Source organism: Panicum virgatum, chromosome 1K (genome assembly GCF_016808335.1).
Source record: "Panicum virgatum strain AP13 chromosome 1K, P.virgatum_v5, whole genome shotgun sequence".
Lineage (NCBI taxonomy): Eukaryota > Viridiplantae > Streptophyta > Magnoliopsida > Poales > Poaceae > Panicum > Panicum virgatum.
In genome coordinates, this window is record NC_053136.1 from 43,332,998 (window position 1) to 43,469,788 (window position 136,791).

A 136,791-nucleotide genomic window follows, 5' to 3' on the forward strand; every position below is an offset into this window, starting at 1 on the left:
TTGAAAGTAATGTGCGCAAGAAAAGGACGCCGATCTCTCTCCTTTGCTTGACACTGATTTGGACGGCCAGGTGGCCAACCATAGAAAACAGAGTAAAAGAGGTCAACTACCTCCCTGGCCCCACCACTCCACCAGGGACACACGTGACGTGCCACGAGGCCAGAACCAGACGCTTTCGGTGAGCAGAGAAAAAGAGACACGCAAATAAAGAAAAATCAAATTAAAATGCAAGAAATTTGTAATAATTGCTTGCCGATAATACCAACCCTCACCGGTACACCACTGCCCTCCCCCGCCACCTGCCAAAATAAATCCATCTGCTCTCCAACGCCGTATCGCAATCTGATCAAACGCAAGCCTCTCTCCCACCTCCAACTCTCTCTCTCTCTCTCTCTCCACACCGTCCACAACGCGTCCCCCATTGATGCGGTAGAGCACGAACTCCCCCTGGATCTGAACAAGCCACCCAGCGAATCCTCACCTGACGCACCAAATCTGGTCAGAAACGGTGAAGAATTCGAACACGGTCTTAAGAATCGTTCACTAAGGCCACACACGTCTATCTGCTTTCCCCTACCTGTTTTTGTGGTTTTTTTTTTCTCGTTTCGAACGATTCACAAGAACAGATCCGCAAGGGGGCTTGCAGATCCTGGAGATCTACCTGTGTGAGGCAGGCCCCTTGTTTTGGATGCCCAGAACGAACCCTTGACCTGAAGATCTGCTTGATCCGTTTGGGATCTGCTTGTTTTTTGTTGGATCTAGAGAGAATATGTTCAAGTCCATGGTTTATTACGGGAACACCTCAATCGGAGAGGTGGAGGTGTGGCCGAAGGGCGAGGCGAGCGCCGGCTTGGCCGTGGCGGCGTGGGCACGAGAAATCCGCGTTGACCGCCTTTCCCCGCCCAGCGAGCGGTGCCCGCCGCTCGCCGTCATGCACACGGTGGCCGTCGACGCCCGATGCCTCGTCATGGAGTCCAGGCCGCCCGCCGTCACCGACGTGGCGCCACAGCCGCTCGTTGCCATGCACGCCGCTTGCCTCAGGGACAACAAGGTATATACAGATTATTCCTGACATAAATAGAGATTCACATCCAGAGTCTAAAAAGAGGAACAACCTGGACACATGAAAGAATCTCTAATTTTACATGGACAGTTTTGATGGATGGGAAATTTTTTATTCGTACGAGACAAGTTTACAGGACCATAATTAATCCTTATTAGGCATTTATTAGTGCTGGAGTAATTTATTTAATTTTACTTGAACGATCACTGTGGACAAGGATTTTTGATAGGATGTGGACGGATGACTAAATATGCACTGAAATTTTGTCAGTGATGACACCGACTTGAATTTGCATGATTATCACAAAGTCTTATGTTATATGGACATGGACACATTTTTCAAGCTAATAGAGTTTTAGCATGACTTTACTGAGGCTAGTTGGAAGGACATCAGAAGAGGTTTAATTTTCGGAACTGGACAATCAGCCACTGGATGTCCTAATGATATGTACTGGTTCTTTGGAATTGAGGCACACTAGTCTGATGACGTGAAAATTTGGTATTCATATGATAATCGTGGACTTTGCATCATTGTCTTTAGCATTAGTTGACAATTATTAACATCGTATCATCACTTTACTTGAATCTAAATTTTGAATCCTGAATTCTGACAAGTTGAGGGAACTAATAAAACATAATCCGGAGCATCTCAATCTATCATGAAGTTATTGTTACTCTCAGGTGCTTCTTTGTATGGTTTGACTGAACTTAAGAACCTGTGCTACTGTTTTTCTCTACCATAATTTATTGGTAAATATGGTTTTTGGCAATACTGTAAAGTAGAATTTTTTGGTGCTTCGATATGGACATGTCCATATCCCATTAAACTCTGCTGCTTTAGAATTCAGGATATTCATAAGAATAAAATGACAATGGATTCCGGTTTTGCAGTGTTGAAGGTTTTACTCCTTTCTGCTGTTTTTTGGCACCCTTATATTTCGTATAAATATTTGTGAGAATTTAAGATCTGCCTTATATATTATTAGTTACCTCTTCGAGACGTAATGCTGTTTAAACACCCACCTTCAGCTGCCACTTAATCTTTGGTTTCTGCTAGTTCATTTTGGAAACTGTATTTATAATTTTATACTGTATACATTACCTTGAACCTTATAATTCCTTGCCCTTGCAGACCGCAGTTGTTCCTCTAGGAGATGAAGAATTGCATTTAGTTGCGATGACGTCCAGAAGAAACTTGACAAATCATGCATGTTTCTGGGGTTATAGATTGCCATTTGGCTTGTACAATTCTTGCTTGACCATGTTAAATCTTCGGTGCCTGGGTATTGTGTTTGACCTTGATGAGACATTGATTGTTGCCAATACATCACGGTCTTTTGAGGACAGAATTGATGCTCTTCAAAGAAAGCTGAGTAATGAAACAGATCCACAGCGTAGGAATGGTATGCTATCAGAGGTCAAGAGGTACCAAGATGATAAGTCCATACTAAAGCAATATATAGAAGGTGATCAGGTCTATGATGATGGGAACGTGTATAAAGCGCAACCTGAGGTTGTTCCACCATTGTCTGATAACCAGCAACCAATGACACGTCCAGTTATAAGATTACAAGATAAAAACATTATCTTGACAAGAATAAATCCTCTGGTATGTGTTAAATCGCTTGAACTTTATTTGGGGCTGTCCATGGCAGCATATCTTTATCAGCACATAGATTTATTATAACTGCATAGTGCGGTGTGCTTTCTGTTTGGATTTTCGTTGCACATCAGTACCCTAAGCGAATGTCATATTTGTACTACCTGGAACATGATAAACCTGCTTCTTTGCAGTATCGAACTCTGTCTCATAATTTTTTATAAGGCAAAAGATCCTAAAGGTCTTTATAAAAGCAAAAGCTCTTAGCGTCATGGAATTTGTCGTACTTTCGTACCTATCAGTTATAGAAATTATCAGTCAAACTATTTCATTTTGTGTTAGGCCTATGGACGAATGTATGAGGAGATTTGTATTCTTGCTTAGTAATAGCAGTTGTTTAGTATCTTACTAGATTTGGTCATCCAAGCTTACTGTTTGCACTTACTATTTTGGTTGCACAAAAATTACCAAAAGGCCAGACTGATCTGTACTGTTTTATGTAGATAAGGGATACAAGTGTTCTCGTCCGTTTAAGGCCAGCCTGGGAGGATCTTCGCAGTTACTTAATTGCAAGAGGGCGCAAGCGTTTTGAGGTCTATGTGTGTACAATGGCAGAGAGAGATTATGCTTTAGAAATGTGGAGATTGCTTGATCCAGATTCAAGATTGATTAATTCTGTTCAACTTCATGATCGAATGGTGTGTGTAAAATCTGGTATGCTATTTTTCTCATTTCTTGTAGGATGGTAGATGGGAATACTTGATTGATTCTATAGGTCGCAGCCCAGGTGCCCTAACCGTTTGACACCAGTTCTTATGACCTAAGTGTTGCACATATACATGAACCAACATTTCTGAACAAGTACAAATGAAGCATAGTGTAATTTGACCCCAAGTGTTGTCATAGTGAGAAGCTGACAAACTCTCAAAATTGCAGCTCAAATTTTAAATTTGCTTTGTGCACATTTTCTTTCTTTTTTTCCTAGTTCCGTCATACTGATGTTAATACAAAGTTACCATCGACAGGTTTGAAAAAGTCCTTGCTAAATGTTTTCCATGATGGTTCTTGCCATCCTGGAATGGCATTAGTAATTGATGATCGCCTAAAAGTTTGGGATGAGAAAGATCAATCTAGAGTTCATGTGGTTCCAGCATTCACTCCATATTATGCTCCTCAAGCAGAGGTGAAGTTCATAGCCTGTAGCCCTGTGCCACTACGAATATATCATATAGTCACTAACAAAGTTTTCACCTTCTAGGCAAATTGTCCTATACCAGTTCTGTGTGTCGCCAGAAATGTTGCATGCAATGTTAGGGGTAGTTTCTTCAAGTAAGATTGTTTTTTCTCTAATGCTTTTGTAGACTTTTGTGTGTATTTGTTTTTTGTAACATACCACAGTGAGTCCAGTAGATTTTTTTACATAGAATTGCTTGGCTCAATTGACAGAGACTTCGATGAAGGCCTCTTGCCGAGGATTAGTAATATTTCCTATGAGGATGAGGTAAATGATATCTCATCTGCTCCGGATGTTGGCAACTATTTGATAACAGAGGTAAGTTCGGAACGTTTGTTGCTTCTGTGTTCGCTTCTCAGTAAATAACAGTTCTTTTCATCTTTGTAGGATGATAATGTTGCAGCAGTGAATGGGAATAGAGATGCACTGCCTTTTGATGGTATGGCAGATGCTGAGGTTGAGCGGAGAATGAAGGTTTGTTCTTTTCATGACTCAAATTTTGGTTTTCTTTTCCTGAAGTCATCGATTTTGCAAACAAAAAGACATCCAATAATAATCTGTGGCAGCTATTGGCACAATTTCTGAAAAAAATGTGTTATATATTTACTAAATCATTTGACAGAAATTTTAGTTTGCAGAATATCTTATATCGTAGCAGCACAAATCACATATGTCCATAACAAACAGTTATCAAGAAAACTTTTCACTTTCAGTTCAACAAAGATTCTAACATTGCCTAAAAATACAAAAACAGTTCATACTAAGATGTATTTGTTCCATAACTAAGCTGTATAGATATCTGTTTGTTAAAATTATGATTTGATGTCTGTTTTGAGTAATTTGTTTATTTGAAACACATGAGTACATGACAACATGAAGAATTTTTCTAGTGAGATGCTGACATTTTTTGAGTCATTTAATTTTGTACAAAATTAACTCCCAATGTGTCATTATGTACCCTTATTTTTTTTAGTTCTTTATGCCCCCATTTATTCTCTTATATCTATCTTAAATTCTTAACAACTTCCAGGAAGCATCAGGCAATTCTCAAGGATTCCATCCAACAGTGGCGAGCTTTGTCATGCCAGTGGTCCCTGCCCAGAATTTAGTTCCGTCTTCAGTTGCGCCAGTTGCCCCACCCCTTGGCATGACGCCACCTCCATTCAACCAACCAGTTGTTCAACCAGGTTTTTCAGATCCACTGCAAGGTTCTCCAGCTAGAGAAGAGGGTGAAGTTCCTGAGTCTGAGTTGGATCCGGACACAAGGAGAAGGCTTCTCATATTACAGCATGGTCAAGACACAAGAGATCCTACACCTCCACTCCCAGCAATACCACCAGTGCAAGTCCCAGTTCCACCAGTGCAACCTCATGGCAATTGGTTTCCCACAGAGGATGGTATTAATCCAAGTAATCTGAATAGAGGTTCAGCAGGTTTCACTGGACAATCTGATTCTATGTTCTATGAGAAAAATCAGCCACCTCATCCTTCATTCTTTCATGGTGGCGATAGTCCTATGTCCTCTGATAGATTTAGCTATCAGAACCAGAGGTTTTCCACTCAGGTAGGTGAATTGAATAATTTTTTTTGAGTCTGTTTGCTTTGCTAAGTATCCATGTAGACACTTAATGACAACATTCGATTGATGTAGCTACCACATACTGAGGATCACCACATGCTTCAGAACCATGGACCTCCAAAATACATAGCCTTTTCTGGTATGTTTTATCAATTTACACCCCAACCCTCTTGAGTTTTACTGTTCATGTTGAGAGGGCACTTTTCTTGTCCTCCCTTTTCATGTGTTACCACACCTATGCTTGCTAAAAAGATGTTAGGTATAAGTTTGGTCAGTAGCCGTAGTTTAATTGGTTTGACCTGATTGGTCATTTTGGGTTTATCTCTACTACTTAATGTGATGATCAAACATACAATTCATATTCTGGAACGTCTATAGTATGGCTGAATGTCGGGAATTTACTTTCAATATTCCTTTTCTCGTCATCGCTGCCACTGCATGCTACCGGGCACAGCTCATACTTCCCATTGTACCTATACTTTTTTCATTCTCTATATGGTTGTCTCTTCAACACATGATTCACCTCGTTGGATCTTTGGGCATCATAAAAATTTAGCAGCTATGGCCTTGATAAACAAGGAGAAACTTCTTGCAATTGTTGTAATTATCCTGCTGCTAGATATGACAAGCAATATGCAGATGATTTTGTGATGAATTGCTGCATTAATGTGGAATAATTAATTATTCCACATAAGGACCCACTAATGCTGGCATAATTAAGGAAGCTAGTAATTCGATAGACCAACAATTTCACTTTTATTGAGCATAGCTGGGTAAAAATATGATGTTCTTTTAGCATGGATTATGCTTAAGTTTGTTTATGCCATGAAGGTGAGGAGCTATCAGCTCGGCATGTTCCCTCAAGGCAGAGAAACAACCAGTTAGAATCAGGAAGACACTTTGCACAATATGCAGGGACCTCTGCTGGCATACTAGAGGGAATTGCGCTGAAGTGTGGATCTAAGGTAGTGGGTAGCATTCAATACTTATGGATCGGAAGAATTGTCTTTAATCTTGGTTGACATTTCCTTTTGTGTTTAGGTGGAGTACAGGTCAACATTATGTGATACTGCAGATCTACAGTTCTCTATTGAGGTAGATTAGAATCTCTTCTCTTAATTGGTTTCATCATATCAGCAACTTCATCTAACAAGGAAGTCCATCGCTAGAATAATTGGAAGTTGTGAAAGATGTGTAGAAATAACTATTTTTGATAAAATTTCCTACACTGCAATATACCTCAATATAATTCACAGAGGAGATTCACAAATCTGACCGACAACTGAAATTTACTTTGGTATCTGACTTTCCATTGTCTATTTGAAGGAAAACTTCTCTGAACTATCATCTGCCTGCCATAACTAACTGTACTTTATTTCCCTCCCTTCCTCGCTCTGTTTTTTCATACCTCATCCAGGTTTGGATTGTTGGGGAAAAGATAGGTGAAGGAATTGGTAGGACAAGGAGAGAAGCGCAGCGGCAAGCTGCAGAAATGTCATTAAGAAACTTGGCCGGTAAGTTTTATCTCATCTTATTTATGTCATTGGTGTTGTGCAGCCAATTGAGTTTCATCTCCAATAGTGGCTTGGTTTCAACTTTAGTTCTTTGACAACTAGGTAGAGCTTGTTTTCATTTTATATATGGCAAACAAGGCAAATTGTTGGCATTCTTGTGTTTTGCTCATTGCTAAAACATTTTTATGCAGTAGTCTATTTTATTGAGTTTGACATAGTAAATTTTCCTGCAGATAAATACCTGTCATCTGATCCAAATAAGATGACTGATCTGAAAGAAAATGGTTTTGGTACCAACCGCAACTATGTTGGATACTCTGGAAATACGAGGGATGGGATGTTGCCAGTTTCAAGTACTTCTGAGGAATCTCGCTTTATGAAAATGGAGGATAATAACTCCCAAAAAACAGGAGGTTCTGTTGCTGCTCTCAAGGAACTTGTAAGTACCTGGTCAATTATTAGTTGTTTGACTTGATCTTTTATAACACAAATGAATGATATATATGAAAACACATTTCAGTGCACGATTGAGGGATACAGCTTAAATTTTCAAGCTCGTCCATCTCCTCCAGATGGCTCACTCAGGAAAGAATCTTATGCTCAGGTAGAAGTTGGTGGACAAATTCTAGGCAAAGGAGTTGCGCTAACATGGGAAGAGGCAAAACTCCAGGTATAAGCAGTTTCATAATGAATAAATCAATTTGTTTTCCATTTGTTAGTTTAGTTTCTGTGCCCTAAGAAAGTCTGGATTCATCTCGTTAGTCAAAAGGTTAAGTAACATGGAAAAAGGTGGTTCATTGTTATTCCTTTGAAGGTTAAGTGGCACGGCAAAAGGTGGTTCATTGTCATTCCCACATGGCAAAAGTTTTGTAACACGTGATTTTGTTATCAATGGGACTAAGAGATTAGCCTGGTAGACAAATTGGTTAGGTTAAGGGCTCAGATCATTAAAAGTGGTTCGATTGAACAAGTTCAATAGTTTGTGAGATCAATCAAACCATCTTCTAGATTTTCGGAAGGCCAATTTCTCAAATATTGCATTTTTAGTGGCCACTCTAGCTTGGATATTTTACTGTCTAGGAATGTATTTTGTAGTAGAAACAATATATTCTATTTGTATGTGAGGTTTTAATCTATAATGGGCTTTCCTTGATTGGATACAGTAATTTGTTTTTTCTAGATTGGATATAGCTTAGATGTCATGTTTCTGCCTTGAATTTTATATATATATTTTTCACTTCGCAGGCTGCTGATGAGGCCATTGTAACTTTAAGATCCATGCTAGGTCAACTCGGTCATAAACGGTCTGGTTCTCCAAGGTGATTATTTGTTGGCCTTTGGGTATTTGCATATCTGATATCTTTTGGTGTTAATACCAAAAAAGACCTATCGTGGCTGGACTTCTGTATTGAATGGAATGGCAAGATGTTTCTTGGTTCCAACCTTTTTGTTTGCTAGCCAGTAGGTCTAAGTCCATATTCATTAAATTTTTTATTGGTTCCATATAACAAAGTGGTGATCAATGGTCAAATTTGATAGGGAAGGAGGTGAGCCATGTAGTAAAGTGGTGGTCAATGGTCCAATTTGGTAGGTGAGGACACAGTGCTGTGCTTGGTGATAGTCTGGACTGCCCCTGGTTCTACGTTATTTCAGATTAGGAAGAGTGTACCATGGAAAAATCGTGGTGTCTTAGCAGGGTTGGGTCATGTATGTAAAATGTCATCTCATGTTCCAGTCACCATTTGACATCAATTTTTTTTTCGGGTTCAGATTGTAGTTTTGCAGCTTTTGGTATTAATGTCACTGCGTCAGATTAGATTTGATCATTGTCTTTGTAGTGTTCCTATTATAAATTCTATTTCAGTATGATTTAAATGACCATATAATTGCCATTTACCACAGGTCATTGGTACCAAATTTTAATAAGCGCTTCAAGCCAGATTTTCCAAGGGTGCAGAGGGTTCCTTATGGAACATACTCCAGGATCGAAGGCCATGTTCCCTGAGAGTTTCGCATAAATGATGTGCCTGGGCACTGGACTTCTGAACTGGATAAGACTATGAGCTATCAGCTCCAGACAGATGGTTATGGGAGCGCCAAGAAAATTGAAGTATTTATGGTGGCGATGACTTCCTGCAGTATTTATGTTGGCGATGACTTGATAGCACGGAGTCGCACCATGTTGGTGTAATCCTTGTGGATCTGGAAATTTGAAGCTTGAACTGGGAGTTGATGCAGCACCAATTCATTTTGGTGATCGAAGAGGAGCTGTAGCTGGTGGACATTTTCTCTCTCAGGAAAATCTGGCCTATTGGGTGCTGATCCACTCATCCTATGCGATGCATTTGCGACCAAGGCAATCATAAGTGAAAGTGAAATATCAGGCGAAAGTTGGTACCCAGGCACCCAGCGACCTGCATACTCGGGGTCCTAGCTGTAGATTGACAGGTTTAGTATTAGTTTCTCAGGCTAGGTTGCGCAGAACTGCTCGGTTTAATAGAATCGCTAGTATATGTTGATGTAGTCAGTCTTTGTAACTGTAGGCAGCCAATCTTTGTAGCGGTTGATGAATACAGTGGCTGACAAGACTCATTGTATGTTGTAGGCATCGGTGTAATATATGGTTTGACCCCCTTTGCGAGATTGGGAGTGTACGCCCGTAATTCTTTTGGCCCTTTTGCATCCACATCGCTCCATTTTTGCGGCGTGCGTTCGATCTCGATCTCACGAGTTGGATTGCACTAATATTCAGTTTGGGTCCTCTCGATTTCACGAGTTGATTGCAGTAATATTCAGGATGGATCCTGATTGAACTCCACATCCGATTCCAGTTGCACTCCAAATGTGAGGTAGAAAAAGCCGGTTTCTGCTGGTGAAGGAGAAGCTATACCGTCTGGGTGAAAAAGCTGCTTCGTCGGTATCGCTCTCTGTTTGCAAGTGATCTATCTCTCAAGTATCGCTATCACACAAGGAATTTTTCCTAATTGTTAACGCGGACCTGACGAGTGGCAACAGCCGCCGGCTTCGGTGCTACAGACTACAGTGTGCCTGAGGCAGCTAGGAAGCTGCCTACCTCGGAGCAACCTCGCTGTACGTGAACGAGGCAGAGCACACGGCCGGCTCCTCCTCCGCGGGCGGCGGCGGCGGCGGCCACCTCGCCTTCGCCGACGTTTGCACGAGTGCGCTCGGGCCGTCCGGGGCCGCGCGGTGCTCGCGGGCGCATCATCGCCGCCTCGTGCTCGTGCAGCGCGCAGGGTTTTATTTCCCGACCGGTAACTGATAACTGTCGGGCTCCGGTTCCGATTTACCGGATCGGTTTGACCGGTTACCGGTCGGAACCGGTTGAATTCAAATCCAAATTCAAATAAATTCAAAAGCTCTCGGGCAACAGGTTCCGACCGGTTTACCGGTCGGTTTTACCGGTTTGAATTCAAATCCAAATTCAAAAGCTCTCGTGCAACTGGTTTACCGGGGGGTTTGACCGGTTTACCGACCGATTTGACCGGTTTACCGGCTGGTTTAACCGGTTTGACTGGTGGGCCTTAATGGGCCGGCCCATTTTTTTTCTTTTTCTTTTTTGATTTAACTTTAAATCCCCGCAAACTATACTAAATGAACGAATTTTTGAGAAAATTTGATACCATTAGATTCATCGCAACTTGAAGTATTTTTTAGAAATTTTTCATTTTTTGAATTTAAATTTAAATTTTGAATTTTGGTCGGTTGGGTACCGGCCGAAACCGGAACGGTCCGGTTCCCACCGGTAAGGTTAACCCTGCGCGACGGGCCGCGACAGGAGGGCCACCACCTGGCCCATGGTGGGGCGGCTGCTGGGCGCCGCCTGCGTGCAGGCCAGCCCCACCCTGAGGTACCGCAGCGCCTCCTCCTCCGGGTAGCCCTCCATGCGCGCGTCCACCATGTCCAGCAGGCTGCCCTGCTGGTGCAGCACCCACGCCTGCAACCCGCAGGAAATTGAAGATGACGACGCGAGGCGAGAGGAAGGAGCTAGACCGGCAGGAAGGAGAATTGATCTCGTCTCACCTCTCGCACCAGGAACATGTCTGAGCGGATCGTCTGCGAGATCCTCCTCCCGCTGATGATCTCGAGGACAAGCACCCCGAAGCTGTACACGTCGGCCTTCTTGGTCAGCTGCCCGTGCACAAAATACTCAGGCGCCAAGTACCCGCTGCAGAGAGCCAGACAGATGTCAGGAACAAATGTTTTCAGATTCTTCAGAACTTCATTAAGGCTTCTTAATAAGATTCTATTTCTCAGAAGGAAAAAAAGAGAGCTTAATTAGTAATCTTCAGCACTGCTTTTACCACGTTCCGACCACGCCTGTGCTGATGTGCGTAACATTGTCCGGAAACAGCTTTGCCAGCCCAAAATCTCCGATTTTCGGCCTGTAGTCTCTGTCGAGAAGGACGTTGCTGGCTTTGATGTCTCTGTGCACGATGTTCGGCTCGTGCTCCTCGTGCAGATAGCTCAGCCCCTTGGCAGTGCCCACGCAGATGTCCGCCCTCGTGCTCCAAGTCAGGCGCGTCGCTCCGTTCCCTGAACCCAAGAGACTAAAACAATAAGCACGTGCGATCAAGAGGAACGCATTCCAGCTTCAAGTAGATGTCAGATGAGGGAGTAGATTGATGGTTCAGTTACCCTGCAACACATGATCAAGGCTGTTGTTCTCGAGGTATTCGTAGATGAGGATTCTGTTCTTCCTCTGGATGCAGCAGCCCAGCAGCCTGACGAGGTTCGCGTGCTTGGCTTCAGAAATGCTCTCGATTTCAGCTAGGAATTCCTTGATCCCCTGCTCGGATTCAGAACACAAAACCTTTGCAGCAAATGCGGTGCCATCTCCCCATACTCCCTGTGTTACAAAAACATCTACACGGTTTCATCTAAGAATCTCTCGCTCTTGCTTTCTTTCTTTCTTTAAAAGAAAAGGGAATCTCTCACGCGAGGGAGGATCTGCTTGCAGTTGAGATTAGCAAAGAATTTTCTTAAAAAAAAGATTAGCAAGGAATCAACGCATAAAATATCTTGGACGCAGTACCTTGTACACAGTTCCAAAGCCACCTCGGCCCAGCTTGTTACTCCGGTCGAAGTTGTTCGTTGCCGCTCTGATCTCCTTGTACGAGAACAACCGGAGGTTCTCCAAGTTGCGAAGCCCTGTTTCATGATAAAACAAGACAGCAATCCTAGTCAGCTGTGGACGACTAGCCCTTCAAACGAGCTAGTTGATGAAACTTAAAAGTTCTCAACGCCATGATTTGGATTCTGCAACATCGTTGTCGGAAGATGTAAAAAAAAAGACAAGAGAAAACATTGGCAGAAAACTATGCCAATTCATGTCCAGTAAAAAAGCATGAGAACTAGTACTACTAGTAAGCAGAACATGGAGAGAAGCATCGATCGGGAGACGGTCGGTTACCTCTGAAGTCTTCCTCGGATCTGCAGAGGCATCCCCTCAGCAGCGCCATCGTCAGGCTAGAGCAGCTCGCGCGCCGGGGAAGATGGGATTGGTTGGCGTCTTGGCGAGCTAGCAGCCGGGAGGCATTAAATTCGCCATGGCGGCTGGGAGCGAGAGGAAAGAGCCGTTCCGCCGCGGACGAGGCTCCGCTGCAGTTACGTCCCCCGCAGTTGAGTCACTGCGTGTGGGGCCTGCACGCAGTGGGGCCCACGTGGCAGTGACCCAACTGCAGGGGACATTACTGCAGCGGATTCGGTTCCGCCGCCTAGCCTTCGCGCCGGCCGCCGAGCTCGTCTTTATGGCGCCAACGCCGAAGAGCGTAGTGGTGGGGACCTGTCCCCTGAGTCTAGCTCCGACGGTGCCCCCATCCCTCCCCCCACCCCATATCGGGGTTGGGGAAATCCTCCCCTATAGCTCCCCCTATATATGGGGAGTTGAAACTCCCCACAAATATAGGGTGAGTTCCAACTCCTCCTATATCTCTAATCACACTGTTTCTTTACGATATTAATTTTGTTTGAGCCCCGTAACATGATGATAATGTGTATTATGACAGTACAAATACTGTATGATTTTTTAAAATTAAAAAACATTAAATAAATAATTAGTTAATGAGTGATAGTATATAGGGGGAATAGATATGGGGGAATGGTTGGAGAGAAAGAGTTATATGGGAGAAATCTTTTGGAGGGAGGTAGTAAAATATAGTAAATAGTATGTTTGGGGGGTTAGATGGGGGAATGGTTGGAGATAGCCTCGCGCAATGAATGGTGAGCGGGACGGCGGTGGAGGAGTCACTTGTCCGGACGGCTGGCTTGACCACCATGTTGACTCAGCGGTCGCCGTCAGCCGGCGACGGAATTGCTGGCGCGGCGCCCCTAGAATCTGGACGTGGCGCTGTCGGCTTCGGAGACGAGGACTCCGAGGAGCGTGCGGTAGGCGAGAAACCAAAAGCATGTTGGAGGTTGCTGTAAATTCTCAGCCGCAAAACTTTTGGTTGGAGTCATATAAGATTTCTAGACGTCCATATTGACCGAACAACGTAAACGAGGCTGGCCAAGTCGTCAAGGAACGCGCTATACCAAGGACGCATACCACCACACACCCCCAGCACACACTCACGCGTGATTCTGATTGCTAATATCAGAATGGGGATTTTTAGGGGTGAAAGTCTAGATGAGAACTTTTTTCGATAGACACACACAATACTTTTTTTTGAGTATATCCGATCTTGAGATGGATGAAATTATAGAGAGATATATGTTGTTGACGGTCACGTCACCCACGACTTGAAAGGCGGAATTCCAGTTCCGCGCGTCGGCGCGTGAGCGTTGGCTGGCGTCCGGGCGCTCGATTCCGACCGCGCCGTCCGCCCGGCTCGCACGCCACATCCCCGGCTTGGACGCAAAAACAGACGGAAGCATCCGGCATGAGCAGTGCTGCTATGGGCATGTGGGGAAGCAGTAAGCCAGTAAGACATGCCTTTTCTTTTCGTTTTTATTACAATTCTTGTGCCTTAATATTTTTACTTCGTAACTTTTTGTAAATATTTTTGAACAACCTATGAATATAATTTTTTATACAATGTGTGCATACAATTTATGTTTTTTTTGCATACATAACTTATGAACAGGAATCTATATGCATAATTTTTGTAGTACAACTTATACACATAATTTTGTGTCATACAATTTATGCAAATATTTTATACTTTCATGCATAACTTATGAGCAGATTATTTATGCATAAATTTTTTCGTATATAATTTATTAAAAATAATTTATGCTGACATAGTTTGGTTTTATATTTTTCTCATATATTTTTCAAAATGATAAAAGAGAATGGGGATCCGGACTCACCGTGTGCATGTGGGTGGACGGTGACTTTACGTCCTGTTTAGTTCCCACCCCATAAATCCCGTAAACACAAAAAAACGTCACATCGAATGTTTCGACACATGTATGGAGTACTAAATGAAGTCTATTTATAAAACTTTTTGCATAGATGGGCTATAAATCGCGAGACGAATCTAATGAGCATACTTAATCTATGATTTGCAACAATGATGCTACAGTAATCATCTACTGATTATTAATTAATCATGGATTAATTAACATCATTAGATTCGTCTCGCGATTTACAACACATCTGTGAATTTTTTTTGTAAATAAACTTTATTTAGTACTTCAAATTAGCAAGATTCCATCACAAATATTTTTTTTGCAAAACATCTAAACACGGGCTTAGCTTGACGAGGCCCTCGGACATGCAGTACGTGGGGAGTGTGCGCCTGTGCGGACTGCGGAAAGGGGAGGCGGTAACTGTGATTTTTGTCTGATCGATCGCTAGAAGCTGTGGTGGCGCGCGCTCGCGAATTAGAAAGCCACCTTGAAAAGAACGTATCATTACGAGCATCTGTATCAAGTTTAATGAGTTGATGTCAAGACGTGCTAGTTCGCAAAATTCAAGTTTGGATCGATCAGATGTGGTTGCTACTTGCTAGCTCGCTAAATTCAAGATGGGATCGATCAGACGCAGTACAGCATAATTTTTGTTGAGAGAGAGGATGGTACAGGCGTACAACATAAATGAATGCAGGAATGTGTGCCCGTTGCACGCTTTTCTCACCGACCTCGTCCATATATAGGCCATTATGGCTAAGCCATGGTCAATACGTAGAATGCTATGTAACCCTAAGTGTGGACCCATAAAAGATAGCACTATTTTTTTTAAAAAAATAAAAGATAGCACTAGTTAAAATAATCTCCACAATGCCTGTTGTTGTCCAACAACGTGAGCCGTAGACCCATAGTGGCACGCACAATTAACGGACAGATGGCCCATCGACATGCACAGTTTTGCGAAAACCCCCCTCGCAACCAGCATTTACTGAGGATAGAGAGCGGTGCCGTCGTCTTGTTCGTCACCGGCTTCGGCGCGTGGTCCAAGACAAAGCGAAAGCAGCGCGAGCGCTGTACGAATTGCTGCAGCTCGTCGACGGCGACGAGGATCCGGTGCACGCGCGGAGGAATCACTTGGCGGCAACATTTCGCGCCATCTTCATCGAAAAATGCCCACCTTCCTTGATAAAATCACCCACGCGGTGCTTCTCTCCTACCTAATAGCCACCATGTCGCGACAGGCAGAGAAGGCAGCAGCGACATCTACCTGAGGTGCTCCGCGCAGTGCGGCGGCCTGCGGAACAGTGGTGGCAGGAGGGCGGGGCCCCGCCTGTGCATCTCGGCGCCTAGTCGCAGCCTGTGGGGCAGCGGCAGCCTCCCCACCGCAGCTTAGGCCCATCCTCGCCCGCGGCGCAGCCGCCGAGATCTCCCCACCGCCGTCGAGGCCTCCACAGCGCCGCTCGCCCACGACGCCTTCTCTCCTCGCCCTTAGGGGCTCTGTGCCTCCATGGGGCTAGTGGCGCACCCAATTTCAGTTTTCGCCGACACCCAGGGCTTCACCAGCTACTATGGTACATGTGCCCGGGGGTACCAGACGCTACCTCAAGCACTCCCCACATGCGAGGCGGGCCACAGCTGCTCTTGTTGCATGGTTTTATGTCCTGCAAGGTTTGGGATATTCTCTAGTTGGTGTTTTCGTGGACTTCTTTGTTCACTATCTTGGAAATTTTAAAGGCAAAATGTCTTTACTACCCTTGGTATAGCAAATCACCATAATTGTGAATGCAGTAAATAGTAATATGCAGGTTGTGGCTAATATTATCCACGTCCACATTCATTCAGGACTTCAAATCTCGAAAGATTTAGCACATCTCTTATTCCGTCTAAGACACTATTGCATTAGTGATTCTCCTCTTGCCCGAAACCATGCTCACATGAGGAAAAAGATGCTAAATCAGCATTATTCATCAAGATGCACAGCCGTTTGAAAGCCATAGAAAAAATAGACCCCACAGCTTATGCAAATATTCTGCGACTAGTGCAACAAATTCCTGACAGTGTGTGGTTGAGGAGTGCGAGGATGATCTTTATGCTTTTCTTCGGTATGCCTCATGGAAGAGCCATCACCCGATAACCTTGATTAATGTGGTAATTGTGTTTCTTACTAAGAAGATGCATTACACAGAGGTTGGGTGCTATAGTGTCTTTATTCCGTCTAAGACACTATTGCATTAGAGCTTGGAAAAGGCGAGTGATTCCACTTGGAAAAACAGTTCAGATGTCATGGTCTGGCCCACTTTCGCTTGGATGCTATGGAGGTTGAGGAGCAGGGATCAATATCTATCATATTTAAGTATAAAAAATATCTATCCTATTGATGTGGTAAACACATATTTGCTCTATTTTTACAAATTTAGCACATGCAACTGTGATTATGTCGCTAGACAGTGCTAGCTAGTTTACAGTGTAGAAGCATATCATTAGCTTTGTTACAGTGTGCAATTATTAACCAACACAACCTATTGTTTTGTTAGTTCAGATTTTTAGATTAATCAAAATAACGCAACCATGTATGTACAAATCCAGATATATAAATTGAGCTGAGTTGTCCTATGAATAACAACTATCATTTTGATCCACACACAAAATCACAAAGGGAACTGTTCCCACTAATTTTAATGTTAAACCATCTAATTTAACCGCACTTGAAAGTCAAAATATAGTAAACTAGTGTTGGGGTGTGACTACACCAAGCAATGGAGAGAGAAAGAGAGATGATGGCACGAAACTTGTGAACTAGTTAGGAGTGCAGTGCTCATGTGAGTCCCCTCCTCTTGACCCCTTGGGTCATTTATACAGAGGAGAAAAAGGGATGACAATTTGCCACCAGGACCCTAGTGGGTACAATATTCATAAATAGGCCATCGGGCCTTTACTTGAGGCACATTGAGTACATGGGCTGGACCATTCTCCAAACAAGTAGCAACCAATTATCATTACTAATAAGGAAAAATGCCATGTATCGAACCACCAGTTATTTTAAGTTTCCAACTGTACTTATTATGGTGATTCCATCCGCATAGGTTCTTGGGAGAGTTCATAATAAAATACTACTCCAATAATCTTTCCTAACATTTCCCTTTTTCTAATAATTATTGAGACAACCCAATAATTCATCCTAACTCTCCCTAAATAAAGGAGGAGTTGTGACTCTTCCAATAAAGTAGTTGGATTGTGATGAGATTATTGGGAGAGTGGAAAAGCAACTCGTATAGCAATAACAATGTAAGTGATATTAGAATATCCCTATTAACTAGTTATTGAGAGACTGTTGGAGATGCTCTAATAGATTAAACTTTAGTTTAGGTATAACTAATTTTAGTCTATATTTAAAAAAGATTGACCTGACCGCCCCACGATATTGTATTAAGAAGAAAACATTCTCACACAGGTCAAGAAAACCCCCGAACCCCTGCCCCACCCGTACATAGTGGCCCGTCACATGTGAGAAAGACCGGGGCCCTAACTGTGCTTTGAATATGGGATAAGCGAGAGAATTTTTTTTTCTGTGCAAGCCAGGAGTCGAACTGCGGAACGGATAGTTCCCATCACCAGTGGCGGACCCAGTGGGTAGGCCATATAGGCTAGGACTACTCAAAATTTGAGCAATTTCCTTTACTAGTTAGATTTTCTTTACTACTCATAATTATTTAGAAAATTTTGTAGTTATATTATCTAATTGTACATTGAATTTTACCGTATTTTTATCTTGAAGTTTTACCTAGACATACCCTAAATTGAAATCCTGTATCCGCCACTGCCCATCACATGCATTTACCAGCATGACTAAAAGCCCACTTGCAATATTTTATCCCATCTGTTTGGATCATTTAGAATTTTAGATGGATCCAAACGGGGCCGACACCACGGCTCCCGCCTGATGACACGAAGCTCCGCGGAAGGCGCCTGCGAGGTCCCCTCCGAGGCTAGTAGTACAACACATGGGGTTAGTAGGCATGGAGTGGAAAAATAATGCGGAATCAAACCGAGCATAAAACGAAAAGGGCATCTCGCCTCGCGGCGCCGCCGTTTCATCCGCCGTCGCGTCGATATACGCACCCCAAGAGCCATCTGCCGCCATGTGATCTGCCATTTGCCGTCCCGATACGTACGGCGCGCCAAGCTGTTCGCGCACGGCTCGCCGACGTGTTCCATGAGATCCATGACTAGGGATGGTAAAGGCTCAATAGTTTAAACTAACAAATTTAAGAGTCGGGTCTTAAAAAAACCGGATTCTAATCTTATATAATTTTAAACTAAAAAATTTAAAAATTTTATTAGGCTGTGAAGAAGTTATTAAAGCCATGACCTATTACCATCCTATGCATAGACCCGGCGGCGGCTTTAGCCGCTTTCGTAGAGGCGGCTGCATGCCCCTCCTCGCCGTCCACAGTCTCGGCTGTTGTGGATCTGCAATCCTCTCGAAACTTTTTATCATCCCACCGATTTTTCTGTTTTCTTTTGGTACGCCGCGATCAATACTTGGGTTTTGGAAGGCACTGTGTTTGAGGGGACAGCGCACATCTTTCGTCCGATTTAGTTGACGGTGGTCCGGTGGCCACGAATATTCAAGTGCTGATAACAAGTTCAGCCATGTGCCATTTGCCCTCCAGTTGCGTCGTTGCTTGCGTGTACAAGAGCAACTTCAGTGGGCTACTAAATGAGCTATCATCACCATATTTACTTGGTAGGTGCAAAAAATTGATCTCCAGCAGGCCTTCCAATAGGCTGCCATTTTGGTAGATCTTCCAAATTCCCTCCCCCCCAAATTTGGTGGCTCTCTATTTGGGCGGCCAACTATGAGCGGGGGCTCCTATATCCCTTCCGGAAGATAGATAACAGACTATCTATAAAACCCAAAACCCATTATCATTGGTGTCGCGGCCCATCAGAAGCAGTCATGTGCTGCGTTGTCAAATCGCGCAAGCACATGCAATAAGCATGTGCAGCTTACACTTCACCACTTGTTAGGAAGGTACAGGTGGTGGATGGCATTCTTTTATTTTTTTTCCCTCTTCAAGCCCTATCAATAATTATCACTTTCTCTATACTACTACGGTCAATATTTTAAAATACAACATTCAACATTCATTCAAACTTAATACAATATTTCTTATAAACTAGTTAAACATTTTATATGAAAATGTTGAAACCGTATGTACAAAATGTTGAACATGTATACTCAAATGTTGCAATAGTATACTTTGATTGTTGATATTTTTAGAAAAACTAAAATTAATTAAAACATATGCATATGTGATCTTGTTTTATTGCATAAATTCTAAATAGCATCATGGTTGAAACGGAATTTAAAATATATTTACCGTTTGAAAGAAAAATAGGATTAAAGTTTTGAATCTAAATGGAATCCCCACACCACCCAGCCATGCACGAAGCCGCACATGCGCCATGCACACTAAGCAGCACATGCGCGGAGCGCTGCTGTGCTCCAATCTCATCCTCTTGATGCACTCCGCACGAATTTCAAACACTGCAAGTTTAATGTCTTTCCCACCTTCCGGAAGATGTATAGGATTCATGACTATGAGCCCTCTATAGAAGCCCAATTTATTCGGCCTGCTGGAGTGGAGATCTATATTTGGGTGAGTAAAATTTAGAAGTTGGCTTTTAAATATAGATTTGCTTACCCAAATTTAGAAGCTCTACTGGAGTTGCTCTAAGTACACCAACACGAGCCGAAAAAAAATGAAAATAAATCGAGAGAAATAGGTGTTCGTTAATAGTATAACCTGTAAATCTGAATCATCAGAGCGCGCTGAAGGAGTGACGGTACTGCTAGCATGTGTGAGACCACGTGCATGTGGATGAAAATTTAGGTTCACCGGGTGCAGTGTACCAAATGACATGCTTACATGGCACGTGCATGCAGCGGAGCCATCTGGATTCTCGTCCGACAGACTGTCACCGGATGAAAAACTAGACGGGCGTTTTAACAAGTCAAAGTAAAAAAATTGGGGATTCTTCTAGACGATGTAATTTAAGACTTCTACTGACAGGAGATGGTTACCAAAGATTGATAAGTTGAAGGCCGTTTGCAGGGGTTTCTCTGTCTATAGCTGGAGGCTGGAGCTGGAGGGATGTGAGAGAAAAACACTGTTACCTAGTTGGTGGCTGGAGGCTGGAGCTGGAGGGATGTGAGAGGGAAACACTGTAGAGCTGGAGCTGGAACCACCAGCCGAACACAGTGGCTGATTCCAGCTTCCCCTTTTTGCATAAAGCAATGAATGTGATATAAGACGGTTCCGTACGAGGCAGAAGTAAAGTTAAAGCGCAGGTGAAGGTAGTTTTTTTGTTTAGCTTCAACGGTAAAAACCGTTTGAGAAAACCCCTCTCTAACGGCCATAATGTTACTACGTGCTGCACCAACTACCGGCCAAACATTGTCAATTGTCATTAGCATCATTCCAACTCATGCTCGCCGGGCACCAGCCAGCACATCACCTTTTCTGCCAGTTATAAATAGCCTTCAGCTGCATAGGCGCTCAGCCTCACCCCGCGCTTGCACAAGCGTTCATTTTCTTCTCCGCGCGCCTCGATCAGTAGCGCCCTCCTCCGTCCGTTCCCCGATCCAGCTCCAGCGAGCTGCGCGTGCATGGCGGCGACCCTCCTGTCCCACGTCGTCTCCGACCTCTGCATCGGCAGGCCCAGGGTGCTCACGCTGCCGCCGTCCACGCCCGTCGCCGCCGCGCTCCGCGCCGGGGCCGACCCGTTCGTCTTCGTGGACGCCGAACCGGCCGCCTGCCGCGCGAAGAGGGGAGCGGCCACGGTGTACGTGAAGGTCAGCGTCGCGGACGTCCTCTGCTACGTCTGCGGCGACGCGGACAACCTCACGGACCCAGCGGCAGCGCTCGGCCGGCCCGTGTCCGCCGTCGCCGCCGCGGTTGCTGGCGGCCACGGCGTCACCCACCGAGTGGACCCCCAGACAAGGTGCCGTGCTGCACGTCTCTGGTTCTTGATTTGTCCGGAACTGTCAATTCTCAGTCCTTAACGAAGTCGGCTAAATTTATTTTGGACTTTTGGTCAAACTTTGCAGGCTGCTCGACGCCATTGACGTGCTGCTGACCGACGGGTGCCAAGGCCTGCTCGTCCCCCTCCACGCGCGCGCCCGCAAGCGGCATCACCAGGTCCTCTCCCCCGCCGCCGTGGCGGCGGCATCGTCCGACTGCTGCGTGCTGACGGGAGAGGACATCGTGCGCCACCTATTCGACTCCATCTCCCACTTCTCCCCTGTCGCCGCGCTCACGGTCGCCTCCCTCGGCCTCGTCCGCCGCGACGTGCACGCTCTGCACGTCGGCGACGGCGGGCTCGACGCGATCCCGCTCCTGCAGAGAGCCGTCTCGGACGGCACGGCCGTTGCCGTCGTCGCCGACGACGACGCGATGGTCGGCGAGATCTGCCCCGGCGTGCTCGCGTCGTGTGACGTCGAGTCGGTGGCGGCCGCCTTCGCCGCGCTCTCCGCTGGCGACTTCGTGACGTACATCGACTGCTCTCTGACGCACACGCAGCCGGAGTTCTTGCTCCGCGCCATCCGAGCCCAGCTCAAGAACAGGGGCCTCGACGCCATTGCTGAGCTCATGAACGCCTCGGACGCCGCCTCTCTGCCCTCGTCCCCGTCGTCGTCGACCTCCTCCGATGAGGACTCATCGTCGGGACGCGGACGACGCCCGCGGAGGATGTCGTCTGGGAGTTTCGGGTGGCGATCGACGGAGGACGTGGTGGCGTGCCATTCCGGGAGCTCGCTCGTGGCCGTCATGGCCCAGGCCCTCGCGCATCGTGTCGGGTACGTCTGGGTCGTTGATGAGACCAGCGGCGCGCTCGTCGGAGTAGTGCGATTCGCAGACGTGCTCGCGGTGCTCCGGGAGCATCTCCGCCCTCAGTCCCAGGTGCTATGCAGATAATCAGTGATCTGCGTATCAGCTTATGCTCACCTAAAGATCTCCAAGTCTCCAACGCTAAAACAGTTGGGAGTTGTTTATATTCTTCTGTCAATCCGTCTCTGTCAAAATCCTTTTTTCTTTTTGAACGAATCGAACTGAAGAGAAGTCTGTAAAAGTTTGTTTTGACGAGAGCGTACTGTATGTCATTCAGCCCATAAGCATGAAAATGGACTAACATAAATGCGCCCATATCCAAGTGGACCGACTGAAGTGTTTCGCAAGGAGCACTTTTAGCCCAGAAGCTGAAATTTGGCCCAAAACCTTAATTTGCAAGGAAGCCACAATATGGGCCCAGTGAATCGTGGTCTCTCACTGCTTTGGGCATTTATAATCTTTAACAATCGAAACCTGGGTTATTCCCTGAGCTGTGATTGGGCCACGTCATCAAATTTTTTTCCTATCGTTGGATTCAAATCGGACGGAACCTAACAATGTCTAATGCAAACGCGCCGCCCGTCCCGCCTGCTCTTCCCGCCCGTTCCGCGTACTCTAGATTTCTCTTTCCACTTCTACCGCAATCGAGAACAACAGGAATCAGTAAAAAAGCGACGCTTCCCCTTCCGCATCTCAGTTCCCAAACCAGCGAAAATCACCATCACCCCTTCCACTTCTGGATTGCAACAAAAAAAATCATCCTACCTCAGCCAACGTCGACCAGGGCGTTGTCGATCACGCTGCTTCCTCCTAGGTATGTAATCTCCCCAACTCCCCTACCAACGATAGTCCCTTTGCATTGCTCTGCACCTACGAACGAATGCGCCATCCGTCGGCATCAACCGCTTCCGCCGCCGGCGCACCCTCCTCCGCCGGCGCTCAATTCACCGGCGGACCTCCCTAAGCTCGCTCCACCAACGGACCTTCCTCCGCCGGCGTTCCCTCCACTCGCGGCCTGACGCCAATGGCCCTCGCGGCTGCCTCCGAGTCCACCCCCCACCGCCCAGCCATACGCCGCCGCATTACCTCCTTCAGTCCCTAGTACGCGTCGCTCGCCCTCCACCGGCACGCGCAGATGTGCCTGCCGCCGGCGCCCGTCTCTGTCGATCCAGGCCAGTGCCCTTCGCCTCCCCTCACACGGCGCAGATCCAGGTGGCGACGGCGGCCGCTCGCCCTATTGCTCCATCCGTCAGCGCATGCGCTGCTGCGGCAGCTACGACGACGATGACGGCAGCTTCCGCACGTACTCCGCGGGCGCACTTGCTCATCACAATCCCAGATCGAAACAGCCGAAGCTCACCCAGGTACTACGTGCAACAGTTCCTAGGCTGATCCAGAGACTCAAGGCGGCGGGATTCAAAGAAGCTCACGAGGTCGAGGTCCCCGTGAGCGCAAGCAACACTCCCGCGAGCTGCTACTCCTGCTGGTGCCATGACGCAATCCTCCAAGAAAACTGCCAAAATGGAAATCCCTCTCCCTCTTCTACCTCCTCATGCTCTCAAATTCTTAAACAACATCCCGACACCCCGTTCCAGCAATCTCCATGAGCTCAGGCACCCCTCCCACCCCAACACACACGCAAGAACCAGAGCACCAAACACCTAAAAGAACTAGGTAGATAGCCAATGCATTTTTAACTTCTCCAATACAATCCCTATATGCTGGCCAGTACACTGACCATGGCCGCAAAAGCCATGGCTGCCTCGAAGAAACGGCCCGCAATGGCGCAGATGTACTGCAACCCAAACTCGTCTAGCATGATCTTCCTGACAACAGAAGTGGCCACCTGCATGTGTGGACCTGACTAATTAGTGAATGGAAGCGGTGGTTACCTATCATTTAGTCATTTGGTTCATTCAGTAAGCATGCTGATGAATAGGATTAACATGATGTGCCATGGCTGGGCAGATGCAAAATAAGGCATGGACATACGAGTTTCAGGAGCTCACTGTTTTACCTAACCACTCACAATTTTCATTAATTCTCATATAATTGAGAAATTACAGAATCAAAATGGTTCTGATAATGAAAGTGGCAGCTAGCCTCTAACCAATTTAAGCCATCAATCGCAAACAGGAACAGGGCATTAACAGGAAGAAACTGTTCTAGTTCATTCCAACTCACCAAGTCTACAAATTGCATCAGTTCATTAGGAGCTGGCATGTGATGTTTAGTTTGGAACTAGAACATGTTAGGTTCATAGTAAACAAAAAGGCTAGAACTGAACCAGTTCATCTGCAAACCAGTGGCATTGGCAATCAAAATAAAGTTCAGAAAATAAATTTTCTTACACAAATTATTTTTTAGATAACACAGGAGAGCTGCGCTTCATTGCATTAGAGAGAGAAAAAAAGTCCCCATACAACTTCCTACCCTCATACGGGGACCAAATATGAGAGATCGGACATCCTAACAAACACGAGCTAGGAAACAAAAGTAACATGACCAAAACTTGACCTAGCAGTCTAAATAACACCAATTATGGCATGTCCATGTTCTACAATAATAACCTTTTCAAAACCTTTCATACTAAACCAATTTTATTCTTCTGTTTTCCCTGCAGTACACTACATTGACATGAAACAGGAGGGTGAAAAAAAGGAAGATTCTAGATCAAGGTACATATCACCACTACTACACAGCTTTTGTCTTTATTGATTCGTGCTACAAATTATGTGATTGATCTAAATTTCAGATTTAGATACTATTATATTATTATATTATAGTCATCTACTTCTTTGTTACTATTAATGTTTACTAATACTTCTCTCTTTCTAATTTATAATAATGGCTCCATACAATTTAGTATGGCACGCACTAAAAGGAAATTTTCTGAATTTACACCAATAGAGAAAAATCCTGACACAAAACGAGCTAGACAAAATAGAGCAAATTTAATAGCAGGTAAAAAAAGGAAAAGGAAAAATAATGAAGACAACAACTCAAAAAGAAAAAAAAACAAAATGACCCATATAGCAAGTCCCTTGATATATCTCAGTCGTACCTATATAGTAAACAAGGGATGGTCTCATTTAGCCCTAAATATATTGAATATCTGATAGAATCATATGAAGAAAGATCGTATATAGGAAAACCAGAATATATATGTAAACATTGTAATGCTATGTTCTGGTACAATGAGAGAAACAAAAAAGGCACATATAAAAATAAAGAACCAATATACACAAACTGCTGCAAAAAAGGAACCATCAAAATACCAAAATACAGGGAGCCTCCAAAGTTCCTATTAAACCTTTTACAAAACAGAGATCAGCCTTTATCAAAACATTTCTTCCAAAAAATTAGACAATATAATAGTTTATTTTCTTTTACATCCATGGGTGCAACTATTATAAATGAAATAAATAAAGGAGATGGACCATACGTTTTCAAGATAAATGGCCAAATACACCATCGTATAGGATCATTAATACCTTCAGACAACAATCAACCACAATATGCTGAACTATATATTTTTGACACACAAAATGAAATAAGCAACAGAATTAAAGCATTGCACAAGCAAGAACCATCAGAAATAGATATAGATCCTGAAATAGTAAGACAACTAAAATAAATGCTAGATGAAAACAATCCACTCGTAAAAACCTTCCGCCATGCACGCGACATGCTTGAAAAATAAAAAGATATAGATGTTAGCATTCGAATAATAGGAGCTGATAAGGGTGACCGAATACAATATGAAATGCCGCATACAATATGAAATGCCGCATACAGATGAACTTGCATTACTAATAGTTGGAGATTTAACTTTAGAAAAATGCCAACGAGATATAATTGTAAGCACAAAACAAAAAGGATTGCAACGTACATCAATTCTCCATCCCGCTTATATGGCATTACAATATCCTCTTTTATTTCCATATGGAGAAAGAGGATTTCAACTTGGCATACCTTACTACGAACAAAGAGAGTACACACGTAAAATGAAACAAAAAACAGTCACAATGCACGAGTTTTTCAAATACCATATGCACTATAGACCAGGGCAGCCAAATCCATTCCTATGCTATGGTAGATTATCAAAACAAGTCATAGTTGACGCACGAGCAATGGAAGACGAAGATAGACTAATGTACATTTCGAGAAATCAAGACAAACTAAGAGCTGAATACTTACAAGGCATATTTGATGCTGTAGAAAAAGGAATAACTAATGGTAGCCAAATTGGCAAAAGAATTTTACTACCATCAAATCATGTAGGCTCAAGACGTTATATGATACAGAATTACCATGATGGAGTAGCAATATGCCGTGTATATGGGCCTCCAGATCTATTCATAACATTTACATGCAACCCTAAATGGTGTGAAATAACTTCAAATATACTTCCTGGCGAGGAACCAAATGATCGACCTGATGTGATTGCACGAGTATTTCATATAAAACTACAGGAACTTCTACAAGATTTATGGTCTAGCACTATATTTGGTCCAGCAATAGCTATTTTATATTCAATAGAGTTCCAAAAAAGTGGCTTGCCCCATGTCCATATCTTAGAATGGATAGATAAAAAAGGCAATGAAATAACCCCAGACATGATAGATCTATGGATATAGGCTGAAATACCTAATCCACATGAAGATCCACTAGGATATGTTCTTGTAGCAGAACATGATGCATGGCCCATGTGGAGAAAAAAAAATCAACAATGCCCTTGTATGAAAAAGAAAAATATTCTAAATACTATCCAAAGGAATTCCAAAAAGAAACAAATTTTAATGAAAATGGATTTACTCAATACCGGCGCTGAGACACTGGTATTTATATATCTAGAGATAACCATAATTTGGATAATAGATGGGTAGTTCCTCATAATTTAAAGTTACTTAAAAAATATCAAGCTCACATAAATGTAGAATATGTAAACAAAAGTGGACTACTCAAATATCTTTGTAAATATATCCATAAAGGACTAGATAAAGCAATAGTTCTATTTGAGCGTACACAAACAAATGACCAGCACACAATAGACCAGCAACATAAAGATATAGATGAAATTAAAAAATATTTGGAATGTAGATACATATGTGAGCAAGATGCAATTTGGAGATTACTAGGCTATGATATACACCACCATTGGCCATCAGTTGAGAGATTGCCGGTCCATGTACCGTTACAAAATATAGTTAGGCTATGTAAAAAGGCCAAATTAAATGCAATAGCAAAAGACCCCATATTCCAAAAGACAAAATTAACCGAATGGTTCGAAGCAAACAAACAATATCCAGAAGCTAGAGAATTAACTTATTGTGAATTTCCACAGCAATGAACATGGGACGACCACAACAGAAAATGGACAAGACGCAAACAAAACTTTAAAATTGGTCGTCTATATTATGTAAATCCAATAGAAGGAGAATGGTTTTATCTAAGGCTACTACTTATGATAGTAAAGGAGCTAGAGGATATAATGATTTGAAAACATATAATGGGATAACATATGGAACATTCAAAGAAGCTTGTGCAGCACGAGGCTTATTACAAGATGACAATGAATGGTACGCAGCATTTAATGAAGCCATAAATTGGGTTACAGCACCACAATTACGAAATTTATTTGTCACTCTCCTAGCATATTGTAATCTACAAGATGAACGAAATTTTTTTGATACCAATTGGAGGAAAATGTGTGAAGATATTGAACATGATCTAAAACTACAATACCATCCTTTCGTATACAATCCTACAGAATCTGAACTTCATGATTCAGTTCTAGCAGAAATAGAGCAACTTATATCTAGAAATGGAATCAGTATTACAAAATATAACCTACCAGAAAGGACAACATCGCCTAAAATTATAGCAACTAACCATTTCATTGAAGAGGAGTTAAACTACGACACAGTAAAACTTGAATATGAAGCCAACATATTATATAACCAACTTAATACAGGTCAAAAGGAAGCCTTCCACAAAGTAATTGACAGTGTACTAAGACATGAGCCAAATATATTTTTCATAGCCAGACATGGAGGAACGAGAAAAACATTTTTATATAACACGATAGTGTCATATCTAAGACCTAGAAGAAAAATAGTACTAACCGTAGCCTCATCTGGAGTAGCTTCACTATTACTTCCAAATGGACGCACAGCACATTCTCGATTTCATATTCCAATTGAGATTGATGAATTATCAATATGTGAGGTAAAAAGAGGAACAAAATTAGCTGACCTTTTCATTGCAACAGACCTTATTATATGGGATGAAGCTATAATGACAAATAGACAATGCTTTGAGGCTCTTGATAGGTCATTTAAGGATATCTTATCTGAAAAAGATAACCAACTAGAAGTCATACCATTTGGAGGAAAAGTAGTTGTCCTAGGAGGAGATCCAAAGCAAATATTACCAGTAATAGAAAATGCTTCAAAGGCACAAATTATAAATGCATCAATATTTCAATCATACCTATGGAAGTATGTTACAAAGATATATTTGCATGAAAATATGCGTTTACAGAAAATTAAAAGCAGCAGTCTTGAATATAAAGAACTGAGTGATTTCAATGATTGGATACTTCGAATCGGAAATGGATCTGAGAAAATAAATAACATATTAGAAACTAAAGAGGACCCTGATAGTAATATAGTTGAAATACCTCAAGATTTATTGTTGTATACAACAGGAAATAAAATAAAGGCCTTGGTTGACTCTACATATCCAGACTTTCTTAATAAATACAGCAATCCAGAATATATTAAAAATAGAGCGATTTTAGCTACAACGAATGATATAGTTGAAGAGATTAATAATTACATGGTTGACTTAATACCAAATTCTGAAAAAGAATATTTTAGTGCAGATTCAATATCTAAATGTGTGGACGCTATTAATGATGCTCATATACTTTATCCAACTGAATATCTAAATACTCTAAATGCTAATAATTTCCCAGTACATAGACTAAAACTTAAAACTGGCATTCCTATAATGCTACTTCGAAATCTAAATCAAAGCCTAGGACTATGTAATGGAACTAGACTTATAATAACAAACCTAGCAGACTATATTATTGAAGCAGTTACTATAACAGGAACTCACATAGGTGACAAGGTACATATTCCTAGAATAAATCTTACTACAAAAGGTTCTCACTGGCCATTTGTATTGTGCCGACGTCAATTCCCAATAAAAATATGTTATTCTATGACTATAAATAAAAGCCAAGGACAAACACTTACAAATGTTGGACTTTACCTAAAAAAACCAGTTTTCTCACATGGCCAATTATATGTTGCAATCTCAAGAGTGAACAACAAAAAAGGCCTAAAAATATTAATTGAGAACAATGATGGTTCTTGCGGAAATACAACTACAAATATTGTATTTAGAGAAATTTTAGAAATGGTCTAGCAATTCTATTGTTATACTCTAACATCATCTCTTTCATTTTTTTGCAGAGTAGCTATATATTGACAATGATACCAATGCAGGTACTGTAAATACTATATCCAATAATATATTACTTACAGTTCAATATATGTTTTATGAAATGCAAATTTCAATCACAGGGTGAGCTTACTACAATATCTGATCTTCTTCTATCAACAACAAATGTTGTTTTACATGTAAGAGTATCAAGGATGTGGGAATTCAGAGAGGGAGGAAATGAAAAAGGGAATATAAAGCATCTTGACTTGGTTCTCATTGACCAGAAGGTATTTCCATCATCAGTACAAGTACTAATACAAACCAAAAATATGTATATGTATATTTTAACATTCCTAATCTATGTCACAAAAAATTCTACATGTAGGGTGATGCAATCTATGCTGAAATACCACCAGATGTAATACCAATTTTAAAGCCTCAGCTGTGCGAAAAACTAATCATTTTCCTTGGCAAGTTTGTGGTTGAAAAAGCTAAACCTGGATACAAGGTGGTGCAAAACCCATATATGCTGAGGCTGAACAGAAGGACTACCATTGCCAAATCAAATGCTCATGATCTGGAATTTTCAAAGTACACATTCTCATTGACTCCAATTGAAATATTGCCACAATTTGTTAAAAATAAAGAACGATTCCTAGGTATATTCTCTACTCAACATCAATAACCCTTTTACAATTATTTTTTTCTGCAAATGTATGCAACTAAAATTTGCTGATGTATAAATATTATTTTAGATGTACTTGGAAAAAATCACCGCTGTCTCAAATCCTGCAGTAGTGTGTAACACTGCAGGAGACCTCATGATGAGAAGAATAATAAAGCTGCAGAACCTAAGGTATATCTTCAGTCCATAATATTTGATATCTAATATTTTCATCCCAAATATGATCACTAATAATACAAGTATCAAACAACTTTAAGCAGGGGAAATACAATAGATTTGTCTCTATCAGGTATGCGGGCTCTAGAGTTTGATGGTGATGTTGTCCTTAAAATTGGAGAAAAGTACCATATAATTGCTATCTTTGTTGGCACCTTAATGAAACAATATAAAGATGGAACACAATTTCTAAGTGGAATAGCAGCTTGTCGCTGGTATATCAATGAGAATGACATACCTGCAATAAAAGCTTTTCAGAGAAGGTACACACTTTTCCTACAACTACTATTACATGTCCCTGGACTTCTATACATACATTTAATTGCTTTCTTCAAGCTGACCAGACATCGGCATGGATAAAAGATAGAAAAACATGTTCAGTTATAGCATGCAAAGACAGCTATTAAAAAATAAATTCTAGCATGCAGTTCAAACCTAACAGGCGAGAATGCTAAAATGTGCTAACCAATATTTGTTAGGATTTGGAACCCATGTGCTAACACATCATGTGAGCACATCCTAAAGTGTTTCTACTCTATGCATAAATGTTATGTCTAAAATATATAAATACGCTTTGCACACATAATATATCCATATGATCATTTTTGTTTATCTTCCAGCTTACCGGTGGACGCAACAACTGTTGAAAAAATTGATTTACCAAATGAAGATCAGACTCATGTAGCTTTTGAAGAAAAGAATCTGTTACAGCTGAACGACATAGATCCTTTTACTCAAAAGGTATATATTGACAACTTCATTGACATGTACTGTTTGCATCTTTTATATCATATCCAGGCTTCAAAAATGGGTAGTGCAAAAGGGTTGGCAGAATTTAAAAGCAACCAGAATTGTTCATCCCTCTATAGCAGCCAGCAATCCGGCAATGATTACTAGCCATTCCCCCGCTCTAATTCTTGCCAGGCAAGCAAGGCACTCCTTACTCCTTAGCTTACGTAGAAAGCTTATGTAGAAGGTGAGCGAATTAAAAGCTAGCTAAAATATAGTTATCTTTTTTAAACCAGCATTAAATAGCAATGAGCAGTAGCGGGACTCCTCATCCTCATATTATTGTCAGCAAAAGAAAAAAGAAAAGAGAGAATATGTACTGTCAAATGGAGGAGAGAATTTAAAGGTAGTCAAATTTTGTTCCTGCTACTACAGCAGCTAACAAATAGCAACGAGTGATTAGTAGGCAACTTCATTTTTGGAAGACAAGCAATGCACTTGTTAGTCAGGTCCTAATGTACTGTAAGACACCTGTGTAAACATAAAGATAAAATCCAGCCAAAAACTGCCAGGCACTCAGTAATTGCGCTTGATTACTGCCACTATATCCAGATCTCATTTTTGGCAGACAGCCAATGCACTCCTATATAATCTTAAAGTTTTTTATTTTGTAGGGTGAACGATATCAATGCACTATAACGATCATAGGAATACCAGATAAACAACATTGGTGCTATCGTGCTTGTCGCACATGCTCATCAAAAATGATTTGAACATCTGATGGATTCCAGTGTACAAAGGATAGAGGCTGCCCTTCAAAACAATTTGAATGGAAGTAAGAAATACTAAACCTGAATAAATTTGTAATCATTTCAGTCCTCTACTTAATTAAATTAATCAAACAAATTCTTGCAACCTTTCATGTACATGTACAAAATACCATTTATAGTTGCAGACAACACATTTAGTCTTGAGTTTATGATGTTCGAAAGAAGAGCTACTGAACTTATTGGTAAGAGTGCTGAAACATTAAAGAAATACAATGATCCAGATATAATTCCAAGCGACATTTCACAATGGATTGGCCACAAGTTCACATTTGTCGTAAGGATTCTACATAAAAAGAGTATGAGGACTGAACATCCATCATTTGAGGTCCTGTTGATAAAAGAATGCCATGGAAAGCAGGAAGTTCTCCCATTATTAACCACTCAATCATGTGCACAAGGATCAGGAACATCATCAGCTTTGGTTCCAACCAAGGATCTACCTGATCTAATGACTATATCTTCTAAAACACCAACAGATCAGGTAAGATGGTATAAGCACCAATAATATCATACTGAAACAGAATATGCTTCCATTTTAGACTATGCATACATTGTTAATATATTACTTTCACTGTAGGAACTTGCAATGCTAACTCAATCCATAGCAGAATTTGATGATATGGACATTGATAAGTCACCAGGGTAAACATTCACTCACATATTCTTATCTATGCCTCTACTTAATAATGCATAATCTAATAAAATACTATTTATCTCCACTACAGAAATTGGGATGACACACCAGCTGCAACTAAAAGAAGGCCTTATGATGATATTGAGGATGATGACAAAAAGCATGTCTTTAAGAAAGGCAAGAAACCTGATATGCAGCCATCAACCAAGTAAAAAATTACAACAGGTACTTCAATACTTAATACTTCATACATACATGTTTGTACACTCATTCTGTGGTTATACCATCTTAGGAATTTTTGCTTCGAGTTGGTCATTAGACATCACTAGAATTCATGTTGTCTGTATTCTACTACCGTTACAGGTCTGTCATTGCTGACATAAAACTGGCAACTGGAATGGCATGCATGCGCACCACATTAATTCACAGAATGTTCGCTTTTGCATAGCTACTTCATATTAAAGTTCCATATTGCCGCTTGAAAGATACAATAGGAATACATATAAAACTTTCTTGCCATGTTGAAATGCTGAATTTTTTGCATTCCATATTAAAATATTACTTTTAAGCTTACATTTTGTCAATTTACTGCTCATAATCCTACAAATTGTTTTTAACATCTATTGTTCTAACAATACATTCGCTTCTTTTTTTTCAGATATTGGCCATGCAACAACTATTTTGATGCTTACTTCAAAACCACCTTTTGTCGCTTCCTGTGTCCCAGCCAAACACACCAATATCCATACTGCTTTTGTGACAAACACAACTATATTCACAATGCTTTGGAAGTGGCTCTTCTTTTGGTGTATATAATGCCATCTTCTTACTCTGTTTCTTCACAAGTTGGGTTATGTGATAGTTCAAACACTAAATATCCCTCTTGCGAATATATTTATATATTGTGTGTCGAACCATGAACTAATATGAACATTTATGTATATATATATATATCCCTATTCAACTTCTTTGTCATGTCTACAATGTATAAATGAGTTTCCGATGGTTTAAGGACACTACGTGCTTCACTGTTTTGGTAAACCTCAATTTCTTCAACTCCCATGTGTTCAGATACCTGCAGGCAAAAGAGATGAACTCTGATGTGCAAAAACAAATCGACCAGCAATGGCCCAACGCCGCGCGTCTTTTCTAGTAACTTCTATAAATCTAGCTATCATTTTTTTTTCTCTAAAAAAAGCTGTCAATTTTTTTCTTTGCGAAAATAGGAGTTTTGACTACACGCGCTTGCTGAGAGTCCGAGAGCAGCTAGCTAGAGATTGTAGGACTAGCACAGTTGTCTACTTCTAGCCTTGCTGAGAGTGAGAGAATCGCCAGACAGGTTGCCTTCGTATTTGGCCATGGCTCATTACCAAGCCAGTACCCAGAAATCCAGAATTGTTATCACCTCCTGTACCCAAAAGCGTACGCAGATCGCAGGAGCTAGTGCTACGAAAGCGAACACGCCGCGCCTCCTTTTGAGCACAGCCGGTCAAATTGCGCCCTGAACATGATGCCGCCGATCGGGCCGGCCGGCCGGGCGACCGCCGTGCGTGCCGCCAGCACGCCCAAAAGCCGCCGTCCCCGTTCCGTCACCGCCGCGCCCGCGCGCTCTTTTCCCTTTCCTCTTTCCCAAACCTAAAGAAAGGAGCCGTGCCCTCAAACTCTCTTGCCTCCTTGACCCTCCCCATCAGGCCATCCCTGCCCTTGGCGGCGCCCGGCTGCTGCGGAAGGCCTGTCAGAATCCACACCGGAAACCCGCTTGATCTCGGGGAAAGAATCGATGGGAGGAACGAGCCCTTCGAGAATTGGAGTGGCTAACCAAATCCCTCTTCCCTCTACGACCACGATCAGATCGAAACTACTAGCATCGCAGCGCCGGGAACGAGCTCGCGCATTATAGTACGGTACGGCAGGAATGGATGGACACACGCGGTGGAGCCTCCTCCAGTCCTCCTCCCTCTGTGTCGTCTGCTCTAAGGAAGCCCTCGCAGTTCTGTTTATCTGGGAAACCCCTCCAGTTACGACGCTCTTCTCTAGTTGCCCTGGCACCTTGCCGGTTCCAATCAAGGGAGCTGCCTGAATTTTCTCTAAAAAGGGAGCTGCCAGCTGAACGGCTCTGCCGCTGTTGCATTTACTTCGTCGAGATCGAAAGAAATTTTAGCCGAGCCTGGCTCGATCGTACCAGGGGGAACCAGGCCACGGTTGGCTAGGCCCCGTCCATAAGTCTGATCGGTTGCAAGCTTATTTCAGACGTGCGTGCAATGGAACCACCAAACGAAATGAAAGCACTTCCAGATCAGCTTGGGCAGTGTGTGGTTATACCGTATACAGCCTTGATTGTGCTGCCTCCTCCAGTCGTTCTGACAGTACTGCCTTCGACAGCATGTAAAATCGGAGTACGCGCGCACCGGTGCTGCCTGCCACGCAATCGTCCGTCCTGCGTGATTCTGCAGCTCCGACGTTCTACCCCGTCCTTTTCCTTGTGCACAAGAAAATGTTCTCTTCAGGTAGAATGAGTGGCACGTACGCTGCATGCATGCATGCATGTGATAGCCATGCGGGGCCGGCACAACATGTGGTGATTACGAATCGCGGGACTGGATGGCAGGCAGGCAGCAGGTTGGCGCACTGGCACCGTGACTCTACTCGCGACTGAAAGTGAATGGCCGCCGCAAGAAACTACCAGTCTACCACCACTCCACCAGCAACAAAGAATCCCAGTGGAATGAAGCAAGGCAATAATGCTAGACACCTGTAATAATTGAAATCAACACTCCAGTCTCCAACCTCTTGGCGTGGAGGCTGGAGGGGGAGCATCGCGCGATAAATTCAACCGAGGAAAATGCTGAGACAACTACTGCATTGACCCCATGGCGATTGCACGAATCTTTCCCAATAATAACGCTAAAGAAAAAAAAGGAAACCTCCATGAATTGAAGTAAAGGATCCGAATCGTGAGCTCGACATTTCGGTGGGGAAAAAGAACAGACCAAAAGTAACCTGCAGTCATGTAAATTCACTTACTGGCACCGTTATATGGTCCACCGTACCAAACCAGGAGCTGTGTGCCATGGCACGGACGGAGCTGCTCCTTTCCCTGCGAGGGAAGCCAGCCATCTACCCCGTACACTGTTTGCCCGATCGCTCCGCGAACAGGCAGGCAAGTGTACCCTCAGCTCACCCACCGTCTTCACTGCGCTGCACACTGCACCCGCGCCCGCGTACGGCGGCCGCTAGCTCAGCTAGCTGCCCGCTGCATGCAGGCTGCAGCATCGCTCGTGCTCCGCGGCCGCTACGCTGCTCACGCGCGGCGGCGCGACGCGAGTACGCCGCGACGAGCAAAAACCCTGGTCGTGTCGTGCAGCGGCGACGTCGACCGGCCAACCACCCCGGACGCCCGCCCACCATGGCCACCAACGTTCCCGCGCCCAGACCAGAGAACCCCACCAGGCCACCAACGCGCGCGTCGCGACTCGCGCAAGCCGAACGGTCGGCGACCGCGCCGTTACGGCGGGGGCGCGCGGATCCTGGACGCTAGCCGCCGCAACGGCCCGGCGCCGGGCGGGCGAGGGCGAGGCCGCGCCGCGGGCCAGCAGCCTCGGTGACCGGTCGCGTCCGAGCGCCCGCGCGCACATGGGGAAGGGGCAAAAGGCAGCGCAACTTGCCAGGATGCGGATAAAAACGGCGTGACGACACGGGACCGTGGCTGTACGCGTGCTCCGGCCGCGCCCCGCGCCCGTGCTTTCCCATCGCGTTGCACTCGGATTTGGGGCCTCCTGGGCTTCCATCTGCCTGCCACTCCGTTCTGGAATCTTGGATCCAGGGACGGGCGCGCAGGCGGGCCAGCCCCGCCCGCACTGCATGCGAAAAACGGATTTTACTCACGCGAGCCTCGGGGTTCTGGGTGGATTCACACATGTGGATGGAAGTGGTGCGTCGAGTGTGTACAACGGACACCAATGTGTGATTGGGAGCTGTAGCCGTGTGGGATGTTTTTTTTTCTTTCAAGCCGATGTAACTTGTATTACTGTATTAACAGTATAATCCCAAAAAAGTTTTTTTTTACTGGATGCGGCCACGGAGGGCCCTGATGAACAATCAACATTTGGATTCGTCTGAAGAAAGGAAGATGTAGGTTGTTGTGTAAAATGATCATTCAAATCTTCGCTGATTATGTAGGGCATACAGAAATTAAAGAACCACTCATAACATCGCGTTACTACTAGTTCGGCCACCATTTGCGATTAATTCTTTCATTAGCAGCTGCGCTGCGGTTATCAATGTGTAAACGTACCGTCATACTCTGTTCATAAAAAATATGACGTCCCAGAAACATGTAATTACAACTATCTACCTATGTCATTTCATTAAGAGAAAACTATTTTGATTATTCATTTTAAACAATGTGCATTGTATTTTCCTCGATTATTTCATAATGAATAGCTGGATATATTCAATATTTACTTATACAAAGGGGGGCAAGTAACTACCGGGACTAATGACACATTTATGAAAAAAAATTATTTCAAACGTCAGTTGTTTCCATAGAAAATGGTGGGTAAATCTATGTTCACAACGTCACTTTTATGAACGAAATAAGTACTGTATTTGAGTAGTATGTCTTCAGCGAAAATCTTCAACTTTTGAAACCATAATGTGCACCAATAAGCAAGGCCACCCCTCATCATGTGCCAAAAGCCAAGCTCTCCATCATCATAGCGAAAACGGAAAACGGGTGCCGCTGAGCCACCCCGGGGGGCACTCGTATCAATCAAACAGCCATGCAGAAAAGCTAAACGTTCCTGTTTCCCTCTACCCTTTTGTCCACATTATAAATCCGGCGAGCCACCACCCTACCCTCCCCGCCTCGCCCCTACTCGTGCATCCCCATTGTCCCTTCCGCGCCATTTGTGCAGGGGGGGGGTGCAGGGAAGCTCTGAGCGCTCTGCGCATCGGGGACTGGGGCTTCTCGAAGGCTTAAAAGCGATCCCAGAAAGAGAGGAGGCCATTCCTGCTCGGGACAGCGGCAGTGTCGGGAGGTGTCCGCTCGCTGCTGGCTGCGCCGCCGTGTACGTGCTCTGTTCTTCACGTGCGCGCGCGCGCCATGGCCGGCTGCTCGAGCTCTTCCGCCGTGCTCCTCGCGTCGCTCGTCTGCGCCGCGGGCCTCTTCGGCGCCGGGGAGGCGTCGGGGGCGGCGCACAGGGTGGTCGACCCCGAGTGGCACCCAGCCACTGCCACCTGGTACGGCAGCGCCGAGGGCGACGGCAGCGACGGTGAGACCTCGCACGCTTCCTCAATTCTCACATGCATCCTTCACTCTGGCTTTTGCGATGACAATCCCTCTCGGCGAAGAATTATTAGCAATGGCGTGTGGCCGAGTGCATTGCAGCTTCGCCTGCACCCAAACTTGTGTTCCATTTTTCTTTCTTGCTGTAAAACAGATAGCGAGCAGTAAGCATCAGACTACTAAGCCATGCATTGGATTCGCATGACTGTTACTGTTTTTCCTTTTGCAAATTGTACTGGCCGTTGCAACATTTTGGCGTTACCCCGGCGTATCCATCCTGCCTTGAGGTCGGACGCAGAGAGAACTTTGGCACAAAGCCCATATTATAGGCCATATAGATTCAAGACAATTAGACAATTGTCAAGCTGCGAGCCTTTAAGATTCGTGCGAGCGATTGCGGCCGGCAACGGAGCATGTGGCCACGGCCGTGCTCGACTGTGTCGGGCGTCCTTAATAATTAACTCGCCGCTTTTACTAGGAACCAACAACCATATCGGGGTGTATAATCCACCGACGCTCCGTTTACATTTTCCGCCTGAGTCAGGCCTGACACAGACAAACGGAGGTGTCGGTCAAAAATTGCAGCTCGTCGTGCTACAAGTACGTGCAGTGGTCAGTGGATCGGAGGAGCTGCAGAGTGCAGAGATGACGGCGCGGTCACGTTAGGTTTGTTCCTTTTTTTTTTACATCGAGCGAGGGTACCGTGGCATCAGCAGCGTGGTTTTTACTCTGACCAAGTGTGCTAGTGCGAACGGTCCTGCATGGCTGCATGCAAGATGGGTTATTTTTGGGAGTCAGTTTGGTACTCTGGTTACTCTCAGCTCTCAACGGAACTGCTGACCTGCGCTGCATGCTGCTCCCGTGTCCATACTCCATACTAGAACCAGTTGTGCATTTCTCAGCTGCGTCCCCACAAGGCCACCAATATTATTCTGTTGCCGTCGGTCTGGCTACCGTGACTGCAGGTAGTAGATCTGAAAGCACGCAGTAACCACGTGCATGTACTCCGTGCTGGTTTTATCATTAATTTTAATTTGTACCGTAACTTTCTATACACTTGTGTGTGAAACTGACAATGATGGTAGCTGCTCTCTAATGAAATGTATCGCCGTGTGGACGAACCGAACCCCCCTGCAGGCGGCGCGTGCGGGTACGGGACGCTGGTGGACGTGGTGCCGATGAAGGCGCGCGTGGGCGCGGTGAGCCCCGTGCTGTTCAAGTCCGGCGAGGGCTGCGGCGCCTGCTACAAGGTCCGGTGCCTCGACCGCGGCATCTGCTCGCGCCGCGCCGTCACGGTCATCGTCACGGACGAGTGCCCCGGCGGCGTCTGCGCGGGGGGCCGCACGCACTTCGACCTCAGCGGCGCCGCGTTCGGCCGCCTCGCCGTCGCCGGCGCCGGCGGACAGCTGCGCAACCGCGGCGAGATCAACATCGTGTTCCGCAGGTACGTACGACACGACGACCAGCATCCACGGAATAGTGTAAAGGGTAGTAAAAAGCACGCGGGCGGCGGTTGCCGTTGCGCGGCCAACCGCGTCAGGCGAACTGCGTGCCTTGCGTCTAATAACGTTGCGAAATGCAGGCACTCGAAGCCTGTCACTGTCAAAAGGAGATTCTACCGTACTGTATTTTCCTGCCGGTGGTTGGTCTCAGGGCCTGTTTAGTTACAGCGCAAAATTTTTTTGCGTTGGAATTTTATTAATTTGAAGTAATAAATGAAGTCTATTTATAAAACTTTTTGCATGGATGGGTTGTAAATCGCGAGACGAATCTAATGATACTAATTAATTCATGATTAATTAATAATTAGCGGATAGTTATTGTAGTATCACTGTTGCAAATCATGGATTAAGTAGGCTCATTAGATTCGTCTCGCGATTTACAGCCCATTTATGCAAAAAGTTTTGTAAATAGACTTTATTTAGTACTTCATGCATGTGTCGAAATATTTGATGTGATGATTTTTTTGTGTTTACGGAGTTTACGGGGGTGAGAACTAAACAGCACCTCCAGTTAGGCCAAATGATGCAGTCAATACAGCCAAAACCACACCTAGAGAGTAGTAGACAGAGATAAAAATGCGCTGCTGTCAGACGAGGACCAAGCGGTACGCGGATACCTGATACCTCTGCAGCACTGCCTGCACGGAGTAGCGGGGGCTCTGTTTAGTTTGCTTCAAAATTCCAAAATTTTATAAGATTCCCAATGTTTCAATATATATATGAAGTATTAAATGTAGCTAAATAAAATAACTAATTATACAATTTGTCTATAATTTACCAGACAAATCTTTTGAGCCTAATTAATCCATAACGGGATAATAATTACCAAATATAAATAAAAATACTACAACACTTTACACTTAAAAATTTACACATCTAAACAAGGCCAGACGTGACATGGCCATGCCGCGCACCAAGCGGAAATCAATGCGCGCGCGACAGAGTCCACACTGTCCGTAGTCCGTATTCGCCCATGTCGTGCGACGGAAATGAATAGCCGCAGGTTACAATGAGCAGCCACGGCCGCCAGTGTCTTGCTGTTGCGTGCGTTCGGGGTAACCGTCGGCCCGGTGGTGAATCTTGAGAAAGGAAATGAAATGTGTTACTGCTAGCTCGTGTACTGACGGGTGACGGGTGGCGTTTGTTTGGTTGCGTTGCAGGACGGCGTGCAGGTACGGGGGCAAGAACATCGCCTTCCACGTGAACGAGGGCTCCACCAGCTTCTGGCTCTCCCTCCTGGTGGAGTTCGAGGACGGCGACGGCGACATCGGATCCATGCAGCTCAAGCAGGTACGTAACAACCACATCACCCGGACCTTTCTCTTTTTACATATACTTCACGACGCGTACAATACAAGTCGAGTCCATCTCTCCGGCGGCGTTTTTTCTCTCCTGGGTAATCCGTGGGGGGAGTTGGCGATTTCTTTTCCTAGGGACAGGCAGGTGTTCGTGGGCAGCGCTAGGGCGGCATGTGAATGGAAACCACCCCCTCTCCTTTTCACATGCGGCTAGGGGGACCGGGCGATGGTTTTCTAGACGGATGGGCCAGCATGGGCCGCAGCAGCTACAGGCCTCTTCTGTCTGTTCCCCCCTTTCCTGCTTGCTCGCGACTTTTCTTCCATGTTTCATCGACTTTGTCGTGCGTCGGCCATTGCCGGCGGAGTAAATTTATCTAGGGTTCTAGAAATCTAGAATCACACGCAGGTCCTTTCCTCTCCCGGACAAAACAACACCACGGGGAGCTAGCTGGTGCAAGGAAACTAGACTAACTTGATACTGCTTGCAGCTTTTGCCGGGCAGGTCTAATGGTATGGCAACAAGGCAGAGTTCTGTAACCCTAACCCCCTAGTACGTTCGAAGTAAATTGTACTATTCCTAGGTTCACAAAGACACGAGATTATACGTTAAAATCTGCAGTTTTTGCTTCGCCTTACTTTTGCCCCCGCGACAATGGGCAGCTATGTTGACAGCTACACGATGCCCCTGTTTATTTTGTCGACAGAATAATCTGTTCCTTTCCCCTACGGCGTGCTTCTGCTTGTGCAATAATGCCCTACGACCTTTTAACAGCGTTCCTCCCATCATGTGGGGGCTAGAGACGACATTGAACTTGTCCTCCGGTCTCACACTGGACACTGCAAGCCCGTGTTTAGCTACAAAATTCAAAATTCCAAAAAAAAATTCCGGTACCTGCATGGAGACTTAAATCTAGACGAAATAAAAAACACATTGCGACTGCTGTCCGTAAATGGCGAGACGAATCTAATGAACCTAATTAGGCTGTAATTAGACGCTAAATTGCTACATTAATGCTACAGTAAACAATCTCTAATGACAGATTAATTAGGCTTATTAGATTCGTCTCGCGATTTACAGATGAGTTCTGTAATTTATTTTGTGATTAGTCTATGTTTAGTACTTCAAATGTAGAAAGATACTTTTTCAAAAAATTTACGGAGCACAACTAAACACCCCCAAATTGCAACTTTGGCTGTGGATGCAGGCAAACTCGGCGCAGTGGCAGGACATGCAGCACATCTGGGGGGCCACGTGGAGCCTCACCCCGGGCCCGCTCGTCGGTCCCTTCTCCGTGAGGCTGACGACCCTGACCGGCAAGCAGACGCTCACGGCCCAGGACGTCATCCCCAGAAACTGGGCCCCCAAGGCCACCTACACCTCCCGCCTCAATTTCGCGTAGAGGAGGCCCAAGTATTCAGTATTCTCCGCCCGCGGGGTAGTCAAATGGGCTTTAGATACGGTCATTTTGAGGCCCTTATTGTTTATGTGCAGTGGGCTTCTGCCCATACTAGTGCCGTGTTAGCAGTTCATGCATGAGCAGGTAGTTGGGCCCTGGTAGCCCTCTCCATCAAAAGCGGGAGAGAGAGCGTGTGGCCGGGTGGGCCGCAAGCTTCCTGGAGGCTGGAAATGGGGAGTTCCGGGGAAGAGCGGCAGGTTGTGATACTTATATTTCCGCGTTTTTAATTTGTTGTGACCGTTACTACAATGCCCTTATTACATGGGTTGTAACTTGTGCACCGTAAACTATATCGTGTATTGTTAGTTCACGTTATCTGTCGAAGAAATGGTGCCATCTGATAATTTGTGCAAGCTCACATGATCCGCCGTTACTGTTCACTGTCTTTTTGGAAACTAGTTACTGTTCACTGTCACGAACCACGCGTGCTGCCCTCTCCGATGCTTGAACTGAAGTCTTCTCAAAGAAAAAAAACTGAAGCCTGAAGCGGAGCACTGTCCATTAACATTTAGCACTTTGGTTCCTAGCGCTTAAACTCCTTTTGCTGGATTCCCTAACGTGAAAGTCAGGCGGGGCTACTGGCACTCTCTTCCCCTCGGCTCTTCTAGCCTCTGCTGTTCTACAGACTCTGTAATTCCGTTTATGAAATGGAATTGGGGATGTGCCTCGTTTCGAAAAAAAATTTAACACTTTGGTAGCTGTAAAGATTTACTGAAGCCAAGTTTTGTTTTTGCCCTTCATTTTCAAAGACTGGGTACATGCGCATCAAAATCGTATCAAAATGGCAGTAAGTTGGGATACCATTGTGGCATCGTCACGTTGTTTGTGCAGGACTTTAGCAAAAGCTGATGGATGCTTCTGCACTTTTCCAACGATCGGTGCAATCGGCAATCACGCCACATGCGCCGCGCATGAGTCAGTTCCCGTGCAGTTTTCGTACCTTATCTTCAACATGAAAGCAGCACGCATGGGGGTGACCACCTGATCTGAAAAAATGAAGGTGCCGATTCAACGCTGAGTTAAAACGTCGACGACGAGCCGCAGCTCGGAAGCTCGCCTGGGAGCGGATGGAGGATAGGGCAGATGCGATGAGGGGCAATATGGACAATTCATTATGTTGGGATGAGGGGCAATATGGACAATTCATTATGTTGGGATGAGGGGCAATACACACAATTCATTATGTTGGTCCCACCGGTCAAGACAGAACGTGGACGGAAGGGCATAAGAGTAAAAAAAAATCGGCAACTAAATTTTTTTAGAGATATAGAGATCAAGAACATTTTAGATGAAAGCATACATGTTAAAGTCTCTCAAATTGGATGTCGCGTGTATCGCGTACTCGCCCCTCTTGCCCCGACGCCGCGCTCCGGGCCGGCCGCGCGCCGCCCGCCACGTCCTGAGCTCGTCCTTGCTTAACGAGCTGCGCCGACGCCCCACAAGCGGCGTCTGGGTGGATCGAAGCCGGGCTCTCGCGCCGGAGTTCACATGTTACCTTTATTTCTTGTTGAGTCTGAGTGTTTCCTGTTTTGTGTAATCTCTTGTTAATGAGCTGTAAAACTCTATTTCATCTTCTTAAATAATTCGTAGTGCTCTTGGCGGTTTCTTAAAAAAATCCAAAATGCATGTCAAAGTTGCTAAAAAAATTGTGCATAATTTTTTCGAGGAATTATCTTGTTCTACTGCGAAAAGAACCGGTACGTTCTGTATCGTTGCCCTCTCGTTTTTTTTGAAATAGTTGCCCTCTCATTTTTGTGTTTGCTGAACCATAAAAAAGGTATAGTGAGTAAACAGAATGACAGCTATCGATCTATCGCAGCGGCAAACCGGGGAGAGCACATAGCTGACCCACGATTCACACGAACAGTGCCAGGCACAGTACCGCAGTCTGCACCACTAATTAAAGATATTAAATAAAGTCTAATTACGAAATCACTTCCACAACTATGAAACTGTAGTAGTGCTGCAGCTAATGAGTTCTTTGACCGTACGATTAGAGAATGTTTAGGTACTGTTACTGTAGCATCAATGTAGCCAATTATGATGGACCTTGACTCATTAGATTTGTCTCGAAAGTTACACCTATACGTGAAAAGATTTCACAAATAAACTTCGTACTCTAACTGATGAGTCCTTTGACCGTACAATCAGGGAATGTTTAGGCGCGGTTACTGTAGGATCACTGTAGCCAATTATGATGGAACTTGACTCGTTAGATTCGTCTCGAAAAATTACACCCATACATGAAAAAATTTTATAAATAAACTTCGTTTAATACTTTATGTATACATTCAAAAAAATTCCAGGTGTAATCCAAAGTTCCAAACACGGCCGGTGGAAAGCACCGAGCGACAGCCAACAGGGGCCCACCGGAAGGGAGCAACACGTGGACCTGGTGCGTAGACCACAGCGCCGCAACCCCATCGCTGAGTCGGAAGCATTTCCGCCGCGGCGCACGGACGGCGTGGATCACCTGGCTTCGTAGACCCCGACCACCCGGCGTAACTCACCTCCAGGTGGGCCCACCTGCTGACCTCCCCCTCTCCTTTTAAACCGTCGGGCCAAGCGAAGCCGAACCAGCAGGGGAGCGGCCGAGCAGCAGGCGGAGCGGGCAGTGGAGCGGCCCGCCCGCGGGGAGGGTCGTCTCGGGAAGCCGTAAGCCCCCCTTCCTCTCCCCCCACCCCTCCCCTCTAGAACCTTCTAGAATGTACTCGAACCCCGCTGCAGCCGTGCTTCGTTCGGGGGGCGGAGGTTGATCTGGTGCCCTTTTTCTCCGCCTTGGGGGTCCGTGGGTGGTCGGTTCAGTGCGGGGTTGGCGCCTTGTTTCTGATCGAGCGAGGGGGTTCGCGTAGGTGGCGATCGGTTGTGCCGCTCCGCGTTTTCTCCGATTTCAGTCCCCACTCGCTGCGCGATTTCAGTTTTATCATTTGTGTTGGGTGTCCATCCGTGGCGGTTCGGTTCGCCATTGAGGGGGTTTTGGTGTGGGTTTTCTGATTAGATGGGTGCGGCGCCCTGGAGCAGGTAGCTTCTAGATTCCCTCCGTTTCTTAGTGATTTTTTGAAGAATTTTTGCTGCAGAGTCAGGGCAATTTCTGGCAATGTAGTTTCTACGATTTTATCTGCTTTGATTGGGCCCTTGCGTCCCAGTTCGCGTTTTGCTTGCTTGAAGGCATGATCGGTTGTTCGAACTGATGTCCCAGTGTGTTTCGGAAATAATGAATCGGTTCAGCTCGTGCAAGAGCAGTTGTAGATGATATGCTGTGCTCTTGGGTTTGCTAATTTGATTATGTGACAAGCTTCCTTTATTTGGCCCCAATTCTGCAAGCGAATGTGTGAAGTTGTGGTTGCATGTCGTTTGTTGGTTATTCACCTATTCTATCTATACGCATTAGTACCTGTGATGCTCTAATTGCTCTCCTATCAACTGTTTGGTGTATTTATTTTTGGTTTGGGGATGGTTAGGGCCTCAGGGAATCGGCAGTGTGGTGGCATTGGTTGTGCTGCAGTAATGGTCATCTGTTTGCTAGGAATTTACAGCTTGCTTTTGCTTGATCCATACAAGACACATGGTGATGTCCAATTTTGCTGCGTCGTTTGGATTATTCTCTTTTCTTTTTGGTTTTATGTTTGGGTTCTTTTTAGCTTGTGATGATTGGTCCTGACAATTAGTCCAGGAGGGTAACTCATATGCTTTTTGCTGGTTCTGAGAATTTTCTACCAATTTTGGTGGGATATATATATTTATCTCCATAGATACTATTTTCATCAATATGTCAATATTTGATGAATGTTTTGGGAGATATGCTCATCATGTTATTATTGTGACCATTCATGTTTTTTATGTGATTTAGTGCTAAGATTAATAGATTATATCAGATTCTTCTAAGGTTAAAAGTTGCTGTCCTGAAATCATGATCACAGCAAATAGTTTGTTGGCAAAATTATTCGCAGCTAGTGGTTTCAATTTTGCTATTATACCTATCCGTCAATGGTTTCGGTACCTTTTTTCTCAAACCCAAACAACAACTTGCTATTATACCTATTGTACCTTTTTCTGAACATTTCCTGGTTAGCTTAGTTCATGATACATTTATAGCTCTTTAGTATATGAATCAGTTTACTGCCAAATTAGCATTTTATCATGTATTTAAGCTGTCCGAACATCTTTGTTAACCATCATTCTCTATGGTTTCTTGTGCTGACAACACTAGTTCTACACTTAATGTTTTTCCTTTTATATATCCTTATCATGCAATGAACACTCGCTATTCTTTTGGTGGGCAGGTCTTACAGTTTATAGGAACCTTTGGGAAAAGGTCCTCACCATGGATCTATCACATTCACTAACTTCATCCAGTGACAATGAAACCAGGGCCCTTAGTACATTGCTTGATGTGTTTGGATGTGCCTTTTCACTTGATGATATAGCTGATGCGTATGTCAAAGCAAAGGGTGATGTCAACAAAGCTGGAGATTTCTTGACCGACCTTCAACTTTCTTTGCCTCATATCAGTGATGTTGAGCCAAGCGTTGCGACTAACATGTCCCAGACTGACAAGGCGGTTGAAGAAAATAATATGGAGAATTCAAGCCAAACTAGAACTCTTTCCCAGATTGAACACGCAATTGAAGAAAAGCATACAGAGAATTCAGATCAAGCAAGAATGCCTGAAAAGTTGCAAAAGTCTAGTGCCGCATTTGGTACTGTCTCCACCATGCTTGGAAAAGAATCTGCCAGAGCTACAACAACAGTGAATAGAGCATCAAAAAAAGACAAACCTCTAAAGGTTGAACTGCCAGAATACATGCGTGATGATTTTAAGGTGAAGTCTGATGAATCTGGTTCTGCACCAAGGAGAGAGACTTTGAATAACAGGGATGTTGAGGAGTTTTTGTTTTGCATGCTTGGTGAAGGATTTAAGCTCAATATGGAAGTAATTCGTGATGTTCTAGGTTAGCATGTCTACTATCTGACCTGCATTTGCCCACTCATTTTATTGTTCCAAGATTTGTCTTGACTGTTTCTAATTTCCTTTTGCAGGTAGCTGTGGATATGACATTAAGAAGGTACTAATACATCATTGTTGTTACTGTATATTTTGTGTCACTCCTAATCGTCATAAATGTAGCGAAAGGGTCTAGAATTTAGACCTAACTCTTACATTTTCTAAGAAGAGTTTTGACTTTAGATTACATAGTTTCATCTGTCATTACATTTTCTCAAGGCATAGTTATATAGCTGACTTGCTCTGCTTAAACAGTTCTATTTGTTATCATAGTTTCTAATTGGCCTACTGATATAGCTGTGCTGTTGTGTGCAGAGTATGGAGGAATTGATGTCATTTTCTGAAAAAGATCTAGACAAAAGGGCAGAAAACAAAAGTAATGTAATACAAGTAAGACTTCTTCTGGCCTCTGCTTCCGTACCTGCGCAACTTGTTAATTACTCTGCATTGTGCTCTATAAGTCTATATATTTAGGTGTGCCATATATTTGGTGATCTTTATCCTTAACTCTGAATGTAGCTTTTCTGCTATCCATTTTTGCCAGGTTGGATTACCCACCATTTCTTGTACCGATACTCAATGGAACATATATAATACATAAAAATTACCATTTGGTGCTAATATATTTTCTATGTACTGTATTTTGATATGTAGCATATATCTTTTAGGCATGTTTTTAGGGCCATCCTTGCTTGACATGGTATATGATTTGTTGTGTTTGTGTAAGTTAAGATCTTGTTTTGCTCCTTCCGAATGGTAGTTCTGTTCCCGGTCAACTGCTGGTCATTTTACCAATGCTCCTACTGTGCTACTTAATATAATACATGAGAGTTCCCTCTGGATGCATTTGGCATTTGTTTTGTTTGGTATAAATATTTGACTGATTGTAGCCTATAATATATCAATTGTGCAGGATGCGGCAGTAGAGTGTTCTATTCCCAAGGGAAAATGCTTAGGCTCACAGTCAACCCTTAGGTTCTATTTATTCTCTCATTTATTGCCCCCCTCCCCCCTCTATTTCCATCGTGGAGCTGGTAGTTATTTTGCTTTCCGTAACTGTTTTCTTTGCAGTACCCATTCTTCGCAAGAGGGAATGCAAAGGTCAAAACCACATATTTCTCCTGGAGAGTTGATAGAAGCAATCTTCACCGTACCTGCAAGATTGGAGGAGCCAAAACTAAGAAGATATGAATTGGGTGCAAATCGAAGCAGAGTCCTAGATCAGAAACCAGTCTTGAAACCTCTTGAGGACATTTCAACATATTCTACTGATTTTCCTGTCAAAGTTACCGTAGGTAGCAAAGGTATACTCAGCATACTACTGCTTTCCTTTTTTTTCAGAATTCAGGTTGATTATGCATTTTATAAGAAATATAGTGAGTAAATCTTTGTCAAGTTGTCTGCTACTATCTCTTCATCTTAAATCTTTTGCACCGACATACTCAGTTAAGCCTGTAACATTTTTTTAGACTTAAAAAGGAACAATGTAAGATCTCTAAAGTGGGTAGATAAAACCAACCATAATTCAACCTTACCAGCGTCTTGACATATGCTCATAGTTACAGCCAACATCAGTATCAAGCTCTCAGTCATTAGTTCTTTTATTCTGCTTTGTTGTACCGATTTTTTTCTGTTACATTTTCTCTTTAGAAGTCCATCTACTTTCAATGTTGGAAATGTAGTCTGGCTATTTTTTTTTTCTTTTGGTACTGAATTCTGCTGAAACTTGGCAAATCAGCAAGTTCTCACCTGTGTTCCATGCTTTGTCAAACCATACTATGGGTGCTTGTGTTTACAGCACAAAACGTCAAAACATTTGTCCCGAATCAGAACAAAGTGCTTAAATGATTTTGTGTACATGTTGATAACTTGGGTTAAAACAGGTAACATGAAATCAAGCCCCCCAAATATTTTAAAGCCTATGTTCATACTTTGTGTCATAGTGAAATGTTCATCAGATGATATCATTCTGCATTTTATGGAAAATTCCTGTAACTTAATTTGAGCTGTTTGGATTTATATGTAGAACCAGCTGTGAATGAGGAGGATTACCAGAACTACCGCAGGGCTGCAAAGCAGCATTGGGATATGATGAAGCAGTACTATGAGAAGGTAAGGGGTTCCAAGATGATCATTTTTTTAATACGGACGCATCCATTTGTTATTTCACTTCTGTTAAATATATGGTGTTTACTTATCATTTGTGCTCTGCTGAAATTGCAGGCAGCTGATGCTTTTAGGGAGGGTAACAAGAAAGAAGTCGACTATCTCATACAGGAAGTAAGTGTTACCCTTATTTTTTGGAGAGAAGAGAACGGGTGGAGACTACTTTCTTAATCACTTTTGGGCAACGTGCATAGGAACTGCATACAGCTGTTGGAGATTTTGTTGTCGACCTGCTTAATGCCTTTGAGCTACTCTAGATTCTAATAAAAAGTGAATAATATAATCTGGGGTCAAAATTATTAAACATAAAACATGCTAAGGTTTTATCTTAATGTATGGTTATGATGGCTACATAAAACCATAACATAATTTTAGAAATAAATTACTGACTGAATATATTCTATGTTGGATATCAAGGGCAAGCGCTGTTACCAGATGGCTCGACTGGCTGATGAGAAATCTGCTGGGGAGATTATCAAGTCCAAGTAAGTCTACTGTTCCTCTTGTATGTTGGTTGGAACTATTGGTCTGTTTTTTTTTGTTATCACTGTGTCAAAGTGGAGGTTTAGGTACAAATTTTGTGAGGTGATAAAGGGCATGATATCCTTTGTTAGAAAAATGCTTCAGGAATTTTCTTCATTATTTTTCATGCAAATTTATAACGCTAGAGTTGATTTAGTATTAAATGCTTCTAACCTATAAAATTAAAGAAGAAAGGTTATTAATGTATTTTTCTAGCATAAGTGATGACGTTGAAATTAAAACTCAACAGGCACAGTGCGTTTGAGAAAAAAAACTCAACATGCACATGGAAAAATGAAAAAGAAAAATCTCATCAGGGGGTAAATTGGACCAATTGAAATAGTTTGTGGGGTAAATCGAGATGAACTTTTGTTAAGGAAGCTAAGCAACAAAATTGATTGTTTAGGGTATTAAAATGGATTTCTTGCTTTCGTAATCTTATCAGAATGTGAACTTAGACGACAAATTATTGGTTTACTGCAGGAAAGCAGAGTCCAGAAATGAAGTTTGTCTTGATCTGCACTCACAAGATCCAGCAAACGTACCTAATCTCTTGAGATTTCATCTTAAACAGCTGGCAAACATTCCATGTAAGATCAGTGCATGGCGTTTTGAGTTTATCAATTCTTTTGTTGCGAACCATCAGAATTTTACTTTATGTTTCATGTTTGCAGCTATGGATTACCTAAACGTTATTATTGGCGTTGATGATGGCAGTTTCAAAATGGGACAAAGAAGAAGAAAGGTGTGGTTTTATCAGATTATGTGCTAGATGACTATTACTTATTTTTGCACTATACCTATTGCTTAGCTGCATGCATGATTCCGAAGTCAATCCTTGAGGTGCACTTTGAGTTTTTACTTGAAGAGTTGACCTACTAATACTAACATAGATACCTTAGGGTACTGCTAGTGTCAAGTGATGCTTATGCTTCATATCGACAAGATTACTTCATTCTGTTCGCTCTTGGTGCACTATCTTGTAAGATCCTTCATTTTTACCCCCCTTAGTTCATATCCAGTCAATGCAAGAAAAAAAGTTTATAAATATAAATATATAAAAGTGGTCAGAATAAGGGAATCTGCAATATAGTCAATCTGCTTCTCTTGGTTTTTGCCTTCTCCCTTCTCTCTGACCCACTCCAATGGCAATAAGTACGTTGTATGCTGGTCTTCAACTATCAGATGTTTTGTCTAGTATGTGGTATTTGTACGAGATGCCTCAGAATTCTATGTTCAGCAATTAGCATAATTCTATCTATAGCTCACGTAGATGCTGTTACATGACTTCATCTGACTAGTTTGATTGTTTGAATATTGATAGGTGATGAAGTATCTGGAGAAGAATTCAATCCAGTGGACTGAAGAAGAACCCCACTCTGGGAACATCCTCATCCGTATTAATCAGGTGGGAAACCAGCAGGGATAGGTTCATGTACAAAGGTGGCGACACAACTGACAGAAGATAATAGCTCGTGGTACATCTTCAAGTGTCGTTTTGAATCTAGGTGCTATCTGTTCTTTTGGCAAGAGAGCCATGTAGGCTGCCATTGCAGGCATTCTTGTTGCGCGCACGTTGCAGACGTTTCGAGTTAATTGCTACATCACTAGTGACCCCGGAGATGAGAGAGGGAACACAGGTGCTCGTCTGGCAAAAATAGTAGCTTATCGGTTTGATATTGAAACATTACCAATAGGCAATAGCTTCTGCGAGTGCGCATGAACATATGGACAATATTTTCTGATCTACTTCCAACGGTCAGTCCGTTGCAGTTTCCAAACCGATTCCCTCTAATCTTTCTAGGATCAAAAGCGATGGTCATTGTTGGTTTTCAATTTTCATCTTGAACGCTATCCTGCAATAGCCACCGCTCTATCACGTTCTCATCTATGTACAGACTACAAAGCACGTCAGCCATTCGGTTCTCCTGTTCCTGCACATGGCGCACGGCAGCTTTGTTGTGCTTCAGAAGTCAGAACAGGAGCCAGCAGAGCAGCACGAACACGAAGAGGAAGAACCATATCTGATGCAGGGATCTTTCGACCTCCATGTGCCGCCGTCTCTGCCTGGGGTTCATCAGGTGGTACGGGCTCGAGTAGTACGTGCCCGGCGGCTGCGCCTGCCCTCGGAGCACCCACGGCAGCACGGCCACCGCCATGCCCCCGAGCACCCCTCCGGCCGTCGAGTGCATCATCCCGCGGTCCCCAAACGGCGTTGGGAGGAGGGCATCGTACTGCGCGGCGTCGGCGTGGTGCCGCGCCCGCAGTGGTGCCCGGGCCGGCGCGTCGGTTTCCACGTTCCGGTGGTGGTTGCCGCCGCCGTTGTCGCTGTCTTGAACTCTCCGCCGCAGGGCCGGCCGGCGCGGGATGCTGCCGGCCAGGCCGCGCGGCGGCTTCTTGGCGCGGGTGCTCCCGCCGCGGCCGTAGAGCGGCACGAGCGCGTCGGGGGACACCGCGGCCTTGCACACGGGGCACCGCCGCCTCGCGGAGCTCCCGGCGCCCGCGTCGGCGTCGAGGCGCAGCCACTCGTAGATGCAGGGCCAGCAGTAGAGGTGGCCGCAGAGCGTGACCACCGGCTCCGCGGCGCACTCGAGGCAGATGTTGCAGTCGAAGCAGCCGCCCCCAGCCGTCGCCACCCCGGCGGCCGGCGCGTCCCCGCCGCCGACGATCCTCTTCGCGGGTTCATCGCCGGCAGCCGCCGCAGGCTGCTCACCGGCGCCGGCAGCGCGCGCCTGATCCATGTACTACATGCGCTTTCAGCGAGCACAAGGCTGGTGGGTCTCTGGCACTCGGGCTTTGCTGCCGTCCTCTTTTTGTAGCACTGCAAAACAAACCAGACGGTCATGCCATCGCCGGCGAGCGGTGACGAATCAGAGGAAAGTAAAGGCACACATCACAGGGCACCGACTTGAATGCCGCATCTCACCAATCAAGACATACGGCCGGACTGTGCGAGGCGACTGGTGAGGCGGCACCAAAACAAACAGCCCGTTTAGTTCTCCACGCACTACTGTAACATGTAATGTTTGACTACTAATTTAGAGTATTAAATATGAATAATTAGTTTTATAATTAATTTATATTTAATGCTTCTAATTTGTGGTCAAACGACCCCAAATTTTTTTAGAACTAAGCAGAAGGATAAAGCGAGCCACGTAAGTACGTAACTTGACATCCGCGGCCTCGCCGTACAGGGTCGTGTGCGAGATCAGATAGATGTACGTGCGTGTGGGGATGTGCAGGAAGGACCATTGATGGGTCCAGAAGCTCTCAGGATCACAGTCAGAAGCTGCTCAGCAGTCAGCACATCCTATCCGAAATTCAGAGGGTCCTAATCAAGAATTCAAGATACACCGCTCCAGACGAGCAAACAGCAACGCCACCAACGACAGCTACTGCTCGAGCCCAGAAAATTGGCTGATGCCCGATGGTAACCTGACAAAGAAGACGTGCTAACCGCAATCACCCTTGCGGTGTCCGCAAAATATCGTCTTCTTCTTTCTTTGCACCGCGCCTTGTTGTCGTCTGATGTTACCCTCCCTTATCCGACACCACCGCACCACCACTACGGTTGGCCTGATACGGACATTTCCTTGGTGGGAACGATCAAGACTGTAGTAGCTGTCACCCAGCGTCCATGATTGCTTTGCCTTGAGATGAAGGTGCCAAGCATTCAAAGTTTCTGCTGCTCAATCGGATCAGGCTGCATGCTTCCCGGACTTGATTTCGCACAACTATGCAGGTCACTTGGACAATGACAGGATTTTTTTTAGATTAAGGAAATAGTTCCGGCCTGACAATGACAGGATTAGCTCCTGTTTCCCGTGAAGGAGCAAGAAAAGACCAGTGGAGCAGAGTTGACCACACAACAACCGGTAGGAGGGAGGAGGAGAATATAGCCGTGCATCTGTACTCTAATCCTCTCAGTCTGATCCTAGTCAATCAATTATTGCTGTAGCCTATAGGAGCACTTGACAAGCAACAACAAGGTAGGGTACTCAGTTACTGATTGATACTGAAATACAATAATTATGAATTAACTCGAGTATATAACACCAGATGTTCAACGGAGATGAGCGCCGCAAATGGCTTGTTTTTAATCATATGTACTGATCAGAGAAGACAAGATATGATCGGGAAACAAGGAATAATTTTCTCAACAACTATCTCGAGGATTTATTTTTTTTCTTGAATCGTACAGGCTCCATACTCACAGTCAGACCATATGGGCTTGACACAAACACACAGAGAAAAGCGATAGGATCGGGAAACATTGCTCAATTTGGGCAACAACTTGGAGGAGCCTTTCTTAAATTATGCAGGCTCCACATCCATGGAGGCAGCATCATATGCTACGGATAAAGTTTAAGTGTTTACATGCAGATTTGGTTCTCTCTTATCGCGCGCACTCTGTTCTATTCTGATCCAATCAGTAGCTCGAAGCGAGCAGCGTTTCTATAGCGTTCAACAATCCAAGCACACACGGATTCAGTCTAAGTTTGATGGTTTACACTGTCAGTCAATACCAAGGTCAGACGGTTTAGTAGAAATCATGATCTGCACACGTATCAATGATTTGGATCTAGTTAAGCATAGCACTATTTTCAAAACAAAAAAAAAAGTTAAGCATAGCACTAATCCACCTTGCCCGCAAACAAGGTGCCGTTAGCCGTTCAGCTTTTCATTAAGTGCACTCAACATTTGCCCGATCCGATTATTGTTGTGTAAGACTGAAGGAACATCCTGAAGTTCTCTTCTACTCCAATATTGTGCGGTCAATTACATTTCGTATACGAAATTAACGACAGAACAGTTGACAAAAATGTAAAGCACACCTGTTTCAAATGGGATGCAGATTCACAAACAGTGAAAACCAGGATCGCATCAGGAAACTAGGATGATTTTAAGAAGTATGACTTGCAGTTTGCCGAAAGGTAGCTGTCAACAAACGTTTGGTTTCCTCGCCAAACATAATAAACTGACAACAAAACAGCAACACTTGACGTCCACAAATAAAAGATTTGTGCATGCATCCCGTCAACAACTGCGCCAAGAAAGTAAAAAAGAGGAACATGTATAACCACAGCAAGTCAAGAACAGACCCAGTAGCCAGATCCGTGGCAACTCATTCGGAAACTACACGCGGGCTAAACGGCGCGGGAGTGTTTGTTGACTGTCGAGAGAGAAAATCATGTCGAAACGGGAGCAATTCAAGAGCAGCGATGCTACATCGATCAGACGATCCCCATGGGAACGACCCCACGAACTCCCCTTAGAATGCGAAGCAACAGCACCGGAGCAACCGAAGCTGCTGATTCAAATTACCATGAGAACAAACATAACAATAGCAAGCAGAACCTTTTCCTATTTCCTAGCACGAAAGAGGAAAAAAAACACTCGGAACATCGCATCACCATGAACTACCGAAATAATAATTAAGAGCAAGAGAATTGACGGCGCAGGAATCATCGGCTGACCTGTGCCAGCAGGGTGGCTCGAGTGCAGGCGACGTCCGGGCTCCCTATCCGTCTGCAGGTCGAGGAGTTGGCTCTGGCGCAGGAACAGAATGGTGGTGGTGCAGATGCAGAGGAAAGATGCTGGCACCGGGGGATAAAAAAGGCGAGGAGGCTGCCGAATAAAGAAGAGGAGACGGAACGCAGGCGGAGCGGCGGTGCCTGCAGGGCACAAGTCGGAAGCGAACGCGGACGCTGACGGCTTCCCTCGTTGGAATTGGAAAACGGCAGCACCAATTGGTTGGGTCATTGGCTGCAGATTTTTCTTTAACCTACCCTACCACTTTTTTAACGGAAAATCTTGGTCTTATCCGGGAAGAAACAGTTAGGAAATCCCGGGTAGTTTATCGGCTTGCGATGTGATCATCCGGCCGCGGAAAATCTGTCCTCGAGCGATCCCGAGAGAGAGCGTGCGTCCGCGTCCGCGTCCGCATGCCTTTGCGTGAGAGCCTGGGCAATGGGCACATCAAGTCATCAACCAGCTCAGGCACGCTACTCTGTCCATGGATCGGCTCGGCAGTGGGCGCGGATCCGGCCGGAGGGGAGACGCAGCAGGACCAAGCCGGTTCGCCGCAGCGCGCGCGGCCGCGTCAGGCCGAGCTCCCTGCTGGGCGCTGGCTGCTGCAACGGCCGCGCAGCTCGCAAGTAGGCGTGCGCCGCCGCATTTTTCAGTTGCAGCTCGTCATCGGGCCTTCTTTAGTTGTAAAATTTAAAATTCTAAATCTATCACATCGAACAAAAATTCTTTAGTTGTAAAATTCAAAATTCAAAATCTGTCACATCGAACGAAAATCTTATATGTATGGAGTATTAAATCTAGACGAAATAAAAAAATTAATTATATAGTCTACTTGTAAATTACGAGGCGAATCTAATGAGCCTAATAAGATCATGATTAGACAACAAATTACTACAGTAATGGCTACAGTAACTATGCGCGAATAATGGATTAATTAGGCTCATTAAATTCGTATCGTAGTTTACAAACGAGTTTTGTAATTAGTTTTGTAATTACTCTATATTTAATACTTTAAATATAAAAAAATTATTTCAAAAATTTTATGGGAGCAACTAATCAAGGCTTTAAGTAAGATCATCGCCTCTGCCAGTCTGCCGTTCACACCGGTCACGAGTTCCCATTCGCGGAAGCAACCTAAAAGGAAAAGAAAAAGAAAAACCAGCTTCCGACCAACTCGAAACCACTGGGCCGGGCCACTGTTCTCCAAGCCGGAGCCGCCGGTGCCGGGAGTGAAACTGACAGTCTGAAACCTCCCTCTCGGTCGATTACACTTATTAAGGCATTGTTTAGTTTCCTTTAAAATTTTAAAATTTCAAAAGATTTCCCTTCGAATGTTTCAATGCATGCATAAAGTATTAAATGTAGCTAAACAAAATAACTAATTACACAATTTGTCTATAATTTACGAAACGAATCTTTTAAACCTCGTTAACCTATGACGGAACAATAATTATCAAATACAATCAAAAGTACTATAATATTTTACACCTAAAATTTTTATGCAAGTAAATAAGGCCAAGCCTCTTGGCACCCTGATAAAAAAAAGGGGCTTCTTGGCATGGCACTCAGCGTGCTTTATCCGATCGCACCGAGACTCCGGCAGAAAGGCCAGGATAGTTGCAAGGGGGGCCCTGCACACCGGTAGCTCTGCTGCCGACGTAGTGCCTAGTGGCCTAGACGGATTAGACCTCCACGTCTAGCCTGGGGGGCGAGCATCGAGTTGGGTGGCAGGCACCAACGGTTGTCTGGGCCGGTCTAGCGGGGGCGTCCTCTATTCATCTTACTTCGACTAAAAATTATACTATCACACATATCAATTAGAGATATAAAAAATAGAAATTGTTTTGAAACAAAATAAAATGTTTCAAGAAAGATAAGTTCCGAAACAAATAAAAATATTTCAAGAAATATCTAGAGATAGAAATTGTTCCGGAATAAATAAAAATATTTTAGCAAAAATATTATCTAAATATAATTATGTGCGATAGTATGACTTGTAGTCGCATGTGCGATGAATAGACTTCACGGGTCTAGCGGGAGCATTAAGGCCGCTATTGTTTTTTAAAATTGCTGTTACCTCGAATATGAACTAATTGTATAAATTCGAGTGTTTAGATATCAATTCGAGTGTTTAAATACCAATTTAATATGAAATAATTGTATAAATTGCAATTACAGTTCTAGACGAATGTATAATTAATGCACGAATAATTAATGATTATTGTAACAATTAGTGATCAAATTATGAACTAATTAGTTTCAATAGATTTGTCTCATGATTAAGTTACGACTTATAAAATTAGTTTTATAATAAATTTCTATTTAATACTTCTAATTGGGATATAAACATGCGATGTGAGGGGGCTTATGACTTAAATTGAAAAAACGAAACTGAGGCTTATTGTTGTTTCGGTAGCTGCGTGCCGAACTGACGTGAGCGCGTGGCCGGCATTTAGGCAACTTGTGTCATTGGGTACACTCGACTGCAGTCGCTGTTCGCACGCAGCTTCTTCCCATGTGATTGGACTTGGACTCCGCTGCAAGCTGCGATGTGCGATTTGACCAATACTGTTGCAGTTTCAGTCTCCAGTGAAGTTTGAGCTGTCCTCCGGGTTCTAGCGCTCTAACTGTACAAAGTTTGAAGAACTTGTTCAGCCACACTTCAGCTCATTACGCTGGAGTGATGGTTTCAACTGTACCAAAAAAAAACATTGCTCGCTGAATAAAGTTCCAGTGCCAATCTACCAGTCGGCCGAACACAAACAGGCCATGAATCCCTGCAAAGCCCACGCAAACATCACCGGCAATAGCATCCAGGCCCAGCTCTCCTGATCCATCAACTCGACAATAGCAGATCTGCATACAGTTACAACCCAATGAATGAAACATGGAGCCATTGCGCTTCCTTCCATCCAGAGGGCTTCTCATCCTTGAATCGCATTTATTCCATGTTATCTCGCATTATTATCTACATGTAGTTACTTCAGCAGCAGTTCAGTGACAACAGTATACCCATACCCATCCATCTACATATTGTAGTCCAAGGCTAAGCGGCTCAGATTGAGGTTTCACCTCCCGTCAACATACTTCTCGATGCAGGTGATCAGGGTGCTCTCGGGCACGGCCCCAATTACCGCATCCTTCTTCTCGCCGTTCTTGAATATCATCATTGTGGGGATGCTCCGGATGCCAAACTGGGTCGCGATGTCAGGGTTCTCGTCGGTGTTCAGCTTGTAGCATTTCAGCTTCCCTTCGTACTCCTTTGAGAGTTTGCCGACGATGGGGTCTATCATTTTGCACGGTCCGCACCACGAGGCCCAGAACTCGACGAGGACGGGGAGCTCGCTCTCCACCACAAGCGATTGCCATGTGGATTTGCTCACATCAGGAACTGAAAAGGATGGAGGTTTGGAGTAAGATGAACATCAAACACCATGACGTAGGACAAAACAGAAACTACTCAATGCTGCTAATAGGGCCAACAAATTCCAAATCAAAGTTGACACACAACTATTCTACAAGCAGTCAAAAGAAATTTACCTATGTGCCTTGAACTAAATGAATGAATGGTAAAAGTTTATGCAGATGGAGATTCTTTTACTTCTTTAAATTTAAGGATTCTACTTTGCATGCTTAGCATTAGGATTCTTACCAGAACTCTAAAGATATGCACAAGTCTAGCATAGAAATACATGAAAGGACATAATGACTGAAAACACTAGATGTAAGATCAGAATATGAATTTAAAAGTTCAGATACAAGTCATACTAATCCATCCACATTTCCGGACATGAACATCAACTGTGTCATTACAAAGAAAATTTTAAACAGGTATCTGAATACAGATACCTCCAACATGATTTCATACAGGGAAAATGTGTTACAGACTACTAAAGGTGCATTTGAATGCATAAGGAAACTTTAAGCAGTGGCTCTGCGAAACAGATAAGGAACCATCTTTAATGCTCAATAAGATCATCTGTAATAGAGAAGGAATGTGATTATTTTTATGCTGCACTGATTCAGCACATATAACTTTCTAGTTCAAGATGCAATTCATAAGCATTTTTCCGAAGCTTATGAGAATCGGTCTTGCTAAAGCAAACTCACTGTGTCCCGTATCAGGCAATATAGACTAATTGTTTTCCCCCCTTCCCGAAACGATGTATGGCCATGGTATGCATTCCACCATGCAAGTATGTTATAAATTCAATACAGTATACATCATATTTTCAACAAGGAATTACGACTTTAATACCACAATGTTGATTTGACTCTGCAACACATCAACTGAACAAATGATGCATCTCAACTGTGTTCTTCACAACTACTGCTAGGCTCAGGAAAACTTTAAGGTAGCTCAAAGCTTTGTGCACCAATATTTGTGATTAGCCAGTGTCAAAGACTAGTGGAAGTAGATATGCTAACTTGTCACAGCAAAAACAAATTCTATCATAGCTGTGTGCTTACCAATGGTCAAATTTAGAGACAACAGACAAGAAACAATAACACCATCAAAAAAAGTTATCACACTTAACCTAGCAGTTTTACCTTAATGAAATGGCTGGCAGCTCTATTGGAGGTAATTTTCATATAGAAAAAAACATGAATACATATATGTTACCACAGAATGGCATTGAAGCAACTGATGGCCTAACAATCACATCATACCATTGTGCTGTTACAATGAGTGACCAAGAATCAATTTTCCGCATTCTAGTAAAGAGTACCAATATGACAAACCTCTAACATACCCAAGATCCTAAATTTGAAATATGGAAATATTTTTATTGCTACATGCCTACATCTCACAAAATTCAAGTATGGTCCAGTACCATGTGTAACAATTACCATCGAAGTTAATGGCTAAATAATAATAGATTCAGAATGAAAATAATACCATGTCTCAACAAACACACTTGTGTGAAAGAATAAATAGAGCCCTCTAATCTAATTGTATGCCACGTTGCTTGTATTTGGTCAACTTTGAAAATGGCATGTTCTCGTATTTTAGGCATGTGGCGCCAAAAGTCGGTGTAAGCCAGCAGCCATAAATTATGATGCTCAATTTATAGCTTTCTTCGCAGAACACGACAAAGCAATGCTACACATGGTTAAGCATTTACAGGTTTTAACTTCAAACTAGCTTTCGCGCCTTTGCGTACATGCAGAGGAAACCTAGAGTGCATACCCACATACATGCATTATTACAGAATTGGTTACACATGATGCCCTTATGTACATCTCCTGCTATGTACCTATGTTCAATATGTGCACATAATGCATAGCCAGAATGCCAGATACATGCGTTGATGCACAAAGACATAGGTCTGCGCTGCACAAAACAGTAGGTGATGCCGCCTGGTTATATAAACACAACATGCCTGCATGCAGGAATACAGATACTCGAACAAGCCATCGCTCATTTGCTTCACCATCTCATTGTTGCCCTGCTGACCTGCTGTTCCTACTTCCTATTTGTCTATAAATCAGTCCCAACATCCAAGCAACAAAAATTGCGAAAACCCGAATTACGTTTAAAAAAACTCCCAACCACACGACAGATCACTAACCCACAGCCCTCAACAGTTCACTCGCATCACAGGGCAGTTCCACTTCTAGAATCCAGATCAGCGGCCCAGCGCCATTTCATCTCAGATCGGCGCATGGAATCAAAACCCAGGGGCTGGGAAGTAGCCTACGCGAGCATCAATTTACCTTGGATGGCGGTGTCCTGGCCGCCCTGGGCCTGGCACACAACGGCCGCGCCGCGGGAGCGCGGGCGGGCGCGGAGCGCGCGGCAGGTCGGCGGGAGGCCGCGGCGGAGGGCGAAGCGGAGCGGGGCGGCGGCGGCGGAGGCGGAGCCGACCGGGGAAGGCGACGAGGCGGGCGCGGCGACGGCGACGGCGAGGCTCGAGGCCATCGCGGCGGATGGGGACGGGAGTGAGCGGGTTGGGAGGAGGCGAGGGGAATCGGTGTGGAAGGGGAACCGGGAAGGTAGTGGAGCAGTGAGATGGATGGGTGGACAGATAAGTACAGATCGGCAGGCGGGCCCCGCGGTGGTGGACGTGTGGCGCCGCCGCGTGCTGCCGACGTGGACGCGTCAGTCGCCCATCGCCATTAGAATTCGCAACAAAATCTCACGTCGAGCTGTGGTGGGCCGGTGGCGTTTCGAGCCCGCGGCGATTGAAAGCCCACCTGCGCGAGAAATGAGCCCAACTATCCCGGCCCAGCCCATATCGGCGTGCATCAGCAGCAGCCAGCTCGCTGCCGGTAATCCTATCCATCTTCGGGAAGAAAGCTGCTTCCATATCTTCTAAAGTTTGAGATTCGTGCTGTCACATTGAATGGCTGAGATGGTAGCTGGCTCACGAACATACTCCCTCCATTCACTTTTGATAGATATATTTTAAAAACTCAAATGTTCACAAATGATAGCTATATTTGCTAATGGCATGGGCTGTGGCAATAAATAGCACTGGTAACGAGGAGTTTCCAGTTAAAGCATTGGAGGACCAACAAAAAAGTCCGTGTTGTATTTATTATATGATAAGTAAAGTTGTTTTCCTTGGTCATTGTGTCAAGATGAAATATAGCTATCAAAAGTGAACGGAGAGAGTACTAGCGTGGCTCAGCGTGGCTCGAGCATGCAGCGCGGACAACATGTTGGATGGTTCGCAGTTATACAGCTGGAAGGACACGTGCCACAAACTGAGAGGAGGAGACGGGAAGGAATCTAGTTTGAGTTTCCAATTTCGAATGCAATTTTCTCCTAAACCATCGATCGTTTTTCAATTCCGTTTGAACAATATTGTTGTTTGGAATTAATAGAACATAATAAGATCCGATATGCATATATTTATATTTGTTTTAGATTCCAACAAATGTGATACGTTATTTCAACAATTTTGCTATAGTACTTCAACATTTCTAAAAAATTGTTTCAACAATTAAGTATTAAATGTTGGACTATTAGTTGAAAATGTTGAACTAGGTTTGATGTACTGTTGAATCAATATTTTTCAAATGTCAACCTTACGTACAACATAGATTGAAAGAAAAATAGAAAAGGACAACATGCATGATTACTTTTCCCTGCTATCATGTGCACCCACGTGTTAAAAAAATAAAAATCAATCTATAGCTGCTACGGTAGTTATAACGAGAAAGCTGATAGCCGGCCGGCAGCCGGTGAGTAGTGGGCCGTGGCAGGCCGTGCGATGCAAGGTTTATCTATTCCACTAGGATACATAGGAGCTCCGGCCTGGACCGGCGGCCAGGTGGTGGGTGCGCTTCGGCTTCAACCCCCTGACGCGCGGCGCGGAACTGGCGGTGGCGGGGCGAAGCTAATGGCCGTCCGTGCCATGCCGCCTCGCCCTCCGCCTCCACCTCCGTCTCCATGCCGGGCAGGGAGCGAGACTCGTATAAAGGGCGGCCAGAGATTCGGATCCACCTGTCTGCGTCTCCGTTCGTTCGCGCCACAGGCAAGGGATAGGAGCTCGTGAGGAAGAGCGAGGAGGAGGACGACATGGTGCACGGGACGCTGGAGGTGCTGCTCGTCGGCGCCAAGGGCCTCGAGAACACCGATTACCTCTGTACGCCCCGGCTAAATCTTGCAGATTGTCCCTTTTCCTGTTATTTATTCAGTCTTAATGTTGTGGTCCGTGGGGGGGGGGGGGGGGCAAGCATTTAGACTGACAATAATCGCTCAGCAAATCTTTATATAGCCCTATTAATTGCGTTGCTAACCTAGATTTGTTGATTAATTCAACGTTACTTGAGTACCTATCCGGCCTTCGGTGGCTGTGTTAGGGGGAAATGATTTTATGGGCTATTTTTAAGGAATAATTTCTTTTTCCTGCCATTGCAAAGGGCCCCCAATGATTTTATGGGTTCTTGGCACACGTGTTGGCCTACAAAGTCTTGGGAGATTGTGGATTTTTAGCAAATATTAGTAGATTTCACATTTCAGGGTTTGCCATTCTTTTGTTTTGTGAGGATCACTGGATCAGTAGCAAAAGACCACATAAAGGACATGAGGGATTTTCTTCACAATCAAAAGTTTCTCAAATCAGCAGCGGCTCTCGTAGACATTCACATGTGAATGTTTTAAGGCCGGGATTTTCCTTTATCAAAAAAAAAAGCAACGGCTCTCTTTTTTTTTTCTTGAATGCTGGTAGGCTCTTTTGTGATGAGTTTTTCAATGGCAATTTGATCCCACAGGCAACATGGATCCGTATGCGATTCTCAAGTGCCGATCACAGGAGCAGAGGAGCAGTATTGCAGCTGGTGCGTACCCACATCTATATGTATTTTTTCCTTGTCGTAGTTAGATTACTTTCTTTCCTCATTGTGCTTATGCATTTTCTAAATATTTCCATGTTCTCATATTATTGTGTCCTAATGAGATATAATGATGCAATTTGATGATCAGAATTCAGAAGTACACTAAAACATAGCATTATCCTGTCAAAATTCTTTTTTGTGACATAGCAGGCTGTCCTGTAATGTAATGTAATCTCCTTGAACAATAATAGGCATCATGTAAAAGTTGTAGTATGATGCAAGTCAAATGATAGTATCACAGTTTCAGGAATTTAATGACATTCCCTTAAAAAGGGAATAATTCATATAAGATAACATACCTAGCTAAAATACTACTAGGATTGTAATAAAGTAGTGCTCATAAGTTTGATGAAGGCAATTGTATGGTAAGAAAAGCTTTCTACTGTGTTGAACGTTTGTATCTTGGTTAACTAATGCAAAAAAATCATAGTTATTCTGCATACAAAAAAGTTAGGTGGCTCAAATTTCTATTTATGATTACATATATAACTTCTCTAACATACAGGAAAAGGAACTAACCCTGAGTGGAATGAAAACTTTGTCTTCACTGTGTCCGACCGAACTACAGACTTGATAATCAAGCTTATGGATAGTGATACAGGCACAGCAGATGACTTTGTAGGTGAAGCAACGTAAGTAAATATTGCAGTGGAATTCCTATTGTAAATCATGTCTGCAATTCTACTTTCTTTTTTGGAAGAAATCAACAATTCTTTATAAGTTTGGCAGAGCATATTTCCTGAAGTTGCTACTCTTTGTTCTGCCGTTGTGTTAATGTTAATTAGCAAATTGTGGTGTTGTAAGTGATTCAAATTTTAAAGAGCCGAATCGAATTGGTTTCTGCAGGATTCCGCTGGAAGCAGTGTATTCGGAAAGGAGCATTCCACCAACGATCTATAATGTTGTGAAAGGTGAAAAATACTGTGGCGGAATCAAAGTTGGTCTCACATTTACTCCCGAGGTAGTTTCTGAAAACCTGCCTCTATGTGTATATTTAATTGAATATCAAAATTCCTGAATCTAACTTTTAATTTGAACACCTTTTTGGGTATGCACTATGTACATCTCCTCGCTTTCGACTGCCCATTTAAAAGTTAACACGGATATTCATGATTTTAACATAATTTCTAATTATTTGATTGAGAAAGTTACCAAAGTAACAGTTATATGTAAGTACTACTAAGAATGAATCCTTCAATACTATTTTCTATGGCAAAAATTAATTTACTTCAGTTTTCCTGTGTATATATGCCCATTCTAGGATTCAATTTTGTTTTGTAAAAAGCTATGCAGCACGGAATTAATGCAGATACAAGTGTTCACTGGCACCTTAATTAGGTCATAAATTTTGGCAATTTGCTACATTAAGGCTCTGTTTAGATGCGAAAACTTTTGGGTGTAAAGTACTGTAGCACTTTCGTTTGTATTTGGTGATTATTATCCCGTCATGGGTTAATTAAGCTCAAAAGATTCGTCTCGCAAATTATAGACAAACTGTGTAATTAGTTATTTTGTTTAGCTACATTTAATACTTCATGCATACGTTGAAACATTTGATGTGATGGAGAATCTTGTAAAGTTTTGGAATTTTGAAGGCAACTAAACAAGGCCTAAATTATAATGTTTCATAATTCATAGCATTTCAGCCTGTCGATAGCTTTCACATTATGGTGACAATATGAACTATGTACTAGCCTGTTTGATATTTTTCTGCTGTCCAAATCTCCTGATCTGTGGTCTTTTCCTTGTCTGTGGTCTTTGCATAACCTGCAAACTACCGAGGCTCATACCCAGCATAGGGCTATGATTTTTTTTATAACATCATTGTGATGAGTTCCTACTTTTGAGGCACACTTTATAATTGAGGATAGTAGCCTGAGCACCCTGGGGTTTCTAGTCATGCGATGCATTAGTGTCAAGTACTGCCAATTATACATCTGTGCTGAGATACAGTTAGCAGTATTGAAGCTACTGGACCATTTGCTCGAAATATTTTCATGCATTGAATATGCAACCTTGGAATCACCTGAACATGAATTTTCAGTCTTGTAGCTTTGTTCAACGTTCATCTAATTAACATGAGTAAACATTAGAGATGCTCTTTTACTCGTCAGTTGCTCACATGAAACCTGGTTGCAGAATACCATGGTTAAATCCTTACTTTGCCTTGATACGCTAGTATTGAGCTGCAAACAGAAAACGCTGCAGCTTTTCAGTAAGCTAACTGTTGTTCTTTATATAGGATACTCGCCAGAGGGGTCTCCCGGATGACTGCGGTGGATGGAAGCAATCTCGCTAAGGCCAGCAAGATCTTTTGATATTTCACCAGAGCAACAGTGATAATTTGTGTGCTTGAGGCATTCAGCCCTCGAACACGTTCACGCTTGTGCAACATGAAATTCAGTTGATTTGGCCTCTTTAAATGTTTGAAAAGATGTGTTATTAGCGAGTTTAAACTAAAAGCAGCTGCATATTGTTGCATCAATACAGTTCCTCAAGATTGGAAATTTCAAGGATTGTCCAGAAAAGGAGAAATTCCTCGTTTCCTCCAATAAAATTCCACTGTTCTAGAAGGAACGAGTAATTTCAGACGTAACAGTGTCACTGTCTAAATGACAGTGTGCAGGCTTCCAATTTCCCCACACTAGCGTTGTGGGTGGGCACTGGGAATGCGAGCTACTATGAGTGACCAGGTTCCCCATGTCCCTTTGCTTCTCTGATCACAACACACGAGGCCCCTCAAAAATCACGCACCATATCCACCACCACCCCAAGACGAAGAACAATAATGCAGTCTGCTCAAAGCCTCAAAACTCTTGAGAGAGAATTTTGGAAAGGGTATGACTTCACGACCTTTCTTCTAAGTCTTACATCGAAATGGCATTAGTACATCTTGTGTTTCCATGTTCTTCTCTATTTCTGTCAAGTGCTAACTAATTACAACGCCAAATTGTATGCTGCATCCTCCTCCTTGTGCTTTATTGCGCAACAACACAAGAAAAACCAGAGAAGATAAAAGCAGCAGCAGCAGAAGCAGGGTGCACGCACTCCTAGTAGAGTACCTGAGGGGAGACTTTGAAGCTAGTTGTGCAGCGGATTGGGCCCCTGGGGAACCAGCCTCTTGGATTCACCTTGCACCGCCCACGGCGCCCACGCGCCGACGTCGCGGCCGCCGCCGACACCGGGCGCCGTCCTCGGCGGGGCGCGCGCTGCCCGCAGCGCAGCACCGCCGTGCTCCCGCGCCGCGGCCGCAACGTCCGACTTCAGACCTGATCTGCCGCTGCAGGTGAACGTGGCCAGCTCGATCCCCATAAGCAGAAGCAATAGAAGCATGGCCGGCGATGGATCGCGCCTCATGGTTCAGGAAGCTGGCTAGCTGGAGGAGCGGATCGGAAGGGTGCTAGCTTCTCTGCGGTGGCAGCTCTGCAAGTGCAAGCTAGCAAGAGAGGGAGAGATCGCCTGATGGCCACCTGGAGCTGGAAACCGATCAGCTCATGGCTGCTCAAAAGTCAGAAGCTTCAGCCCTCAGGTAGTCAGATGTCGGATGACCCATGGGCTCGGGTGAACCGGTGAAGGCAGCACACGTTTATATTTATTTTCCTTGGTTCGTGTGGTCATTTACATGCATTGAATATGGTGGTGCCGGTGGTAATGGTTCATTCGATACAAGCCATGCATCAGAAAATGCCCGTACAGTTGTTGCAGGAGTTTTGCATATTTCTATAACAGCTTTATTAGTCTCTTTATATTTTTCGAAGCGTATTTATTCTATTTTTACAAGGCATATTTTATTTTTTTAGGACTAAATTTTATTTTTTTGATACAAAAATATAATTATAAGGCATATTACAGTATGTTTTAATATGAATTCAATGACATCAAGGTTGTATCATAAAAGTTATATATCTATGCAATAATTGTCAGTCAAAGGCTTGTCCTAATGAAATGAAATAAGCCCTTAAAGAGAGTAACTTTTAATACAAATATAATAAGATCAATTTTCTTTTATGAAATTGTATTAATAGAGTAAATTTTGGTCAAAGTTCCTCCTAATGAAAGGTACAGTTGTAGTTTCAAACCGAGGGAGTACTTCATTTCATCCCAAGCATCCATTAGGATGTTTGTAAAATTGTAAAATTTCCATTTGACATTTCGACTAGCAATAATATTAAATATATTATATCAAATAGAAATAATTACATATTATAAAATCTTGTAGTCAAGTTCTGCTAACCTTGTAGTTAGATTTGATCTTAGATATAGTTATTAAAAAAATAATTTAAGATCAAATCTAACTGATACTTAAGAAGGTTCTATAAAAAACTGAGATATTGCATTTAAAGTGAATGATCCAGTCTACACTCACCGTAGCGTTTACCCTGCTGCTCACAGGATAAAGAACAAGCTTGCTGTATCATTTTACTCCTAACTTTCTTGTTTAGTTTGAGTAATACGGTGAGCATGACGACGAATTTTGTCATCTTGTCAAGTTGTTTGGATGATTTCACTTTAGACCACTTCACGAAGAATCAATTGCAGCACAGACCAAACACCTCATCATCAAAAGAAATACTGCAAGCAGAAAGCATACTGCAAACAACAGCGAGCAGTACTCTGTATTGATTAAGCGTATCGATGAAGGCTAGTCGCCCAAACTGTTGGCTCTAATTGCAGGTCCAAGTCGACGACGGAGCCTCGCGTTCAAATGGCATGGCTGCGTGTGCATCGCCGGTTGCTGCCGCTGCCGGCCAATTTATGTGGCTGCCGGCCGCTTGATTGCCATTAAAATTCTTGTACCCGTAGTTGCAATGAGCTGGGCGTGTGGACTGGAAGGTACGCGCTTCTTTGATGGACGCTCAGTGATTCCAATTAGGCCTCGTTCGTTTTGGGCCGGAATGGACTTCAATCCAGCCGGAATAAAGTGACCCGGTTTGAAATCGGATCCGGCCCGGAATCGTCGTTCGTTTAGTGGATTAGGAGATTAGTGGATGCGTGGTGCTGAACTGGCCACTTCTGCATGAATTTCCCTAGAATGGTGTGGGGCGACATGCTTCCAAGTAGTAGATTAATTGCAAACTCTATGTTTCTTCCAACATCTGATTTTCTTAGTTTCTTCTATTCGACAGTGACTGAAACTACTCATCTTCCAGCCAAGCTTCACCTGTTTTATGTGGGTCCACATGGCATGGAAGTAGCTGAATAGTATACTTAAAGCTGTGCATTAACACTTGGTTTATGTCATTTGTCCCCATAGATCATTCACCTGTTGAAGTACGCTTGCGGAACTTTTCATGATATGGTAGCTTCGACATGAGTGTCACTCTACCACTACTACAAAAATGCCTACTAGTATTGCACAACTGATTCAGTCACTAAAAGGGTGGAAGCTTTGGGGGACTAGATGTTCACCGACAATCTGTTGAACTTTTTCCATAGTATGCCTGACACTGTTTGATTGAATAGCGTTTTCTGTTTTGCCTTGATACATGTTGTTTGTCAACAGCACAAATAAACAAGCAGCTGCATAGCCAGACCAACTGAATTGGCCTATACTCAAGTGCATCAGGTAAATAAGCTTAAGAAAGAGTACATAGCCCATGCAGTTATGACCGATCAGTTGCTCTCTTTGCATGCAACATGACAAAAGCAAGTAATTCCTGAACAGGAGGTAGTGAACTACCATGCTGAGAGATTTGTAACCAATTGGGTAGGAATGAACCAGCTATCCTTTCGACCCTGAAATTCAATACTCGTCATTATCATCAAGATGATCAGGGGGGAAAACAAAAATAGAATTTCTACCTGCTGCAGCTTGACTAATCCCAACTCTGCAAGATCCCTGATGGCAATTCTTTGCACATCAGTCAGAGTATTCAGACTATAAGCCTGAAACATGAACAGGGCAAACAGAAAGTATAGCCGTGAATTTTCAACCTCAGACAACAAACTTTGAATAAGAAGCTGGTAGATTTCATTTTATTAGACTCAAACCTAAGAAAATATCAGTTTGAGTTGCCTGTTCTATAAGTGATATTATTTCTTTCTTAGGTGCTATCACATCTGAAAATATTATTTTCTTAGGTACTTCACTCATTGCTTTACTTGATTTCCCTGCATATTAATATATACTGCATGGTTTTGGTTTGTTCATGCAGGTTGAGACATAAGTTTGAGGTGGTGGACGGCATGCAAGCTTCAAGACCAAAGTTTGAGATGTTTGAGAGTTCGCTCATGCGCTATATACATTTCTCTTGCTCCTCTTCCTCCTTTAGATCTCTCTGTCTAGCTTCTTGATTGAGTGATTGTTGGTTTGGAGCTGTTATCTACCACCGTTGTGCAAGTTTTAGATAAGCTCTGTTACTTATGAATTCCTTGAGTACAAGTAGTTACTGGATTTTTTCTTGTTTACTATTGTATTTACTGATGGATGAAAGCCTGTATGATGGATGGATGGATGGATGGATGGATGGAAGCGCATGTGTTATATACTCAATACCATAGCCACCTGTATTAGTTCCTGTCCAACCGAATGATTAAAAACAAGCAAGGAATGGTTCCTGTCCAGAAGCAAGGAATGGTTCCTGTCCAGGGAAGGATTGAGTGAACCGGCCGGATGCACTCATTCCTGTCCAGGAACCGTTCCTGCCAGGAACGGTTGCTCATGCAAGCGAACGAGCCCTTACAGAGCTAGCCGCCAGCCCACCCACATTTCTGTCGGGCATCGTCGTCACTCCATTTCCATTGGGTCTCTGGTCTCTGCTGCATCGACATCGAAGTTGAGGTCCTCTGAGGAGGAGGAATGTGATGCCCAGATCTGATTGAAGAAGTGTAACATGGCTTAAAATTAGGATCAGGAGACGGCACGGGGGACGGTTCTTCCACAACAGCTGGATCTAGCGTGCCCTTTGAAACAGGGCTGCAGGACTGCACGAGTAAGAGGCGTCGGCGCGGCAGCCGGCGATTCTTCCTTCCATGTGCGAGGCTGGCTGGCTGCGCGCAGGCTGCAGGATCGCACAGGCACGCGTTAACCTGAGGCACTCCACGGTCGCGCAGTCGCCGCCGGCTCGCCGCACCCGCACGCACGCGGACGGGCCGAGCGGCGCAGCTGGCGGGTTCACTGGGCTCCCCATTCCATCCGGAGCCGATTTAACTGGTGGGCTCGCATTTCGCTCGGCCCAATAAACGGTTGGGAGTTGGGACCCATCGCCTTCGTTCTCCGCTCGCTGTGGCGGCGAGACGAGAGGATTCCGGCGACAGATGCGAGAGGGAAGAAGAGGAGAAGATTTCCGTTGTTGATTCAGACAAGGCGAAGTGGGGAAATCTCAGCCGCGACCATCAGGTGCAGCTCCCGCAGTGTGATTTGGACTCAGCTCAGCTCCTACTCCCCCCTCCCTGCGCCGCGACCTGAGCTCTGCTCCCACTTGCCTCCTCCTCAGGTGATTCCGTCCCCTCCTCACAATCTAGCACGCATCACCAATTCTCTCTCTTCCGGCAAGGGAATCGGCTGCTTAGAGCGTGGAGTTCGTTGGTTAATCGGTTGTGATTGCTGCTGATCCTGCGGGTAGGAACTAGGAAGGCATGCTGAGCGGCCACGCCGTGACGCTGAGCGAGAGGAGCGCCTCCGGGGCGCGCTTGATCGAGGATGCCCCGTCGGAGGCCGGCGACGAGGAGGCCGAGTCCGCCGCGCGGGTGCTGTACCGGGCCTCGTTCCAGGAGCTGATGCCCGGGTACCTGCTGTACGACACCATCATCTGGGCGCTGATATCCCTGCTGCTTGTCCTGGCGTGGGGGATCGGCCTGCTCCTGCTCCTCTACCTGCCGTACAAGAGATACGTGCTCAAGAGGGACATCCTGTCCCGCCAACTCTATGTCACCGAAAATAACATAGTGTACAAGGTATAACCGTAAATCGCAGTCCTGCTGATGTATCGATTGATTAGTTGCTTGTGCCGAGGTTGTCGAAAATTGGTGCTCAATGGATGTCAAATGTTCGCAGGCGACCAGGCCTTCCTACTTGCCGTTCGTGGGGATAGTCAAGAAAGAGATTAGAGTACCTCTCCATTTGATCGTTGATGTTATAATTGAGCAAGGTAGATGGCAGCATAGGAGCCTATTTCGATTTCTACTACTGGCATAATGACATGTTACTTCTTGTTTAGGCAAACTAATAGGAGCAGTGCAGCTTCTGCATTTTATTGTGCTGAAAATACTGTATGGTGCCATTCAAGATTCATATAGTGAAAGTCTTCTTTGTGATGGATGAAGCTTTGAAAACATCAATTTTTTTTCTCTATCCAATTCACCTCCACACTATCTTGGTGTTTCTTTTGCAAAATGTATCTACCATTTCTGTTACATACTCATACTCTGGTCATGTGCTTTTTTTTGTTCCAAATTGTTGTACAGTGTCATTGTACAAAACCCCTGTCTTGGCCACACTTCACTGAAGAAGCACATGTTAATGAATTTTATTTATGTTATATTTAAGAGAATATCTGATTTTCATGCAGTTCATATCGCATACATGAAGTTGAACAAAAAGCTGTGAAACGACCTTGTTTGTATGTTTCTGAAAAAGAAAATCAATTATGCAGGCTGTCTACAATCTGCTTATAGCTTATACACATTTAGAATAGAAAGCATAGCCCATGGGAAACCTACTCCAGTGGATGAACTGCAATTTCATGGTGTCTATAATCCAGATCTTCTGAGAAAGGTATTACTGTGTGCCATTGCCAATAACGGACCTTATAAGATGTATTTTACACCAGTTAATCTCTTATACCACCTTATATCCGTAGTACTGTTTTTATGATTAAAAATAATAATCCATTTTGGGGTTTTCTGCTGTCATAAGGTTAGCACATGTATACACATTTTTAGCCGATTGTTTGCTGCTGTCTGTTTCATTATTTTGTGAAGGTTATTATCAGAGAAGCTTCCAGGAGAAACCAAGAAGTCCTGATTCAGAGAACTAGATTGTACTCTGGGGAAGGCCCTTCCTATATTCCACCAACTAGTGGATTTCACTCTCCTAGTTCCAAGGTAGTGCTTTGGCCCGGTCATATGTGCATTGCTCCTGATAGGTGTCCTTGATTCTAAGGGTGGAATTAGTATGTGCAGGTTAAAGCTTCCTCAAGCCGTGATGTCCTCTATTCTAAGGGAAAAGATCCTAACAGCATATTGCTCAACAAGCTTGAAGAAGTTAGTCGATCAGTAAAGGTACATGACTTTAATCTGTGTAATGCCATATCATGTAGTTCCTGGTGACAGCTTAACATCCTCTGCTGCTGTTCTTTATGCAGAATCTTGAGTCTCTCCTCATAGGATCACATACAATAGAATGATCTGATAGAGATGATCAACACATATTCTGATATCATCTTCTATGATTTACTCTCAAACATGGAAACAACTGGAGGCACGAGTTGAGTCCTGCAAACACCATGGAGAATAATGTAACAACTGTTGGTGCTGAAAATGAGTTTCTAGCTTGATTTCATGGCAGTTATTTGATGTACATAAGTCATGCTGATTCTTCCAAGTTTCACAATTCCATGTACAAAGGAATACATAATCAATGGGTTAGATTACAAAGTAGATCAACATACATGTAAGCTTTATTTACTATCCAAAATGGTATTTGGTGTTAATATCTTGCCTGATGTGAATATGCTTTGTCAGGGTCTAATTTGGTGACATAGAAACATAAGATCTGTGAATGTTAATATTGAAGAGTTATGCATGGTACAACTATTATGCCTGTTGAACTCAATGCTGAAGCCTGTGGTGATGATTAAATTGCCATTATGTATACTAATGGTGTCCAATAAGAGGTAACATCGTTTTTTGGGGGTTTTATGCCAACCATTTGAAGGTGTAGAACTGCATGCTTGGTCCTGCAGCTTGTTCTAACCTGATTATTACCTGCTCGTTATCAGTCATGTACTCCTCCGTTCTTAAACACATGATGTTTAGGACAAGCTAATTAGTCAAGCTTGTCTTAAACGTCAGATTGTACCATTCTGTCTAAATTCAAATAATGTGTACGTTTTCCAATAGTTTCTCCCCTTCCTTAGGTAATTAATGAACAAAATCTGTATGCAATTGCTGATTACAGCTTTCCCAGTTGATACTATCATACTACATAAGATTGAAGATGTTTACATGTACCGTATTAAATTAATAGCGTGCATAATTGCACCCATGATGCAAATGTGAAGGACGGTTCACCTTGATCGAAATGTACATATAGTTTAATAATTTTAGTTCTAGTTTTAAGAGTAATTATACTCTATACAAGGATTTATAACTGAATCTTGGCCACAATGTCCATTTCACTTTATTATGCTAACTAACTGCAGACAGCTAGAAAGCTTCATGGCAGCAGTCACAAACTCTATGCATTCTTGGCTTCCGCATCTGAAGTTTCCTTTGGCTTCTCTTCACCATCTTGACTACTGCTTACATATTGTCATCTATATTCTGTGTTTCCTTTGGTTGCCCAGCATCTTCATGGCTGGTTCTGTTTTCCAAACCTACTGCATCTGCTGCTTCGTTTGACTTCTCTGTTGCGTCTTCAGGTTCACAACTATTCTTCCCGTCTACTACCTGAGGGGTTTCCTTTCGCTCAACTGCTTCTTCAGTGCTACTACAGTTCTTTACAGCCGCTTCTGGTGTTTCCTTTGGCTCAACTGCTTCTTCAGGCCAACTGTTCTTTATGACTGCATCTGGTGTTTCCTTTGGCTCAAATGCTTCTTCAGTACTGCTGTTCTTTACATACACATCTGGTGTTTCGTCTGGCTTCTCTATTGCATCTGCTTGGCTACTCGCATTCGTGGCATCTGAATCTGGCAATTCCTTTGCCTTCTCCACGTAGCTACTTGTGCTCACATCAATATCTGGTGTTTCTGTTGTCTTCTCCGGAACGCTCCCTTGGTTTGTCGCTCCAGTTTCTTTTGATTCCGGCACATGGTTACTGTCAAGAATGCTTGCGTCGATGTCTCTTTCAGTTGTCACAGTACTCGTTGCAGCATCTCCCTCAGCTACCGGAACAGCCTTCTTGATTGTTCCAACCGTAATGTATTTGCTCTTGAATTTGTACTCCCATTCTTGCAATGCCTCGACCTCAAAAGGGCCTAATCCTGAAATGTCACTAGTTAAATCACTTGGTTCAAATGACATCTTTGCCAAAGCCCTACTTGCGTCTTTGCCTGCGAACAATGCATATGGGCCACCAGGTCCATAAAACATCCTGCAAAAGGGAGATGAAGATGAAGAACATGTTGCAACCAGGGATATGTAAAGCCCTACAGGGGGCGCTATCTGTTCATGTTTGCGGAAAAAGAGCTCAACTTGGAAGAAATGGGATGTGTATAGGTGTCAGAATCTGAACTATGGAGAAGTCCTCACATATAATATTGCCCAGAACCAAGTAACTTGATGCTACTTGGTTGACCATCCAACTCTTCTAAAAGGGAAATCATACTCTCTCTCCATTTTTAAAAAATCTATGATGTTAGGACAAGCTAATTAGTTCAAAGTCACATATTTAAAAGACAGATGGAGTCCAGATTTTTCTCTGAAAGGCCACATCATTTTTCTAAGCTCAGCTGCTACAGTTCCACATGAACATTCTAGAGTTTGACAATGGAAAACGCCTTGCTGAGTTTAGGGAGCCTAAAAACCAAAAGCATTTTCCTACCTCAAATATTTGTAGTTCACTATTTGCATGTATATCTTGAAATTAAGACAAATAATTACAGAGAAATCCCCTTCGCGTTATTCTGGCTAAAAAGCGAACAACATAGATATGCTCATTTCAAAAACAGAGAATTAAGGTGAATAAAACATCCATACAAAACTTGATTTTTTTTTCCTCCTGCGAAACAAGAGATTTTTCCTTTGATTCACACGTTTGCAAATATGGAGGTAACTAAATGAAAAGACTTCATTTTCCGCAACCGCCATCCTTTTGCTAATTCACTTTTCGCACACATGAAGCAACACCTTACAAATTTTTCCTACAAGATCTTACTGAAGCAACATCATACAAAATTTTCCTTTGGTTTTCTCAAAAAAGAAAAAAAAGCACCAAAGATTTCTTGCTCCTCCTAAACCTGAAGTTTACTGAAGTGCTGGTGTCTCCGGTCCAAATTTTTGCAACAGAAACAAAACTGAAACCTTGCAAGGTGGGCAACAGCGAACAACGCGTGTACCTGCTCTGCGTGACGTCGTAGATTTGGCCCTTGATGGCCATGAGCAGCGGTTTCTTGGGGTCGGACCCATCGTAAGCTCTCAGCTCCTCCTCCGTCACCTCCCCGAGCTGCACCGGTGGCGGCAGCGGCCCGAACGCCCTGCCTTCCCCCTCGTCCTCCGCCTCTCGCCTCCTCGCTGGCACCGGCTCCGGCCGCGCGAAGAGGCCCGAAACCGCGACGTACAGCGCGGCGGCCGCAGCCACGGCCGTGAAGAACGCTGCAGGGGTCAGCCCCGTGTACGCCACGATGGCCGCCGCCGCCGCCTCCCACCACTCCGCCGCCGCCATGGCCATGGACGGAGCAAGAACCGGCCGGGGGATTGGCACCGGCAAGGACGAGAGGGAGTTGGTGTGAGCGACAGAGTATGGTGGAGGGAGCAACCGCGAAAACAAGCGGACCGGGACGCGCGAACCTTGTTGGCTTTTCTCGAGGGGTCCGGGGAAAATCGCACGGTGGACGGGACTGGATGTGGTCTGAGGACGGTGGTCGATGACGGTGGCGACACGGCGGGGAGCCGGCGGGTCAGCGTCGGAGAGGGGCTTGCGACCGCGCGGTGTGCCGGTGTTGCTCATCTTTTCACCATCCTCTGCACTTGCTGGAGTAAGAAACGGGGAAAAAAAGAACCAGATTCCGAGATTGGAGAGCTGGAGATAGGTTTGCAGTCAAGTCACATGTTCTAGAGGACAAAAAGTTGTCAAGCCACATTGTTTGACATGAAAAAAGCAGAATCGTTAACATAAAAATCAGTGTGTTAGGGTGAAGGCGACTCTCTCAATTTTTTTTCTTTCAAATTGGTGGGCCTGGGGAAATCACAGTATTAGGCTTCGGGAGACGTTTGTGAGGGAGGAGCCGAGCCCATGTTGTGGGATGAGCCCAATAGCCAATTGATTGGAGAAAAATGGGCTGGTTGGACCTTTCTTTCTTGAATCCTCACTTGAGATTACTGTAGCTTCCTCCAAAAAAAATGGCATCACTGTAAATATGGCCCATGTAAAGACTTAGTGCTTTCTGAATCTTCTTCGGAGAAAGGAGAATTTCAAGAGCTAGTGTCTGACTAGGTCTAACTTAAATACAACTGTGTACATTACGGTGATGGAACAAGCCCGTATCTAGATGGTCCGAGTCTCATCTAACGAGAACGAATCCGATTAGTATCTCAATGTGAAAGGAGCCTTGCGGGTACAGATGGAATGGTGGATACATCTAGCTCACTTTCATTTTATCATGAATTTTCTTGCTTTCATGTCCAGACTCCAGATTACTTTATTTGGATCAGTTTTGAGTTAATCTAGAGAGCCGGAGAAAAGAAAACTTGCATCCTTGCTGGATAGGTACCCAAGAGCTATCATCATCGTAATATGAATAGTTTGGATACATGAGGTATCATTTTTTATTTGCTGAATATTAAAACCTACTAGGTCACGATTAATACCTCACATGGTACCGCAGCAATCCAAACACTGGACATACAGGCACTTCTGCTCTTCTTTTCTTTTCCCAACCAGCCACCAACTTATAATCCTGCACCATGGCTGATAGCCACATTATGTGTTGAAGAATGCCAGCGCTGTGCTGTATCCATCGCTGCCGATAACGACGACCCTGTATCTGCCCTATTTGTCTTCATTTGCTTGCACTCTCGCTCCCGTCAGTCTATTGCGCGAGGGAACTTCATCGATATCCGGCGTGATCATATGAACGTTGCACGCCGGAAGCAATTCCGAAAGTCAACTAGCAATGCATTTTTTGTTGTACGAAACCAGCAACGAAATCATATCAGACCTGATTTTTGGAAATCCCCAAATAGTGGTTGCTGTTAGCCAGTGTCGTCAGTGTGTCACTATGTCCCAATCAAACAAGCCCCAATTTTCGAAGGTTTTTGACATCTAGCGCGACTGACCTGCAGTTTCGTAACAGGATCAGAGCGTTAGCATGTCTTGCCGTTGCCAGACGTTGCAGATTCTTCCCTTATTTGCAGCCAATCTCAAGCCTCCTTGCGTGTCTCCAGAGACGTCAATATTTGGATCTCCCGGAACAAGTAGATTCGCCGAAGGAGAAAGCTAAATCTTGCTCGAGCGTTTCTATCTGTCCCATCACTCGATTTTTTGTATCGTCCGATTTTTTTGTCTGACGCATCTGAGCCGTGTCTCTGTTTCTGCCGTTGTTTTATGTTTGTTTTTCTTTTTTTGGTTGTTGGGCCATCTTTGTCAGTGCGTAGTATTTGATTTTTTGGGAAGTGCGCTCATTTAGGAGGTGTCGGTGGCCAGATGCTTTTCACTTTTCTCATTTCATTTTCACCTTCATCCTGAAGGCTTGGTTCTCTCAGCGTGCCCAGGTAGGCGATCTCTTCAGCTCCCCATCCCCGATCCCCCCAATGTCTTTGATTCGCTGTAGATTTTCGTAGTTCACATGCGTCTGGATATGCTTTGTGTTGTCGATCTGCCTTTTAATCCTTTGGATTTTGGGGATTTTTTGTTCTAGGGCTCTTCTCGTGTCCCTCGACGTGCCCAGGTTAGGCGATTTCTTCCGCTCCCCTCTCCTGATTTTCCCCCATGGTTTGGCCATATTTGTGTTGTCGAATCTGCGCTTTAATCCTTGTGGTTCGAAACCTTCTTTGGATTTTGGGGGGATTTTTTGTTCTAGGGCTCTGTATTTTCCAGCGATCCCCACACCTCCGGTTCTCGTGTACAAGGTTTGCTCGCTTCCATACCCTCATCTGAGGGAGGTTAATGTTCCCACAGCGTTGAGGTGAGGCGATTCTTACTCGCCCCCACGCTTTCCCTGGGGAGTGATTTTTGTGCTGAGTTTGTGTATTTGGGATTTTCATTTACTCTTCTATTTTTTCGTTGATCCAGGCATACAAGCTGGGGGGGGGTGCGTTGAATCTGAGTGTTATTATAGTTTGGGCCCCGGTTGATTTGACTTCAATGCTTTTTTCTGGTGTAGTTTCATCGGCTTATCTAGTTATCATTTTTTGTCATGATGAGGTGCTTCATTTCTTAGATCAGCTAGATAGCTTGTTTTATTAGGCTTTTTCAGGTGGTTTTTTTGCTGTGATTTACTCGTCAGATTTGAGGCTAGTTTTCGCGGGGCGGGGCGGGGGGGGAGGGGGATTCCAAGCTAGAATATCTGTGAGCATTACTATGATGATTCCCTAGCAAATCGCCCCACACAAGTGTCATGACTTTTTATGCCCCCCCCCAAATTTGTTCTTCACCTAGCTTGCCTCAAAATTGATTTATGGATTCATTGATCTTTTGTATTCTCTGTGGACATAGTCGTCCCTTTGTTGAGAGGAGCTTGTGTTTTATTTTTCACATGAATCCCGTTGGTTTAATTCTCTTTGTAGTTCGGTTGTGCTGAATTTTGGTTTGACCGGATCCACGACAATGTTCCCTATTTACTCTCAGGTCATATGTGACAACAATAGGTTATTCACTCATTTTGCTTTGATCAGCAGTAGCAGAAGCACTGGTTCATGTTTTTTTGCCTGAACTCTAGTTGATCTCTAGGAGCACAACTCTACTCTATTTACTGTCTATTTGCAGGCTTGCGGCAATATCTTTAGCTCCCCTTTTCTTTTGATTTTTTAGTGACAACACCATATCATTTTTTCATCTTATCATTAGGTCACGGTACTTGGTGTCGTAGCAGGTTTTGGTTTGATAGTTTCTAGTTCTTGTGTTTTAATTTTGGTGTGCAATAATAGTAGCATGCTAGGTTTAGTTTATTCTTGGCAAGGTCATTTTCAAGTGTTTGTAAATCAATTCATGCACTATTCTTTTATCTTTGTCCCTAGTAGTTGTATGGCAATCGGAGTTTGGCTTGTCCATTTAGAACGAGAGTTTTAGTTCAGAATTTCACTTCCTGTGAAGTGTCATTTTTTTACAGGCTACAATGAGCACTATTCATTGCTTCTTTTAGTTGCTTTTATTTCAATTATTTACTTCTACCGAGTTCTATTAGAAGGTAAAAATTGCATCAGTTGGGCTCCTATTTTTTAACTAATTTGCGTAGTGTTTTGGTTTGATGTCATCAAGTGCTAGCTATGGGATTTCATTTAAGGGTGCTAACTTTAGTTCAATATACTATCAGTAGTACTAGTAAGCTCCCAGTTGTATAGATATGCTTCTGTGCACGACAATTGGTTTATTTTCTTCCAAGTTATTAGCGCAAATTTTGCCTAGTTTGTTAGGTTGTGTTTTGCCTCTGCATTGCATCAAACATTTCCAGTACATTTGTTTGTCATGCGCTGGTTAAATACATATTTCCTTAACACACACAATTTCTTTTTGAAATTTCAAAGAATATAGGTGTTCATGTGCAAGTTCATACTGCAAATAATTTATCTTTTTCCTAGTAGTTTTTGTGGTAATGACCATCAGGCCCGCTTGTGTGATCTGTTAAAAGTTCAATGTCAATCACATTACATTAACAACATACGCCAATTACATGGAGTTCCAAACTACCCATATTCGCCATAATATTTTGAGCTACTTATGCTAATTTTGGAATACGGGGGGTCAGCCCATATAATGCCCAATATTGGTATTTTTTCTGAGCCGTTGATTTGTAATCGTGTGGTTCAAAACACTGGTATGTGTGATTTGTTAATTCTTTTGATAATTTTTATTTTTAGATGGCTACTAGAAGATGTAGAGGGTTAGCTGATTGTAATAGGGCTTATATGGAACCTGAAGAAAATGATAGCTCCGAGGCCGCATCTGAATCTGATGATATTGAACTGATTGACTGTGATGTTGATTCTGATGAAATTGATGTAAGTGTCGCCCCCCTCTTAATGATAGTACCTATTTCTGTATTTTGATTAAGTTTTATGTACTTTGTTGTTTGTTGCAGGGCTCTTCTTCTAGTGATGATGTTGAATTGAAGCGCGAATTGTACAAGCAAGTTCTACTAGATGTAAGTGTTTGTTTGTCATTGTCTTCAACTTTTTTTCCCTGGATCATATTTTTAAAAATTGATGCACCCTCTAATTTTTTTAGTTCCTGATTGTTTCATTATGTGTGTATAGTTCAACAGGATTAAAGAACTTAAAAGGAAACTTAAGACGTCTTTTAGTCATCAGGTAATTCTTTTTTAGCCCCGTGCATGTTCATTCTTTTAAGGGGTTGTGTGCTTGTTATTTTTTAATTACATATCCCGCTCCCATTTCACTTCTTTTCGCAGAGAAAGAAGATGAAGTCTTCCAAGAAACCCAAAGATGCTTTCACAAGATTTTCTGTTAAAGCTTTTTCCTCAGTCATAGAAGCTCTTACTCCAGATGAGAAGATAGTCATTGAGAGATATGGTTTTGGAGCCCTACTACATTTTGATAAGTGTTTTGTCCCGAACAATTTTTCCAAATGGGTAGCCAATCTTGTTGATTACAAATCTGGAGATATAGTTCTTGATGGAAAGGTTATATCACTGACCAAGGAATCTGTTCATTCTGTTCTTGGCCTCCCTATTGGTGGATTTGCATTCCCTTCTGGTACTGTCTCAGGCAAATCTACTGTTCTTGAAAAGATTGGGAAGTCATCAATGCCCTCAGTAACTTTTTTTGTTAATAAGCTAACCAAGAACAAAGAAATTCTGCCCGATGAAGATTTTTTCATCTGTTTCATGCTTGTTGCTCTCAACACAATCTTGTGTCCGAACTCTTCTGTCTCGCTTAGCCCTAAACATTTTGTGATTTTTGCTGATGTTGAAAGAGCTAAAGAGTTTGACTGGTCAGCATATGTTCTAAATTGGCTAATTGAATCTATCAAGTTGTTCAAAAAAGGTAAATCTTCTAAAGCAACAGATTCAACAACACTCGGGGGTTGTCTGTACTGCCTTGCTGTAAGTTATTCTATTTTCTTGTTCTTTTTTCTATGTACTGTATACTTAAATTTTGTATGATTCACATTGATTTAATTATTTTCACATTGTGAAGGTCATGTATCTTGACTATGTTGACTTTGGACCTCGTCGTCCCCCTCACACATTGCCCCGCATATCTATTTGGAAAGGTGATATGATCAAGACTTATTCTGATCTTGACCTCAAGTCCCCTGGTTGTTATGGTTTTCGCCCGTTGCTGGATTATTGCGATACCTGTTATTCAAAGGTAAATGTAGGAATTGCTCACCCTCCTATATTTTTGTTTGCCCCTTCTAATTATCACTGATATGTTTGTATTTTTTTCTGTGATAGAATCCACACCTATTTGACAATCCCACGTCTGCTGCCTCCACTAATTCTGAGTTTTTGGCCATGATTGACTCAGTGTCAAGGTGTAAGCTTCCACTTGCTCTCAAGAACTCCATTGCTAAGGCTGTAGAAAATCATTGTTTAAATTGTGGACTCAGACTTGATTTGGATGTGACTGTTGTGTCAATTCTACCCTTTAATTTGCTGGCTACATTCACCACACTCTTGAAGCATGCGTCCAATGTTGATTCGAGGTCCAAGAAATTAGTTTTGGAAGTTTTGAAGATTTTCACTGAACATTTTGATGATGTTGATGTGGGTTCTCCACCTCATTTGTCTGCAAAAGATACTGCATCAGATGTGAACAATGGCACCAGAGCAAGCCCCCTAGTTCCTAATGTTTCGGGTACACATCTTCAACATTTTTTTGGCTATGCAACTACTGATCTTTTATTTTATTTAAATCTTCATTTACTTTTTTGTGTCCAATCTGACTTCTCTGCTTTATTTGGTATTATCAGGTCGCGACATTCCCATTATCTCTCCTACTGATAATACTTCCACTGCTCTGAATCCTAATCAATCTAGTATTCATTCTACCCTTCGTCTGCCAGCTTTGTGCCCAGAAAAGGTACCCTTTTGTGTTCCACTGTACTACTTTAAAATTCTATCTTTTTTACACTTCTCATATAGTAAAATTACACTTTCAATCACAACTGTAATTTGATGTACTGTTTTATTGTAATTTCTTCTATTTCTTTTTGGTTTTCAGCAACCTTCTGTTCATACCCAGTTTACTAACAAAAATTCAAATCTGCATAGCGATCATGATGGCCGCTCAGATTTGATCCCATCATCGTCAAATCTCAATTCTTCTCTGGTATGTTATGTCTAAATCTTTTTTAATGTTTCATTTTTTACATATTGTCTTCCTAACCTTTTTTAATTGTCATATTAACCTTTTTTTTAATGTGATATATAGTTGAATCAGGAACATGTTACCAAATTTTTAGACAAGTTGACTCGCATGAGTATGTAAACTGTTTCTAATTTGTTATTACTTCTTTTCTTTTTCAAATCTCTTATTTTTATTAATTTTTTATACCTCTAATACTGTTGATTGTACTTTTTAATTTTTTATTAGGAAATTCTCCTGCTACTCCTAAATCAAGCAGTAAAGATTTTATACGCCCAGCCAGCAGTTGTCCTCCTAGCTGTAAGTTTATTAGGAAATTCTCCTGCTACTTTTACAATTCATTTTTAATTTTGTATAACACCTTTTTGTTGCTTTTTTTTAGGGTTCGCTGAGGAAAAGCTGAGGGTTGCCAATTCTAAGCTTAGTACCGGCAAGTCAGTCTTCCAATCTGGTGTTGGGTCTCTTCGGACTGCTCTTCATGACATTTCCAATGGCAATATGTTTGGTACTCAACATTCTCGCAATCCAACTCCCAACAGTTGCAATCGTGATCTTGGCAAAGATATCATCATGCTTGAAGATGATGTTGAATTTGTACCAGATTCCTATTCACCTAATTCCAGACCTTCTAAGAGTGGAGCTATGCGTGATAAGGTATTATTTGTACGATTCCTATTTTTTTCATCTAGTTTGTAGCTGAGTTCCTTTTTTTATCCTTCATGTATTTTCATTTATATAATGTATGCTTACATTTATCCACATACATTCAGGAGGATTCTCCCCCTAGATTTACACCAAATTTGTCAAGCAAACGCCCATCTTCTACTTCTAATCGTAATGTCTCTTTTGCTTTGCCATCCAAAACTTTGGAACTACAGGTATTTATTTTTTATTTTTTATTTTTTAATCTAGTTCAGCATTATCGTTTTTCTTTTTTGCATCTTTTTTAATGTCGATCTTTTCTTTTCAGAAATCTCCTAAGGTTCAAGTCTTGAGGGAAGCTAGTTTGGTTCAGACAGTTCGCAGTATGACTAGAAGGTCTGATGAAATGTACAATAAGAAATTCTCTGCAACGCCAAGTAGCAAGGCAACTCCATTTTTGTCTACTACCCCTACTGCTCTTGATGATGCATCAACCAACTCTTCATATGGTTTGCCTAGATATCAGCATAGAGATTCTTCAACTGGTGGCAAAGTTCCAATTCATGGTCCAAGAAGAGTTGTTAAGCCTGGCCCTCTCTTCAACATTGACTTTGAAACAACAAAGAAAAAGATTTCTGTGTCTAAATCAGAGTTGAGGAACTATAAAGCTATATGCAATCTTGCCACTTCCCAGTTCAGCAAGTATGTACACTAAATTGTATATGTCAATATTGATTAGTATATACTTTTTTAGCAGCTGCTGATATGCTTCACTGTTTTCTTTTTAAATAAATTTTGGTGGCAGTGAGGATGCAGTTTCAATTGCTAAAGTTCATTGCATTTTTTGGTCTCTTGGAGAATCTTTGAAACCAGGCGGATTAGTCAATTCCTTTGTAGTTTCAGTATTTTGCTACAGTCTTTACATGAATCCAGCTAGGGCCCAGATGTCTCCAAGTCTCATTATTTTTTTGCCAACATTGGTGTATGTATCAAATTTTATTGTTTTTAAAAATGCCCCCAGCTTTGTTCACCTTTTCATTGAAATAACATCAAATTTTTTTCATTGTGTTTGCTGACAGGAGAACTTGTACAAGGATTATGATGATGCCAACCAAGATACCATAGCTCGTGCTTTCAAAAGATCCTCGAGGAGTAGACCTCTTAATCATTCCAACAATGTATGTTTTCTCTTTTTATAAATTTTTTTCATTTGTTTATTTTCCTAATGCAGTTGTAACTTTAAATTTTAAAATTCATTCATATTTCAATTTTTAAATTTTCCTAATGCAATTGTACTTCCCAATTTGCATCAATGACCATTGGTTTGTATTCGTGGTTGATATTAAAGATCGCAAGTTTGTCTTTTTGGATTCTTTGTACCACAAAGATCATGAATTTCAGGGAATTGCAAGAGATCGATTGGTTAGTTATTATTTATTCTTTTTTTAGTGTAGACATTTTGTTAATCTTTTTGTTTGTATATAGACATTATTATTAATTTATCTTTTTCCAATGCCACTTGTTTTGTATTTTTTCATATTCCTTCCTTTCAACTTTACTGGGATAGATTTGTGCAAGTTGGAATGGGTTTTGATGAGTATGAGGTCTTTTATCCTGATGTGCCCCTTCAACCATCAGATAATATGTATGTAACTCTATCTTGTATGCTAATAACAGCTGGGTATTCAAAAATTTACAGTCCACGGTTACTGTAACTTTTTATCTAATGCACTGTAATTTTCCATTTATGTTCAAGTATACTACAGTTGATATGACAAGTTCCAGATTTTTCCGAATGCAAAAATTTTCTCATATGATTGTATCTACAATTTTTATTATTAATTTTTCAGTGCTGATTTTGGCATTTATGCGATGATGTTTCTTCAATGTTGGAAGTCTCCAAGATCTGTTTTGCGCAACATATTTGATTCTTCTGACATTCCAATTATAAGAGTTAAAATTGCCAATGATCTACTATTTCTCCCTGGAAATTCTGGAATGAAAAATCGTGTTATAGAATATGAGTTCTAAGGTACACGTACATTCCAAGAATCATGTTATGCATATGTTTTGGGTTTATAAATTAACTGTGTACATATTTTTTGTGCATTTTATGTTGGCTTCAGGAAGGCAAGCATTGAAGATCAGCAGCTTTCATCGCCTCAACATCAACTCGAAGCTCAAGAAACATGTTTTAGCTTACAGATCACACTGAAAACTATAGTAGCGTAGTACTAGTACTGTTTCCAGTTCGGAAATCGCAGAATCTGGAATACTAGGTATTAAATACTTTTTGTAATAACAAACAACACTTCTCCTCAATTACTGTTGAAGACTAGTTCACAAACATTATGATCTCTAATACTTCTATTACTTTTCTATTTTTGTCCGGTCTCCCCCCACTCGCACTGTTTACTTGGTCTTCCAGTTACATCTTCATCTCCTTTCTTCATTTTCTTGGTGGCCCTTGCACTTGGACCTGCAATACAGAAATATGTAACATTTTGTTAGTTTTTTTATTTTCATGCCCACCTCATCTGCTTTTTTGCCTTTTTATTTGAATATTTTAATTCAATATATTTTTTGGTAGACACTTACCTGTTGCTTTCTGCTTCTTTGGTTGTTTCTTCTTTTGCTCTTTTGCCATCTTTCTTCTAATTTCTTCTATCATCGGTTTCATCCTTGTGGGCAGTGAAGGTCTGCCTTTCTGTTTCACCTTTTCAGGGTCTTCAAGGTGTCCAAGTTCATGTAAGTTTGCTGAACTCGCTTATGCCATACTACCATTATCTTGCATTCTTGATTGATGAGTCTGTGTTTGTTGCAGTGGTGTACTAAGCAACTCATCAAGGGTCTTGTCTATTCTCTCAAATTCTTCACTCACTGCATAGCCTCATCTGTCTTTGAAGCTTTAGAATTTATTAGTGCAGCTTTCCGCGACAGTATATTGTATCTAAGCATCTCATGTGTTTTAGGAACTATTTCTGGAAGTGGCAAATTCATCTTCTTGTCTTTCTTTCTCCATCGATTAATTATATATTTCTCAGGAATGTCATTGATTTCTTCCTCAACGATCACCTTTAGTATGTGTGAACATAGGATGCCATCCTTATTGAATTTGCCACATATGCAGCTAAATTCCTCTCTGCCTTTTGTGAGCTCTGTCAACACAATGTACTTCCTTAGTCTGTATGGTTTGTAAATTTTGTTACTCTTGGGCCAAACTTCAAAGCACTTCCCTTTCTCTGTTTCTTTATATTTGAGTCTCTCTGTTTGTTGTAGCTCATACTGAAATTTTCTGAATATGTTCTTGTTATACAAATACATGGCTTGTTTTTCAACATTGTAGCCATACATGAGCTCCTTGGGTCTTTTTTCTCTGCTTTGATTGTCTGCTATATCTTCTTTAATGTTAATTCCATCCACTATTCTTTGGAACTCTCTTAGGAAACTTATTATACTATAAGTTTGACTGACATTCTCTTTAACCCTTGCATTTGTCCCTTCGCTCCTATCTGTGCTCTAGATAAATGGAAAGAAATCATCCTTGAAGTATACAGGTATGAACCTTTCTCTGTTTTCCCACATTTTAGTGAAGTATTTGTTGTTTTGAAGCTCTTTGTCTGCAATCATTTTCTGCCAAAGATGTTCAAATTCATGTGTTGTTAGTGAGTAGTTTATGATGTCCTCAAATTCTTCTTGTAGCTCTTCTTTTACAGCAAAACATCTGCCATTCTTGTTGTAACACTTGTATTTTATGTGGAAGAAACAGTTTTTGTGTCTTGTATTTGGCATCACCTCTTTTATAGCTGCCCTCATCGCCTTGTCTTGATATGTTATTATTGATTTGGGATGTTTCCCACCCATTGATTCTAGGAATATCTCAAATATCCAAACGAATGTGTCTATCTTTTCATCTGAAAAAAACGCACACCCAAACATGCATGTATGTCCATGACCTGTCACACCGCAAAATGGAGCAAATGGAAGGTTGTATTTGTTTGTCATATATGTGGTATCAAAGCTAACACAATCCCCATACTCTGCATAATATTTCAGTGATGAGCCTTCTCTCCAAAAATAAGTTTTTGACTTTCATATCATCATCCACATCAAATTTGTAGAAAAATGTAGGATCTTTAGCTTTTCTATTTCTAAAGTATTCCAAGGCCTTGGACATATCATTTCCAGTCACCTCTCGATTGATTTTTGTCCTGTAGTTTGCTACATCTTTATTCTTATATGGTAGTGCAAGGAGGCCTCCTCTCAGATATGATAGAATTGATATCATTTTTCTTGTTGGGATATTATTGTCATTCAATGTTCTTATCATTGCTTTTTCCATATCTGTCATGTACTTCCTGCCACTGAAAAGTTGATTCCTATTGCCAGGGCTGAGCTCATGATTGTGATCAAGGTCTAGCCTGATAATTCTCCATATACCATTGATCTCCTTGACCACCATTACAACTGGGCAATTTGTTTTGACCTGGACATTTGTTTTTCTCTTCGGTCCTTTCTGAGCCACTGCTGCAATTATTTCATGTTTAGTTTCTTCTTTCCTTTCTTGTTTACTTTCTTTTCCATAGCGATGACATTTCATTTCCACCTTGAAATTTTCACCTTTCCTTTTTTGTGTGTCGTTCTAGCTGTATGGGTAGTAACTACTTCAAAACCTGCAATAAACCCATAGAAGCTGAAGAAATGATGAGCAGCATTCCTATCTTTAAATTCCATTCCAATCTGCGGAGTATATTTGCTCTCAGTGTCTGCATTGTTCCCTTCAGCTGCTGCCTTTTGCTCACTGCGAATGAAATCTTCAATTTCTTCCTCTGTAAGTTCCTGGCTCCCTCTGGTTGTATCCGCATCATTTTCTGTTTCTGTGTTTGATTTAGCTCCACCAATGTTTATGCCAGTGCAACCAGATCCTGTGTCAATCTCCACATTGTCCACTCTCATTTGATTGAATATGTCTTCTCTCCAGTTGTTGTTGTAGGTAGCAGTCTCTGAATCTGTAGTTTCATCCTACACCAATTTTGATCAGTATGTCAATAGTCATTCAATTTACTATTTTTAAAAGTTACTCACGGAACTTTTATCTTTTGAATATTGGAACTACCCAAATCCATATTATTTTTTTGTACAACCAATTACCTGTGTATGTTTATGTCCAAAACTCGGTGTCCATTCTCTTGAATGTGCATATTCTGCCTCATGCAAAAAGCTTTGCTCAACATTTTTTACTGGCCCCTCCTGTAAAAAGATATTTGTGTTGTATTAATATGTTGTGGGATCTTTCTAATTTATTTTTGTCTTCACAAATGACAAAACTTACCTCTGACATAGCTTCTTTATTTGCTCTGTTCTTCATAATATCATCATTTTCACTTGCCAAGCTATACATGGTAACCTTTTCATATTGAATGAAAAAAAGTGAGAAACATTCACTTATCACTTTTGCCAAGCTGCTTTTTATGTGAAATCTCATGCACTGTTCATTTTTTTCTAGTTACAGTTGTTTAAACATGAATTTACAGGCCACATGTACTGTAATTTCTATGGGTTCAAACTGTAATTTCATACAGGTTCAACTATAATATAGTTTAATACAACATGGTGGTTCTAACTGTAGTAAGTATTTGATATATTTTGTTGTTCACATGTTATTTGATTATATATGAATTTTCTGTAATTTTTTTGAATAATTTTTTTTGAATCTTTGAACTACCCATATCCACTTTATTTTTTGTTTGAGCAATTAGTGTCCCCCAGGTGCTCCCCTCAAATGTGATGCATATATTATTACCTCTGTATGTTTATGTCCAAAACTCGGTGTCCAGTCTCTCGAATGTGCATATTCTGCCTCATGCAAAAGCTTTTGCTCAATAATTTTTGTTGTGCCACCCTGCAAAAAGATGTTTGCTTGGTATTAATACATTGTGGGATCTTCATAATTTTTTTGGTCTACATAAATGACGAAACTTACCTCTGATACATCTTTATCTGCTATGTTGTTCAGAATATCATCATTTTCAGTTGCCAAGCTGTACATGGTAACCTTCATTTTGAATGAAAAAAGTCAAAAATATTTCTTATAGTTATGTTAGTATCATTTTGCAATTTATTCAATTTCCATTCTTGTTTTTAGAGAAGCCTTTTACCCCTATATTCTTCACGGGCTGAATCATTCCCTTCATAGATTTCAGAAGGATTGCAGTGCTCAGTTATAATCCCCTGCATAGTAAAATAAATATTATTCACCTTTTTTGTATGAAGTACCACTCTGCTTTTATATAAGCATACCTCAAAACCACAAGGCCGAGTCAACATTTCCACAAAACTCATTTGTTGCCCCTGTTGGACTTCATTTGTCTTGTCCTGTTCTTGTGAATTTTTAATCTGCTCTATCAGTAGCCCTGTGTATGATCCCTGCAAAGAGAAATTGACATGTGCTTATATTTTACGTTTTCACTTCATTTTTTTATCATTCTTTTAATTAAATTTGTAAAGATCGTACTGGTTGACTGTTCAAAATAATTTTGTTTAAATAGTCATTCAAACTGAGACCATCCCCTCCTTGTTGGGCTTCATAATTCACCATCGGATAACAAAAAGATTTGTGTCAACACTACATTTCACAACTGTTTTCTTAACCTGAATAAGTCAGCATTTCTTGTCTATGTATTTTGCTCATGATATTATAGTTATGGACACCTTTTTTTACCTGCACATTTGTCTGTGTAATTACTTCAAGTCGACTATCATTTTGCAAGTTCTGCATCTACCAGAATTCCTCTGCAATAGTTGCTGGTCTGCCACCCTGTATAGAGATTGAAGTTATTGAAATAATTGTCATGCCTAGTACTATCACAGCACTCATGAAACTGTAAATCAAGTAACAGGTTTTTAATGGTCTTTCTGACATGATGCTATATTGCATTTGCCAAAACCTAGTACATGCGTAGTATATTTTGATTTTGTTCATGTTGTCTTTTTTCTAGTATTTGTACATGCCAGCTTAACTGCGATTTTATTTTAAAATGATCTGTATATCATGTCAGATTCTACTGTAATGTAGTTCATGTACAAGGATAAAGTAATTTTTCTGACAGAAACAATCTACTTATGTGTGCTATTTTTTCTGTGTGTTTGTATCAGGGTGGAGAAGGATTTTTCTCTCTTTTTCTATGAATCTACCTTTTTGTGACTACTGATAGAGGGATGAACAGCAAATTAGCTAATTGGCATGGCAAAACAAGTTATGAGAGAGGGATGGACTCGAAATTAGCTAATTTGGCATCTCAAAACAAGTAAGCTACATCTCTAACCTGCTCAATTGCTGATGTTGACTGGCCCTGCTGTTCATCGATGCTCTCTTGTTGCATGTCGCCTATGGATTGTTTGTTTTCCATTGTTTTTTGCCGGCGTTATATCCCATAATCTCTGGATCGGTTCGCCATAATTTGCCTTGGCTCCTAGATCTTCTTTTTCTTTCTCCGATCGATCTTTTGCTTCGCAGACAAGTTCTTTTTTTTCATTTACGTTTTCGCCCTTCCTTCTTCTTCCAGCTATCGGTTGTCACATTTGATTTTGGGCCCAGCTTACGGGCTTGCTCTATTTGTTGGGCTCAATTTTTTTTCCACCTCATCCATGACATCTCATTTTGTTTGGGCCTCATCTTTTTTCATTCAGGTTTTGGGCCTCTTATTTTTATGTACCTAGTCTTTTTTTAGTGGGCCTCCATTTATTTCCATATTCCCAATTCATTCTTTTTAGTCATTTTATTTATCGCTTTTTTATGTGAAACCTCCCGCAATGTTCATTTTTCTTTATTTTTGTTAGTTACAGTTGTTTAGACATGAATTTACAAGCCACATGTACTGTAATTTTTATGGGTTCGAACTGTAATTTCTTCCATATTTAACTGTAGTAAATATTTCATATATTTTTTGTTGTTCATATGTAATTTGATTAAATATGAATTGTTCTATTCATATATAATTATTTATCTTTTTTCTATTCTCTTTCTGCTAATTTTTAGCAGCCGTTGATCTATGATCCTGTGGTTTGTTTTTTTCAAGTGACAGCTTTGCTTGCATCACTCGATTTTTTGGTCTACCAAAAAAACAGGTGCTGTGGCAAACCAAATTACTCGAGTGATTATTTGTCCTAAACTGCTCGAGTCCCAGGTAGACAGCTCCTTCGCCGAATCAACATCGCAGCTGACTACCTGGTTTCCAGAGATGTCAAGGATGAAGATTCCTTCGCAGCCTGCTCATCTTGCTGCAGGGACGTCAGAGATGTTGCCGGCTACGGTCGATGGCGAAGAGTGTGGGTTGAGCACCTGGTTCCGCATCAGAGCCTGCAGGTTGAAGCCTAGGTGCAGGTGAGCCTCCGACAGCTCCGGGAGCGGCGCGCTCCCATCCAGGAACTGCGTGATCTGCCGGATGCCGGGGCGCGCCCCGGGCAGCGGATGCGAGCACAGCAGGCTCAGCTTCAGCACCAGGCCCGCTTCTTCCACGGCGAAGTCACCCCGAAGGCGCGGGTCGACGGCGTCGGCCACCGTCCCTCGGCGCCACTGCTCGGCCACCCAGTCTACCAGCAGGTGGTGGTCGCCGTGCTCGTCCTCCACGACCGCCCGCCGCCCGCAGGCGACCTCCAGCATGAACACGCCCAAGGCGAACACGTCGGATGCCTTGGATGCCCTGCCGGTGTGGCCGAGCTCCGGCGCGAGGTACCCCATTGTGCCAACCACGTGCGTGGTGTGCGGGTCGGTGCCATGGTCATACAGCCTCGCCAGGCCGAAGTCGCCTAACCTCCCGTTCATCTCGGCGTCGAGGAGCACGTTGCTCGCCTTGATGTCCCGGTGCAGAACCACCTGCTCCCAGTCTTCGTGGAGGTACAGCAAGCTGCACGCGACGCCTCTGATGATTCTGAACCTCTGGCCCCAATTCAGAATAAGACTGTTTCGATGGTGCAGGAACTTGTCGAGGCTGCCATTGGGCATGTAATCGTAGACCAGCAGGAGCTCACCCTGTCGCCGGCAGTAGCCAAGCAGCTGGACAAGGTTTCGGTGCCGGAGTCGGCCAATGGTGGCCACCTCGGCGACGAACTCCTTCATCCCCTGCCTCGATTCATGGGACACCTTCTTCACCGCAACCTCCACGCCGGACACGGGAAGCACACCCCTGTACACCCTCCCGAATCCGCCGATGCCAAGCAGGCGCTCGTCGCAGAAGCCGCTGGTCGCGTGGAACAAATCCTTGTACGAGAATCGGTGCGGGCCGAACGTGGCCTCCCAGTCCTCTTTAAGCTCCGCGTACTTGTGCCACCGCCGGCGGATCACGAGGACAGCGATGACCAATGCCAGCACGAGCGCCGCAGACGCAATCGGCAACACGATCTCGAGTGTCTTCGACGGATCAGGCTTGGGGATCGCCACCGGCAAGGCTGGCAGCTTGGAAATGTTCAGCGGCGGGGCTGGGCCGTCGTCCATCTTGAAGCTCCAGGCGAGCACGTAGTGGCGACTGGAGACGACGCCGGTGGACGACGAGAAGCCGACGAAGGCCTCTTCGCCCTCGATGATCGCCGAGAGATTCACCGTGGTGGAGAGCAGCGGCTTCCTGGGCTTGGGCAGCTCGAGGGGAGCCATGGTGACGTTGACCAGCGAGGCGCGCGCGTCGAAGTCCACCCAGACCTGCGCCGCTGTGCGGTTCAGCAGGCTCATGTTCCGGAACGCGCCGGTGCCGTCGTCGTAGTAGCCCGCGTTGACGGCGACCCGGGACACGAGGCCGTTCACGTTGATCCCGACGTGGTTGTCGCTCATGTCCCCGAACTCGGCGTTGACGATGGTGTCGAGCTCGACGGCAAGGAAGTGGTTGGTGGCGTTGCCGTTGTTGGCCGCGTTGGCCAGGCCCATGTACTGGCTCTGCAGCGCCGCCGAGAAGTCCTTGCTCTTGGCCACGACGAAGGCCAGGCCGGGGCTGCTCAGGTCGGCGTACTCGCTGGCGATGCCGAACACGAGGGCGGCCGAGAAGGACCGCGCGCCGCCGCCGCCGCTCGCCGCGTCGCGGTGGAACCGCAGAGGGGAAGGGTAGAAGGCGTGGCCCTTGAGCAGGGTCGTGCCGTTCGTCAGCCGGAGGAGGCCGTCCGCGGTGACCGCGGCTGTGCCGTCGAGCGTGAGGTTCGCGCCGGCGAAGCCGTCGAAGGTGAACTGGTCAACCGCCGCGGCCGCCAGACGAAGGCGATGGAGAGTCAGGAAGAGAAGCAATGCAGCGTGGGTCATGATTGGTATTCTAAGAGCTAGGAAGAACGGAACGATCAGTGTGATTAGACCATGTTTTAGGTTATCCTAGATATTCTCATTGACTAGTGATGGAAGACGATTAGTCTGCTGTCACCGGAGTTCTTAAAATTTGATCTAGATAATTTAAGAATCAAGTACTAAAAAAATCAGACTCTAATAAGTAGAGATTAAATTGAATTATGAAGAGACTACTATGACTATGATCCGTTACCATCTCTAGCTGTCTTTTTTTTTTTGAAAGCACAGAGCACTGCCACTATCAACTGTGCTATTGGTCTTTGCGTTAGCCAATTGTCTTCTCAATTCCTTCAGCATGATCTACAAAAAAAATTAGAAAAAAAATATAGTAGAAACCAGAGGATAATGCTAGACCAAAAACTGATGTAGTCATCGTTGCACGGTCACCCATGAAAGATACGGTTCTGCTAACTAATCATCTACTTCCTCTGTCTCAATTAACTGTCGTCCATGGTTTGACTTAATTGTAGAAAATATGTGCAATATTTGTATTTCTAAATAAATTTATTAAAAAATTCAAATATCTATCTAACGATATTAATTATGTAACACAAATTTTATATTTTTAATATATATTAGTCACGGCTGTTTCTCGAGAAGCGACGATAGATATTTAGATAGAGATGCAGTAGAACTCCATATAGACCTACTACTACTCTGCTTGTGTTGTCCTATACTTGTCTCATTCGGCCATTATTTCTTGTCTATCTGCATTTCTTCAGACAGACGGCCCACCATTGTGAAATAAGAGCCCAGCCCACTGGTCACTGGTCACTAGTAAACAAGATGACAACCTCGACGGAAGAGAGAACCCTTTATTCCTTTAAGTTCGAAATTTGGGGGGGGGGGGGGGGGGGGGGGGGGGGTCTGCAAATATTAGAAGTCACAAGTGTTATTAGCAGTCAAAAAAAATTCGTTGCAGAGCAAAAATTTTCGTTGCTAGAACAATTGAAAAAATGTTCTAAAATAAAAAAATATTCCACAACAAATTTGACTAAATTATATATGTGGGCCGGTTTGTTAGATCACTTTAGACTCAAAACACGGAATTTAGAGGAGAAGGATGCTCATGTGACAGGTCTCGGGATCACAGCGCCAGGGGGGGGGGGGGGTGAGGGCTGGCGCCTACATGGGAAGGAAATGAAATTCCCATCGTAGACCAAATTGTTCGCCTTCCTCTCGTCACAATCCAAACGATTGAGGGGCGGTGACTTTTTAGAGAAGTTTCAAGAGGCGGTGAGCAAAGGGACAGAAAAGGAACTGGCGTGAAGCGAGGCGAGCGGGATGACAGAGCACGAGATCTGCAGCCTCCCTGACGTGCTGCTCCTCCAGATCGTCACTGTGTTCGGCTGGCTGGTGTTAGTGGCTGGTACTGATTTTTTTGTGAGAGAAAAATATTGTTGGCCGGCTGGTGCTGATGACTGGTGTTGATTTTATGTGAGAGAGAAATACTGTTGACTAGATGCAAAATGCACTGAACAGAGCCCGTGTACAGATACTCCCTCGAGGCCTTCCTCCACTGCCACCCCATCACGGTCCTCATCTAGGGTGTTGACACCGTCGTCCGCGGAATAAGCAACAAGGAACTCAGGATCCCCGGCTCCTATCTTCACTCTCCACGACTGTTTAGATGTACAGCTTTTGGAACAATAGATTTGAACTTTGTTTAGATGTATAAAGTTTTGGGTGTAAAATATTGTAACACTTTCGTTTGTATTTGGTAATTATTGTTCCGTCATAGATTAACTAGACTCAAAAGATTCATCTTGAAAATTATAGACAAACTATGTAATTAGTTATTTTGTTTAACTATATTTAATATTTCATGCATGCGTTAAAAGATTTAATGTGATGGAGAATCTTGTAAAATTTTAAAATTTTGAAGGAAACTAAACAAGAAAGAGAGAAATGTGGGATGTCAGCTCGGAGAGAACATGAAAAAGGGACACGAAAATCGAGATCTACCATAGCTGTATTGTCGTACTGGTAGCTGCAAGTCTGCAATGTACCTGTGTGCACATATTTTAATTTTTTTTAAAGTTTTGTTCAATGGCCAGGATGCACGCACATGAAAGATAATAAATTCATAATGATGCACATGAGCACATTTTCTATTCCAAGAACAATCTCAAAGTTGTTTATTATTAAAGATGCACATATATTCCAAGAACAACCTCAAAGTTGTTTATTATTAAAGATTCACATATATTTATCATGATAAAAGATGCACATCTCGGCGAGTGGCGGCAGGGGGATCGCGAAGGGGACAGGGCAGCAGCCCGCTGGGGGCACAGGCAACGTGCTCGTCCCTCGGCGACGGCTCGCCTCTCCCAAGCTCGGCTCTCTCCCTCGCGGGATAGCAGGAAAGGCTCGGCTCGGCTCCCTTCCGCAGACGCAGAAGCTGTCGCCGTCGGATTTGGTTCGTGGGCAGGTGACATGAATCGGAAATGGGGTTGCACAGGGGGCTTCCATACACCCGGTGTACCCCCCATTTTTTTTCCCACGTAGGTGGCCGAGAGGGACCGGCCCAGCCGCCGCTCGCCGTGAGGGCAACTCCACTGTATTGCACCCTACCTTGTGCTAATATGGGACCCACATATGGAGTGATAGCTTAGCAAAAAATGCTCCAATGTATAGCATTATTTTCTGTCCAAAGTAGGTCCCACGTTCATATTAGTTAATACAAAAAATTCTCTCTTCTCTCTTGAACAATGACATATACTATATTCTTTGATTCCCTATTCTCTCTCTGACAGTGGGACCTTGCATGTAGCTTTTTTCTTTTCACCGGGTGCCCAGTTAGAATTCGGTTCCAAGCAAACACCTCATCCAAAATTCACTCCAATGTTTAGTCATGGTGCTATCTCTTTCTCTCTCTTCTTTGCACCGTCAAAAACTCCAGTTTTAGCTGCTCCGCAGAGGGGGAAGGGTAGAAGGCCCCACCATTGTGAAATAACAGCCCAGCCCATGGTCACCAGAGGTCGACCTTGACAGGAGAGAGAGACCTTTCAGTTTGAAAAATGTGCAGTGCGGGGAGCGACCTTTCACCCTTTTCGCTTGGCTTGTCAAGCCGGACCAGCGCTACAGTACCACTGCATATGATTAGATTCTCGGTATTTGAAACTCTATAACAATTTTTGCTACAGTAATCAAATACTACAGTACCACCGGCGCCACAATACTCCTCCCTCACATAAATCAGTCCCAGCCAGCCACTCCAGCCCAGCGAACAGGGTCAACGGAGATGGCCCGTCCCACGTGGAACCTGGCCCAAGCCCAGGGTGGGTCCTACCTTCTGGCCCAAAGCCGCATTTGGCAGTGTGTGTGCCGAGTCCAAAACAACACTCGTTCTTTAAAAAAAAACACTTCTTGTGACCCGTAGAAACATGCACGGCTGGGCAATCTTCGGAAATGGATTGAGCCCGAGAGAGATGGTAGAATACGTACTACTGCTGACTACGTTTCTTCGGTGTCAAGAGTGTAACAAGATAGTCGGGTGGAGTCCCGTCCCCTGTAGAAAAGCCAAGACAGCTCCTGAAAAAGAGATACAGTAGCTCCCAAACAGACTGGAAGCAGCAATGAAATGAGGCTTTTAACACTGCATTCGGCAGGTTGGAGCTGGAGGCTGAAGTTGGAGTGATGTGAGACGAAAACACTGTTACCTGACTGGTGGCTGGAGGCTGGAGCTGGAGTGATGTGAGAGAAAAAAACTGTAGCGCTGGAGGGCTGCTCACCAGCCGAACGCAGTGTAAGTTTCCAAGGTAAGAGGTTTGGGTAAGTTTAGAAGCTACAAACAAGTGTTGGCCCTCCCAAAGACAGGCTCCTGTCAGCGCTTCCGTACTAGTCTATACCAAACAAAGCATGAGGCGATGAAACCATCGTCAATGCTATAGTGGCAATTTACTAATCTGGAAGTCTGAACTAGATGCGCGCTTCTGTTATTTACATAGTTGCCCTGCCACTTCCCTCCTCTCACGATTCACCTCAATACCACATCACCCTTCACCAGCACAGGCAGTAGCAATGGCAACCAGGTACTGCAAGATTGCTGCTTAGTAAACCACTAGCTTGAAAGATGCCTCTCATGCTCTGACGGGCGTGCATACATCACCTGGCCTCAGGGTTGCAGTGGTCACCGGAGGGAACAGAGGAATCGGGCTGGAGATCTGCAGGCAGCTCGCGAGCAGCGGCGTCCTCGTCGTGCTGACAGCGCGAGACGAGGACAAGGGCTTGCGGGCCGTGGAGGAGCTGCAGAGCTCCGGCCTCCCCGGCGTGATCTTCCATCAGCTGGACGTCGCGGACAGGTCGAGCATCGCGCGGCTGGCGGAGTTCGTCAAGACCAAGTTCGGCAAGCTCGACATCTTGGTGAGTACTGAGTACGCTCAGGTTTCTTTTCTAGCGCAGCAGCTTCAGGTTTGGATTCAGACAGTCTCAACTCTCACGGTTTGGGTTCTTCAGGTGAACAATGCAGCCATTGGTGGAACCACCATCGACCCTGAAAGGTTACAAGAGCTCCAAAAGCAGAATCCTGAGGCAAGCCTGCTTCCGGCAAATAGATTGGAAGTTTCCCTGCATTTTGGAAAAAAAAGTGCATTTGACGAGATATGCTGGATTAACTTGTTTCTGCAGGAAGATTTAAGAACTTTTGTGGATGGTTATTTGGGAAGCCTGCAACAAAGTTATGAGCTGGCCAAGGAGTGCCTGGACGTGAATTTCAACGGCACAAGGGACGTTACAGACTGCCTGATCCCCCTCCTCCTGCTGTCCAAGTCAGGAAGGGTTGTGAATATCACTTCACAAGTTGCGCAGCTTAAGGTTAGCTTTAAGCCTTTAACCACCAAAACAGTTGTACTCTTAAGTCTCGATATGTGCAGCAAGATTCAAGTTTCAAAGACTATCTGTGCAAAAATTGCACCTAATATAAGCTGGCAAACCAGACAATGAAAAGTTCACAAAAATGAAGTTTGTGTAAAAAAATTTGAAAAAATTCATATCACAATAATCCTGTTATTAGCTCCTCCAGGATTTTTTTTTGAAAAGGAGCAGGAGCACTGCCAAATCATGTTAGAAGAAGAAGAAAGCCGAGTCTTACATAAGTTCTATTACATAAATAACAAGAGAACACTCTGAACGTCACAGGAACTATCATTAGGAACGTTATGACGTTATGCTTTCCTTTTTCCCAGTTCATGTCAAACGAGGGGGTGATAAAGGTGCTGAGCGACATCGACAACCTGACGGATGAGAAGCTCGACGTGGTCGCCGGCGCTTTCCTGTCGGACTTCAAGGACGGCAGCCTGGCCGCCCGCGGGTGGCTGCCGGTGGCGTCGGCCTACGCGGCGTCCAAGGCGCTGGTGAACGCCCGCGCGAGGCTGCTCGCCAGGCGGCACCCCTCGCTGGCGGTGTGCTGCGTCAACCCGGGCTTCGTGAGGACCGGCATGAACCACGGCATGGGCCTGGCCTCCGCGGCGGAGGGGGCCGGGCCGCCCGTCGCGCTCGCCCTGCGGGACAAGCCCGCCGACTCCGGGCTCAACTTCGAGCTGTTCGATGCGTGCGAGTTCTGAGCGAGAGCTGCTGCTGGCATTTTGGGCCGTGACACTGACACGCTGCTGTTTCTGAATAAAACACGATCTGATCCTTTCAGAGAAAATATACGATTCGAGATTCAGAGTTCAGAATTCAGATAGTTTCATACTCTGTCAGTCTGTCTGATGTAAAGAGACAAGACGGAAAAAAAACGTGTTTGAGGTCGAGCGGAACGCCCGAACCTGTCGTGTAAACAGAGGTGGATCTGAAGCTTCGAATCTTCAGTTGGTTCCTGATATCGTAAAGCAGTGGCATCGCTTGTTAGTTGTTGTTAGCCGATCAGGCGATCAATGTGCTAGCTGCTTGGAGTCGGAGCTTTCCCCGTGCTGGCCACGTGCTGGTTACCACGGCGGTGCTGATTGCCGGATTGCCGGCGGTGCTGGTTGCGCGGCGCCGCGGCGAGAGACCAGGCCGGCCGCAGAGTCACGGCATTGGGCGTGGGGCGCCGGGCCGTCTCGGATTTTGAGTGGGCCACGACCCGTACACTGTTGTGGGCTACCGTTAATCTCTCTCGATCCGCAAGCAGCCACGTTGCCTTTCCGATTCCTCAGGCGGGCCCAGGGGTCGAGCCCGACTCCGATCTCACTTTCGTCCAGACGAGGCGCGATAAAAGGCAGACCCCCGCGACCCCGTCAACATACCAAAGATCATCAAACGGAAAGAGAAGCTGTTGCTGCGACTGCGAGCCCTAGTTCGGGAGCAGCGCCGCCGGCCGCGCTAACCGATCGATCAAGATGGACAGGCAGATGGTCTCCACGTTCATGGAAGTCACGTCCTGCGAGTCGCAGGCGTACGCCGTGCAGCACCTCGGTTCGTGCCGCTGGAACCTCGACGAGGCGATCAATCTCTACTTCAGCACTGGCGGTGGCGCCGACCCGTCAGGTGCACCCGCTCCGATCTTACCCGAGGAGGAGGTGGTGATGGAGGAGGACAACGACGACGACTACGGCGTTGGCGTCGGCGGCGAGAACGGCGATGGCACTGGCAGTACTGTCCAGGACGACCCCTCCTTCGGGGAGGCGCCGTATCCAGCGCCGGTGCGGGTCGAAGCGACCGGGTGGGGAAACGCGGAACCCGGCGAGCGCGAGATTGAGCCGACCGGGTGGGGTGAAGCGGAGCCCGGCGATGGCGGAGAGGAAAACGTCTACGGCGGCCAGGTGCCGGACGACGCGGAGCGAGAAGATGGCTGCAACAACGAGGACGAGGGCGGCGGCAGCAACGAAGACGACAACGATCAGCACAGCAACATGAGCTACAGTGACAACGAGATGAACGACGACGACGACTACTGGACCGGCATGGACGAAGACGACTCCTACTACGACGCCTCTCTTGCGGAGGACGACGGCGCGGAGGGCGGCGGGGAGCCGCCGCGGCGGCAGCCGCAGAGCTCGCTGGCGGAGATGTACCAGCTCCCGTTCGACCTCATGTGCGGCGGGTCCTTCCACGACGCCAAGGTTCGCGCGGCAAGGGAGGACCAGTTCCTGCTCGTCAACCTCCAGACCCGCAGCGGCGCCGGCGACTTCCAGTCGCAGCTGCACAACCGCGACCTGTGGTCGGACGAGCGGGTCAAGAACGTGGTCAGGGGCGGCTTCGTCTTCTTCCTGGTCCAGAAGAGGAGCAGCTACCTGCACCAGGATGAGTGCGCCAAGGTGTCCTCGTTCTACAAGCTCGAAGACGACCAGCTGCCCGCCGTGCTCGTCCTGGACCCCATCACGGGGCAGCTGCTGGGCAGGCGGAGCGGCGCCATGACGCCGGACGAGTTCATCGAGTACGTTGACGGGTACACGAAATCGAAGCCGAGCACCATGTCCATGCCCAAGTTCGTCAAGAGAACCTTCGCGCCTACTGAGATCTCTGCACCTGCCGCTGCGGCCGTCGAACAAGAGCCGGCAGCGCCTGAGATCTCTGCACCTGCTGGCGCCAGCTGCAGCGAGGAAGAACCACCTGCACCGGTGGCGGAGACCGAGGCGCCCGCCGAGATGGCCGCCGCCGACGACGACGAGCCGATGGAAGGCGAGAAGATGTGCAAGCTGAGGATCCGGCTCCCCGACGGCACCACCGTCGCCAAGGAGTTCGGGTGCAGGCGGAGGGTGGCGTCGCTCTTCGCGTTCTGCAGGTCGGCCGTGCACGGGCGCGGCGGCGGAGGGGAGGCGGCGGCGGAGCAGCAGAGGGCGTTCCGGATCATGAGGTTCGCCCGCGGCGGCTTCGAGGCGGTGCAGGGCGGTGGCGGCGTGACGTTTGAAGATCTGCGGCTGAACAATGCGGCCGTGTCGGTTGTTTTCGATGCGTAGGCTTGGCACAAATGATAGCAGTCAACGTCGATGGTGTTTTAGAATGTAGTACTGCTACTTGATTCATTTTATCCCCGATGCATTGGCAGTATTATGTTTTTTTTTCTGATACATTTGTACTCACACTGCTGTTTTTTTGGAGGGCACTCACTGCTGTTCTTTATGATGAAAATACTTTGTCTGCCCCGTTGCTGTTGATGTTTGCTCTGAACAATTCTATTTGTTGCTGCCTTGCTGGGCCTGCCTTCTGTTGTTGGGCAAATTTTTTCTCAATACTTTCTCGGCTTCACAGTCATACTCGTGGCTCCTGGATCAAGCAACCCGAGGTTGGCAAACTCAACTTCGACAAGAGATGCAATGCGCTAATGCATGATGCTACCATCTTTTTTTTTAAAAAAAAATGATGCTACCATCTGGCCTTGAGGTGAATCTGCCAGCGCCCTGCCGGGTCAGTGCTGAAAAATCAGAGCTGAAAGGTCAAGCACAAACTCTTCATGACCTTGATCTGCATACTTCTGCTGACCCGGCATCCTCTCTTGCAACACAAGTTTTGCAAACGACCATCAGCATATTAAAACGAAGCACCTGTCTGTCTGCAGATGCAATCGTTTCAAGCCTGATCGGCCATATCCACTCGACAACCAACAGCCCTGCCCCTGCGCCGGATCAGCCGAAGATCATGGAAGGAGCCATCCCCAAGCCATCAGAGAAGAGGTGCCGGAACTCAACAAGATTTTCTGCCCGATCAGTGATCAGCTCATCAGCAGCGGCTGAGTGCTGCATCCACTCAATTTCTGTTTTGATGCACCCTCGACCTCACCTATCGATCGACTGATTATTGTCAGGGTCGCCCTTGTCACCGGCGGGAACCGGGGCATGGGGTTCGAGATTTGCTGGCAGCTGGCGTCAAGCGGGCTCGCCGTGGTCCTGACGGCGCGGGACGAGAGGAAGGGCGCCGAGGCGGCCGCCAGGCTCCGCAGGCTCGGCCTGCCGGACGTCGTGTTCCACCAGCTGGACATCGCGGAGCCCGCCAGCGCTGCTCGGCTGGCTGACTTCGTCAGGGACAAGTTCGGCAAGCTCGACGTGCTGGTATCGCTCTCTCGGCTTTCCCTGCCATGAACAGATGAACTGCTTCTGACGATCATCTTTGGTGTGCATAATTTTTTTTTTTTGCATACCTCTGGCCTAATCGCTTCTCGCGCTCTGCAGGTCAACAACGCAGGAATCATGGGGGTGACGATGGAGGTTGGCGACGAGGCAGCCGTCAAGGAAATAGTGGTATGCAGGATAACTTGTACTAATTTGGATTAGCATGTAAATATCAGTACTTGTGTATACAACTGACTCAGTTTGGCTGCATCAACGCAGCGTTCAGGCAAGGATCAGAACGAGATTGCAGAATGGCTGAAGCAGCGGACCACGCAGAACACCCAGCAAGGGGAGGAGTGCCTGAAAATCAACTACCACGGCACCAAAAACGTCACCGAAGCGCTGCTCCCACTCGTCCGATCCTCCGCCGACGGAAGGATCGTCAACGTGACGTCAGCGTTCGGGCTACTCAGAGTACGCGCCCTGCCTGCCACCATCACAGATCATCATCACACTCAGCTGGTTACTACTAGAACAGAAATGAAATCTTAAAAACAATCCAAAATCTTACATGTATATATCCTGCTCTTCTCGATTGGCCCAGTTCTTCAGCGGCGAGGAGCTCCGGCAGGAGCTGAGCGGCATCGACACGCTGACGAAGCGGCGGCTGGACGAGCTGGCGGCGCTGTTCGTGGAGGACCTGCGGCGCGGCGAGCTGGGGCGCCGCGGGTGGCCGGCCGACCGGGTGTACGCGGCGTACCAGGCGTCCAAGGCGCTCGTGTGCGCCTACACGAGGATCCTCGCCAGGGACAACGCCGGGCTGCGGGTCAACTGCGTGCACCCGGGCTACGTCGAGACCGAGATGAACTGCAACACGGGCAACCTGACCGCCGCGGAGGGCGCCAGCGTCTCCGTCGCGGTCGCGCTCGCCGAGCAGGGCGGCGTCACCGGCGCCTACTTTGACCGCACGGAAATAGCACCTTTTGTCTAATCTATATATTTATATCTACTCCCTCTATCCCCTTTTATTTATCATTTTTGATGTGTGTCATAACTTTGACTCGGTTTGAAGAAAATATGTGCAACATTTATATTTTAAAATAAATTTATTAAAAAACTAGATTAAAAAATATATCTAATGATATCAATTATGTATTATAGAATACTGTTACTAAAGCAAGTAAGGTTTTCACCTAATTTTCTTGTTTGGTACATGGGTTATTGACAGGTGGGTTTTAGTCTATCGCATATACGAGTCGGACCAACCCTCCGTCCACGATCGGATCACATAGATCCCTACAAATGAACACACATGCATCAATACGTATTCTATACTTATGCCAACTTTGTCCGTAGCAATACACGAGCTTAATTACCTTGTCTATATCTATACCTATTATTAAAACAAATAAAGTTTCCACCTAAATTTTTAGTTTGGTCCTTCTTGTGTAATTGACAAGCATGTCTAAATCTATCTTTTATGCAAGTCGGACCATAGTCTCACGACTCGGGAACACCGTTCCGATTCGAGGGTCGGGGTCGAAGAGGGTCAGTGTCTCATTCAAGATTTGATCGCGTCCCAGTTTGAGAGGGGTCGCAGCCCCACTGCTAGCAGATTTAATTGGGATAAGAATCTTATTGATAGCGGATTGGGGTAGTTTTTGTTAGATAATGAGCTGAGTACGTGTAGTATGGTCTAAATGTACTTTTTTGCATGTTTCTTATATGCTTGTGCAGATTAGTTTCTTCATTAGTAGCACATATATATAGTTTTTGTCTTTTTAAAGATGCATCGACCCGAAGATATCGACCTGGATGAATAAGAGTCGTGTTCCACATAATAATTTGCATTTCATAGAGGTATATCTCATTCGTAACACAATTTTATAAAGTGATGACCTTCGACTCCGTTTCTCGACCCGGTCGACCCAAGAACTTTGTGACTATGAGTCGGACCAGCCCTCCGTTCATAATTATTCAATACTTATACCAATTTTGCTCGTTGCAATATACAAACATATTTGCCTAGTATATATAAATCATGGAGTACTGCTCGCAAAGAGAAAACAACGTACTCCAGCAGATTTATCATTTGACCCTTGTAGAGCGACAAGGACTACAAGTTAAAATATCACCATCCTGTAGAATGAAAAAAGAATAAAACAAATGAAAGTTCGTTGAGAAATGTTCAGGAGGAAAATTTTCTTTTACCATTTATTTGTTTTATTTATTCTGCCCATCGCCTCTTGCCACCCTCGGTTCTCCGGCTGGCAGAGGCACCGTCTTGCCACACCACCACACTGCGCCCACCGCCGATAGAGCACCCAACCAATTCCTCTTGAGCCTTGCCGCACCATCACGCCAAAACCCGCCACCGATCAACTCGGTGGCTTTGCATTTGTCTTCCTCCAGGCTCGCTTCTGTCACCCAAGCCGAAGACCAAAGTCCTCCAGATCCAACCTAGCTATGGCAAAGCGCCTCGCCAGAGCAAAATCACTAGAGATGGACGAGCTCAACATGGATCTAGTCTCTAGGCTCCGACTGCGTTGATAGAAATTGGACGTGGGGAGGAAAGAAGCCCCCAGGTGTGCTCTAGCATATTTTTTTCATAACAAAATTACAATACCCAAGCAACGGTACTTCTACACGACGGGGAAAGACCAGAGACCAGCAAAAGGGGAGGCATGCTGTGGTGGTGAGTTCGGCAAATATTAGAAATCACACGTGTGACTGGTAGTCAAATTATCATACGAGGCGGAATAATTTTTTTATTGTGGAATAATTTTATTTTATTGCTAGAACAATTGAATCTAGCAAAAAAAAGTAATAAAACATGAGTGGATCTATTTGTTGAGCCAGTTTTAGACACCTGTAGAGGGTGGGCTGTGACAGCTCCACTCGGGACCCCAAGCAGCACTTGTGAGTTCTCTTTGTCATCAGTGTTAGTGGAGAGTGTCCCCGGAAAGGACGAACACAACAATAGTCGTGAAAAGCGCGTGAAGCGGAGAGGTAGCGAACACAGAAAAACAGAAGTAGTCTTCAGACAATCGCCCGGTATTCTCTCTTCTTGTATTCAATGTCTCATCAATGACTGTTACAGAGGTATTTATAGGCAGCGGTTCACCTACCAGCCCTTCAAATGACATTGTAATACCCTTCAACGACTAGATTTCTAGAATATTCCTAGGACAAACCAATAATTTTGCATCATTTAGTGGGTTACAACTAGACTCCCACTCAGATCCGCCATGGGCCCAGTTGCAGATGTTACCGCCGGCTCGCTACGGCCTTCGTTGTCTTCACCGAAGCCTTGGGCCTTCGACCCGCCTTCGGTGCTTCCTTCCGCCTTTTTGCCCCAGATCTTCGGCCTCCTGACGAAGAGGTCCAGGTCTTCGGTTCCGTGCGCCTTCCCTTCGTCCCAGAGATGAAGGCCTAGCTTCCCGAGGTCTTCGCCTGTCGCGGCTAAAGCGAATCTGGACTTCGCTCCAGCTTGTCTTGGTATGCAGGCCCGACGCAGGGCCTTCGGTGCGGGGACTGAAGGTGGTGTCCCCAACAATCAGTCAAGGACTTTGGGCTTATGCTGTGTGGGAGAAACCATAAGGTTGAGCTGGCCCAAACCAATCCCTTCTCCTTTTGTCCGTTGTGTTTGTGCTACTAGTCTACTTACATGTGAAAAACGAAGATAACCTGAGGGTTAAATTAAAATACCGGCTAGACTAGCTAGAAGACTAGTCTCTCTCTGTATCTACAAACACTGCTCTAAAAATGTAACTTGTAAGCAATCAGCCGTGACTTCAGCGAGGATATTGTGTCACTCGGTGCGTAAAATTATCGGCATGACGAGAGGGGTGACGACATCACCAAGATGGGAGCCTAGAGGGCGCACCACTACATATATTTCTGAAGAGCGTGCTGTCGGCGGCACATCATTGCAAGCACACAACTTCTATCTCTGCAGAGTGTCTCGCTCTCACTTGCACAAGACAGACCTCGGCCACCAAAAAAAATGGAAGGAAAAGTACGCTGCCAATATGAAAAAGAGTGAGCATTCCGGAATTTCTGTTTTCTGTTACACATGTGCTCTGCACACCGTTGATCTCTTCTACAAAATAGTATACGCAATTTCTCAGTCAAAAGCACATAGTACAACACAAATAGTGTCGATGTTAATGGATTGATTATGAAAAATAGTTTCATGATATATAGTAAATTGAAATAATTGTTCCGATAATGGTACTCAAGATTTTATAGTGGGGATCGTAAAATCGATGGTCTGATCTAAAAGACTTATATAAGCATGTACCGTAGACATTAGCCTCTTAATTTTCTGTGTATCCTAAAACTTTGGGACGCCTATTTCTCTGTTTTTTTTCAGGGTTGCCGTGGTTACAGGAGGAAATAGAGGGATTGGGTTAGAAATATGCAGGCAACTTGCTGCCAACGGAGTCATGGTAGTATTGACAGCGAGGGACGAGAAGAAGGGAACAGAAGCAGTCAAAACGCTTGGAGCGCACGGCCTATCCCACGTCGTGTTCCATCAGCTGGAGGTTAGCAATCAGTCGAGCACTGCACGCCTTGCTGATTTTATAAGGGAGAAGTATGGCAAGCTGGATATATTGGTAGTGCCTTTGTTTCTTTTCCAATGTCGTCATTACATGCGAAAGATGCTGGTTTCTGAATTTTTCCTGAATTTATCGTTGGTAGTTCTGATTTGATTCTTTGCAGGTCAACAATGCAGGAATTGTCGGGACTACAACAGAGATCAGCGACCCAGAATCTTTTCAACAAGAGGTCAGCTAGCTACCTTGTAACAATCACAATTCAAAATTCACTACCAACTATGTTTATGTGCATAATTCTACTATATTTACCTTCTTGATAGCTCTTATACAATAAAAAAAGAATAACATTTTTTGCTGCACGGAAATAGCTCGCAGGCATGGTTGGCATGGAAAAGCTTGAATGGATCAGGAAACACACCACGGAGCCTTACGAGAAAGCAGAGGAGTGCTTGAGAACAAACTACCATGGCACCAAAATTGTCACAGAAGAACTGCTTCCTCTCCTTCAATCCTCATCACATGGAAGAATAGTTAACATATCGTCTTACTTTGGACTACTCAGGGTAACCGCCTTCGAGAAATGATTTAACAGTTTGATTCTGGTATCACATTTGTATTTGCAAAATACTAATCTTTTTACATGGCTTCAGTTTTTCGGTGGAGAGGAACTTCAAGCGGAGCTCAACAACATTGATAACCTATCCGAAGAGAGACTGGATGAGCTATCAGAATTGTTCCTCAAGGACTACAAGGATGGTCAACTGGAACCCCATGGATGGCCTGCTGAAGGAGGGTACCCTGCATACAAAACGTCCAAGGCTCTTGCCAATGCTTATTCGAGAATCCTTGCAAAGAAGCACCCAGAGTTATGCATAAATTGTGTGCATCCTGGCTACGTCAGTACAGACATCAACTTCCACACCGGAAATCTCACAGTTGAGGAGGGCGCAAGGGGAGCTCTGATTCTGGCTCTCGTACCCAAGGGAGGCATGACTGGAGCGTTCTTGGATTGCACAGAGGTCGCTCCCTTCGTGTAATTCTGTACCAGGAATGGATAAAGCTTTAATGTAGTCCATTTGAAGTTTAAAAAAAGAACTTGTGTTTTGCGAAACATAAATTGCCAAGTTTGTTTGAAAAAAAAAGAGAACCGCTTTCGTGCCGAATTTGTATTTGATATCCTGAATTTCATACCACTTCCGGGTTTGTCCGAAAATACAAGAACAAGTGGGTACAATATAGAAAACAGAGCACGGCGGAACGTGATCTATCCGGACTGTTTTCACCTAAAGTAGACTTCAAACTGGAAGCTTAACAAACCAACCAACACCAGGCGTCCGGCGCTGGAAAAAAAATCTAGCACACAGCAGCCTTTCGTGCTCTACCCACTTAGCATCTGTGACGGATGCAGTGGCGTCCCCTGCATGGTGTTGTCCACGGGATTTTCTTTCTTTCTTTCGGATACTATCTGGTGCCACAAACACGTATTTAATTTTTCTTCCATCAAACAATGATATTTTTTATTTTTCTTCTAAACATAATATACGTCTTTCTTTTTCTTCCATAAACAATGATATCAATTATTATTCTACCAAAACAAATAATAACGTGAATTATGAGTGAATGCATGTGCAAATGAAAGTAAAGTGTGTGCCAAAGAAAAATAATACGCGGGTACAAAAGGTGGGTATATGAACTTGCTAATTTAAAAGTAGAAAAAAGTCCAATTTACATTCTCAAACTATCGCCAAAGTCCGATTTTCAATCTTCAACTGCAAAATCAGACAACATAGGCCATCCAATTGTCGAAACGGGCAATTTTTGCCCTCCAGGTGGTTTTGAAGGTGGTTTGCATTTTTCTAAAAAAAATTAAAAAATCTAATTAGGTATAAAAATTAAAACTAATTCATTTTAAATCAGAAAAATATGAAACTAGTACCAAAATTTTGCTAAAAATGTAACATATCTATTATTTCTCCATTTGAATCTTAGTTATTCAAAAAATAATAGGTATAACTACAATTAAATAAATATTATGAATATAAAAAAATTGAATCTAAATAATTGACAAGTATTGTACCAATAGATAGGTTATATATTTAGAATACTTCTAATACCCATTTCATAATTTTTTGACTTAAAATGAATTACTTATGAATTTTTTAGCTTAAAAATAAATATTTTTAATTCTCACAAAATCGAAAACCGCCCTCAAAACCACTTAAGGGGCAAAATATGTCCGGTTTGAATAGTTGAATGGTCTATGTTATCCGATTTCATAGTTGAAGGTTGAAGATCGGACTTTTGTCATAGTTTAAGGGTGTAAATCGGACTTTTTCCTATATAAAAGTATTATAATTTTGGTGAAAAATATTGACAAAATTAATCTCTCCCCTCCCTTTCGTCAAACCTTTTGGCCTGATAAGTGGAACATTCTGTAAGGGGTAGAGTGAGTCTAATCTTGGTGAGAAATGTTTCAAATGTTTCAATTTTTATACATAATAAATAATATATAGAATATGAAAGCGATGTGTTGGTCAAGAATATGAAAGCGATACGACCTTTGTACCAGTGACGAGAGGGGTGGCCTCAAACAGACAAGCAGAGGCTGCAACAAGCATGCAGACCACCGGCGCTATATATGCGGACTGGATACTCCAAAGCTCAGCGACCCAACTCGTGTCTCCATTCTCTCTAATCTACGGCTCACCTGACTACTTACACCATCTTGCGCGAGAGAATCAGCTCCCCGTTCATCCGTTGCACATGGAAGGAAACACAGGCAACCAATCTGAGTGAGCATCAAACCTCTTTGGCAGTAGTACTATAAGCAACGTCTAATTCATCTATAGATCTTTCCATTATCAAAAATAAATAAATCTTTCACATGGCATCCATGGTACTAATGTCACTTTTTTCTTTGTTTTATAGGGTTGCCGTGGTTACAGGAGGGAACAGAGGAATTGGGCTGGAAATATGCAGGCAACTCGCTTCCAATGGAGTCACGGTGGTACTGACGGCGAGGGAGGAGAAGAGGGGCGCCGAAGCAGTCAGCATCCTTGGCTCGCTTGGGCTGCCCAACGTTGCGTTTCATCAACTGGACATCAGCGATCCATCGAGCGCTCTACGCTTAGCTGATTTTGTCAAAGAGAAGTTTGGCAAGCTGGATATATTGGTATGGGCGTATGGTTTCGCTTTCTTGTACTGCAACTGCAACCTATGCTTAGTAGTAGTACTATATTTCTTACATGATTTTAGCTTGCATTACTGGTGCTTGTCGGCTTCATGCTTTACAGGTCAACAATGCAGCAATTGATGGGACGATAAGTGAGGTTGGCAACCCCGAAACTTTCCGGCAAGAGGTTAGTTGACCAGTAACTTCCTGAAGAGAAACGGGTAGGCTACGCTAGCATCACTACCGCATATACCTAAGATACTTGCGAGTAGAAGATCATAGATCGTTACCACTAGACGCGCAGCGCAGCGGAAGAAGTCGCGCGTCGATGTAGAGGAAGTAGTCGATCACGTCCCACGAACCGAGCTCCTCGTACTTGATCCCAGCAGCCGATCAGCGCAGCAGTCGCAGCAGCGCCTCCACGGAGTCCACACGTACGGGGATGAAACGCCGGGCATCGGTGTGCTAGCACCGCACGCACGGCATGGGCGGCGGCCGAGAGAGAGGGAGGGGCGGCGGCTAGGAGGTGGCGCGGCTCACCGGGGGTATCGCCCCCCTAGCCCCTCCCTCGTATATATAGAGCGTACTAATGAGCTTCTATCTCATAGGCCCATTAGTAACCCTAATCCCTCTTGGATCAATATCCTCTTGGGCCTTTAAACCGTATTGTGATGATGGGCTCTTGGGCATATCACCAACACTTCGCAGCACGCATTCCTCAAACTGAGTTTTAGTGTACATATTTACAAAGAAAAAAGACTGAATTTTACTACCAGAGAGTAGTATCTTTCTTCAGTTTTGGAAAAAGAAAAAAAACTAACTGTAAAAGAAACAATTTTTTTTTGTTGCGTGGAAACAGGTCGCAGGAATGGATCTCGTGGAAAAGATTGGTAGAATCAGAAAGCACATCAGGGAGCCTTACAAACAAGCAGAGGAGTGCTTAAGGACCAACTACCATGGGACCAAAGCTGTCACAAAAGCATTGCTTCCTCTCCTACATTCCTCATCCAATGGAAGAATTGTTAACATATCATCTCGCTATGGACTACTCAGGGTAACTACCTACATGGAATAGCATATAGTTATTTTACTACTCATCTTTAAAATATAATCAAAATTTCAACATTTTTATTTGCAAAAGAGGATAGGTTCAAAACATTGCAGAAATAACAATAATATCTCCATCCTGCTCCAGTTTTTCAGTGGAGAGGAACGCAAACAGGAGCTCAACGACATCGACAAATTGTCTGAACAGAGACTGGATGAGCTGTCAGAATTGTTCCTCAGGGACTTCAAGGATGGCCAACTGGCGCATCGCGGGTGGCCTGCGGAAGGAGGGTATATTGCATACAAAGTGTCCAAGGCTCTCATGAATGCTTACTCCAGGATCCTTGCAAAGGAGCATCCATCGTTGTGTATCAATTGCGTGCATCCTGGTTTTGTCCAAACAGACATGAGCTTCCAAGTTGGAGATCTGACAGTCGAGGAGGGCGCGAGGGGAGCGCTCTTGATGGCGCTGACGCCAAAGGGAGGCATGACTGGTGGGTACTTGAACCGCACAGAGGTCGTGCCATTCATTTAATATGCTTGCAGCTATGACTGCGGATCAATGCTGGTAAATTTTAGTCTCCCTCTTAAAGAAGTAAAGATATTCAGAAATAGTGTAAAAGTCTGAGATTACATTCTTTATCTAAAAGATAACAAAAAAAAGGCTGCTGGTAAGCCTCTTCTTTTTCTTCCTTCCCTTTCATGGGATGTCAAGAAAAACTTTGTGCAATGGACTAGGAATGAAGAAGAATGTTAACACCAGTACTCTCATTTCATAGTCATGAATGAATCCAGACCTCATACAGGGGGGAAAAAACGTGCATGTGTTACAATCACAGACTGACAAAAACCAAGCTGTCAGAGGCAGAACAAGAGAAGGCGAGGAAGAATAACATATATTTGCAAACTACTAGCTGAAAATTGCAGGGATCGTGTATAAAGATATATGGTTCTATTTTTTCTTTGCTTCACTGGTAACGGTTGTTCTATGCCCGCTTGTGGGGGAGGCGCTTCCTACTCTGCCTCCCCTGCATCCGCCGGCGGCTCCGGCGCAGCCTCCGTGGCCTCGTTCTTCTTCTGCGCCGTCTGGATGAGGTGGTTGTAGCTGCCCTTCTCCTTGAACAGCTGCGAGAAATGGATCTTGCAGTAGAGGATGCCGTTGAGCGCGGCGTAGGAGGAGGTGGTCAGGATGCAGCCCCCGTGCGAGCACTTGAAGCAGCTCTTGTGGTACGACTCGCCTTCCAACGTCATCTGAACAAGAAGATCAAGCGCGTTGAGATTATTAGCTGTTCTGATTTGTTTTTTTAAACAAGCTGTTCTGATTTGATCAGGTAAATTAGATTATTTTAACAGATCTGTTGACAGCCTGATATCATGTGCTGCTTTGTCAGTCACCGAACAGCATTCCTGTTACCTTCTCCAATGGATACACAGTTTTTTGGCAGGCTGCGCATTTATCTTGAGTTCCAGAGAATGCAGACGACAGCTTGCTCGGTGCTTTTGCCTGCTGGAAAAGGAAAAATCAATTTCGCAGTGTAAAAACCATTCAATTACTATTGATGCTGAGAGCCTAGCTAAGACCAGAAATGATTTTAGAACTCCTGAAATTTGGATCATCAGTGAAAGCATATTTGCGGAACCGTACCTGGTCGTTCTTGTTTGAAGATGCACCACCTGAATTTCAGAGGGGAAAAAAGGATCAGAACGCTTGAGAAAGTACTCTATTGTCACGTTGCATTGAAAATTTTCTGATGTCTGTTACGGCATTACCTTGGAATTTCTTGGAGAATGTCCCTGTCTCCTTGAAGAGCTGCTCAAAGTGGGTCTTGCAGTACAGCACACCATCCATGGAAGAGTAGCTGCTAATCTATAGGGGATGCAAACGTACGTTTTTTTTCAAATCAAATTAAATAAAAAGAAGGAAAAAAGAGAGAAAGATTCCTTCCCAATGCAAAATGTAGGACGAAGTTTGATTGGGCCGTGCACACGTACCGAGAGGGTGCCCTTGCAGTGGCTGCACTTGAAGCATGTCTTGTGGTAGGAGACCCCGTCGGCGGTGAGGAGGTCGATGAAGTGCACCGTCTTGTCGCAGGTTTTGCACTTGTCCTGCGTGCCGGTGAAAGACATGGCGGCCTATCTGCCAACACGCCGGCCTGTGCAAAGCCTCTCTCTTATCGCGCTCTCTCTCTCTCTAGCTCGCTCGCTCCCTGGCTTGCTTCCCGTGTCTGAGGCGCGCGCGTGCCCCGGCCGGCCGGCGACGGGCAAATTAAGGAACGGCGCGGGTGGAGGAGATCGAGAGGTTCGCTCGATTCGGGTCACGAAGCAAGCAAACGTCTCGCGGGCGAGATGGATGCTATAAAGGACAGGGCGGGCGTGAGCCGCGGAGCAAAGGTAGGAGGTGCGAGCGGCTGCGAACCGCGGGGACGAGGTCATGCCAAGCCTCTTCTTTTTTAGCTTGGGGCGACGGCCTCGTGCCAAGCCTCCATGCATGCCAACCTGCGGCTCGTCCCCCGTTTACTTCTCCTATTCTCCAGGGCGTGTTGTCTGGACGGACGAGACGCTCCTTCTTCTTCATTGTAGGGGAAGAAGGTGTGCGAGCCACGACCACGAAGACGACGTGGTGGGATCGATGTTCTCCCGTCCCCGCTGCCACCGGCCGGTCGTGTCAGGCAGTTCTTCCCCGTTTCAATAGTTGGCAGCAAAAAATGGGAGAACGTTGGGCCGAGCAGTGCGGTCCAGAAATTATGAGATAGCCCTTACAGCCCAGCACAGCACCAGTAGACCCCTATGGGCCGCAAACTCATGGTTTTTTCTTGGATTTCCGGGCCATCTCACGGGCCACAGCATCGAGGTCAATACTGTCACATCGAATATTCGATGCCAATTTGAATGTTCAAATATTAATCTAATATTAAAAATAATTATATAAATTATAGTTAGAGTTCTAGATGATTAGTGACATAATGAAATTAATGAAATAATAAAATAATGAAATTAATAAAATTAATGAAAGCAAAATTGTCTATTGATATCATAATGAAATTAATAAAATTAAATATAGTGAAAAATGACTGTAAAACTAATTGTAAATGAAAATTTTTATATTTTCTAAAAATAGAAGCGGTCAGAATCGATATCATAATACAAAAAAGATCTCGGTCATTGTCTGAAGAATACTATTTTCGATCCAATAAGAAACCACTTGTTAGCAAAAAAGAGTGTGACGTTTAGATAAGAGATATCTACGGATCTACCTGAAAAGTAAACGAGATAGAGCAGAAGGAAGAGACACCGACTACAACCAAAGCACGAAGCGTATCGACTTGAGTGTGAGCGAAGATCTTTACGTTAGTTAATCATTATCTAATCCTCGTACAAGAACTTTCCGTGATAAAAATGGCCTATCTTCTGATCAGTACGTACTGCAAATTGCTAATACTTTATTTACCAATGCTAGGCAATTAAACAGCCACGTTTATTTGCCCCTCGTAACCGACAGCTTGGTGGCTTTGGTCTACGTAACTGTAAGTAACAGTTGTGTAACTTTCTAGTAGGAGCCTTTTGGGTCGTCCATTTGTAAGCCAAAGTCGTTGAAAAACTTCTGTGGACGGGTAAAACTGACCTGTCTGGCTAGTACCTGGTCACTGTTCTGTGACTCGGCGAGAGGTACATACCACCCGGTACTTTTGTAAGTACGCCAATGTGGTCGGTATATGGACAAAGGTGAAATCCTTTTCTTTGACGTGGAGGGAGCAAGAGAAGTATATTGGGCTCGGTTGAATCACCGGCCAGCGACTGGAAGCAGCATGCTCGTACCACGGTCTTGTTTGGCAGAGCTTCGAGCAGCTTCTAGGCTGAATTCAGAAAAATCTCTGCTTAACAGTTCTCTAAGAAAAATAATTTTACGCTGATTCTGTAGAATGGTTCTCTAAAATGAATTAAGGAGCGAGCTGAGAGCTGAAAAACGTAGCTTACCCTAATTCACTTCTCACACTGAATTTGTTTCTCATAAAATTAATCATAGAGAACCACTTTCATCTAGTGAACCACTTTTCTCGAAGAATCAGCTCTCATAGACAATCAGAATCAGTTGTAACTCTACCAAACCGAGCCTACATCTTTCTGAAGAGCAGATCGCAGATGAGGGGGGGGGGGGGGGAAAGATACCGTTAGTCGAACCATCTTTGTGCAGAACAGAACGCCGCAGTATGGTCTGTTCAGTTTGCATTAGGAAATAGAAATCAAACAAATTGGCTGACTTGTGAAGTTGTACGTGATGCTCCATCTCAAGAACATAATAATGTTGTTTCCCAGTGATGTGAATGAATAAGCGCACCGATCGAGATCGTAGTACCTCCTCCCACTACCAGATCGATGACTATTCTATCCAGCATGCATGACAGCATGACAAGAATCGAATCACTCCTCCTCACCTCATTAACAACTCCCATTTGGGCGTGTTTAGGTAGAGCCTGCAATTCCAAAGTCCGATTGGTACTGCACCGGTCAGCGTCGCAGTTGTTGTTGCGTACCAACCCAGCCGTCCGGTTCCGGTACTAGGTATATACAAAACGGTTACAGCCAAGGAAGAAAGCGAGATGCGTGCGTGGACACGTCCGAGTCATGCATGCACGCTCTCTATTCGGTCTACATCTTTTGCGACGGTTGGATGCGCTGCCATTTTCATCGAGTTGTGCAGTAACTTCAGAAACATTGGCCGGACAGGAAACACGCAAGTCAGATGGGGTGTGTTTAGATCCCAACCCCCCAAATCCAAATTTTCCATCACATCAAAATCACATCGAAACATTAAATATAGCAAATGACCCATGCATGGAGTACTAAATGTAGGTAAATAAAAAAATTAATTGCATAGTTTTGATGTACGTTGCGAGACGAATCTTTTGAGTCTAGTTAGGTCATAGTAGGACAATATTTACCACAAATAAATGAAAAGTGCTACAGTGTGCTATAGTGTCCGATGTGACTTTTTCTCCCACCTTTTCAAGGATCTAAACGCACCCATGGAACAGGCAAAGTGTCACCATGCAGATCACAAGGACCTTACCAGGGAGGAGAGCTTCAAGGCATGGGGTGTGTTTAGATCCGCGAAAATTTGGTAGAAAATGTTACATCAGACACTGTAGCATACTGTAGTATTTTTCGTTTATTTGTGGTAAATATTGTCCTATTATAGGCTAACTAGGCTCAAAAGATTTGTCTCGCAACGTACATCAAAACTATGCAATTAGTTTTTTTTATTTATCTATATTTAGTACTACATGCATATGTCATTTGCTATATTTAATGTTTCTATGTAATTTCGATGTGATGGAAAGTTTGGAAAATTGGTAGGAAATGAACACAGCCATGGTCGTATTGATGCTGGTCCAGGACTCCAGGCCCTGCAGCACGACTCGAGATGGAGTTGCTGATTTCGGAGGCAACACGGCCTAGCTGCTGCTAGCCTTCTACAGCAGGAGTCCTACTCCGTCCTGCCTCTGTCCATCCTCACGTCGCCATGGGTCGAGGTCGATGGATCAAGTCTGAAGTGCACTGCTAGCTGGGCCACACGACGGACGGATCGTCGCCAATAATTGATGTTTTTAGCACGTAGCTACACTAAAAAAATCACTCGCATTGGTTTCTCCTCTTCAATGAGTGTGGTTCGAGACCGTACCTCCGTTGACGGTGAGACAACACGCAACTCTGAAGTTTGTCGCTCGTTTTAGCTGTGCTTCCGACTCCTTAAGACGCCCCAATCATCGGCTACAGTCGTGAAGGACCGGCATGGCGGCTCCGTAATGAGGTTTGCCCGTCCGTGCATGTGCATTTCAGGCGAGGCGACTGGCCTGCACCCACAATCTTCTTTTTCCACCGTTTTAAAAAATCTTTTTTTTCATGGAATATGGGCAAGTAGTGCATCCACTCGTCCAAGCAAGAAGTGCAGGGTTTGTACAGGAGAAATTAAAAGGCAAAACTGTAGTTGACTGTGACTGCGAGAAGGCCATTGCAGCTTGACTACCACCTACTGACGCAACCCAAACAGTACCATAGATCATCGACGAGAGCTAATTAGACAAGGACTTCTAGAAGACCACAAGAAGTATGTGCACTTTTCTCCACCCCAAAAAAACATTATTTGTACTAGTTGTACGTACTGACCAATAATCATGGCTGGAGTTTTAGCAACTGATTATGCTTAAGGCAAATGGTTTTTATTCCATTATCTAAAAAAATACTGGACAAGTACTGTATATATCGATCTATAATCGTTCCGCATTGTATACTAGCTAATAACCAGTTACTAGCGGTCAACTTGAGATTGTTTTCTCCTCTTGCTCACGAAAGGCATGCTACTAGCTAATCTGCACGGTCATGAACGACGTAATAGCACCTTGTCCATAAGCTTACATTAAGTTTAACCACCAATCAGCATACTAATCCAACAACCCGCTTCGCAATTTGTCGTCGTCTTAGGCGAGAAATTTTCCTACATTTGCTCATGAGAGGCATGCATCTCTGAATGCAGTAGTTAATTTATTTAAAAAATAGTTACAATTTCCATAGAGAAATGCCCATTGGTTAAACAATGCGCGGCACTTAATCCACGAGCTTATTATTATTAACTTCAGGCATACCAGTCAGTAGATCCAACAGCTTCACGGTTCGTCGCTTTCCCGGCCCCTCCCAGTTTATATGCCGTCAAAACCTAACATGCATGCCGGAGAAAAGATTCGTGGGTCTCGATCCGAACCGATGGCACCAGTATTCCGCTGTGTTTTCTTGCTCCGGTTTGCATGCTGCATTTGCAAGCTTTTTTTTTCTGTTTGCTCTCTATCGTGTGGACATGACCTCACTCTACATAGAGAAAAGGATGCTGGTATGTGTGACGGAACCGCCAAATTAAAACTCTAATTAAGCGTAATGGCCGTCATTTGAATACATCGGGCGCATTAACTTAACGGCTTAATTTGGCGATCCTTTCTCAACCACGGCCCGATCGAAACAACACCGGTAGTCCCACACGATGGTGGGCGCAGATGGTACAAGCACAACATAAAACCTTGAAATTATACAATGATGCGTGAAAGAACTATAAGTTTACAAACCGAGTTTTCCAATACAAAGTTAATTTACATAAGTTGGAACCCTCACAAACTTACAACTGGAGGACTAAAGTTAAAACTTGAAAAGAAATTTCACTAAAACAAACTACCCTACACTGCTGCCCACTCTCAGCCTAACAACACCGGTCAGACCGGTTAGGAGAACCAGTCAGACCGGAGTGCATGCACCTGCCCAAAGGATACCGGTCAGACCGGTCCACCAGACCGGTCAGACCGGTCCCGACAAAACAGATAGGCTGAACACTCCGCCCTCGAGTGTGCAACCCGTCAAACCCCTAATCTAAGGGTCTCGCTCCACGACCTGCCACCCCTCCGCATCCCGGCGGATGAACTTGACGCAACAGGGGCAGAAGTCGACGTCCTGGGGTCCTGAAATAATAATGGTGGCGACAAACCCTGAGTATTCTAATACTCAGCAAGGCTTACCCGACCAGTGGGTATAACTTAACCCACATATCTAGACATGCACGGCCTTTGGCTGGTGGTTTGCTTTGCAGAAAAAGCAACTAGAGGTGTATCCTTATTTTCCATGTTTTAGCCTCATACTTTAGATAGATAGACTCTTACTAATGTTTGCCTATCTAAACACCCAAGTTGGGGCATACAAATTAAGATTCAGAAAAGTATCCATTTTTATGTTTCTAATATTCTATCTCATTTGCTACGGTGTGACAAAGAGACCAAGACCCTCATATCCGTGAGACACGGCGAATCGATTCGATTTAACCTTGCAAGGTGGACCTAACCAACACGACACGTATTGGCCCCGTCGGACTATACATGCCAACCATTCCCCTCCCTGCCTCGAACTACAGAACCGCCCCACCTGCATATAGTCAGTCAAGCCCTACGAGAGATCACCAAAAGTAAACTTATGCATCCCATTTCTCCGCGGCCACTCGACTCGCCCTAAGGGGTGGGTAGAAGTTCTGTACTTTCGAAACAAGGCAGTACTCGGCTTACCGGTTTCGACTACCTCCTACTCCCGGCATATGGTTAGTACAATTCAATCCCCGATCAGCACTGCCACAACGACCGGTCCTCAATCGACACGGACGGGGCTAAGACACCCAGGAACCCTGTCCTGCTGCCACCTAACATCATCATTCCCGCCCGGTCTCACATTTCCATATCCATTTCAATCCAAGTCAAATACTGAAGTACAAAGATAATAATGTATCTCGCGAGTAACCGGCAATTACTCGGCTTCTAAAGCTTTCCTATATCTCGCGAGTGACAAGAGTCACTCGACTTCTATCGCGACTATTAAGCATAGCACTACTATCGTCCTATACATACTAGTATAACTCAGGGAATCCTAGGGAATCATGCAACTAAGGTTCCAAACAATTCCTACACTTAATGCACAAGTAATAGAACATATACATAGGCGTCATAATTTAAAATAGATGGATGTGCACCGGGGCTTGCCTTGTGCCTGCTGCTCAGTACTGGGGTTAGCCGGGCCTTGGGCCGGCTCCACGCGAACCTCCTGCTGTGGAGCTTGCCCCTGGGACTCCTGTGGCTCCGCAACCACCTCGAATACGATCTCCTCCGCCGCGGCTACTACACGTATGCATATGCATATGACATGAGAATGCATGCATGAGTTTATATAAAAAAAATATATAAGTAAGAATAAACCAAACTAATTCTTAACAATCTGCCAACTAACCCTAACTGCACCCCCTCAGCTCAGCTATCACCGGTCAGACCGGTCCCCAATACCGATCAGACCGGTCCCCTGTGGCAGCCCCGCCCGACATAAACCGGCTTAAGTGCGCTAACCATCATCAAAACGACAATCAGGGTTAACATGCACTTAAAACGGAGCAATCCGGCAGTGCTGTCGGGTAAAATTCCCGATAAAACCACTTAAACCTGGATCGAACAAAGCAGCATAACTCACACGAAGGCGAGTCCAGAGAAAACAACACCTCACAATATATTACAACACATAGAGTTTAACATGACTTCAGGATTACAAACCAAGTTCCAGATTTAACGAAGTACTTTCCAAAGCCAACACATAAGAAGTTCAACAGAGTCCTTTATTTTAACGGAAAGTACACAAGAGAACTAACGACGAAAGGGGTGTCACGATGAAGCCCGATTCATGACATCACTCGCTCTTGTCATCGTTGGCCGGGGACGGATCCCACTCCACGGACCAACCAGGCGGAAGGGTGCAAGGCCAGGTCAAGCTGGCAATCATGTCCTCAAAAGTATTTCCTGAAACAAAAAGAGCCACAAGCAAGGCTGAGTATTCTAATACTCAGCAAGGCTTACCCGACTGAGGGTATACTTAGCCCTTTAACTAGACATGCAAGGCTTTTGGCTTGAGGGGTTTGTTTTGCCGATAAGCAGTACAGAGTAGATCCTTAGTCTTAGGTTTTAGCTTTCTGGTTCTAGTTCAGTTAACCACTCTAGGTGAGCATCTATCCAATAGCATACATGGTGGGAACAATTATTTTTCATCAATCAACCATATTCATCATCATCATCTTTCACTTCTTACTCTATGTAGCAGAAGGGTTAAGCAGTCTCAATAACCGGTGAGAAACGGACGATTCGAATCGGATTTGTTAACCTGGCCAGGCAGACCTAAACACACGTCACGTGGATACTCACAGAGTCACACGTGCAACATTTCCCTTCAATTCCCGCTTCACGGAACAGGCCCACCGCCCTCAAGTACAGCAGTACGACGACTCTGTACTCGCCATTAGCTAGATGTGAACGAGTTCAAGACGGTGGGAAGGTATGTTCCGGCTGCGGTGCAATCCAGTACTTAAGCTTACCGATTACCATATTCTCGGCATGTGATTAGTACGTTCAAACGCTTAACCACCACTACCACACACTGCGGCCTTATCACTTTTCACTAGACAGACGGGGCATCCCGAGTATCACGACCCCGCCCGTAGACCTTATAGTTGTAGCAAGTAATAAACAACCAACTCCTATAATTTCTCGCGAGTGACAGGAAATCACTCGACTTCTACCGAACCATTAGCATAGCTGACTAGCGACCCATACATACTAGTGTTCAAACATAGGTACTTAGGATCATGCAACTAAGGTTCCAGTCAACTCATGTAACTTAAATGCACACGTAAATAGGAACAATAATAAGTTGCATAATTTAAAATAGAAGGACGTGCTCCGGGGCTTGCCTTCCTGGGCGTAGCTGGATCTGGGCTCTTCCGAACTCGGGTTCGGGTCTTGCGCAGCTTCAGTTAAATTAACTTGAGCTTCACGCTGCACACTCTCGGACTCGGGCACCAGCTCGTATGTTCCGTCAGCGAGAGTGGTAGTATCTATATGAGATGCACAAGGGTGAGTTGTTGTGAAGATATCAACTTATAACTTGCTTCACTAAAAAGTTGTAAATCAAACAAAACCCGAAGTTAAAGAGTGAAACACTTCCATTCATATTTTACTGGGCAATCGTTTATAGAGTAGTAACTCAACATTTCTAACTACGCAAGACAACATGATCAACATCACAAAAGAACTATACTAACTTTACCAAGCATGTTGAAGTGGTTTCCTATAACACGTAAATCACGGTTTGCTAATAAATAAACAACTCAACACATAATTATTAACAAATTCAACAAAAATTACATCAAACATAAGGTAAACAGAACTAGCTATCCTGCAAAAATCATCCCAACACTTGTAGCCAAATAACCAGAACAATTCATGTAATCAGACAACTCCTAGAACAAGATTGAAAAACACAGGTTAGACTAGAGTATAAAACAAACTCAAACTTTAACAGCAGGTCAAAAACGGGATTAGTTAGCTACTGTGAATTTTTCAGGATTTATTATGCACATAAATAAATATGAGAAAATAAACCAAACAGACAACAGATTAGCAAGATTTATTTTTAGTTCCTGATCTAGCCATGAATTGAAGCTCAAACTTCCTGGAAAATCTAAGATACTCTAGAAGAACACTCAGGAATATTTTCAGGATTTATCAAGAACAGAAACTATTTATCATAAATAAAGTCTACTAAACAAGGATTAAATCAAAGAATTAGCTACACATGAGAACTGACCATAAAATTTTTATAGCAACACTAATGTCACATGAACAAACCACCATAAAAATTTCAGAGCATAACAAGGCTTCAAGAAATAATTAAGAAAAAGAATAAACAACTAGCCTTTATGCACCTAGTAATATAAATCTAATTTTCCAGCAAAAAGTTTCAACTATCACCCATCATATTATGATTCTACTGCATAGAGATTTTCATAAGGATTCCAGAACAACTGGGTTTTCTATTTTACGAATTTTCTACGAATTTCTATTGAATTTCAAAGTTTACAGCTAAAAATTACAAAGGAGTCCCTACAGCACTATTCATCTGAGTCACAGTCTATTCAAACAACCCCCTGAACTTCCTTGAATTTTAACCCGAGGTCCTTGGCTGGGGTTTGAAACAGGGGAGCTCCGGGCGGCCGGATTCCGGCGCCTACGGCGGCCGGCGGCGAGGGGGAGTAGGGGGAGGAGCAAGAGGAGGGTGAGAGGGACCTAGGGGTGTCCTTGGTTGGGCGCGGGGTGGCCTGAGGAGGCTCCTCCGCGGAGCAGAAGCTCCGGCGGTGGCAGTTGGAGGCGGCGGCGGCGGTCCAGCGAGCTTGGGCGGCGACGGGTGGGTCGGGGAGCACCAGCGGCGGCCAAGGAAGCTAGCTACGGGGTCATTTGGGCGCGAGGGAGGGTGGAGGAGGGAGCTCCGCGGCGACCTAAGGGACGGCGGCGGTTATGGCGGGCGGCGGTGGTTGTTCCAGGCGAGAGGGGCGGCTGAGCATGGCTCTCGCGATCAGGAGGGGAAAAGGAAGGGTTGGGGACGCCTCTGGGCTCCGAAGGAAGACCCTAGGTGGTCAAGGACGCGAGACGGGTCGAGGCACGGTCGACCGGGCCGTCACGGCGTCGTCGTGGCGGTTCGGCGGCCATCCTCGGTGAGCGCGCCGTGGATTGCGACGCGTGGCGAAGCCGAGAAGCTACGGGAGAAGCCGAGGCGGAGCTGACTGGGGGCGCGGCGAGGGAGCGGCGCGTGGCCGGCGGCCTCGCGCTCGGCCGGCGTCGAACAGGGGAGCGAGAGAGAAAACAGAGAGAGAGTAGAGAGAAAGAGAGAGAGATTAAATTGATTCAAGAATTCAAATTTTTCTCAAAATTTCCTTTTGAAACATGAAAAACTCTGAATACGAACGTTGTAGAGAATTTAAAAACCTACAACTTTTATTTCAGGTAAAAGTTTAAACGAGCAAAGGTTTAAAAGTTAATTTAAATTTTTGAAAACTACAAATCAAATCACTTATCATTGCATGTAAAATTTGCCACTTTTACCCCTAAGGTTCAACTAGACATTGATTATTCTTTTCATGGTGAACATGTTTGTTCATTTTCATATGCCTAATTGCATTGGTGTGTAAATTATTTGAGGTTCCTAACCTAGGCACACATACACACATACACAAACACATACAAACACAGATGTTCTTTTCCAAAAAGAAATGCATAATTTAACTTTCTCTTGTTTATTTAGCATCAAACCACATTTAATATTTCTTGCTTAGCATGTTTAAAACTCTGAGATGTCACAGCCTACCCCCCTTAAAAAGAATCTCGTCCCGAGATTCGAGTAACTAGGCTAAGTGTGGAAGGTGTGTGTACCTTGGAGAGAAGCTAGAAAACCACGGTAATGTTCATTTAGATAGGTTTCAGTTTCCCAAGTGGCTTCTTCTTCCGTGTGATGACTCCACTGGATTTTGTACATTTTAACTACTTTTCTTCTTGTTACCCTTTCTTTCCGATCCAGGACTTTGATAGGATACTCCATATAGGAAAGGTCTGGTTCTACCCGTATATCCTCTTGTTCAACAATCTCCGTGGGAACTCGGACACATTTCTTAAGCTGAGAAACATGGAAGATGTCGTGTATGGTGGATAGTTGTGGAGGAAGTCTCAATCTATAGGCCACGGGTCCACAAATTTCGATGATTTCATAGGGACCAACATACTGGGGAGCTAGTTTTCCTTTCACTCCAAATCTTTGTACACCCCTGGTTGGGGAAACCCGAAGGTATACATGATTTCCAACTTCGAATTGCAAGGGATCTCTTCTTTTGTCGAAATAGCTCTTTTGCCTAGATTGTGCCGCCTTAAGATTTGCTTGAATTACCCTCACTTTTTCTTCTGCCTCAGTTACAAGATCAGGTCCAAATACTACTCGTTCTCCGACTTGCGACCAGCTCAAAGGAGTACGACACCTTCGACCATACAAGGCCTCAAAGGGTGCCATTTTCAAACTTTCTTGATAGCTATTGTTGTACGAGAATTCTGCTAGAGATAAACACTTATCCCAACTCTTGTCAAAGTGAATGACACAAGCCCTCAACATGTCTTCTAAAATTTGGTTTACTCTCTCTGTTTGTCCATCGGTTTGAGGATGATAAGCTGAGCTTCGAATCAGTTTGGTACCAAGAGATGCTTGCAATTGTTCCCAAAAGCGTGCTGTGAATTGAGTACCACGATCAGAAATGATTGTTTTGGGTACGCCATGTAGGCAAACAATGCGATCGAGATAAATCTCGGCATATTTCTTGACCGTATAGGTAGTATGCACTGGAATAAAATGCGCCGTCTTTGTGAGCCTATCCACGATAACCCAAATGGAGTCGTGCTTTTGGGACGTGTTTGGCAATCCAACAATGAAATCCATACCTATGTCTTCCCATTTCCAAGATGGGATAGACAAAGGTTGAAGAGGGCCGGCTACCTTCAAGTGGCTGGCTTTTACTCGCCGACAGGTATCACATTCAGAAACATACTTAGCAATTTCTCTTTTCATCCTAGTCCACCAGAAGTTTTGTCTAAGATCTTGATACATTTTGTTACTGCCTGGATGAATGGAGAACTTGGAAAGGTGTGCCTCATTGAGTATTTGCTTTCGTAGCTCATGATTCTTTGGAACGACTATGCGGCTCTCGAACCATAGAATTCCATTGTGGTCTTGGCGGAAACATTTATATTTTTCCTTCCCCTTGGGAGAGCTTCTGCTTGATGATGTTAATACCTTCATCATGTAGTTGCGCCATGATAATTTGATCGTGGAGGGTTGGTTCAATGGAAATGTGGTTTAAAGTGCCTTGGGGAATCATTTCCAAATTTAGTCTTCTCATTTCAGAGCACAGTGTCTGGTCATAAGATTCCACAGCTAGGCAATTACAATGAGTTTTGCGGCTTAGTGCATCCGCGACTACATTGGCCTTGCCCGGATGGTAGTGCACCTCAAGATCGTAGTCTTTGATTAATTCCAACCATCTTCTTTGTCTCATATTTAGATCAGCTTGAGTGAAGATATATTTGAGACTCTTATGATCTGTGTAGATATTGCAATGAGTGCCCATAAGATAGTGTCTCCAAATCTTTAGAGCATGAATGACGGCTGCTAACTCGAGGTCATGAGTAGGATAGTTCTGCTCATGTGGCCGAAGAGATCGTGAAGCATAGGCAATGACTCTATTGTCTTGCATGAGCACACAACCAAGACCCGTACCCGACGCGTCACAATACATGTCAAAGGGCTTGGCATTATCAGGTTGAGCTAGGACAGGGGCCTTAGTCAGCAACTCCCTTAGAGTGTGGAAAGCTTTCTCACATCTTTCATCCCAGACAAATTTGATTCCTTTCTTCAATAGTTCGGTCATAGGCTTAGCAATTTTTGAAAAGTCCGGAATGAAACGACGATAATATCCAGCTAGCCCAAGAAAACTGCGAATCTGATGAACGGAAGCAGGAGATTTCCAGTCCATCACTTCTTGCACCTTACTAGGATCAACGGCTATGCCTTCACTGGATATAGTATGACCCAAAAATTTCACCCTGTCTAACCAGAATTCACATTTGGAAAACTTAGCGTACAACTGATGATCTCTAAGACGTTGAAGAACGATGCGCAAGTGTTTGGCATGGTCCTCCTCATTCTTGGAATAAACAAGGATGTCGTCAATGAAAACCACGACAAACTTGTCAAGATCAGGCATGAACACCGAATTCATAAGGTACATGAAATAGGCAGGTGCATTTGTGAGGCCAAAGGACATGACTAAATATTCATATAGTCCATATCTTGTAGAGAAGGCGGTTTTAGGAATATCACAGGGTCGGATTTTGATCTGATGATATCCAGAGCGAAGATCCAACTTTGAAAACACCCTAGCTCCAGCCAATTGATCAAATAAAACATCAATGCGGGGGAGAGGATATTTATTTTTGATTGTCACCGCATTGAGAGGCCGGTAGTCCACACACAACCTCAAACTATCATCTTTTTTCTTCACAAATAGGGCCGGACAACCCCAAGGTGATGCACTAGGGCGAATGAAACCTTTGTCAAGAAGTTCTTGAAGTTGAATCTTTAATTCGGCCAATTCCTTAGGTGGCATTCTATAGGACCTCTTTGAAATAGGTGCAGTGCCTGGTTGCAACTCAATAACAAATTCTATGTCCCTATCCGGTGGCATTCCTGGCAAGTCATCCGGAAAAACATCGGCAAACTCGCATACCACTGGGATTTCTTCTAATCTGGATCCGCTCATGGCATATGCACAAGAATTTGTGCACTCTGGGGAGGGTAAATAAAGAGTAGTGGCTCCTTGGGTTGGAGAGTTTATTTCAACGGCTCGGGAAGGAATATCTAGTGTTACTCCATGTCGAGTCATCCAATCCATTCCCAAAATAACATCCAAACCTTCCAGTCCTAAGATGACAAGATCACTGTTGATGATTTTACTACCCAGCTTGATTGGCACAAGGCGTATCATTTGATTAGAAGCAACTTTACCACCGGGTGTTGATATCATGTATGATCCCTTCGTATGACAGAAATCAAATCCCATTTTTGCACCAAATTTTGCACTAATGAAACTATGTGATGCACCGGTATCAAATAATATCACTGTAGGCTTGTGATGGATAGAAAATGTACCCGTCATTACTGGCGCTCCTTCCGGCAGTTCTGCAAGAGTGGTGAAGTTGACCCGACCTTGCTTGACCTGAATAGTCTGCCTTCTTCCCTTGTTCTGGTTGCTTTGAGTAGACCCTTGACCCTGGTTTTGTTTCTTAGGCTGCGGACACTCTCGGGCAAAATGAGTTGAACTCCCACAGTTGAAACAACGATTTTTATCGCCTAGACGGGCTGGTGGTGGGGCAAATGGTCTAGGACCAGTTAGCTGAGGAACAGGAGGTCGCATCTCACCCTGTTGTTGCGGCGGCCTAAAAACCCAACGCCCTGGCTGAGGGGCCTTCTGAGGAATTTTAGGAGAAACATTCTGCACGAAACGATACCTCGGTGACTGAGCACTCGAGGGTCCAGGTGGAGCCTTCCACTTTTTCTCAGCACGATGAGCCACAATGCAATCCTCTTGGGTAATTGCCAGATTAACCAACTCATTGTATGTATCGACTTTAATGGGGTTCAGACGTTCTTTGAGTTTAGTATTGAGTCCTCTGCGGAAGCGGTCACGCTTCTTAACATCTGTGTCAGCGTGATAGCCCGCGTACTGACAAAGACCATTGAAAGCTTGGGCATATTGGATAACCGTACGAGTCCCTTGAGTAAGAGACAGGAACTCATTCAGTTTCCTTTCCATAAGACCCTCTGGAATATGGTGACCCCTAAATGCATCCTTGAATTCATTCCAAGTGACAATATGATCAGCCGGGAGCATGCCATGGTAGTTATCCCACCAAAGACGCGCAGAACCGCGAAGCTGTTGTGCGGCAAAGAGAGTCTTATTTCCCTCCGAACATGGCACCAGAAGTAGTGCAAACTTGGACTCGATTGTGCGAATCCAAGCATCTGCGTCCAGTGGTTCTTCTGTCCTGTTGAACAGAGGAGGCTGGGTTGCAAAGAAATCCTGATAACCAGCAGCTTGAGGTTGATGGGCGTGGTGTCCACCTCGCTGCTGCCCTTGGACAAGTTGGCGAAGCAACTCAGTCTGGGCGGCCAGGACTTCCGCAATGCCTGGTGGTGGGGGTGGCGGCTGCTGCGATCCGCTACCACTCGCGTTCATGAAACCCTCCGGATTGCCACGCGTAGATCCCACCATCTGGAACATGCAAAAACTCTTTTGTGAGCAAGTAATATACAATGCCCCAAAATACAAAAGAGTAAGTGCAGATAAATGAAACTTGCATGAATTATATAACAATATGGACAAAAGGTTGTTCGTTTCAAGAACAACTCTTGACAGTAGAGGGGTATTTTAACATTCTACAACTTTGTATTCTACTCAAGTACTTCGGCAAATAAAGTCCTTTGCTGAGTTTGGTAACTTCCTATATCCAGACACGGCAGACAGAACAGAGTCTAGATAGACCTTAATCGTGAACAAAAATATCATGTGCTCAGGTGCAAACCTCAGTATTTTCCCTATTACCCCATGTACTTTTATTGATTTCTAGATTAAGATCATGATGCATGCACGACCTATTCATCCTCACAAAACAAACAACTGCCAAATAGCTTTGGACTTACGGGGTTAGTGCCGGTAGCATAGCACAAAGTTACGTCTCTCCCTAAATATGTCTAGCCGAATTCTAACCGTTCTTAGGTTATCGTAATCGCGGTTAGTGTACCTGCAGAAGATGCATAGCATATATATATAAATATTTACGACTGGACCCTTCGTGCCAGCACTCACGAACGGCCCCCATGTGTCCTACGCCACATGGGTAACGCATATGCAGTTGCCCACATATTCACCCATACATTGCCATTTACTATAGAAACGGCAGCCATACAATTTTCCGCCGCATGGCCAACGTTAACATACGCTACTCAGTGGCGTATTCACCAGTTCCTTTACTCCCAATATAATCGACCGAGGTCGGTATATTGGTAGCAGCTCAAGTAGGCCACTGCTTGAGCACAGCGTTCGGTTCGCATCACCGACGGGAAGGTCAGTCTCCCTCAGCTGACTGAGTATACTTTACTCCCAATATAATCAACCGATAGTTGATATATTGGCAGCACCTCAAGTAAGCCATTGCTTGAGGGCAACGTTCGGCTCGCATCACCGACGGGAAGGTCAGACTCCCTCAGCTGACTGAGGATCCTTACCTCCTTACCTTAGCGTAGGTGCGTCGTTACAGAATTCAAGGGTTGATTGAGCACAAAATAAGGTCTGACGGAAAGTAAAGTGCTGGAAGTCAGATATATAATGACATAAGTTAGATAGCCACCTAGTAACTTCCCATAATTCCCTTAGGGCTTTACGAACTAGGCACCACCTTAACGAACCAACGTATTTTGCAACCGCAAGTGTTACGGTCAAAATTTTAATAAAATCCTTCAAAAACTCGTCACTAACTCTGGTGCACGCTTTGTTCGGCTCTGATACCAGCTGTGGCAGCCCCGCCCGACATAAACCGGCTTAAGTGCGCTAACCATCATCAAAACGACAATCAGGGTTAACATGCACTTAAAACGGAGCAATCCGGCAGTGCTGTCGGGTAAAATTCCCGATAAAACCACTTAAACCTGGATCGAACAAAGTAGCATAACTCACACGAAGGCGAGTCCAGAGAAAACAACACCTCACAATATATTACAACACATAGAGTTTAACATGACTTCAGGATTACAAACCAAGTTCCAGATTTAACGAAGTACTTTTCAAAGCCAACACATAAGAAGTTCAACAGAGTCCTTTATTTTAACGGAAAGTACACAAGAGAACTAACGACGAAAGGGGTGTCACGATGAAGCCCGATTCATGACATCACTCGCTCTTGTCATCGTTGGCCGGGGACGGATCCCACTCCACGGACCAACCAGGCGGAAGGGTGCAAGGCCAGGTCAAGCTGGCAATCATGTCCTCAAAAGTATTTCCTGAAACAAAAAGAGCCACAAGCAAGGCTGAGTATTCTAATACTCAGCAAGGCTTACCCGACTGAGGGTATACTTAGCCCTTTAACTAGACATGCAAGGCTTTTGGCTTGAGGGGTTTGTTTTGCCGATAAGCAGTACAGAGTAGATCCTTAGTCTTAGGTTTTAGCTTTCTGGTTCTAGTTCAGTTAACCACTCTAGGTGAGCATCTATCCAATAGCATACATGGTGGGAACAATTATTTTTCATCAATCAACCATATTCATCATCATCATCTTTCACTTCTTACTCTATGTAGCAGAAGGGTTAAGCAGTCTCAATAACCGGTGAGAAACGGACGATTCGAATCGGATTTGTTAACCTGGCCAGGCAGACCTAAACACACGTCACGTGGATACTCACAGAGTCACACGTGCAACATTTCCCTTCAATTCCCGCTTCACGGAACAGGCCCACCGCCCTCAAGTACAGCAGTACGACGACTCTGTACTCGCCATTAGCTAGATGTGAACGAGTTCAAGACGGTGGGAAGGTATGTTCCGGCTGCGGTGCAATCCAGTACTTAAGCTTACCGATTACCATATTCTCGGCATGTGATTAGTACGTTCAAACGCTTAACCACCACTACCACACACTGCGGCCTTATCACTTTTCACTAGACAGACGGGGCATCCCGAGTATCACGACCCCGCCCGTAGACCTTATAGTTGTAGCAAGTAATAAACAACCAACTCCTATAATTTCTCGCGAGTGACAGGAAATCACTCGACTTCTACCGAACCATTAGCATAGCTGACTAGCGACCCATACATACTAGTGTTCAAACATAGGTACCTAGGATCATGCAACTAAGGTTCCAGTCAACTCATGTAACTTAAATGCACACGTAAATAGGAACAATAATAAGTTGCATAATTTAAAATAGAAGGACGTGCTCCGGGGCTTGCCTTCCTGGGCGTAGCTGGATCTGGGCTCTTCCGAACTCGGGTTCGGGTCTTGCGCAGCTTCAGTTAAATTAACTTGAGCTTCACGCTGCACACTCTCGGACTCGGGCACCAGCTCGTATGTTCCGTCAGCGAGAGTGGTAGTATCTATATGAGATGCACAAGGGTGAGTTGTTGTGAAGATATCAACTTATAACTTGCTTCACTAAAAAGTTGTAAATCAAACAAAACCCGAAGTTAAAGAGTGAAACACTTCCATTCATATTTTACTGGGCAATCGTTTATAGAGTAGTAACTCAACATTTCTAACTACGCAAGACAACATGATCAACATCACAAAAGAACTATACTAACTTTACCAAGCATGTTGAAGTGGTTTCCTATAACACGTAAATCACGGTTTGCTAATAAATAAACAACTCAACACATAATTATTAACAAATTCAACAAAAATTACATCAAACATAAGGTAAACAGAACTAGCTATCCTGCAAAAATCATCCCAACACTTGTAGCCAAATAACCAGAACAATTCATGTAATCAGACAACTCCTAGAACAAGATTGAAAAACACAGGTTAGACTAGAGTATAAAACAAACTCAAACTTTAACAGCAGGTCAAAAACGGGATTAGTTAGCTACTGTGAATTTTTCAGGATTTATTATGCACATAAATAAATATGAGAAAATAAACCAAACAGACAACAGATTAGCAAGATTTATTTTTAGTTCCTGATCTAGCCATTAATTGAAGCTCAAACTTCCTGGAAAATCTAAGATACTCTAGAAGAACACTCAGGAATATTTTCAGGATTTATCAAGAACAGAAACTATTTATCATAAATAAAGTCTACTAAACAAGGATTAAATCAAAGAATTAGCTACACATGAGAACTGACCATAAAATTTTTATAGCAACACTAATGTCACATGAACAAACCACCATAAAAATTTCAGAGCATAACAAGGCTTCAAGAAATAATTAAGAAAAAGAATAAACAACTAGCCTTTATGCACCTAGTAATATAAATCTAATTTTCCAGCAAAAAGTTTCAACTATCACCCATCATATTATGATTCTACTGCATAGAGATTTTCATAAGGATTCCAGAACAACTGGGTTTTCTATTTTACGAATTTTCTACGAATTTCTATTGAATTTCAAAGTTTACAGCTAAAAATTACAAAGGAGTCCCTACAGCACTATTCATCTGAGTCACAGTCTATTCAAACAACCCCCTGAACTTCCTTGAATTTTAACCCGAGGTCCTTGGCTGGGGTTTGAAACAGGGGAGCTCCGGGCGGCCGGATTCCGGCGCCTACGGCGGCCGGCGGCGAGGGGGAGTAGGGGGAGGAGCAAGAGGAGGGTGAGAGGGACCTAGGGGTGTCCTTGGTTGGGCGCGGGGTGGCCTGAGGAGGCTCCTCCGCGGAGCAGAAGCTCCGGCGGTGGCAGTTGGAGGCGGCGGCGGCGGTCCAGCGAGCTTGGGCGGCGACGGGTGGGTCGGGGAGCACCAGCGGCGGCCAAGGAAGCTAGCTACGGGGTCATTTGGGCGCGAGGGAGGGTGGAGGAGGGAGCTCCGCGGCGACCTAAGGGACGGCGGCGGTTATGGCGGGCGGCGGTGGTTGTTCCAGGCGAGAGGGGCGGCTGAGCATGGCTCTCGCGATCAGGAGGGGAAAAGGAAGGGTTGGGGACGCCTCTGGGCTCCGAAGGAAGACCCTAGGTGGTCAAGGACGCGAGACGGGTCGAGGCACGGTCGACCGGGCCGTCACGGCGTCGTCGTGGCGGTTCGGCGGCCATCCTCGGTGAGCGCGCCGTGGATTGCGACGCGTGGCGAAGCCGAGAAGCTACGGGAGAAGCCGAGGCGGAGCTGACTGGGGGCGCGGCGAGGGAGCGGCGCGTGGCCGGCGGCCTCGCGCTCGGCCGGCGTCGAACAGGGGAGCGAGAGAGAAAACAGAGAGAGAGTAGAGAGAAAGAGAGAGAGATTAAATTGATTCAAGAATTCAAATTTTTCTCAAAATTTCCTTTTGAAACATGAAAAACTCTGAATACGAACGTTGTAGAGAATTTAAAAACCTACAACTTTTATTTCAGGTAAAAGTTTAAACGAGCAAAGGTTTAAAAGTTAATTTAAATTTTTGAAAACTACAAATCAAATCACTTATCATTGCATGTAAAATTTGCCACTTTTACCCCTAAGGTTCAACTAGACATTGATTATTCTTTTCATGGTGAACATGTTTGTTCATTTTCATATGCCTAATTGCATTGGTGTGTAAATTATTTGAGGTTCCTAACCTAGGCACACATACACACATACACAAACACATACAAACACAGATGTTCTTTTCCAAAAAGAAATGCATAATTTAACTTTCTCTTGTTTATTTAGCATCAAACCACATTTAATATTTCTTGCTTAGCATGTTTAAAACTCTGAGATGTCACAGCCTACCCCCCTTAAAAAGAATCTCGTCCCGAGATTCGAGTAACTAGGCTAAGTGTGGAAGGTGTGTGTACCTTGGAGAGAAGCTAGAAAACCACGGTAATGTTCATTTAGATAGGTTTCAGTTTCCCAAGTGGCTTCTTCTTCCGTGTGATGACTCCACTGGATTTTGTACATTTTAACTACTTTTCTTCTTGTTACCCTTTCTTTCCGATCCAGGACTTTGATAGGATACTCCATATAGGAAAGGTCTGGTTCTACCCGTATATCCTCTTGTTCAACAATCTCCGTGGGAACTCGGACACATTTCTTAAGCTGAGAAACATGGAAGATGTCGTGTATGGTGGATAGTTGTGGAGGAAGTCTCAATCTATAGGCCACGGGTCCACAAATTTCGATGATTTCATAGGGACCAACATACTGGGGAGCTAGTTTTCCTTTCACTCCAAATCTTTGTACACCCCTGGTTGGGGAAACCCGAAGGTATACATGATTTCCAACTTCGAATTGCAAGGGATCTCTTCTTTTGTCGAAATAGCTCTTTTGCCTAGATTGTGCCGCCTTAAGATTTGCTTGAATTACCCTCACTTTTTCTTCTGCCTCAGTTACAAGATCAGGTCCAAATACTACTCGTTCTCCGACTTGCGACCAGCTCAAAGGAGTACGACACCTTCGACCATACAAGGCCTCAAAGGGTGCCATTTTCAAACTTTCTTGATAGCTATTGTTGTACGAGAATTCTGCTAGAGATAAACACTTATCCCAACTCTTGTCAAAGTGAATGACACAAGCCCTCAACATGTCTTCTAAAATTTGGTTTACTCTCTCTGTTTGTCCATTGGTTTGAGGATGATAAGCTGAGCTTCGAATCAGTTTGGTACCAAGAGATGCTTGCAATTGTTCCCAAAAGCGTGCTGTGAATTGAGTACCACGATCAGAAATGATTGTTTTGGGTACGCCATGTAGGCAAACAATGCGATCGAGATAAATCTCGGCATATTTCTTGACCGTATAGGTAGTATGCACCGGAATAAAATGCGCCGTCTTTGTGAGCCTATCCACGATAACCCAAATGGAGTCGTGCTTTTGGGACGTGTTTGGCAATCCAACAATGAAATCCATACCTATGTCTTCCCATTTCCAAGATGGGATAGACAAAGGTTGAAGAGGGCCGGCTACCTTCAAGTGGCTGGCTTTTACTCGCCGACAGGTATCACATTCAGAAACATACTTAGCAATTTCTCTTTTCATCCTAGTCCACCAGAAGTTTTGTCTAAGATCTTGATACATTTTGTTACTGCCTGGATGAATGGAGAACTTGGAAAGGTGTGCCTCATTGAGTATTTGCTTTCGTAGCTCATGATTCTTTGGAACGACTATGCGGCTCTCGAACCATAGAATTCCATTGTGGTCTTGGCGGAAACATTTATATTTTTCCTTCCCCTTGGGAGAGCTTCTGCTTGATGATGTTAATACCTTCATCATGTAGTTGCGCCATGATAATTTGATCGTGGAGGGTTGGTTCAATGGAAATGTGGTTTAAAGTGCCTTGGGGAATCATTTCCAAATTTAGTCTTCTCATTTCAGAGCACAGTGTCTGGTCATAAGATTCCACAGCTAGGCAATTACAATGAGTTTTGCGGCTTAGTGCATCCGCGACTACATTGGCCTTGCCCGGATGGTAGTGCACCTCAAGATCGTAGTCTTTGATTAATTCCAACCATCTTCTTTGTCTCATATTTAGATCAGCTTGAGTGAAGATATATTTGAGACTCTTATGATCTGTGTAGATATTGCAATGAGTGCCCATAAGATAGTGTCTCCAAATCTTTAGAGCATGAATGACGGCTGCTAACTCGAGGTCATGAGTAGGATAGTTCTGCTCATGTGGCCGAAGAGATCGTGAAGCATAGGCAATGACTCTATTGTCTTGCATGAGCACACAACCAAGACCCGTACCCGACGCGTCACAATACATGTCAAAGGGCTTGGCATTATCAGGTTGAGCTAGGACAGGGGCCTTAGTCAGCAACTCCCTTAGAGTGTGGAAAGCTTTCTCACATCTTTCATCCCAGACAAATTTGATTCCTTTCTTCAATAGTTCGGTCATAGGCTTAGCAATTTTTGAAAAGTCCGGAATGAAACGACGATAATATCCAGCTAGCCCAAGAAAACTGCGAATCTGATGAACGGAAGCAGGAGATTTCCAGTCCATCACTTCTTGCACCTTACTAGGATCAACGGCTATGCCTTCACTGGATATAGTATGACCCAAAAATTTCACCCTGTCTAACCAGAATTCACATTTGGAAAACTTAGCGTACAACTGATGATCTCTAAGACGTTGAAGAACGATGCGCAA

The 136,791-nt window shown here is 44.1% G+C and overlaps 19 protein-coding genes and 2 pseudogenes across 45 annotated transcripts; 14 read left to right on the forward strand and 7 right to left on the reverse strand.

Annotated features, from left to right (window-relative positions):
* Positions 1-316: 316 nt before the first annotated feature.
* Positions 317-9,643, forward strand: LOC120710255 (RNA polymerase II C-terminal domain phosphatase-like 1). 3 transcript variants are annotated; one of them, XM_039995903.1, is made up of 16 exons: positions 318-1,051; positions 2,195-2,671; positions 3,166-3,376; positions 3,688-3,845; positions 3,921-3,991; positions 4,109-4,214; positions 4,284-4,370; positions 4,927-5,460; positions 5,548-5,614; positions 6,307-6,440; positions 6,517-6,570; positions 6,893-6,989; positions 7,223-7,428; positions 7,594-7,659; positions 8,235-8,308; positions 8,892-9,643. In XM_039995903.1, exons 1-16 carry the CDS (start codon positions 770-772, stop codon positions 8,992-8,994), a joined length of 2,727 nt encoding a protein of 908 aa, XP_039851837.1. In that variant the 5' UTR covers positions 318-769; the 3' UTR covers positions 8,995-9,643. The 3 variants fall into 3 exon arrangements, with proteins under 3 accessions (XP_039851841.1, XP_039851837.1, XP_039851835.1); XM_039995901.1 differs by having other exon boundaries at positions 770-1,051; positions 7,510-7,659; XM_039995907.1 differs by lacking the exon at positions 8,235-8,308 and having other exon boundaries at positions 317-1,051; positions 8,892-9,011.
* Positions 9,644-10,026: 383 nt separating this feature from the next.
* LOC120655585 (cold-responsive protein kinase 1-like) lies at positions 10,027-12,595 on the reverse strand. Its single transcript, XM_039933481.1, has 7 exons — positions 12,421-12,595; positions 12,043-12,158; positions 11,646-11,856; positions 11,312-11,543; positions 11,031-11,175; positions 10,772-10,944; positions 10,027-10,240 (listed from the first exon to the last, which is right to left on the reverse strand). The coding sequence occupies exons 1-7, from the start codon at positions 12,467-12,469 to the stop codon at positions 10,027-10,029; spliced, it is 1,140 nt and encodes a 379-aa protein (XP_039789415.1). The 5' UTR covers positions 12,470-12,595.
* An 8,356-nt stretch (positions 12,596-20,951) lies between these two features.
* LOC120710347 (CBS domain-containing protein CBSX5-like) lies at positions 20,952-22,544 on the forward strand. Its single transcript, XM_039995975.1, has 2 exons — positions 20,952-21,368; positions 21,475-22,544. The coding sequence occupies exons 1-2, from the start codon at positions 21,034-21,036 to the stop codon at positions 22,337-22,339; spliced, it is 1,200 nt and encodes a 399-aa protein (XP_039851909.1). The 5' UTR covers positions 20,952-21,033; the 3' UTR covers positions 22,340-22,544.
* Positions 22,545-29,737: 7,193 nt separating this feature from the next.
* Positions 29,738-32,174, forward strand: LOC120710329. Of its 3 annotated transcripts, none has more exons than XR_005689840.1 (6): positions 29,738-29,772; positions 29,851-29,997; positions 30,186-30,369; positions 30,466-30,566; positions 31,232-31,352; positions 32,015-32,174. XR_005689840.1 is itself a non-coding variant. In XM_039995959.1 (3 exons), the coding sequence occupies exons 1-3, from the start codon at positions 30,687-30,689 to the stop codon at positions 32,111-32,113; spliced, it is 408 nt and encodes a 135-aa protein (XP_039851893.1). In that variant the 5' UTR covers positions 30,637-30,686; the 3' UTR covers positions 32,114-32,171. The 3 variants fall into 3 exon arrangements, 1 of the variants encoding a protein (XP_039851893.1); XR_005689839.1 differs by having other exon boundaries at positions 30,096-30,369; positions 32,015-32,171; XM_039995959.1 differs by lacking the exons at positions 29,738-29,772; positions 29,851-29,997; positions 30,186-30,369; positions 30,466-30,566 and adding an exon at positions 30,637-30,874 and having other exon boundaries at positions 32,015-32,171.
* Positions 32,175-32,267: 93 nt separating this feature from the next.
* LOC120655591 lies at positions 32,268-33,749 on the forward strand. The gene is made up of 4 exons (XM_039933492.1): positions 32,268-32,651; positions 32,748-32,812; positions 32,896-33,029; positions 33,463-33,749. Exons 1-3 carry the CDS (start codon positions 32,268-32,270, stop codon positions 33,014-33,016), a joined length of 570 nt encoding a protein of 189 aa, XP_039789426.1. The 3' UTR covers positions 33,017-33,029; positions 33,463-33,749.
* Positions 33,750-37,649: 3,900 nt separating this feature from the next.
* Positions 37,650-42,706, forward strand: LOC120710293 (expansin-B16). The gene is made up of 4 exons (XM_039995927.1): positions 37,650-38,077; positions 39,229-39,535; positions 40,754-40,883; positions 42,097-42,706. The coding sequence occupies exons 1-4, from the start codon at positions 37,909-37,911 to the stop codon at positions 42,289-42,291; spliced, it is 801 nt and encodes a 266-aa protein (XP_039851861.1). The 5' UTR covers positions 37,650-37,908; the 3' UTR covers positions 42,292-42,706.
* A 2,153-nt stretch (positions 42,707-44,859) lies between these two features.
* Positions 44,860-51,833, forward strand: LOC120710284 (putative nuclear RNA export factor SDE5). Its single transcript, XM_039995923.1, has 12 exons — positions 44,860-45,003; positions 46,632-47,300; positions 47,389-47,414; positions 47,669-47,743; positions 48,267-48,328; positions 48,425-48,657; positions 49,380-49,465; positions 49,577-49,633; positions 49,937-50,004; positions 50,525-50,631; positions 50,716-50,786; positions 51,366-51,833. The coding sequence occupies exons 2-12, from the start codon at positions 46,673-46,675 to the stop codon at positions 51,468-51,470; spliced, it is 1,518 nt and encodes a 505-aa protein (XP_039851857.1). The 5' UTR covers positions 44,860-45,003; positions 46,632-46,672; the 3' UTR covers positions 51,471-51,833.
* On the reverse strand, positions 51,689-55,799 carry LOC120710300 (E3 ubiquitin-protein ligase RMA3-like). The gene is made up of 2 exons (XM_039995936.1): positions 55,519-55,799; positions 51,689-52,862 (listed from the first exon to the last, which is right to left on the reverse strand). Exon 2 carries the CDS (start codon positions 52,780-52,782, stop codon positions 52,015-52,017), a length of 768 nt encoding a protein of 255 aa, XP_039851870.1. The 5' UTR covers positions 52,783-52,862; positions 55,519-55,799; the 3' UTR covers positions 51,689-52,014.
* Positions 55,800-58,475: 2,676 nt separating this feature from the next.
* On the reverse strand, positions 58,476-61,573 carry LOC120710310 (thioredoxin M1, chloroplastic-like). Its single transcript, XM_039995944.1, has 2 exons — positions 61,292-61,573; positions 58,476-58,964 (listed from the first exon to the last, which is right to left on the reverse strand). The coding sequence occupies exons 1-2, from the start codon at positions 61,494-61,496 to the stop codon at positions 58,642-58,644; spliced, it is 528 nt and encodes a 175-aa protein (XP_039851878.1). The 5' UTR covers positions 61,497-61,573; the 3' UTR covers positions 58,476-58,641.
* A 1,207-nt stretch (positions 61,574-62,780) lies between these two features.
* On the forward strand, positions 62,781-66,471 carry LOC120710320 (elicitor-responsive protein 3-like). Its single transcript, XM_039995951.1, has 5 exons — positions 62,781-63,168; positions 63,797-63,862; positions 64,425-64,551; positions 64,766-64,880; positions 66,162-66,471. The coding sequence occupies exons 1-5, from the start codon at positions 63,102-63,104 to the stop codon at positions 66,216-66,218; spliced, it is 432 nt and encodes a 143-aa protein (XP_039851885.1). The 5' UTR covers positions 62,781-63,101; the 3' UTR covers positions 66,219-66,471.
* A 4,616-nt stretch (positions 66,472-71,087) lies between these two features.
* Positions 71,088-73,978, forward strand: LOC120710356. 3 transcript variants are annotated; one of them, XR_005689878.1, is made up of 7 exons: positions 71,088-71,815; positions 71,916-72,009; positions 72,514-72,635; positions 72,842-72,964; positions 73,034-73,141; positions 73,225-73,532; positions 73,604-73,978. XR_005689878.1 is itself a non-coding variant. In XM_039995990.1 (7 exons), exons 2-7 carry the CDS (start codon positions 71,498-71,500, stop codon positions 73,264-73,266), a joined length of 807 nt encoding a protein of 268 aa, XP_039851924.1. In that variant the 5' UTR covers positions 71,089-71,355; positions 71,485-71,497; the 3' UTR covers positions 73,267-73,689. The 3 variants fall into 3 exon arrangements, 2 of the variants coding, with proteins under 2 accessions (XP_039851924.1, XP_039851932.1); XM_039995990.1 differs by having other exon boundaries at positions 71,089-71,355; positions 71,485-71,815; positions 73,225-73,689; XM_039995998.1 differs by having other exon boundaries at positions 71,091-71,355; positions 71,485-71,815; positions 73,043-73,141; positions 73,225-73,682.
* Positions 73,979-74,131: 153 nt separating this feature from the next.
* LOC120710350 (membrane steroid-binding protein 1-like) lies at positions 74,132-76,713 on the reverse strand. Its single transcript, XM_039995979.1, has 2 exons — positions 76,138-76,713; positions 74,132-75,173 (listed from the first exon to the last, which is right to left on the reverse strand). The coding sequence occupies exons 1-2, from the start codon at positions 76,467-76,469 to the stop codon at positions 74,384-74,386; spliced, it is 1,122 nt and encodes a 373-aa protein (XP_039851913.1). The 5' UTR covers positions 76,470-76,713; the 3' UTR covers positions 74,132-74,383.
* Positions 76,714-78,038: 1,325 nt separating this feature from the next.
* Positions 78,039-86,310, forward strand: LOC120710367. Of its 19 annotated transcripts, none has more exons than XM_039996103.1 (20): positions 78,062-78,511; positions 80,816-80,956; positions 81,037-81,099; positions 81,212-81,265; positions 81,367-82,020; positions 82,115-82,288; positions 82,375-82,777; positions 82,893-83,002; positions 83,144-83,251; positions 83,354-83,402; positions 83,516-83,587; positions 83,670-83,941; positions 84,058-84,165; positions 84,258-84,631; positions 84,735-84,911; positions 85,009-85,107; positions 85,220-85,351; positions 85,468-85,574; positions 85,780-85,961; positions 86,056-86,291. In XM_039996103.1, the coding sequence occupies exons 2-16, from the start codon at positions 80,816-80,818 to the stop codon at positions 85,052-85,054; spliced, it is 2,805 nt and encodes a 934-aa protein (XP_039852037.1). In that variant the 5' UTR covers positions 78,062-78,511; the 3' UTR covers positions 85,055-85,107; positions 85,220-85,351; positions 85,468-85,574; positions 85,780-85,961; positions 86,056-86,291. The 19 variants fall into 19 exon arrangements, with proteins under 19 accessions (XP_039852053.1, XP_039852077.1, XP_039852070.1 ...); XM_039996098.1 differs by having other exon boundaries at positions 78,063-78,511; positions 85,278-85,351; positions 85,497-85,574; XM_039996131.1 differs by having other exon boundaries at positions 78,055-78,511; positions 85,024-85,107; positions 85,278-85,574.
* On the reverse strand, positions 86,268-91,277 carry LOC120710479. Its single transcript, XM_039996160.1, has 9 exons — positions 90,651-91,277; positions 90,230-90,355; positions 90,088-90,160; positions 89,913-89,984; positions 89,733-89,831; positions 89,262-89,336; positions 89,081-89,179; positions 86,528-88,951; positions 86,268-86,408 (listed from the first exon to the last, which is right to left on the reverse strand). Exons 3-8 carry the CDS (start codon positions 90,121-90,123, stop codon positions 88,526-88,528), a joined length of 807 nt encoding a protein of 268 aa, XP_039852094.1. The 5' UTR covers positions 90,124-90,160; positions 90,230-90,355; positions 90,651-91,277; the 3' UTR covers positions 86,268-86,408; positions 86,528-88,525.
* Positions 91,278-91,973: 696 nt separating this feature from the next.
* LOC120710467 (L-type lectin-domain containing receptor kinase SIT1-like) lies at positions 91,974-94,284 on the reverse strand. The gene has a single exon (XM_039996152.1). The coding sequence runs from the start codon at positions 94,209-94,211 to the stop codon at positions 92,202-92,204; it is 2,010 nt and encodes a 669-aa protein (XP_039852086.1). The 5' UTR covers positions 94,212-94,284; the 3' UTR covers positions 91,974-92,201.
* A 3,989-nt stretch (positions 94,285-98,273) lies between these two features.
* On the forward strand, positions 98,274-99,882 carry LOC120655600 (salutaridine reductase-like). Its single transcript, XM_039933500.1, has 5 exons — positions 98,274-98,284; positions 98,372-98,615; positions 98,709-98,783; positions 98,880-99,065; positions 99,437-99,882. Exons 1-5 carry the CDS (start codon positions 98,274-98,276, stop codon positions 99,812-99,814), a joined length of 894 nt encoding a protein of 297 aa, XP_039789434.1. The 3' UTR covers positions 99,815-99,882.
* Positions 99,883-100,570: 688 nt separating this feature from the next.
* Positions 100,571-102,130, forward strand: LOC120655608 (plant UBX domain-containing protein 7-like). Its single transcript, XM_039933512.1, has one exon. The coding sequence runs from the start codon at positions 100,571-100,573 to the stop codon at positions 102,128-102,130; it is 1,560 nt and encodes a 519-aa protein (XP_039789446.1).
* A 567-nt stretch (positions 102,131-102,697) lies between these two features.
* LOC120657289 (salutaridine reductase-like) lies at positions 102,698-104,229 on the forward strand. 3 transcript variants are annotated; one of them, XM_039935582.1, is made up of 5 exons: positions 102,698-102,844; positions 102,976-103,219; positions 103,340-103,408; positions 103,480-103,741; positions 103,824-104,229. In XM_039935582.1, the coding sequence occupies exons 1-5, from the start codon at positions 102,810-102,812 to the stop codon at positions 104,180-104,182; spliced, it is 969 nt and encodes a 322-aa protein (XP_039791516.1). In that variant the 5' UTR covers positions 102,698-102,809; the 3' UTR covers positions 104,183-104,229. The 3 variants fall into 3 exon arrangements, with proteins under 3 accessions (XP_039791516.1, XP_039791531.1, XP_039791525.1); XM_039935597.1 differs by having other exon boundaries at positions 103,480-103,693; XM_039935591.1 differs by having other exon boundaries at positions 103,499-103,693.
* A 2,925-nt stretch (positions 104,230-107,154) lies between these two features.
* LOC120710503 lies at positions 107,155-108,900 on the forward strand (annotated as a pseudogene).
* Positions 108,901-110,410: 1,510 nt separating this feature from the next.
* Positions 110,411-113,352, forward strand: LOC120710491 (salutaridine reductase-like). The gene is made up of 5 exons (XM_039996168.1): positions 110,411-110,573; positions 110,710-110,953; positions 111,075-111,140; positions 111,813-112,007; positions 112,149-113,352. The coding sequence occupies exons 1-5, from the start codon at positions 110,545-110,547 to the stop codon at positions 112,533-112,535; spliced, it is 921 nt and encodes a 306-aa protein (XP_039852102.1). The 5' UTR covers positions 110,411-110,544; the 3' UTR covers positions 112,536-113,352.
* Positions 112,742-114,405, reverse strand: LOC120710514 (annotated as a pseudogene).
* Between the last annotated feature and the right edge of the window lie 22,386 nt (positions 114,406-136,791).

Coding starts and splice junctions, on each gene's coding strand:
- LOC120710255 (XM_039995901.1), top strand. CDS start 770: ATGTTCAAGTCCATGGTTTATTACGGGAACACCTCAATCGGAGAGGTG. Junction 1,052..2,194: donor CTTGCCTCAGGGACAACAAG/GTATATACAGAT, acceptor TTGCCCTTGCAG/ACCGCAGTTGTTCCTCTAGG. Junction 6,990..7,222: donor GTCATTAAGAAACTTGGCCG/GTAAGTTTTATC, acceptor ATTTTCCTGCAG/ATAAATACCTGTCATCTGAT.
- LOC120655585 (XM_039933481.1), bottom strand. CDS start 12,469: ATGGCGCTGCTGAGGGGATGCCTCTGCAGATCCGAGGAAGACTTCAGA. Junction 11,544..11,645: donor CCTTGATCATGTGTTGCAGG/GTAACTGAACCA, acceptor TCTTGGGTTCAG/GGAACGGAGCGACGCGCCTG. Junction 10,945..11,030: donor ACATGTTCCTGGTGCGAGAG/GTGAGACGAGAT, acceptor TGCGGGTTGCAG/GCGTGGGTGCTGCACCAGCA.
- LOC120710347 (XM_039995975.1), top strand. CDS start 21,034: ATGGCGGCGACCCTCCTGTCCCACGTCGTCTCCGACCTCTGCATCGGC. Junction 21,369..21,474: donor CGAGTGGACCCCCAGACAAG/GTGCCGTGCTGC, acceptor CAAACTTTGCAG/GCTGCTCGACGCCATTGACG.
- LOC120710329 (XM_039995959.1), top strand. CDS start 30,687: ATGCGGGCTCTAGAGTTTGATGGTGATGTTGTCCTTAAAATTGGAGAA. Junction 30,875..31,231: donor ATAAAAGCTTTTCAGAGAAG/GTACACACTTTT, acceptor TTTATCTTCCAG/CTTACCGGTGGACGCAACAA. Junction 31,353..32,014: donor TAGATCCTTTTACTCAAAAG/GTATATATTGAC, acceptor TTTATTTTGTAG/GGTGAACGATATCAATGCAC.
- LOC120655591 (XM_039933492.1), top strand. CDS start 32,268: ATGTACAAAATACCATTTATAGTTGCAGACAACACATTTAGTCTTGAG. Junction 32,652..32,747: donor CTAAAACACCAACAGATCAG/GTAAGATGGTAT, acceptor CTTTCACTGTAG/GAACTTGCAATGCTAACTCA. Junction 32,813..32,895: donor GACATTGATAAGTCACCAGG/GTAAACATTCAC, acceptor TCTCCACTACAG/AAATTGGGATGACACACCAG.
- LOC120710293 (XM_039995927.1), top strand. CDS start 37,909: ATGGCCGGCTGCTCGAGCTCTTCCGCCGTGCTCCTCGCGTCGCTCGTC. Junction 39,536..40,753: donor ATCAACATCGTGTTCCGCAG/GTACGTACGACA, acceptor GTTGCGTTGCAG/GACGGCGTGCAGGTACGGGG. Junction 40,884..42,096: donor GATCCATGCAGCTCAAGCAG/GTACGTAACAAC, acceptor CTGTGGATGCAG/GCAAACTCGGCGCAGTGGCA.
- LOC120710284 (XM_039995923.1), top strand. CDS start 46,673: ATGGATCTATCACATTCACTAACTTCATCCAGTGACAATGAAACCAGG. Junction 47,301..47,388: donor AGTAATTCGTGATGTTCTAG/GTTAGCATGTCT, acceptor TTCCTTTTGCAG/GTAGCTGTGGATATGACATT. Junction 47,744..48,266: donor ACAAAAGTAATGTAATACAA/GTAAGACTTCTT, acceptor TCAATTGTGCAG/GATGCGGCAGTAGAGTGTTC.
- LOC120710300 (XM_039995936.1), bottom strand. CDS start 52,782: ATGGATCAGGCGCGCGCTGCCGGCGCCGGTGAGCAGCCTGCGGCGGCT.
- LOC120710310 (XM_039995944.1), bottom strand. CDS start 61,496: ATGGCCTCGAGCCTCGCCGTCGCCGTCGCCGCGCCCGCCTCGTCGCCT. Junction 58,965..61,291: donor CCAGGACACCGCCATCCAAG/GTAAATTGATGC, acceptor CATCCTTTTCAG/TTCCTGATGTGAGCAAATCC.
- LOC120710320 (XM_039995951.1), top strand. CDS start 63,102: ATGGTGCACGGGACGCTGGAGGTGCTGCTCGTCGGCGCCAAGGGCCTC. Junction 63,169..63,796: donor CGAGAACACCGATTACCTCT/GTACGCCCCGGC, acceptor TTGATCCCACAG/GCAACATGGATCCGTATGCG. Junction 64,881..66,161: donor GTCTCACATTTACTCCCGAG/GTAGTTTCTGAA, acceptor TTCTTTATATAG/GATACTCGCCAGAGGGGTCT.
- LOC120710356 (XM_039995990.1), top strand. CDS start 71,498: ATGCTGAGCGGCCACGCCGTGACGCTGAGCGAGAGGAGCGCCTCCGGG. Junction 72,636..72,841: donor ATCCAGATCTTCTGAGAAAG/GTATTACTGTGT, acceptor TATTTTGTGAAG/GTTATTATCAGAGAAGCTTC. Junction 73,142..73,224: donor AAGTTAGTCGATCAGTAAAG/GTACATGACTTT, acceptor TTCTTTATGCAG/AATCTTGAGTCTCTCCTCAT.
- LOC120710350 (XM_039995979.1), bottom strand. CDS start 76,469: ATGGCCATGGCGGCGGCGGAGTGGTGGGAGGCGGCGGCGGCGGCCATC. Junction 75,174..76,137: donor TACGACGTCACGCAGAGCAG/GTACACGCGTTG, acceptor TCCCTTTTGCAG/GATGTTTTATGGACCTGGTG.
- LOC120710367 (XM_039996011.1), top strand. CDS start 80,816: ATGGCTACTAGAAGATGTAGAGGGTTAGCTGATTGTAATAGGGCTTAT. Junction 80,957..81,036: donor TTGATTCTGATGAAATTGAT/GTAAGTGTCGCC, acceptor TGTTTGTTGCAG/GGCTCTTCTTCTAGTGATGA. Junction 83,252..83,353: donor CAAATCTCAATTCTTCTCTG/GTATGTTATGTC, acceptor TGTGATATATAG/TTGAATCAGGAACATGTTAC.
- LOC120710479 (XM_039996160.1), bottom strand. CDS start 90,123: ATGAAGGGAATGATTCAGCCCGTGAAGAATATAGGG. Junction 89,832..89,912: donor CAGATAAAGATGTATCAGAG/GTAAGTTTCGTC, acceptor ATCTTTTTGCAG/GGTGGCACAACAAAAATTAT. Junction 89,337..89,732: donor TTGGACATAAACATACAGAG/GTAATAATATAT, acceptor CAATATGAAAAG/GTTACCATGTATAGCTTGGC.
- LOC120710467 (XM_039996152.1), bottom strand. CDS start 94,211: ATGACCCACGCTGCATTGCTTCTCTTCCTGACTCTCCATCGCCTTCGT.
- LOC120655600 (XM_039933500.1), top strand. Junction 98,784..98,879: donor TCCAAAAGCAGAATCCTGAG/GCAAGCCTGCTT, acceptor TTGTTTCTGCAG/GAAGATTTAAGAACTTTTGT. Junction 99,066..99,436: donor CACAAGTTGCGCAGCTTAAG/GTTAGCTTTAAG, acceptor CCTTTTTCCCAG/TTCATGTCAAACGAGGGGGT.
- LOC120655608 (XM_039933512.1), top strand. CDS start 100,571: ATGGACAGGCAGATGGTCTCCACGTTCATGGAAGTCACGTCCTGCGAG.
- LOC120657289 (XM_039935582.1), top strand. CDS start 102,810: ATGGAAGGAGCCATCCCCAAGCCATCAGAGAAGAG. Junction 102,845..102,975: donor CCCAAGCCATCAGAGAAGAG/GTGCCGGAACTC, acceptor GATTATTGTCAG/GGTCGCCCTTGTCACCGGCG. Junction 103,742..103,823: donor ATCATCATCACACTCAGCTG/GTTACTACTAGA, acceptor CGATTGGCCCAG/TTCTTCAGCGGCGAGGAGCT.
- LOC120710491 (XM_039996168.1), top strand. CDS start 110,545: ATGGAAGGAAACACAGGCAACCAATCTGA. Junction 110,954..111,074: donor TTGGCAAGCTGGATATATTG/GTATGGGCGTAT, acceptor CATGCTTTACAG/GTCAACAATGCAGCAATTGA. Junction 112,008..112,148: donor CTCGCTATGGACTACTCAGG/GTAACTACCTAC, acceptor ATCCTGCTCCAG/TTTTTCAGTGGAGAGGAACG.